Source organism: Protopterus annectens, chromosome 13.part0 (assembly GCF_019279795.1).
Source record: "Protopterus annectens isolate FY-2018-M chromosome 13.part0, PAN1.0, whole genome shotgun sequence".
NCBI lineage: Eukaryota > Metazoa > Chordata > Ceratodontiformes > Protopteridae > Protopterus > Protopterus annectens.
The window spans coordinates 937,487,473-937,631,651 of record NC_056747.1 but is presented as its reverse complement, the minus strand read 5'-3'; the positions used below and the strand labels follow the sequence as shown (position 1 = coordinate 937,631,651).

The window sequence follows — 144,179 nt, the reverse complement described above, 5'->3', positions numbered from 1 at the left end:
TGCACATGTCACTGTAGCACCTTTAGCATTTGTGAGTCTGTCAACAGGCCACTAGTAGAACACTCCTGTGACATACAAAGGCATCTGTAGCCGAACATCCGTACTGTCTTGTACATCTGTACTGCTAACATTTACATTGATAATGGTTCATGGACTTGCAGACCATACCCGGCAGTGGTCTGATGCGGTGCCACCAATCATGACTGTTGTCAACACTTGTGGGTTGATATTATCCAACACAATATCTGTAATGTATGGGCATGCTCGGCACTTGTTCAGAGCTTCTTGGCACGTTATGAGCTACTGCTTAGTTTAGCACCCATTTCACACCAGTCCTCACAGGTACACTGTCTGTCCATACATTTCCAGCTTGATAACGGTACAACAGCTGTCGTACACACATCACTCACATACCTCGTGAGACATGGTGGTTTATATGGCATGTCCACCTGGCATGTACCACTTATATACAGGCATGTCCAGCTGGCACGTACCAGTGCTATTGCCTGTCACTATGATGACTATGTTGCACATGTGGCAATAGAGCTATTCTCATGTACACAGTCAATGCACACCTTCCAACATACAACAGTACAGCCTGTGGGGGATGCACATATGCAGCCCTGCTGGGGGTTATACTGTCACCAACCCTGACTGCACCTGACAGTCATGTCGGGATGTGCAACATTGGCAACGCACCCCACACATCACATAGTCCCACATGATCCCCACCACAGGCCACACATATGGAGACACCTTGTACAGTACCCCTCCATACTCTGTGTGGGCACCAACAACAGCCCACATCACCAAACACAACCACACCAACCTATAGCCCACAGACACGTGTGCCCATCACATACAGCCAATAGGGTGTCATAACATACACAACACACCTGTCTTAGGTGACTGTCGGCAGTCACACTGCTGTTCCACTCAGCAGGCTACACAAAGTGATAGTCACTTACATCCTGCTGTCAAGTAACTGGTTCTGCAACATAACCTATGCATACATGCCACAAGTCAGCAGGTACGATGTGACTCATCTTCCATGTTTGTGTGACTGAAGTTGTATCTCAGGGCACAGACTACATGTGCAGGGACATGCAATAGCCCACCAGTGTTGTAGCCCTGATGGTGTAGTCCAAGCCCTGGGAGGCATTTTGCGGTCATCCAGACCTGTTACCACTGTACTACGAATGACTGTGTCACTCCCAACAGTTGTCCATGCTTCTGCTGTCATTCCGCAGGCATCTAGTATACGTCCACTTTGACAGACCTGGCCAAACAACATGATGCTGTGGCACAGTTGACCTGCACCTGTCAGCCCTGGGAATACAGATCACATGTTGGACTCTTGCTGCTTTTACACTGCCTGTCTTACACAGTGTCCAATAACAGTCACCACCAGAATGGGAACTGGCTAGCGAAGCATGTGGTCATGTCACACAATGCTTGACATCATCCTCTGTGACGCACGCAGGCAAGGTACACCTGATACTGCACCACTTCAATATCTCTGTAGTGACTGGGACCTGCCTCTTGGCTTTGCAGAGTACACCTGCAATGACTGGTTATAGACAGACCGTACCTCACAGGCATGTACCTGGACTGGCACATCCACAGCTGAGGTGTCCCCATATTCCACTATGTTGTACACACATCCCGGCTGGTTACTTAGCACAATGCATCACAGGTGCTCCATGTGCATATAACTGTGTCCGGAACTACTGCTGCTACTAATGTGAGACTGACAGTAACCCACACTTAACTATGATAGCCGCACATGTACTGACACATTATGCGTATGCTGTGCGTGAGTCATAACCTCCGCTTGGCTGGTTCGACCCATACACCCCCTCCAAGACCAACAGTATCCTTGGCATGGACACTACCAACATGTGACTGCTGTTCCACACCTGGGGTTATCCACTCATTGGTGGAATCTGAACATCTGCTACCCACCCTTGTTAGCCACATACCAGCACCACACACTTCACGGCATACACAGTAGATGAGTACTACAACACCAACTACAGATGTCGTATGACAGCGGTAGTTGTTGTCGTGACACACATGCAGGTGGACAATGCACATGCAAACACTGAGACATACCCCAGTGCACTTCAATAGAACATACACGACAATATGGTTCATGCTATTCCACACAGAGCCATGATGGTACACACCTGATTACAGACTACACTCTGGGGGTGCGGTCCCACGGACATACTTTACAACAACAGGTGGGGGCTGTTACACAGTGGTGTACATTCCCATGGGTGGGGTGGCTCACTGGTCAGCCTCGGTAGGACCACAGGATCCCTCATCACATACTCCATAACTAGCTATGTACACATTACTGTGACACATTCCGAGATGTACCACAAGGCATTATGGTGGTATGTCAGTAGTCATATGCAATGCCCACATCTGCTCACACATACAACTGTCACTCTGGAACATGACAGTAACAGGTGATGTTGGCAACATGCTATCTGATGGCTTCAATGCTAACGTTACACCCTCTCACTCCCTGCAGGGCCACATTCCTTGCAGGAACATTGCGGTGTACCTGCAGTCACACCTACACAGTACTGACCTGCACTCTATATGTCCTAGGACACAGGCCCCTTGTCACCCTACAATATCCCAGGCTGTAATGTCCACAGACCTCTGAACAGCATTTCTCCCCACTGGGACACCATATTCAGTAATAGCCTTGTACCAGACATTGTGGCCCCTGACTGGCACACAGCGACAGTAACACTCCACACAGGTGGCGCCACAATGCACGACTGGGACTATTGCCCTACACACCTCACTGGATTGTTATGCACGGCTATAGGGCACATCATCATGGACATAATTCGTTGAGTCTTTGTTAAGCTCCAGTCCTTTGATGCCAGCTGGTTTGGTCTTGTTGGGGCCACAACATGCCTCCTACACCTGTTGAACACCTTTTATACAGTCGCCAGAGTAGTTGATGATGACACGGGGGTCCACACGGCCTGCATTGTCCTCTCGCTGCCATTCAGCACCGTTCTCCATTCTGGTATTGACTACATACAAATCCACCTGCACATCACAACATATGTCTCCGGATGTTATGCAATGTGGCTAATGGACAGGACACACACACTGAGGGTGGCATACCATATCACATACTGCATTCCAGTTACACTTGGCTTACCACAGTCCTCAGTCATGGGGCCCTCATGTTCGGTATATGCTTCCCTGAGGTACAGGCTACCATTGAGGGGACTTCCCTGCCTAGCTTTACAGACCACTGTATACCCAGCACTGTTGTTGCTCCACCAGCTGATACAGACCCCATCCATACGGGTGTCACTGTGACGGATACCGATATGAACATCATGGCCTCTACCTGCATGACACATGGTATGAACATCACCTTTGCAGTACACCATCCACCCACTGGTTATCACATAGGTGTTAGTCCCCTACATACATGTCGCATTGTACATGTTTGTAAGACACATGTATGTCGCACACACTCCTGTGATTACCACATTGCCACTGTGGCGTGGATATCCTTCTACGTGTCCACACATGTCTGTACTGGGTGTGTAGCTGGTACATAGGCACCCATTGTACCTCTGAACACCGGACTTATACACACATCCATGGGTACAACACCCCGCTTAGGGTGTACCTTACACAACAGCTTTACAAAACTCAACATTAAAATGCCATGACGTTTATTGAGCTACGACTGTTAAAGTATGCAGCTTATGTACAGACACCACGTCTGTACACATTTGCGGACTGCATACTCAGGGATGACGTCTGCTGCAAAGACAGGGCCCATGTCTGCAAATATGTTCATGGATATACTCCGCATACACGACATACACAATAGCCACTATGAGCATGATGCTCATGGATATGTGCACACACGCGACAGTGTGTGGCATGTGCTTGGGAGTTGCAATCCCAGACCGGACACTCACCATGCTTTGGGACATGATTCCTATGTACATCACGCATGGACAGTCAGTAACAGTGTTCATGTGATACCTCGCTTGGTGGATGGTGGACACATGTACGCCACGGATCACTGCAGTGGCTGTACTGTGCAGTGATGCAGGTTACACATGGCTCTTCTGTTCACAGGACACTACCCTAGAGAGGTGCCAGTGGTGTGCACACTGTAGTTGTTGTTACACATAGACTTGCCAGACTGCATTGTACCCCACTATGAACCTATGGAGCTATTACATGTCCTTTGTGCATGGTTACTGGTATAGCGCTTCCAGTTAGATTGGCTATCACTCTATTACAATGTCCCGTGACTACAGGCCATATGTATACTGTTATTGTACACGCCAATCATGTTCATGTTTGTCTGTCACATCTCTTCTGCTATTCTAGTATAGGAGCAATGTTTGCGTCCTTTGCAAATGCACAGAGTGGATTACATATTATTTATTTAATCATAACTGTTTATACATATATTAATTACATACTACTCACATCACTATATGATACCTTTGTTATGCATCATATGCCTGTTCTCCTGTGTAACATATCTGATGTATCAATCTACTGTACTATACATTACACATATTTTACATGGTATCCCATAATTCAAAGCATACATGCACAGAGGGTCCACCTTAGATATGTCATTGACGTTATATGCCCATACACATGCGTACTGTTACAGTATATCTACATATACTATCCCCTGCTATGGCACATACTTATTGGACATACCCTGCCACTGACGGCGGGTCGTATGACATTGTTCTGTTTAAAGCCGTCATGTTGCATCCCTTGTGGTGTCTGTGCTGTTTACCGTGTGGCCCACTGCTGGACGCACATCTTCTACAAGCATTAGTACGATCAGCAAGACATCGCTACATAAATACCATTCCCCACTTTATGCATGGCAGACACTTTTAAGTACTGCAAACCAGGCTATGCATACACTGACATTACGTAATACAGAACATACTATACATACAGTTAGTGTTCTACATACCTTGATATCGTTCTGGTGTTTCATCTCTATCTCGCTCTTCTGTATCACTCTTTCAACTGTTATACGGTATGAGCATACAGTTTGCATATCTGGCAAGTCATCCTTATATACGTCTATACCTGCAACATGTGGTTTACTGCCGCTAACTGGTGGTCCGGTGTGACTAATTACATGCACTTCAGCTGTGCAGCTACTCCATTCACCAATTACGGGGCAGCAGTGAGGTATAATTGAATTCTCCACTTGGGCATTGGCCATTTGCCCTGCCTTCGGGGAGACGGCCTGTATTGTGTTTTGTTGTGTTTAATTACAACTGCTATGTGTAGAGCCAAGTCTATTTTGGGGTCATGTCCCCCGTGGATTGTGTGTGACGGCTTGAGTATGTGGTTCTACCTGTGACTGTACCTGTCATCCCACCCGTCTGATAAAGGACTATTGCAAACACCTGTAACATCGCCGTTTGTTCCGTTATACGACGGATACAATTTTGCATGGTGCCTTTAAATGTGTCTCTTACAAGGTATGTAAATGGTTCAGCAGATGTAATTGACTAACTAGATGTTTGGGCTGTGGTTATGGTCTGTATTGCTATTGTTTCCAGTGTGGGGGATGTAGGCAGGTGTACGTAGCATATACGGTTTTGTGGAGCTTGCATTTCTACATAGTCCATATATATGTGTGTGGGCCCCTTCCCTAATTACAGTGCTATCACTTAATAGACTTCTGTTACAGGAATTTACTTTGGGTCATTGTTAATTAGTTTCTATATGGTATGCAGGTGCAGTTGATACTTCCATACCTCCGGATGTACGGCGATATGTGCAGGGATATTTGTAAATGACTGCTATCCTGTTTATGTCTGTCCCAGATATTTGCAGTCATTGCAGTGGTGTTGGTGTCAGACCCTCTGTCACATGGCTTGCCACCTTTTCATATGGCCATAGTTGGACACTTGTGGGTCACACAGTGGTGTTTACAGGCTGACATATGGCCACGGTCAGTACACAGGATAGCACATACTTTTATCCTCATTACATACCAATTGTTCTTGGCCCTTCACTACTTATCAGTTTGTATGTAACATTTCCATTTCTTACATACAGGCATGAGTATTTCCTGCAACTATTGCATATTATTTGGGACATACTAATGTCCTAAACCCTCATACAGTTGCCCTTTGTAATGTTTCATGTCAGGACACACCTGCCCAGGGGGGGGGGGGCTGTCCCTCCCAATGTGGGACAGATGTTTACTACATGCCTACAGCTAGCTATACCCGCACCTACCGTAATCATCTACCTCCGAGTTGCCACCTACAGACACACTATGTGGACACACACACACAGACTTTAGTCACACGGGAACACACATGGCACCCTCAACACACACATACACAGTCTACATCACTCACAACCACAGTTGTACACGGTACCTACGTGGACCGCACCGCCACCAGTGGTGACTACATGTCCTTACTATCATCATATTGCTCGCGGTTCTACTGTTCCAGTACTGTGCTCTCTCTGTCTTTCAGCCTCCTGGTTACGCGTGTAGGTGTGTGACACATTCCATAGTTGGCAGTATCCTGTTTATTTGTACCTCAAAGGTGTTTTGAATGTCGTCGACCTATCTATATATTTGCAGATGTCAGTGACCCCTTGTATATCGACATATATCACACTATCGCCCTTTCTATCTGTATTATATGTGTGTAGATATATATATATATATATATATATATATATATATATATCTCAGACAGGGGTGGTGACAGGCACGCTATGCCTTTCATTGTATGTTTGGCAGTGAATACTGTGTTTCCTGGACTCCGCACGTTTGTGTCTGTCCCTGTCACATTACACACCTGCCATAGGTTAAGATTACCTCCCATCCCACTTTGCGAGGGACAGTCCCTCTTTGTGCAGTTGTGTCCTGTGAAATATTTGTGAACATAGCAAATGTCCTGCGACTTTGGGACAAACATATTCCCTATAGTTTATGTCATAGTTGCATAACACACTTATTCTGTATCTGACCCACCTACATGTTACAGGACACGGAACACGTACCTGCGACCATTACTAGACTAAGCTTTTTATCTATGCAAAACACTGATGTTCTGGTTTTCATCCTGGCTGGGTGTGTGTCATCCTGCAGACATCTGGCATATGTCCCACATTGGTCATGTGAACTGTGGCAACCCTATTGTACGTACATCTTGCCTAGCAATAGTGTTGGGTGATTGTATACATGACTGCCTGTTCCACTCCTGGCAGTGGTCATTTTACCCTTCAGAGCAGGCGCTATTTGTTCAGGGGTGACTAATGCTGGTGTCGCCTGTTCTGTACATCATTGACCGTGATCTGTGCAGTGGTCGGTGATGCTTAGCCCTGTTTTGCGCATATCCGTATAGTCGTATTTAAACATCGCTTACCAGCTGTGGGCAACGCTTATTCCCACTAACGTGTGCTACACATATTCTGATGACCTGCATCCGGAATGCATTACCCGTGCCGTCAGGGTTACATTACATCCCTTGCGGGACGTGGGACCGGGAACATGCACGACAGTCACTGCATATAACACTTGGACATCTGGGGGTTGTACACGAATTATGTCATTTTGTATGTGCAGTACACTACAGCAGTTACTCCACACTGCACTCACATGGATAACTCCGTTAGTTTACAACTTGATGGGTCCAGTTAATGGTATGTCCATGTGATGTTTACTGGCTGTACTCCAGCACTGGGTATGTATATCACAATTAGCTACACCCGATAATTTGCTACACCTTCATACAACCATGGATGCAGCATGCCGGGGTGACGAATGCCTGTCATGGGTACATCCCCTGCCTTGACACAACATCCATGATTACTTTTGTGGAGCCCCTCAGTAACTCGGCGGGTAATCCATGATGACTGTATGTAGGACAGTGCTTACACACATGTGCTCCCATGATTGCCTCTGCTCCAGTACTCGACAGTTGCTTACTCGATGTTGTGGCGACTGGAGTCATTGTTTGCCCTGTTTGGTGTTTTGCCTCTGACAATTGGGCATGTACCTACCAATGTACCTGAGAACCTATACACACAGCACCGACAGATGCTGATAGGTGCATCTACTGTTCAGGTGTTGACATTTCCGTGTTCCAATGGCTGTTGCATGTACAATGTTTGAGGGCTGCCTATGTAGGATTCCACACTGAGCCACCTATACATCACAATGTACAGGTAGTCGCATTTGTGTGCCATCCATGTTACTGTGTGTGCAGGTGGGGAGGGGTGTCAGTCCATGGGAGCCTACACTGTCAAGGTATGTGCTATACGTTCCCTCTTTGCCAAGGTGTAGGCATATTGGGCATGCCTCCGTCTGCCTACTGGGGCTGGCACAGTGTGTCCATGGTCTGGATCCCTCTGTGCCTGTGTTGGCCTTGGCACTTGCGGTGGGCTGTGAGGCCCTCCCCCATTTTGACCCTGCTGCAGCTGTTTCTGCAGGATCATATTATGTAGCATGGCACATACTATGAAGATGTGGGCACATGTGCCTGGAGAGTACTGCAAGGCTCCACCAGATGTGTCCAAGCACCGGAACCGTGATTTCAGTATCCTGAACACACGCTCTATGATGATTCTGGTTTGTGCGTGTGCCTCATTATGACGTTCTTGCATTGGTGTGTGTGCATTTCTGATGGGAGTCATCATCCACGGCTCCAGTGCATAGCCAGCATCCCCCACAAGGTGACCTTGTGGGATGTCCCCCCTGACAAATACCTGATACAGCTGTGAGGCATGCCAGATATGGGAGTCGTGGTAGCTTCCAGGGCTGCCAGCATACACATCCATGATAATGCCCTGGGCATTGCACACGACCTGGCAGTTGATGGAGTGAAATCCCTTGCAGTTTATGTAGCGCCTACCATACTCACTGTGTAGTGACTTGATTTGTATGTGCGTGCAGTCTATCACACCCAGTACCTCCGGGTAGTTTGCCACATGGTGGAAGTGATGCATATTGCTGGCCAACTCCTCCTGACTTTGGGGGAAGTTTATATGCTCATTGGCATGTGGTAACATGGCATCCAGGAACTGGTGTAGTACCCTAGATGCCGATGCCTGTGAGATCCCCATTATATCTCCAGTTGGCCTTTGAAAGATACCTGTGGCTAGTATTCGCAAGCTTACACATACCTTCTCGTCCACTGGGATGGGTTCCCCTCTCTTGTTTCTGGTTCTCAGGCGTGGCCGGCACAGCTCTACTATTTGCTGTAAGATGTCCCTGTCCACCCTGTAACTCTCTACTATCTCCAGATCATGTAGCCCCTGGTAGGTTACCCTTGGTCTGAACACTCTTCTCCTCCTCCAAGGCCTACGGTGGTTGTTGGCATCATCCTCCACAACACTGTCGGTCTGTAACACATGCTGATGAATCACAGCTATGGCAGCTCCCAACATGTACATTTTAAAAGTTCCCCGTCTATTTACACCTATGGTGCGGTGTTTGGGAATACACAGGTGTGTGTTGGGTGCTTTCACACTTTATACTGTTTTGCTGTGAACACTGATGATGTCATAAGGTGTGTATGTACGATCGTGGCTACAGGGTATCTTCTGTGTTTTATTAACGGAACCACTATTGTGCTGCCTTTGGTGTTGCATTACATTTGGATGCCGTGAATTACCTCCTGCCCTTCCATTTACATTTGTGCACATTACACCTACCATTTGCTGGCATGCATCCAGCTGCCTGCTTTCATTTGTACTTTCCTAGACCTGGCTTATCTTGCGTAATATGTGCTATTGCTGATCTACTGTGGGTTTGCTTTGCTCTGCTATGACAGTTCTCCTGTCTTTGCATTCCAGGTCCTCCCCTCCTTTCTTTGCAATCCTATGCCTCCCCATCCTGTTTTGCAGGTTTCTGCATGCAGGCTTGTCTACTGCCGTCGATTGGCCGCTGTGAGTTGATTGGTGTTAATTGCTCATTAGTTACCTAATTACCCTGCTTCGGCATTTCCTTCTTTTCTTCCCCTGACCTTCCTGTTTGTGCTATTGTTCACGGCAAGTGCATCCGCTTACCGGGTTTCGGGCACGAGATCATCCCCATACACATGCGCTTTTTGGGCACCATGTGTGCTCTCAGCTAAACGGTTCTATGCCCTCCTCCCCACCCCTGTCCTGCAGCTTTGCTTAGCAATGGCCAGGCCAGATTTGATTTGCTCCAATGTGCTTACTGATACGGTGGCACACCCCTCTGCTGATGTCATGTATCACCTCTGATACACTCCTCGGTGTTATAGCGCTGCGCCATCAGGTACATCCTTAATCCGGCGGGACATTTGCGATTCAGTATTACCTGCCTCGTTTGCATGGCATTGACTATTAATTCATAGTTACAGCGCCGAACACTGCCGCGGGCCCCTGGCAACCCTTGCGCCTTGCTTGTGGTGTGCCATGCCTACCATTGCATATTATGGTGCAATCCTAATTTGTCTTTCATTGCGATTTTATGACATTTGTATATATTTCCTTTGTATTCCTGTTTGCACACACATGCCCTGCGGTTGTACTGTGCGTTACTGTGGACATGACATTAAATGTTGTTTTTTAGGTGTTGTACATCTTTTCTTGTGCCATTGGCTGTGTATTTCGCCATTGGCATATGTTAACTTTGTAATACATGAGTCTGGTCCACTTCCATAACTCCAATGTTCTGTTTGGGAAAATGTAAACCATGTTTTTTGGTTTACATTTCCATGGGCTTGCGCTACACCTGCACCACTTTGTGAATCGCTGTATGCCTTCATTAGCATGGTACGACACTGGGCATGGGGTGATTTGCATACCTATGCCGAAGGCTGCATAGATCTGGTGTACGCCAGTAGTGCACATGGAGTTGGTTCATACCTGAATCACTCAGCGGACATATTTGGCTTTGTCCCGCATACGCTATGCCTGCGCCTGGCGCAGGCTTCATGAATCCGGGGGAGTGTTTGGATACAAACTACTATTTCACATTGACCAAAGCGATTCAAAGCATGACTACAGTTGTTCAAAGTATCTCAGAGTGTGCAAAGTGTTTGCAGAGTGCGTGCTTTATTACGGTGCAATTATTTAATAGAGTTTGCTGTGTGGAGAGTATAGTTATATTGCAAAGTGCAGTCAAAGTATAGCCATTTCAAAAAGTTTCTTGTGCTGTGTACATTTATTCACAGAGTGTCGCCATTTCAAAGTGTTTCTTACACTGTACAAAGTTATTTTGCAAAGTACAGCCATTTTGAAGAGTTTATGTGCTGTGCACAGTTTATTTGTAAAGTGCATTCATTTCAAAATGTTTATTAAACTGATAAGGAGTGGTTTCATAAAGTACAGTGATTTTAAAGTTTTCTTGTGCTGCGGAGACTTATTTGACAAAGTGCAGTTATTTCAAAGATTCTGTTGTGCTACTGGGCATAATTACAAGTTCTGGCATATTTTTATGTGAGTATGTTCATACATAATTCTAAGCACCTTCACTAATGTATGTTGATATGGCAGAGGCATTTCGCAAACCCAGTCCACTTGTGTTTAATCATAATATAGCAGAGAATTGGAAAGTATTTGAGCAGGAATATGAGATTTTCATACCAGCAACTTTTTCTGACAAAGATGCACGTACAAGGGCATTTATTTTGCTTAACTTGGCTGGGTCAGAAACCATTGAAAGAGAGGGTTAATTTATGTATGCACCAGAAGTATATGCCATTTTGAATCAAGAGAGGACCCTGAGTGCTTGAAACATAAATTTAGAAAAATGTGCAACCACAAGACAAATATTACATTAGAGAGGCACTTATTTCATGCAAGTGACCAAAAGCCAGTGAAACTTTTGCAGCTTATATCACTGACTTGAGAAATAAGGCTAAACATGCAGATTTGGTGACTTGAAAGATGAGTTAATAAAGGACAGGCTTGTGTGTGTGGTGTTAATAATGCTGCAGTAAGAAAGATTTTGCTTTGTGACAGTGATTTAACATTAACCAAAGACATAGAGATTTGTCAAATCCATGAGTTCACAGAAAGGCACACAAGTATGCTTGTAAGTGATAAGAGCATAGTTTCACCAGCCTCTAGAGCAAACATAGACAGCATGCAGCACATGGCAAACAGAAACAGGCCTAAGCACATGGCAGCTGCAACCCCTGTGGTCTTCCTGGGAGGAGCCGTAACTTTCTAACAAGTTCCAAGGCTAGCCCAGTAAAAATGACATGCCCACTGCAGTACAAGGGTAAGTCAGCAAAACCCAAGTCAAGTCTTATTGTTAACTGTAGTAATTGTGGAGCCAATCATGAGTATAAAAGAGAGAAGTGCTTAGCACTTGGTCAGAAATGCCACAAGTGTAAAAAATACAACCACTTTCAAAAGTTTTGTAGATCAAGCAAGCCTCATTCAGTTATTAAGAAAGGTCACTCAAAAAATCAAGTTGATCATGTAGAAAGCTGCAACCCTACTTTCTATGTAGATGGTGTATCAGTGGTCAGTGAAAAGGTTAATGCAGTAGATTTGTTGGCAAAGAATGAAGTATTTTGTACTGTTCTGGTCAATGGTGATTCCACACAGCTCAAAGTAGACACTGGTTCAAAGTGTAATGTAATGTCAGCAGAAACATTTGCTAAAGTGAGAGCTGGTGAGCAACGTAACTTGGTTAATTGTGTGAAACATGTTGCTTATGGAGGTAAAGAAATTCACACTGAAGGCTCAGTAGTGCTTTCATGCTATTCAGCTGGGCACAGTTACAGCTTGCAATTTTATGTAGTCAGAAGATCTGTGCGGTCATTATTATGTCTCAGAGACAGTTAAAGAATGAAACTGCTTTCTTTTACCAAAGAAGTACATCATGTAAGCACATATCCCAGTTCCAGCTTTTTTGATGCTATTTTCTCAGAGTATGCTGACGTCTTCGATGACAAGCTAGGCAAACTTCCAGTTGTGTATTCCATGAAAGTAGACCCAGAGGTCAGTCCAGTGGTCAGACCAGCAAGGAGAGTTCCAACAGCTGTGCAGAGCAAAGTCAAGGTCCAGTTAGACAAAATGGTGCAGCAAGGTTTCATTTGTCCAGTCACAGAACCAACTGAGTGGGTGTCTTCCAGGTAGCTGCTCATCATAATAAAAATTCAGATGAAATCAGAATATGCATTGACCCAAGAGACTTGAAAAAGGCATTAAAGAGACCTCATCATCCTATGTATACAGTCGAGGAGATTGCCACCCTCATGCCAAATGCCACTGTTTTTTTCTGTCTTAGATGCAAAGATTTCATTTTGGCAAGTGATGCTTGATCTTAAATTTTCACTATTGACTACATTCAGTAACCCATTTGGTAGATACAGATTCCTCAAACTACCTTTTGAAATAAATTCTGCCAGTGAAGTCTTTCAGCGTGCAATGGAGCAAATTCTTTTGGGCTATCCATGTGCAATAATAGTTGATGAGTTACTGGTTGGAGGCAATGATGAAGCAGAGCATGACAGAAACCTCAGGAAAGTTCTGGACAAAGCGTGTGAAGTGAACAGCTCAGTCCTCTGAAGTGTAAATTCAGACTACCAGAAGTTACTTAAGTAGGTCATTTATTTACCAGTACAGGCTTATGACCAGACCCTTCCAAGCAAGCAGCCCTTCTTGAAATACCAGCTCCAGACAATGTCAGAGCTTTACAGTGTTTTCTTGGTATGGTTATCACTTTGGACAAATTTATCCCTGACTTTAGTGAGTTATCAGTGCCTTTAAAAGAACTGACATGCAAACATGTTGCTTGTCATGGTTAGAACAACACCAAAGAGCATTTGATAACCTCAAACAGCAAATTGCCAACCCTCCTACATTAAGGTACTATAATGTCCACAAACCAGTAGTTCTTTCCTGTGATGCTTCAAAGTTTGGTCTTGTGCGGTTATTCTTCAAGAGGGCAGACCTGTTGCCTATATATCTAGAACTCTTACCGAACCTGAGATGCAGTGTGCTCAAATTGAGAAGGAATTTTTAGCGATTGTGTTTGCATGTCCGAAGTTCCATGATTATATTTATGGCCGTACTATCCAAATCAAAATTGATCATCAACTTCTAGTCACTATTTTAAAGGAGCCTATGCATTCAGTTCCAGCAAGGCTATAAAGAATGATGCTCAGATTACAAAAGTACAATTTCAAAATGGTCTATACAAAAGGTAAACTTCTTTATCTGGCTGATACCTTATCCAGATCACCAAGAAATAACATAGAACAGCTTGATGCAGAGAATTTTGACTTTGATTTCATGGAAGTGTATAATTTTTCTACCACAAGACTTGATGAGCGGAGAGATCATACAAAGACTGATCCTATTTTGCAAAAGCTCAACCACTTCATCAATGCAGGATGGCCATCAAAGCAATCCTGTGTATTGCCAGACGTACAACCTTATTTTCCATACAAAGATGAGATGCTGATGGAAGATGGTATCATTTTCAAAGGTCATAAAGTTATTGTTCCTAATTTCTTGCAAAGTGAATGCATTTAGATTTTGCATCATGGCCACCCAGTTTCCGACTCTACCAAAAGATGGGCAAGCAGACTAGTATTTTAGCCTTCTCTATCAAAAGGCATTGATAAAGTACTTTCTTCTTGTTCACTATGCAATAGTACTAAACCACATTTGCAAAAAGAGCCATTTCACCTAAGCCAGATTCCTGAACTACCTTGGTGAACAGTAGCCACTGACATTTGAGTGGAACAATCAGCATTACTTAGTGTTAGTAGACTCTTATTCAAACTGGTTTGAGATTGATTTGCTACCTAACCTAACATCCAGTGCTGTTATTACCAAGATGAAATGTCATTTCTCAGTCCATGGTAGTCCACACAAAGTTATTTCTGACAATAGTACCCAGTTTACCAGTCAATTGTTTCAGAGATTTGCTAAAGAGTGGGACTTTATCCATGTAACTAGTAGTCTTGAATATCCTCAGTTAAACAGCCTTGCTGAATGTGCAGTACAGAGTACAAAGCAATTACTTGAGAGATAAAAGTGTGACAATACCGATATCTTGAATTTACTTACTCTCAGAAATATACCCTATGACAACCTACTTGGCTTGCCTGCTCAGAGACTTCTGACTAGGAAAACCAGAACAACCTTGCCTATCAGTTCTAATTTGTTGGTGCCTAATGCTAAAAACAACAAAGCAATCAAAGCCCAACTTTTTAAAAAGCATTCTTCTCAAAAGTCCAGCTATGATAAAATGAGCAGATTTCTTCATCCATTAAAAGAAGGAGAGACACTGAGGATACAAATGACGAAAGGCTTTGATTGAATTGGTCAAGTGAGAGGTATATGTGCCGAGCTGGGATCCTACTTATTGGAATCTGAGAGTATAGAATACAGGACAAACTACAGTCATCTTCTTCCTGTATCAGAAATGATATCACAGTATTGTACCTGTGATACAGACTCTAGATCTCAGAGCAACCCTGACAATGTCCACGCCAAAGAACATGTCTCATTATCCATTTCCATTCCTGATGATGTCCTGTTGTCTCCAAAGTTGAACATCCCTTGAAGACAGTCCCCGTTGCTAGATCCAATATTGACTTTTATGTTACATAATCAGGTTGTATTTCTAGACCTAATGTAAAATACACAGCAACCTAGACATTATTGTTTTATATGTATCTGATTTTGTATGATTGCATGTTGAGGAATTAGTTCTGTGCAATTGCATGTCAAAAGATAATTTCTGTATAACTGCATGTCATTGAATACTGTCATTTGATGTATGAACCATTTCTCAAAGAGGGAGGATGTAGAACAGAGCATGTGCATGTACCTCTAAGAAGCATTATCAGATGTAGGCACATGCATATAAATAGTGAGCATGTGCAGGCAGCAGAACCATTTTGAGAGAACAGCCAGAGTGTTAACATGTATGCATGTGGTAGTCAGTCTGTTTATAAGTTTATCTAAGTTTAAGTTACAAAGCCTCATTCCTGATGAGTTTGTGTGTAATAAAGTTGCTTGAACTGAACCCACAACTGTTCATCTGTTTTATCCTGACTGGATGAGCAACAGTATCTATTTATTTTTTTTTTTTTGTTTTGTTTCTGTTGACCAGGGCAGTCTAACAGGTCTGTGTAGCCCGTTTTCAGTGAAGGCCTTGGGAGAAACGTTCCAGTTACAAAATATACAACAGAAAAAAATGCAAAGTTTAAAGTTACAATACAGACATATAATAATGAAAATAAACTATATAAGAAAAAAATCTGCAATGACTAAAATATAGTCCCTATATATTAATATAAGACAAATGTGCATATACATTGAGGTTTAAAATGTCAATTACTGTCAGATAAAAAAAGAATATAAGACAATTTGGCATATACAATGATGTTTAAAATGTGAATTACTGTCAGATGAAGCAGTCAACAGCCTCTCCCATTAGCTTAGGTTGCATCAGGAGAATGCTGCCTGTGGTAGCCTGAATCAAAAGTGAATGAACTCAGGCTGACTTGTGGACAGCACAGGACTATGTGGAAATGAAAAAAAAATAGTATTTTTTAATTGGACAGTACTCTGCTAGTCTATAATCTCCACAGCAAACTATTCCATAGGATGGTATGCATTTCCTGATAGCTAATGTGTGTGTGTGTGTGTGTGTGTGTGTGTGTGTGTGTGTGTGTGTGTGTGTGTGTGTGTGTGTGTGTGTGTGTGTGTGTGTGTGTGTGTGTGTGTGTGTGTGTGTGTGTGTGTGTGTGTGTGTGTGTGTGTGTCTGTGTATGTATGCGCAGGGGGGAGGCAACATTGTTGCAGTGTGTTGACTGTATACATCTGACAAGCAGAATGTATTACTCTTGGCATTATTTATACATTTATTCATTCATTATATTACAATCAGACATTTAAGATGTATGCAGCAAGTTAAGTAGCTATAACCGCTGGGCATATGTGTGTGTACGTGTACATCTTTGTGTGTGTGTGTGTGTGTGTGTGTGTGTGTGTGTGTGTGTGTGTGTGTGTGTGTGTGTGTGTGTGTGTGAGTACATGCACACACATGGGCACATAGGTGAAAGGGTTGCAGTGGGTTGCACTGTAAATATCTGCCAGCAATCGGTTAAAACATAATACTATGGACATTACTTATATATATCTATTTTTCATTCATTTGATCACAGACTGACATCTGAGGTGTACACAATCAATAATATGGTTTTTACTGGTAGACACAAGAGGTTCTCTGAAGATGAAACTGACTGACCCACTCGCTGTCATTTGATTACAGCTATTGATCTGGCTTGGCAGGTCTAATGTGTGTTTGCATAAAACAAACTGAAATTCATTAATGTGACTATTACTGTTTTTAGTTCATTGTAGTCAGACATCTGAGGGGTATATAGTAAATGATTTGACTAGAATGAGTGGGAACTAAGGCATTCTGTGGTTGAAACTGAGGGACTTCAGCTGTTGCTTGACCAAAGGTAAACAGCCAATGACCTACTGTAATATTCCCAACCCCTTCTACTTAGCTCCACCCATTCAATTGTTTCTTACAGCTTGTCCCTTGGCTATAAAGTCACCAGCCACCAATGGATATAGTGCGCTCTAACTCTTATAGAAAGTCACAATAGTTTTCTCTAATTCTTTATTTATCCTGTCTTTTAAACATTATATTCTCAATTAGCCTTCTACCTTTTACAGTAAATAGAGTGTTATCTCTTGACTTTCCCTTAGTACTTTAATCATTCAATCTATATTTTCCAATAAGGCCTCATTTTAACTCGTCATCTTAAGTACAGTTGTGTAAGTAAACTTACCATAACAATAGATGTTTGAGTGATCACTGCTGCAGTAGTATTAGCTATATGGGTTATATCTTGTTAAGGGTATAACAGCTGGCCAGCTTCCAAAAGTTCAGGGCACCTTCCACTCACCTAAACTGACAGTCAGCACAAGCTGAGCTGATTAAAAAAGCAGGTTTGGGTATCAAGCCCAGAACTTTCATGCCAATAGAGACAGGGATGCTGAGCCCTGAAAAGACAATGCTAAGAACAACAAAGGGTAAATGTCCATACCCTGGCATAAAAAAACACACAAAAAACAAGGGGAGGGATGAAGCAGCTACTGTCAGCAGTGATCATTCAAACACCTACTGTTATGGTAAGTTTGCTTACACAACTGTACTATGTTCATCATATTGATCACTATTGCAGTAGCCTTAGTTATATGGGTGGATTGCCCTAACTTTCTACATTTGGAAGATGGAAGGAGAAGGGTCCATAATCCCCTGTAGAATGGTCCTAGCAAAGCCTGATCTAGATCTAGAGAAGGAATCAAGTTTATAGTGCTTTGTAAAAATATATACAAAGAACCAAGTTGCTCCTTCTGGAATACTACTAGAATTGACCCCTTTCCAAAAAGCCATAAAAGAATTCAAGACATTGGTAGAGCAGGCTTTGACTCTGCCTAAAATACGTTGGTTCTGGTGAGTATAACAAAAAGTAATAGCCTTAGATGACCATTTGGAAATAATCTGTTTTGACACATGTTGTCCCTTCTTCTTACCTTCACAAAAATGAACAATTATTCCAAAGATCTGAAAGATTTAGTTCTGTCAAAATAATACCTGAGTTGTCGGTGGACACCCAAGGTATGGAGTATCCTTTCTCACTCATTTTAGGTTCAGGAAAGAAAATGGGGAGATGGATAGTTTGACTTAAAGTAAACATGGATACCACTTTAGGCATAACAGAAGGATTAGTTCTCAAACAGACAGTGTCTCAGTAGAAAATAAGACAGTGTTGACTCACCATAAGACCTTGCAATTCAGATACCCTTCTTGCAGAGGACACAATAATTAGTAAAACTGTTTTCCATATTAAGAACCACAAGTCAATCAAGTTAGCTGGTTAACATGGAGCAAGTTTTAGCTTCTGCAATAGAAAATTGAGATCCTAAGGAGGGGCCACCAGTTTTCTTGGAGGCTTCTTATGCAAAACCTCTTTCAAAAACAATTTAACATCAGAATGCATTAAAAGAGGAGGATCCATGGGCAGACGTGCTGATATGGCCTATAAATTAACCTTAAAAGAGGAATAAGAAAGGCCATATGATAGTAACTAAGACAAATATTGTAAAACCAGTGATCGACTAGCCCTTAATGGGTGCTGATTATGTTGCTGGCACCAAGTAGAAAACCTTCTGAATTTTCTAATATATGATTTTCTTGTATTTGGCATTTGTGCATCCCATTAGTGCCTGCTGCACATTTTCAGTAAACAAGTGCCTAAAGTGAATTAAGAGACTGTCATCCAGGCAGTCAACTGATGTTGATTGGATCTGGGGTCTATCAAACACCCCCCGATCTTATGTGATTAGATTCATTCTGTGGGGAAGATTGTGGTAGTTGCTCCTGGCCATTTCCAAAAGAAGAGAGAATCACTGTTGTCTGGGCCAGAAGGGAGTCACCACACTGATCTTGGGGGATTCCTTCTGAACCTTCAGAAGTACTCTGGATATCAGTAAAAAGCATAGAAAGTCATACAAGAACATTCTTATGCAAGAAAGTGAAAATCATCTGTCTTCCAGGTCTTCTTGCATGGAGTCCTGGAGCAGAAACTTGTCAGGCGATTTTTCATAGAGGATGCAAATAGGTCTATTTGAGGAACTCCCTGCAGATGGATCAAATCTTGAAAGACCCCTAAATCTATGTGAAGCTATATCCCAAGATAACATTGCTAATCTACAAAAGGGGTACTACCTGGTTCACCCTTGGTTGTTGATGTACCACTTGACTGTGATATTACCTATAACAACATGAAGAGGTTCCAGGGACCAAAGATGATACAGAGAGTTGAGTGCCTTGATCAGGGCAAGCATCTTCTTTATATTTATGTGCTTGCATCTGTCCTTGGTGCTCAACCCATCTTGCACTTTTATCCCTCCTTAAACTTCTCCCCAAGCAGACTCCAAAGCTTTTGTGGTGATTGGCTGCTTTGAAGCATGGAGGGAGGAGATTTGGATTTAAGGACATTTACTGTCTCCACCATGTGATCTGTCTTTGGATAAATCTCATCACTGGGATTTGAAAAGACAAAGGATGTTGCCTCTGTGACCTAACAAACATCAGATACCATTGTATCTTTCTCATGTGGAGTCTTGCCAGGGGTATCACGATAATCATAGCTGCCATAAGACCTAAAATCCTGAGGTATTCCCTCACTGTGACCAAAGTGCAAGTAGAATAACTTAGTAGTAGATATACATAATTCTATTTTTTCCTGTTGAAGAAAAGTTATTTGAAGTGAGGTGTCTAGCTGACACCCCAGGAATACAGTCCTGTGTGAAGGAGTCAAAAAGAACTTTGGAAAGCTCTCTTGGAATTCCAGGTTGTGTAAGAAATCTGTCACCCAAGAGAATGATTCTTGACACTTTGAAAAAAAAGACTTTGCAAAGATAAGTAAGTCATCTAAATATGTAAAACTGTGAATACACTATAGCCTGCAATTTACTGTAACTGGAGCTATACACTTGGTACAGAGGATAGTCCAAAGGGTAAGGCAGAGAACTCATACTGTAATCCAGAAGCATAAAACCTTAAGAAATGCCTAAGTCTGGACAAGAAGGTATGTAATAATAAGCATCTTTTAAATCTAATGTTACCAAGAAAACTGAATGAGTAAGAAGAGGTAACAAGATGTGAACTGACATCATTTTGAACTTGGGTACTATCACAAACAGGTTTAGGGAAGAAAGTTCCAAAACTGGCTTAAGCATTTTCTTTCTTTGGCACTAAAAACATCCTTGAATAAAAACCTTTCCCAACCTGGAAAGGAGGAACTTGTTCTATCACTCCCTGTGACATTATGTGTTAAAGTACAGCGGAAAATAAAACAACCTGGTCTGGTGGATGAGGAACTACTCCCTGAAAAGGAGAAATGTTCTCCTATTGCCATCTGTAATGAATGTTCTTCTTCACTACCCATTTGTCTGTAACTATCTGTTGTCAAAGAAAGATTACCGGGGGGGGGGGGGTTGATGACAAGGTCACTTATATAATCATTCTGACTTGCTGGACTGGCCTTGGTTTTGGGAAGTCCTTAATTCTTTTTGTACCTCACTTGCCAGTTCTTATTAAATGTCTGCTTACTCATGTTCGGTTGAGACAGTTTGCTTTGTCTTTTACCAAAACTGGGTGAAGGGTTAGAGAATCCCTTAGAAGATTTGGAAATGCTGGACTGAAAAATCTTAGAAATGCCTTGAATCAACTTGCCTCTTTCATCACACTTTTTGATAACCTCTGTAACAGAGGAACCAAAAACTAAATCTCTGTTCAAAGGAGCATTTAAAATCTCACTTTTTGCATCATCTGGGAGGTTCTGCAAATACAGATAGTCAAACCTCCTCAAAACAGTACCAGTGGCAGTTGCCCTGGAAGAATTATCAACTGAGTCATACACACACTACAAACGAGTTGTGACTTGTACAATTGAAGAAAATAAATTATTTAAAATAGATTTTTCCTCATACAAGAAACCGCAGGCAAAACATTCTTCATACTTTCAGAATAAGCCAGAATAAATTTTAACATGTGAGCCTGACAGTTCAAAATTCTGAAAATCACAGTTGCAGAAGTATGTAATTTTTCCCATACTTAGCAATAATCTTCACATCCTTGTCAGAAAGAGTAGGACTGGAATTATCCAAATACTTAGCCCAGAAGGATTAACTAAAGCTATTGCTGCTGGGTCAGGTTTGGGAAAAATGTATAAAAAGGGGTGGGTTTGACCTAATGGTTAAAGTCTTCACTTGATAGACACAAGATACATGCTTTGATTCTGTCCAGGCTTAAAATGGCCCATCAGGGCAGTAAACTTAATATTCACCTATAAAAGACTGAGGAACTTTATATATTCAATCTGCCATTTTAGGGGCAGCAGGCTGACTATCAGAAAGTTTGCTGGCAGTGACACACACATCCTCCAGAGCTGATAGAAATGGGGGAATAGGTGAAGGTTCTGGAAAACCCTTCTGCAACAACTCTTCTGAGGGACTGAGAAACCTCAGTGTTCTCCCACTGAAAACACTGGCACATTCTAAAAATAATGCAGAATCAGAAATTGAGCCTACCTCTGTGTCTGAATCAGAAAACTGAGGAAAAAACTCTATCCGGATTCAGAATCTTGAATCTCTTCAAGAAACGGGTTATCCCTCTTTCTTGTACCAGAAACCAGCTTATAAGAAGGATTAATAGTCTGACTTAAACCCTGAGCCAGAACCAGTAAACTATTGCTGTCTAAATAAATTTTAAGAGCAGTCGATACATGTTTAGTTTTCTGATTCCTTTTGACAAAAAAATAGGGCCAACAGTGTTATTAATGGCATCAGTAGCTTCCCCAGTAATGGGCACAACATTCTGACTAACAGGGAAGCCTTCCCTGTTCCCTCTCCAAAGAATGACAAGAGATGTTTTCCCTTAACCAGTGAGGGGGCCCCCAACAACATCAAAGGATGTGGCTAACCCCTTGCCAATAGTGGGTGTAGGTGTTGCATCAAAATGTATCTGGGGTAAAACATGAGTGGTCTGAGGAACAAGTTAGGGACACAGCAGAGCCACCCACCTGCAACTGAGGCAAGTTGCTAGCCTGCTGCAGTGGCAAAGGCTGGTTATTTAACCTTTTTCTTTTTGTGGCTGGAAGAAGGACCGACCGTGGGACTGTTTCTGGAGAGAACAAGCAGCAAAAGCAGGTAAAAAGTTAAAAGTCTTTAAAAGTCTCTTTTTTCACACAAGAACAGAATAAAAATACTTAAAAACACTTTTATATCCCCATAAAGTAAAACAAACACAAATTCTCCACATAAAAATATTTTTCAATTACTTTAAATTACTTTTAAGTTGACAGGAAAAAAGTATTCTCCCATTTTAAAGTACAGTTAAGTCTTGTGAGTCTGTTAAAATACACAACTCCTAGCTTAAAAATAACTTTCCTAAATTTTTAATGTGGAAGGTTTTTCCCCCAAAGGGAATTTATCTGCCCAGCAAAGGAAAAGCACAAGCTGACATTTCGGCCTGGAAGGCCTGAACTGGAGTGCTCTGTTCAATGGCAAGAAAGCTCTGATGGGACTGGCACTCAAACCTGTCTCCTTTGTCAGTTCAGCGCAAGCTGACTGACAGTTTGGATGTGTGGAAGGTGCACTGAAGCTTTAGAAGCTCTCAGGCTATTATATCCTTGGCAGGATATAACCCATATAGCTAAGGCTACTGCAGGAGTTATCAATATGATGAACATTTTAATATTGCAACACATTTTTACTTCTTTAAATATCTTTGATTTCATCTTAAAACACTCTGGTCTCTTACATTAACATATTGCTTGCTTGTTTCTGTGAGGTGTATTCCAAACACTTTAATATGAATCATTCAATATTTAACATACTCACCCCTTGGTATTGGAAGACCAGAAAACTGTGAGTTCAATTACCACACCAAGCATTTGGATTTATTTTCTAGTAGCTGTAGTACAGCACAAGGTGATGCTGCACTCCTCAGTGTGCTATCCTTTGGATGAAACATTAAACTGAGGTCCTATCTAACAGAAGTGGTAGTAGCTGAAGTGGGTGTAAGACCTCCTACAGCACTTATTGAAAATAATATATATATTTTTTAGTTTGTAATGGGTATAGTTCCCCATACTAAAGGGGTGGCGTAAGCCACAAAACTATGGGCTAGGCTTGTAAATGCCCTCGGGCAGATAGCCTAGTATGAACCTATGAACCTATGAACCTATTAGCAGTTCAACAACATAAAAATGCATATATGTAAGTAAAGAACACAAATGCCACACAGAATATTATTCATTCCAGCAAAAAAACTCACTATTTCCATATGGTCTGCAAGAAGAAAAGTATGGCAACATTGAATCCCCATCCCCTGTACCACAAAGACAATCTTAATTGTTTCAGTAATTCTTAAGCATTATGTTCTTTTTTATATAAAACTTCTTTACATTTATCTTTCCAAATATACAAGGCTACAGAAAAAATAATTTGTCCACAGGAAAACGTTCAAACATCCCACTTCTTTCCATAACTGCCATACAATACTGTATGCATATGCACATTTTTTGAGACTAGCTAGAGGGATTTCTATTGATAAAATATTCCAGAGTTTTTAGACCATAGTTCAATGCAAGAAAAAATGCCCTGCATCCTCTTCTATATCATAACCCTCTCTCCCATACTTCCTTTCTGAAACTGACTCATAAACTATTTTTATCTGGCAATTTACCTAAATAATGCCACCATAGAATAATCCCTCTATTCATAAGTATATATACTCATGCAGCCTGTTATGAATCTTTTCTAATTGGGCTTGTGCACTATTCTTGTTCTCAACCTCCACCAAAACTGTGCCATAATCTTTGTAAACAGCGTCTTTCTTGTTTTTCTTTAAGGTGTCTAATCCTATTTTCCGTACTAGAATTCTATATTACATTTCCTACAACTTTGCATTTCCTAAGTTTTCTTTCCCTTTACCTTGTAAACACCTATCCCAGGTATCCTTGATATCCATTACGCCCTTAGTATTGATGTCTTCCTGCAGAGCCATAGCTGACTCATCTAGTGCCTGGTGATGATACCTGATCTGTGGCTGTCACCATTAAGTTGAGGAAAAAAAGTCTGTTTGCATATCCTGGCACTTCTCACTTCTCTCCTCAGGAGGAGTACCAGGTCTTCTGCATCTCTCAGGTGTAACGGAAGCACAAAAAAGTAGCAAACTTGCTACAACTTAGACCATACACAAAGTAAAGGCTTCAGTCCTGACCACAGAAGCAATATCAGAATTGTTTCCTATATTGGCATTGAAATGAACATGGGTAATGTATTATTGACAGATTGGCTTCTGCTGATCATATCCCTAACACCTCACACCTATGGTGACTACCCATTTGCCTTGTCCTAGGTATGGTTCTACCCTTCAGATGTGGCAATAAGTAATAAAAAACACAGTGGTATCAGAAACATATATGTATGCTCTCATGCCTGCCTCACCTTGTTCAACAGTATCATAAATTAGACTTGTTATAATCAGGTTTAAAAGAAATGTCAATGCTTATAAGTTCTTTTTCTCTTCATCTGTCCAGCATACTATATAATCTTACCCATTAATATATCATTAATTAAGTGAACATTTTTCTAATATTATTTATTTTATTTTTATTTTGTTTATTGACATTTGTTTACCAGGAAAATCTGACTTGGCAAAATCCATTTTCAGCAGACGTCCAACAAGGAAAGCTTCACAGATAACAAAAATGCATCAGTAGATCAACGTCAATTACAATCAAATATATAATATCAAGAGAAGAATACAAATAGCTTACAAATATATGGAAATATACAAGATAAATGCAATTGTGATACAAAGATATGTATGAAAAAAATGGTAGTATTGGTGGAAGAAGCTAAAGTTTTCCATCTGCAGAATATATTAATTGAAAAGTATTCCAAAAACACTATTTGTGATCATCCCTAATAAGCCAACCCACTTTTCACTTTACATTCTTTAGCACTAAAAATCATACCCAAAGTTCTTAATTCCTTAATATTAAACTGAATACCCTGAATATGTTCCATGCTACCGCACCCCACACTCTTTGCCTTGAGTTTCAACCCAACTGGACTTAGCTCCTTCTCCATTTCCTGTATAAGCTGTACTATCTGTCAACCATTTTTCACCACTATTACAAAGTCATCAGCATAAACTGCATCTTTACATAGAAACACTCCCAATAATATTGGATATATTTTCATATCCAGTATTAGTGTGAGTGCACCTCTCAATAGTATTCATAACTATGCAAAATAGTGTACCACTAAGAGGGCACCCTTGCCTCACATCTTTGCCATAGCTAACCACTGGCCCTTCCATCCATTAATTAATACAGCCACCTCTGAATTGTCATAAAAAGTTTGTACTAAATTTCTGAATCCACTACCAAAGCCATAAGCTAGAAAAGTACATCCAAACTAGGTATGCAGCAGTTTATCATAAGCCTTTATATCAAAAGAGTAAAAAGCAAGCCTCCCCTTGAACCCCAGGCATTAAAGTTTGGGGAAGAGAGATAAGAAAAGAACAGACAATTAGTCTAAGTAACATATGCTGTAACATGCACTTTAGCATGAGTAACTTTAATTTTAGGTTAGATAATGCCTGTATGTGCAGCCCTCAATCTGGGGCAGTTGCTCCCTTTGGAGGGTTAAACGTCATGCTTTGAAAATGTACATAGTTTTATATATTTGATCCCAGTTAATATGGAATGGGGTGTTTTGCATTTAGTTTTTTTGTTTTAGGGTTTTCATTAAAACAAAAAGGCTTGAAATGTGTGGCATAGGTTCAAATGGGAGGTAAGAAAACACAACTGTTCAAAAGATCAGCCTGCCAAATATTAGTATATGCACTTAACACAAACACTGGAAATATACATTCAAAAAGCTGTTGTGTATAATAGGTGGGAATGACAGCATTTTATCATAATGGCTATGCTCTCCATATTATCCTGGAATGCAAATGGCCTTACAGGTATAGATAGAAAAGGAAAGAGTATTGAATTATATTAGGAAATGCAGTACAAATAGTAATATTGCAGGAAACATATTTGGAAAGAAATGAGCATGTGAATTTGACAAAGAGAAGATTTCAGAATGGATGCCCAGCAGAATATCAGTGACAGAAAAAAGGGGAATAAATATACTATTTGCTAGAGGGGCTCCAATAGTGATAGATGAGGGGGTAAAAAGACAAAAATGGTAGATTTGTGGAAGTAAGGGGCTATTTATATTTCCACCAAAAACTGCTATTGTGTACCTAAAAAAAACTTTGGAAGAAATAATCAGCTTTCAGAAGAGAATATTATTTATAGAAAGGGACTTGAATTTGATAGTGAGGATGTATTAGGTGGACCTAGAAGGGACAATAGATAGCAGATTTCTTAAGAAATTTATGAAAATACTTGGTATGGAAGATGTGAATTCAGTAGTAGGAACTCAGGCCGAATTTGTACATTATTTCCCAAGATATAATATCTGGGCTAGACCAGATATAACTTATATTTCACAGGAATGTGTGCATTTAATTGAAAGTTTTGGCACACATCTAATAACTGTTTCTGAACATATGCCAATTAAAACTAAGATAAAAATGCAGGGTAATGAAGTAAAAACAAGACACTAGTACTTTCTCAATTACATATTAAAAGGAGAAGAATTTAAGGAATGGGTTTTTAGGGAAGATAGAAGTACCTTCAGAAGTTATAGCTAGTAATTGGGATAAAATGAAAATAGAGTATAAAAACATGTTTGAAATAAAAGAGAAAGCAATATGGTTAAGAAATAACAGAAATGTATTGCAGAATAAGGAAAATCTCACAAAACAAGAGGAGAAACAAATGCAGCATGCTAAAGAGAAAATAAGGGAGTATCCGGATAATATGCATGAGTTTAGAAATATTGCAGTTAAGCAACTATTGTTTGATAATTCTAGAGCACAAAAACTTTTAGCACAGAGATTAAAGCAACAGAACGTTGAAATGGCTGTCACCAAACATAGGGAACCAATAACAAGAAAAAAAATAACCAGAGATCCTGTAGAGTTTTATAGAGATATTAGAGAAATATTATGAAAATTTGCAAAAAGCACAGAAATGTGGAAATCAAGAAAGTACAAATGGAAATATCTATGAAATGTTTAATTATGACAAGGTTAGAGGTGGACAAGGCTCAACAACTAACAGTTAAGACAGGAATAGGTGAGATAAAAACAGTGAGATATAATCTATCTTCAGGAAAGTCTCCAGGAACAGATGGATTTATTGTGGAAGTCTGGAGATTAGGAGGGAATAAAGTGATAAAGATCTAGAACATTTTATTTAACATTATTTTAAAAGGAGGGGAAGAACCAACATCTTGGAAGAAAGCTGTGGTGGCTGTATTACCTAAAGATGGCAAAGATTCTTCAGACCCAGCTTCATATAGACCCATTTTAATTTAAAACCATGATTATAAAGTATTTATGTATATACTAGCTAAAAGAATGGCAAATGTGATGCCAAATGTTATAGATATGGATGAGTGTAGATCATTAGTAGAACAATGATGATCCAGAGGGAAGCAGAGTGTAAAAAAATACCTCTGTTGTCGATGGGTCTTGGTGCAGACAAACATTTGACAGAGTAAGCTGGGACTTTAGGAGAAGGGCATTGGAAGTATTTGCCTTCCCTGATACAATGATAAGGTTAATTAGAAGGATATATGAAGGATAAGGGGCAAAAATTTAAGTGGGAGGGTTCCTCTCATATAAGCTGTGTTTGAACAGGGCAACCAAGCAGGGGTGTCCCCTTTCTGCTTTATATTAAGACCCATTGGAAAAGAAAATAAGGGAATCAGAAATACAAGGATATAATGTTGGTACGGTAATCTAATTAAAGTTGGCTTTACTTGCAGATGATATTACTTAGTACCTGATAAATCCAGAAAAGGATATCTCAGTGTTGTGGAACATTCTGAGAAAGTTTCAGGTCTTTTCAGGATATAAAATTATGTAAGATAAAAGAAAGGCTATAGCTGTAAATTATGTACCCACACAAACTGGGGACATGATAAGAGGAAGTATTTAGGAGTATGGATGAAAAAAGCTTCTGTTTTGGGCAGCTAAGGATATGTGAGAAGAGATTAAACAAAAGATAATACAAACATTGAGAAACTGGAAACTATTATGTATGGATATGTATATTAAGATACAAGCAAGAAAATGTTTTTAGTCCCTTTAGTCTTGTATATGGGTCAGGCATACTTTTATCAACTAAAAGAGAAGTTGTGGACAATAATTAGTAAAGAAATAAAGGAATTTATCTTGGAAGAAATGAGAGCATGAGTTAAGTGGGATAAGTTGATCCTTCCCATAGAACAAGGGTTACACAGTTGAGGCTCATATGCATACTGCAAGCAGAAGGTTATAATTCAAAGTGGAAAGGGATGGTGATGAAACAAGGGGGAAGTTCAAGAAATAGAGAGAGTGGGATTTTGGATGCAGATCCATAAGGAGAATAATAACAATCATATAGAAAATTATACCTTTATAGTAGCAGAAAGTATTCTAAGAATTAAGCCAATATGAGAATGGAGAAAGGAGATTTTACCAATAGGGATAACTGCAAGTAGGGGTACAGAAAATAGGCAAGATGGCAGGAATTTACTGGAGAAACATGGCAAAGGAATAAAGATATTGGGATCAAATATCTCAAGCAGGAAAGATAGCAAAGTGCGATGAAACCAATAAGACATTTGGGTTGCAGGCTTTAGACTGCCAGGGCTTGATCTCAGAGTATAGGCAAAGAGAAAGGGATAAGGTTTTTTTTAATTAAATATCTTCTCTGGTAGAGTTTTTAGTTTAGTCTAGAAAAGAAGCAGCTGTTAAAAATGGGATAATTAGCAGGGCACATGAAATATTGCATGATATCTATAAGAATCAATCAGAGGAGGTTAGAAAAGATTGGAAGAGAGACTAGAAAAGTAATTTACAAGAAACAATAGGAAAACATGTATGGCTCCCAAGTATGCAACCAAGTCCAGAAGGTTTATGATCTTTGCTTGGAAGCGTTTGCATAGGTATTTCTATACCCCAAGCAGATTTCAAAGAATTTTTCCTCAGGTAGATAGTAAATGTTGGAGGTATGATGGGGGAAAAAAGGTAACAGAGAACATATATTTTGGGAGTGTATTGAGTTGGCAGATTTTAACAGTTTCCTACAGAGTAATCTATCAGAAATATTGATTGAATAAATGGCTGTAAGTAAGGAAATGATTCTTTTGAGCTGGGATCAGGATCTGAATTACCTAGACATAGTAAGGCCTTATTAAGTTTAATTCTGTTGGGTGTCAAAAAGGATCTATTTCAAAGTATTGAATGGCCAAATTGTCATAACCCATATGGTCGAGACCATATGATCGACAATTTAGTCCATCGAACCATTCTGACTGAGATCACAGTACAGTGGGGATCAGAGAATTTGCCCTTTTCCCCACTGTAGTATGATCTCGGCTTTGGTATATATAATTAGCAGGGGATGTGTTAGAAAAATATGTATTAATGTGTGTGCTTAATGCTAATTAGAAACTAGAGTTAACACGTTTTTCATTCTATTTTATATACACTATTTTACATACAGCTTAGTTTTACATGAGACTAAAAGATGCTTTTGAAACTGCAGGGTGCTTTCTGAAACTTGCAAGATGCCCTCTGACCTAGTAACTGCTAGCACAGCGAAATTCATGTTTATGCCTTTTGGAAATGTACTTGAAAAACAGGTGATTATCTGCTAGGTCAGGAAGCAATGAATGAACAATGCTATATTCTATAATGTTATGATTTTGAACAATTAGCTCTGTTCGTGGTATGAGAACGTGCACAGCTGCAGAAGGAAGAGATAAATACAGACAAAGAACTGTTGGAGAAATAATCTGCAATCTATACTTGCTTTGTGCTCAAATTAGCCGTAGTACCTTGAATGGTAACATTGCATATATCTAACCGGTGGTAGCCAAGGTCACGTCGTTTTTCTTAGGAAGTTCCTCACAAAAATTGATAGTACAAGCAGAAAAGCATGAAAACAACTGCTATGTAATGATGATGTTAAAACTTGTGATTTGCTATGTCAGCTTGGTAGGCAATGTCTTATTAGAAAATGTATAAAAATGCTGGTATTTCCTGATTCTAGTTAGACAAACTCTGTATTAGCATGGTTTTGTCTCCTTGCTGCAAGATTAAAGTGCCTTAACCTGAACCTACTGTGTATTGATCATTTTTAAAGTATATTTTTCCTTTGACAGGATGTGAGGGCTCAGGACTGCTCCCCCTCAAAAGCATTGTTTCTACTTTTTGTGGGTATGGTCTTGACCATAATGGAGATGGCAATTTGGCCAGTCAATACTTTGAAACAGACCTATGAAAAAAGCAATTATTGGAAATTTAAGTCTACACCTACTGTGTTTGAGGTATTGAATATTATAAAAGTGAAAAAAGAACTGGAAGAGGGATCTTTAGAAAAGAGAAGGAGCAATTTACATAGAAGTAAATGGAAATTGTGGGAACAATACATGCATAATAATGTTCAGGAGGGGGAGAAGTGAGGTTTAAAGGAAGGCAGGAATTCAGGAATTTTTTGTAGTGTTGAACTGATGATAGTAGGAAAGAAAATATAAGTGACATATTATTTTTAAATGGAAAAATGTTGCAATGGTTTGTTTTCTTTTCTGATAATATATATTTGCCTATGTTTTAAGTGATAAAAAGTGTTTAAAAAATATGCAATAGCATTTTTTCTGCACAGTGGTCATATTTTAATAAAAAATATAACCAATGCCATCTTCTCCTGGCATATTATGTACACTCACTAATTTAAATACCCTGTTAAGCTCTTCCATCATTGCGAGTCTTGCCATGCAATCTCTAAACTCTGTATTGATGATATTTATATTACAATAAATATATCAGCTTTGTGCAGCTGTGCCATATAGGTTTTAGCGACATGTAATATTTTTTTCATTCCTTCTTCCTATACCTGACTATCCAGAAAACAGTCAATTTTTATCTCTTTTTTAAATGCTTTGCTGCAAAAAGGCAATACATCTTCCTTACCCTGAATTAAATGCTTCTGATACCTTAACAAAGATTTTATTCTCTCCATATTTTGTATGTAAAACTCCCTTTCATTCTTCAGTACCTCCATATCTCTTGTTATCTAAACAATGACAACATACTGAAAAAAAACACTTCTGCGTCTGTTTTTACTCTGAATTTTTTTTCATATAACGAATATTCATTCTTGTATATTAATATTATCCTCCGCTTTGAAATATCATCATGTCAAGATAATAAAGAGCTGTGTTTCAGCCATAGCTTATCTACTCCATCCCTCAGACTCTGTCAATTCAGCATTCACTTTCTTAAAACCTTGCCTTTCCATAATTTGGTAACATCTTTATCAAAGATACCCCTTATGGCACAGTGGTCTGTGAAACCAAGATTAGCTTCCCACAACTACTTTCAGTAAGTTGACAGAAAACAAAACCTAAACTATTTGTGTTGTTAGTTGGCCATGTCTACAAATATATATTCTGTATTTTCCAATAAACAATTTCCCCATTTTTATTTTATCCAAAACAAGTAAATATCCCATCTTCTTATCTGCCTTTCTTCTGATGATATAATTAATATCTCCCACTACTGTTATAGGGATATCTATTATTGCATATTTTTGCAGGTCAATGAATAATTTACATTGTTCTCATAATGTGGGCTAGCATACAGAATAATCACTTTGTAAATATAACCTCTAATATGCATGTCTACAAATATGACTCTGCCTGATATTACATGTATGAATCCTTAACAACTACAATTGTTTTATTGTACAACACTAATATACCAGAACAAACTTGTCCGCCGTGTGACCGTTCCTCCCCACACAATTGTTTCAATCTGTCTTCGTTCCAACTACATTAAGGGCCTACTGTCTAACAGGGATATTATGCCATACTGTAATGTTTGCACCAATTAAAAAACAATCAGATGTCCTAAATCCTCTGTAATACTATTAACATTACATGATAAAATAGGTTTCCCTTCATTTCCTGTTTATTTTTGTTTCACTTTCTCTTGTGCATTTGCTCACCTATGGCAACAATATCTTTATCTTCATCGATATCTGCATGTTATGTACTTTCTTTTCCTTTAGATTCCAAAACAATGTATTATTAAGCTGTAAGCACAGAATATCATTTTGAGTTCCTTCACTCATATATGCATTTCCCATAGGTTGCCCAACTGTTATACTTCAGTTGATATTTAAACCATCTTTCAGCATTTTCTTTTAAAGTAGAAACTACATGCTTTCACAATCATCTGTGGCATGCATGTGTGTGTGAGACCATCTGTTCAGCATGCAAGGAATGAACTTTTGTAACCTATTCATTAGAACACTCATACCACATGTGCATGGCTCCACAGAATATGCATACTTTCTTAGTATGGCTGGTATTTATCCATTATCGGGGCAACACTTCAAAATGAGTGCTTGGAATCTTAGCAGTTCCTCGCAATGATCTCATGGTTGCTGCTGATGTGGGCCACACACGCACTTACTTTCCTGTCAGCGATAATTATTAAATGTCATCTGTAACAGAAAAGTACCTGAAAAACACGACATCGCTGGTTGAAATGATGAGTATATAGACTGACCGTATTCCATTTACATGCTGGTGACGCTATTATCCGTAGTAAAACCTTTATGAACTTCAGTGATCCATCCTAAACAGCATCCTTCTTTTAGTATTGTATTTGTGTGGTTCGTTGGTTATAGGTAAAAACTTCCTTTTGGAACAGCGAGTTGGTTTCAAAAACAGAGAAATGGTTTTGTACAGTAGAGAAAGATCAAGTACCCAAGAAATCTTGGTATCATCCCACAGAAATTATAATGAGGTGCAGCATTCCAGTTGTAGCCATTACTTCACTTCAAACTTGTAATAATTTACTTGCAAAATTCTTTTAGCGAGGATGCCTTAGTTTGGCAGCTTTTACCACCATCGATGTGAGTATGGAGGCTTTTCAAGCTACTGTTTGCAGCTGAAATGCAGTGTCTGAAATGCAATCCACACTTTTATTAATAAACCTCGATCCCACTTCAATGGTCTAATTCTATGTCTTCTAAAGTGACATACACAAAAGCTATTCACATGAACGCCAACTGGTTGGATTTAGGCTGCTATTTTCCTGCTGTGACAAAATGCATTTAATTAAAACAAGGATATAAGTAGAGATTTTACTAATTATTAAATGCCTTTTAGAAAAGGCGGTACTTTTCCGATGTTGGAAAGTGCTCATTTTGAAGTGTTGCCTCAATAATGGAAAAGTACAGTATGGCCTTTAACACCACAAGTATAACAGTATTTAAAAGGACAACCTTCTATTAAATGATCAAGGCTTCCACAAAAGAAACACATTTTGGACTGCCCCAAGTAAAGCAAAATGTCATAATGATTATTCATATTACAAACACTAAGCAAAAGCTCTACAAAATTGTCAGGCATTTTAAGATAATTCCATTCCTTTCACCCATCGGTCCAAATAGTACAGGTATCCAGTTTTTTAGATACACAAAGAATGTCTGTGCACCAATCTTTTAAATAATGTTAACTATGTTAATGTGCAACATCTGTGGAATTAAATTGCAAAGTCAGCTTGCAATTTATAGCATTTTATACCAATGTTCGTGTTATGCTAGAAATGTTGTAAGCAGACCAAGGCTCTTGCTGTAAAGCCCAAAATAAATAGCAAAGCCAGTCCCTAGGTTCCAAAAAAGTCTGCAAAGGCTTCCTTTCCCAAAGTGTATCATTACTCTTAAATGTCTAATTTCAAATGTTAAAGGTGATATAACATAGTTCCAAAGTATATAACAATCCAAAGACGTTCTAGCCTTATTTTGTATCCTGTGGTCTTCCCCCGAAGAGGTCACTGATCTAGTGGGACTACCCTGGTCAGCAAAGTATAAATAAATAAATAAATAAAACAGCTCTATGGTCTGAAACATCAGTGTGTTGCCTTCATTCACACAATTCTATTTTTGTTTAAGAAAATATGCCTAGCTCCTTGCCACAGAGGGATGGAGCCCTGACTGTGACCCAGGTGACTGGGGTTCAAATCCTGGAGCTGGCACTTGTGAAGCCATGCAGACAGAGACAGAATGAAGAGGTGTGGCCCACTTACCTTCACTGAGGTGGGTGGGCAGGGTTGCTGACACACAGGGTACTGTGATTTTCCTGGTGGAGACTGGAGATGCCATCACTAATGTTTTAGGGAGAGGCAGGCTAGCCTGAGATGAAAAAGTAAAGAGATATCTCTGCTGCAGCCTATTGCATGTCCCAAGCTTCACCAGGTGCATACCAGGACAGGACAGCATGTAACAAAAATATCAAACCACCCCCTGACAGCTGTCTAAATGATGGCCCCTCCTAGTCGACCCACTCTGCAGGAATAAGAAACAAATGGTCTGGTTGGCAGACAGTGAGGACAAAAAGAGGAAAAACAAATATTTTTATTAAAGGAAATACAGTATATTTCTGTATAAAACATTCACTTTTTATATATGTATAGCCTGTTTTCTCCTGTTCATTAACTCACAGCTTTACATCACTTCTAGTCATATATTAACATCATTGTTACCTGTTTCCCTTGTATTTTATTGTGTGCTAAATGATAATTAACTTCCCCAGCCCATATTAAATCTGCATTAATAAAAATATGGGATTCCATAAAATCAAATAACCCTCTCTTTATCTTTTAAATGCCATATATTTAACCCGGTGTAGTATACCTTTACTCATCCCAGAAATCTACCACCAAAGTCCTGCTGACTTTAATTATACTTACATCCAGAATTTTAGTATCCCTCTCTGCATAAAAATACACTTATTTCCATGTACTTTTTTCCTCATGTGAAGTCAAAAAATGTTCCAGTTTGATTTTTGAATTGTTATGCTTATAATATATTTTTATTTATTAACCATTATAATACAGTCAACCTTCTTCACTTACTCTTCAAGTTGTTATATTTATACCATTTTAAAGACCTCATTTCTAGTCCATGGTTTATTTTGGTGACACCTTTTCATATAGAACCTATTACATGTGCTTGTGAATTCTAAGCATTGTTTTCTCCCAGCCTTTTCATCCTGATCCAGCACTACATCAAAGGGATGTGGTGGTATGGGTCTACCTTGGTTTACCAATGGCAAACTGCCTGATGACTACCACGTTGGCCACACTGACTATCCTGCTACCCTAACTGGCAACTAGAAAACTAATTGGAAGGGAGCCAAAATAATAATGTTTTGCAGGAGGAAAGGAATCAGTGTACGTGACTTAACATCAGAAAAGATCATGGGAGCCATGAGGGCATAGTGGGTGGCAGTAAACTGGTCCATAGTATGGTGGTTATGGTAGCTTGTGAAGTGGAGAACAAAGGAAACCTAATGTTATAACTTCCTTTGTGTCTTCTCTTGTCTTTTCATAATAGATGTCAACATAATAACAAAGCCATTGCCATCATTTATTCCTCTTTCATTAATAATATTTTCTTTCTTCTTTTCAACCCAGACCCTCTTCTTCATGTATCAGGGGACATACAACACATACATGTCTTCTCTCCTCACAGAACAGTGTAGATTCTACTTATTTTTGTTGTGTCCCAGTCAGCCCACAGACCTCACCTGAGCTCTTATGCATGCCATCCCTAACATCAAAAATAACAGGTTTTGTCTGCCCATTATCTCATTCACTCCAGAGGAGCTCAGGTAGTTTGCACTGTAACCTCCAATGGGCGGAGCCTCCAGCTTTAGACAAAATCAAAATATGTCCTCACATTTCAAACAAATGTTCATAACTATGGAATGATAGGGATTATGAAAGAAGTATAAATGGCAAACTCTTCAGCACAAGTTATTTTTAAAGTGGCATTATTCTTTAGCGTCTAGGTCTTAAACTGAATTTTATAAGACACAGTAAACACAGTAACTACTACATTTGTAAGATTTTGTAAACATCTTAAAATATCTTGGCAACCACTCAAGTTACACACATACTGTCAGCAACATTTTACTCATCTAGCTGAGAGCTTTCATATGAGGCTAAGGAGTTTTGTCTGTGTTACTTGGTTGTTGAGATATTTAGAACAATATGAAAATTATATCTATATAAATTAATATAAAAACAACAGTTAATATCAATTTTGATGCACTAGGCAGAGGTCAAATATTTATGCAGTTGAGTGTGCTATTGTGTAAGCTTTAAGATGAAATCTTTTAAAACCTTTACATAGCATGGTTTTGGAATTATTGATACAAATATGAACTAGCAATATTTGACACCTAGAGGCGTCAGTAGGAGGTAACTGCAGATGCATCTGGAAGCGTCACTTGGATGTAATGAGTTATATTACATTATGCATATATATTATGTTAAAGTGTGTCAACCTATAACCTTTCTTCATGAGCATTTCTCACACTCTTTCTAAATGGGACTCTGACATGTCATGTATTTCAAGTCCATATTTGGTGAAAGTTATTATTTTAATTAATTTAATCATCTCCTTCTTTGGCCTCATCTAGACCATTTTGCAGCTCTTGTACTTTACCTGTTACACCTCACCACCCACCACCACTACCATTGTTTCCTTCCTCTCTATTCTGCAAACAAAAGAAAAGCGTAGGGAGATTTATCAAGTGTCCTGGCCAAATTTCCTCTAGAAAGTATAAAAGCCATCTCAGACCTCTACAAAAGTAAGTAAGCAAATAAACCATGCCTAGTGGGCCTAACCCTGTTAACAATCAAGCAATAAACAATCAATCAATCCATAAATTAAATCTCGCACATATGAAATACAGACAGCCCTTTCAGATATGAATCCACTGTTGTCACAAACTCTGTTTATAGAAGGTCCTACAAACTCAATGTGCAGTCTTTTCCAACACTGACCTGGAAATTCATGTGGATATAATAATTAGTTTTCTAGGCATAGTTCACTCAGTTTGGAATGGCGCACATTCGTTACATATTTAGTCATGCTCATCACGTGGAGTTGGCTATCACACAAATATTTGTGCCACAGTTTTCATTGTATCAATACTAGCATGTGCAATGTGCAATTATTCCACTACTATGTTCTTCAGTTTCCATGGAATAATGAATGTAGTACCCCAAAGTGTACAACCTTTCTCTACTACTAGTTTGCCATTTTTTTCTGAAAACACATTTCTTTAATGAACTCATTGAGGCCAACTTTCTAGCATAAAGCTCTACACTCATGACAATTCTCTTTCAGTTCTGGTCATGCATGCTATTTCAGATTTGTCTGGAATTTCTTGGAAATGACACTGTAAGAGCTATTATAGATTCCATATCAGTTATATTATCAGTAATTTCTGGTAAAGGCATAACTGACAGACCATTTGCATCCTGATAACTTATAGATTTTCTATATTCATTCTATTTTCTGCCTGATAATCATACACTCATAGGATTATTGCACATCCCTGGATACATGGCTACTTTAATTGTGGGAAATAATTATATTTACCACACATTGTTAATGGCAGTTAGAAGCCTGTAATAAGGTTACATTTTCTAGCTCAATGGTCTTGATAAACTTTACATACTCCAAAAATAAGCTAAGGAGTCTTTTTTTTTCTATTGGTAAATAGTTTTAATCTGTCATGCAGATTTATAGAAGCCTAAGATGACATGTTTTCTTCATTTGAAAGCATTATATGTTGAATCACAGCTGTAATACCATAGGCACAAGCATCATATGTCAGTGTTCATGACAGAGCTTGGACATCAGACAGCTATTTCTTTGACTGCTTATAAATCAGAGGCATTGTGCCAAAACACCTTTAGTGACGGTGGAGTTTTCCCTTTTCCCCACTATTGTGCGACCTTAGAGTAGGTTTATATAAGTTTGAGGGTTGTACAGGGGCTTGCCCCTTGAAAAAATCAATAAGAAACAAAGGAAACTAAGTTCCCAAGGACTGCAACCAGCAGCACCCACTAAAACTGAAACAAGGCCACTTGGAGGCACAAGATGAAAGTAGACACAACGTCCGAGGTAATAAAGTTATAAAAACAATCCTTTATTAACGCTTAATGAAATCCCTGTTTTTGTCCTCTAAACACCAGGACTTCATCAGATATAATGCCCTTACAAATTATGTTCTTAAATACTCTAATCCAATCACCAAAACAATTAATCCAATAAAACAATTAATTAATCTTAAAATTAATTTTCAGGCTACCCAAGTTCCCACTGTGGAGATAAGGGATGCAAGTAGTCATACAAAAATACTAATACATGAATTATAAAGCAGCACTGATTCAAATAATAAAATCTATAAAAACTATAAATAAATATTTTAAAAAGCCTGTAAAATATGTATAAATTTCATTAAACAGGTAATGTTCTAAAACCTATTGTTTCCATGAATTATGATCCCATCTAGTGGTCAGAAGTATAAATAAATTATGTAAAATCATAAAATCAGTGCAAAAGTGCTAAATAAATTTTCTGAAGAATTATGTGCACTCTTTGTATTTCAAGGGGTGGATACCATACATATTCAAATGCAGAAACTGTAAGGGCATGTATATATCTCACCCAACCATAAAAATATTCTCCTAGAGTCTAGCAGCTCTTAATTTTAAAATGGGTACCAGGCACCACAGTTCATGGAAATAATAGGTTTTAGGACATATTACCTATTTAATGAGATTTGTACATATTTTTACAGGCTTTTCAAAAGATTTATTTATTTTTTATAGATTTTATTATATCAGTCAGAGATGTTTATAATTCACTTATTAGCATTTTTGTATGACTGGGCGGACGCGGTGGTTCAGTGGTTAGCGTTGCTGCCTCCCAACAAGAGGTTCTTCGGTTTGATCCTCAGCTAGGGTGCCCTCTGTGCAGAGTCTGTATGTCCTCCCTGTGGTCGCGTGGGTTTCCTCTGGGTGCTCCAGTTTCCTCCCAAAGACATGCTGTAGGTGGATTGGACACTCTAAATTGGCCCTAGGTGTGAGTGTGTGTCTTCTGATGAAGGTTGGGTGCCAGGCTGGCAACTCAACACTGTAAAACTCCACTGCCAATCATGAGCAGACAGGTGATCCACTGTGGTGACCCCTAACTGAGAAAAGCCAGAAGAAGAAGTATTTTTGTATGGCTATTTGCATCCTTTATCTCCACAGTGGGAACTTGGGTAGCTTAAGAATGAATTTTAAGATTAATTAATTGTTTTATTGGATTAATTGTTTCAGTGATGGGATTAGGGTATTTAAGAACATAATTTGTAATGGCATTATATCTAATGGAGTCCTGGTGTTTAGAGGATGAAAATGTGGTGATTTCAATTAGCATTAAAGGATTGTTTTTATAACTTTATAATTTCAGAAGTGGTGTCTCCTTTCATCTGGTGACTCCAAGTGTTCCCTGCAAAAAATGTTTTTGTGAATTGACAAAAGTTGTTTGCGTATAACTTTTTCCATCTATCTGTATCTGAAGAAATGACTGCTGATATGCTAACAATTATGTCCATGTTCTGAATGCACGCCTCTCCCAGCATTTCCACTGGCATGGAAACTGCTTCTTTTGTAATGGGTTCTCTGATTGTTCTCTGATTACAGACCAACTTTTAACAGTAGTCCATTAAGTCAGGAAATGTTTGTAACTATTCACACAAGCACATGTGGGGGGACATCATAACCTACTTTTAAATTCTGAGCTGAGCTCAAGGGCAAATTTAATTTTTCTCTAACACATACAATATATTCATGTTGTGACTTAATAAACTCATATTTTCATTTCTTTCACCTTCAGATATCACATTCCTATAACAGTTTCTGCAATTTACTGAGGTACTAACTCTCTCAGCAGTAACTAGTAAATTATCTGGGTACATGACATCATTTAAATCTTCAAACAGATTTTTTCATAACTCTTTGGATAATGGAAAATGTAGAACTCACTCCAAATGGTAATCATTTATGCACAAAAAAATTGGTATATGCATTGTTATATATTTCTAACAATTATCAATCAACAAAAAGCAAACAAAGCAACTATCATCCAGCAGAATGTCTTGACAAACAAATGCTAAATCATGTATTTTTAAAAATAGTTCCACCACCCAACATAGCTTTTAATTTGTTTCCTCCTGGTAATGGATATAGACCTATATTAGTAACTTGGTGTAATCACCAGTCAGGCAAGTTGAACTACATCTCTTTACTACGGAAACAACATGTAAACGTCATTTGCTGCCCTTCACCAGACTGATAATGTTTTCTTTTTCTAATCTTTCTTTTTACTTGCCTTCTCTTTTATTCTAAGAGCAAGAAATAGTGTCACATACAGAGCAGTTCCATATCTATTCACAATCAAAGGTAGTTGTTCCTTTTGCTGTTTTTACAGAATTCTATAGCCATAATATACTGGTGAAAAATGTCTAGTGTATGTTTTAAGACTAACTGCTGTGAGCTTGCAAGCCTTTGTACTGGCATCTTTATCAGTTCTATTATCATTTATCAGAAAACATAGGATCATACGATCATAGAAGATTACTAGGCTAATGGCCCTGGGGACCTTACAAGCCTAGCCAAATGTTTATCCCCAAAAAAGAAACTTCAATCAGCACCTGTCACCCCTGCCAATGAGGGACACAGGTGGAACCCCTGGGACAAAATTGTGGTTTCCCATCCACTCATCAAGGTTGTGCTTGAAGACGGTCAGTGACATACTTTGTTTAACATGTATGGGGAGCCTATTCTAGAGATGGGGCAGGTTCTAGGAAACAAACCTGTCTCTCTAGCAGATTTTGTTAATGTCACATATTAGATTTAGGCCTTTTGATCAGGTAATGTGCAAGGAGTTAGACTTATGGAGCATCTCTTGTAGAACAGAGTCTGAGATTGCATTGTAGGCAAAACACAGATCACCTCTGAGCAATCTGTACGACACCAAGTAGAGTAATAGTGATTTAAGCCTGTCCACAAAGGACAGGTGTTGGAAGCCATGGATTCTCTTTGTGAGGTATTTCTATGGCTTTTCCAGTTGGTGCAGGTGTTTGGAGAGGTACATACCAAATGGGGCATTGTTTTCAATTATTGGCCTTATGAGGGAGGAGTACAGAGAGATAATAACCTCCTTTTTTGTGGATGAAATCCATTTACTTATGAGATGAATCAAGTAAAAGGCTATTCTGCCCACTGCTGCTACATGATGGTGGAATGTCATATTGTTGTCAACCTTTGTACCCAGGTCTCTCACCACAGGTCGTGTGCTTAGCGGGTTGCTGTTGATGTGGTAATTAGTAGGGGCCATGCTTTTGCTGAATGGTATGATAATACTTTTTTTTGCATTTAACTTAAGGCCATGACTTTGGCACCAATTATTTGTTGCTGTGAGACCCTCTTGTAATATGTTAACATCATTTGGGGAGTCAGTGACAGCAGCCAAGTTACGGTCATCCACAAACTTGGTCATCCACAGGCCTTTTGTCTTTGCCTGGACCTCTGAGAAGTAAATGCCAAACAGTAGGGGTCCCAAGACAGATCCCTGGGGAACACCACTAGTGACAGGTCTGCTGTCGGAGGTGGAGGTACCTATTTTGACTTTGTGGGTCCTATCAGTGAGCCATTTGGCCACCTAGCTGATGAGACATGGATTTACATCAAGTTGTGTTAGCTTTTTGATGATGCCTGAGTGGGGGATTGTGTCAAAGGCTTTGGCCAAGTCAAGGTAAGCTGTATGTACTGACTTTCCCTCATCCAGTGCCTTGGTGGCAGTCTCAAAAAAGTCAACCAGGTTCAACAGGCAAGATCTGCCCTTGACGAATCTGAACTGGGTGGGGTCAAGTGCTTGGAGATTGCCTATGTCTTTGTTTATGAGGTCCATAATAATATGCTCCATGGGCTTACAGATCAGACTTGTCAAGCTAATGGGGTGATAGTTTTCAGGGTCAGTAGTGGCACCACCTTTGTGCAAAGGGATGACAATGGCAGTTCTCCACTCTGCTGGAATGAAGCCTGTACTTAGGTTATGGTTGAATAGGGTGCTCAATAGCGAGGATAGCTCTTGCTGGAGATGGTGTAGAATACAGCCTGGGATACTATCAGGTCCCATGAAAGCTGTGTTCTTTGCCTTGGATAGGGCCATTAACACTTGATCTACAAAGATGTGAGGTGCGGGACAAGTATCGGGGATGTCGAATGGGCCTTTGGGGGGGGGGCAGTGGGTGAAGTTTGCACTGAACCTATCTGCTAGCAAGTTGGCTAAGTCAACATGATTAGTGTAAATGGCACCAAGAACTAATTTGGAACAAACCTGGGCTTTTCCATGGAGGTTCCTGATGTAACTGAAAAAGGCTTTGTAGCTAGCCTTTGTTTTGGAGGCTAGTTTTGATTAATAATTGGCTTTGGAGGTTTTCACTAGTGGTCTAATTTGCTTCTTGAGGCTAAAGAGGGAGTTTTTCCAATTAGGAATTTGTGCCTTTTTACCCTTGGACAACAGTTTTTTCCTTTTGTTGTAAAGCCTGTTGATAGACAATGTCCACCAGATAGGTTTGTGTTTCCTTGAAGAGCATGTTTTAGTTCTGCTGGGTATGGCTGAGTCTATGCAGTTGTACAGGTGCTTCTATACTGCACTGGCATACTGTTCAGCATATTTGTCTGCATCTTTTGAGGGGGGCAGTGGTGTGAGGCTACTGATACCCTCTCTTGGAAGGTTGTAGTCAGCTTTAGAGAAGGTTTTAGCCTGGTTACGGCTGGTGGGGGGGGTTGATGGGATAGACACTTCAAATGAGACAGATCGATGGTCTGATCTCACCAGGGAAGAACTTACTATGGAAGTGGTGCAACAGTCACCCATGTTGGTGACAACCACATCTAGAATGTTAGCTCCCCTTGTGCGGGATGAGTCAGGCTGGTCTAGTGTGCTAGAACTGATGAAGTCAAGGAATCGTTGGGTGAGTGCATTAGAGCAGGAATAGTTCACCCAGTCTATGATGGGTTAGTTAAAGTCACCAACGATCAGGGTGTTGGGGGTACCTTGATGGAGTCACGTAGGTCCAGGTAGGAGGAGTTACCATCATGAGTCATTGAGGGGGGTCTATAGCTGACTATAACTTGGATGGGTGTCTTGCCAATTATCAGTTGCACCTGGAGTAGTTCTAGTGTATCATGCTGGCAAACCGGTCTGGGTGTGTGTTTGTCTTTAAAGAAAATAGAAACTCCACCACCCTTAGTCTAAGTAACATCATTTTGGGATCGGAATGTGTGGAATGAGGTATAGCCTGGTAAGGCAGGAGTGCTTTCCACACCCTTGAACCAAGTTTCTGTGACTGCAGAGATGTCGGCATCTTCCATTGTGAGGAGCGCCTCCAGTAAGTGCATTTTCAGGTTAAGACTCCTAGCATTAAGCCGCATGACCTTCAACTTGCATTGTGACAGATCTTTTATGTTGGAAGATTTGTTTTTAGGACATTGCCTAAAAAAGGCACAATGGGGGAAGCAAGAGCCTTGGCCAAACTCCTAAATCCCAGGGGTGACAAATGGAGGCCATCTCTGGAAAAGCATTGAGGCCTGTCAGCTACGTCATCCCAGGCAGACAGATACTGGATCCCCTTGGAATGCCACCAGAAACTAAGTCAATTGTTGAAGTCAATTATTTTTTGTTGGTATTGTGGTATCATTCTTGGTGAAGGTAGGATGCTGCTTAGGGCTAGGGTCATACCTACATAGGACACATACTCTGAGAGCTCAATCTTGTCTGTCTTCATATAGTCCAGGGAGGTACATCTCAGGTCATTCACACCAACATGAACAATGACAGAGTCATACTTTTACCTGTTGTGGATAGACTTAAGTGCGTACATGATATGGCAGATTCTAGCACCTGACAGACAACTGTCCATGATCCCCTCCATGTCGAGTCTGGTGAAGGGGACATTGGTATGTCCCACAATTGAGTCGGCAATGACTAGTATGTTTGGTTTACTGTTGTGCTTTATGGGCTGTGTAAGTTTATTATTATGCCTTATGGGATGTGTTTGTGAGACACTGGTGTGTTATCTACTGTCTGTAATGTGTTTGGTGTTGTGTGTGGAAATTTTGTGAATGTGTTTTGGAGGTCTGTGCTGTTTAGTTAAGTTTTTATTGAGGACCTCTGCATAGGTGGGTGGGTGTTGTCTTTGGCTATGTGATGTGGGTGGTGTTGTGTTTGTGCTGGCAATTTTCTGTTTGTCAGGAGTACTGGCTGTGGAGAGAGAGAGCATGGATTCCAAATTACTGATATAGATGCATTTCTCACAAGTAGAAGAATTATGTGCTATGAGAAGAGGGTTGTCAGTGAGCATGAGGCAGTTGCGACACTGTCTCAGTATGCCCATGTCAACCAGACTGGCAGGAGAAACTGATGGGAATTGTCCAGACATAGTGTTCTGAAACTTGGATGGACTTATGGAGAGAGGGTTTTGATAAGGGTTTGTCCACAAGAGTGTACACCACAAAAACCTTCTTAAATGTCAAATAACTGGCCTGAAGCCCAAGTGCTAAAACCAAAACTAAGAGGGTTAGAATAACAGTCAAATTTAATGAGACTACTAACAAGCAGTAATAAATAAAGCAGAATAAAAGCACTTCAACACTTAAGAGCAAGCAGCAAGGCAAAATAAGTTAATAAAGTAAGAAGAATACAATTACAGTAAAAGCAGCTGAATAAAGTATATTTTTTTTTTTAGTGGAGCGGGAAGAAACAGAAGATAATTCAAGATTAAGAAACTATGGGGGTTGGCCTTCCCAAATGATCATAATGTACTCAGTACTATAAGCAAATGAGATGGGACTAGGAGGAGTGTCCAAAATCAAATTTACAGCAGGGGTGGGCAATTCCAAAGCCACAAAATGCAGACACCAAGAAAAGCAATCTTAAGCAAATAAATAAATGCAGCACAGTTTTGTTAATGATCACTGAAACAGATTAAGTGCAAAAACATATACTTATAGAAGCTTTCTGTATCCAAATGGCTATCAAATCAGTCACAGCCAGGCCACAAGGAGCAGCTAAGATACTGATACAGTCTCACAGAAATGTAATTTAGTCTTCCTCTGTTGTTTAATACTGAACAGACTGACACGTATTTTATCTTTAGAAATATACTTTGTATTCTTTTTTCAAAAATGTATAGTCTTTACTGAGACTGCATTTTATTAAGGTATGCTTATTTTATATATATCTCGACTTCATGCAACTATGGCAATTTTGCTTCTTTGAAGTTATGGTCTTATGGGCTATGTTTTTTATTTTTAAAATGGTAACACAATTGTTTACCTTAATAGTTATTCATTAGAATTTCAAGATTATTTTCTGGCCAAAAGATAGCTCATGCTGCCTCAGCAATTCTTTATCCTTGTCTGGCCTTTCTGTGATCAGCATTGTTTTGAATGTTGTTATGTTAGAAGCATCGAATTTTGTTCATATAAGAACTTTCTCTGACAAGCTGTTCTCCAAATGCCACTAATAAATCAATCTCTTAGTGCTGCATCCAAAACTGAATTAAATTTGCAGTTTACTCCACATTGCTCAGCTTTGCAGCACGTTGCATCGTAGTTTCACTGGCCTTTTGTTTATAATACTTAAAATGAAGTATATCCTCTATTAACAGCTTCTATTCAGAATGCCCCCATGACAGTTCTTCAGTTTGTAGATTTTGTTATTTGGTTTTATGTGACTAAATAAACTTTTGAACAAGGTGAAAAGTAGTGGCACCAGGTAAACTGAACAATGTTGTCATGCTTATCTTCACAAACCTCATTCTCCATGAAAAAATATTCAGTTTTCTTAATATATGCTTACCACAAACATTGCTTGCCTTAAGTTGCTTAAATTTATCACTGCTTTCCAAATAAGTCATCTTTACATTACAATAAAAACTTCATTGTCAACTTTTTTTCTTTAGCTGATATACTGAGAAAAATTATGCAAGGATATCAGTCATACTTAGGTGAACGTGTCTAACACTTTATTCATATGCTGTGACACTTTACAGAGTCACCTGACTCACTTTTAGTAATACCTGATACCACCTTTATAGTGAATAGCAAGTTCAGTACACTACATCAGGAAACTCTGGCACAGTGGCATGCTGACTGCCTCCAGGTGGAAGCATGGCTACTGCTTTAGTTCCTGTTTAATTCTAATTCTCTGCAAGGCCAAGTACAAATGGTTCTTACCTGGATCAAGAGATCTCCTCTTTTTTTAAAGTTCGTAAGTTTTCCTGATCTATATCTGTCATCAGGGATGGGGAATATTCCCTTTCAATGTTACTGTGCAGCCTTGGAGTTGGTGTATATAAGTAGCAGGGGGATATTCTCAGTGCAAGAAGTCTTGACCCCCCAAACATGATGAATTTGGTATTTTATGCTAATTAAGTATGTATACAAATGTGTCAGCAGTGTGAGGGATGAATAGTGATGTTTTGCGAAGTTATTTTATTATAGTAATCCATATTTTGCATAAATATATATATACATATATATATATATATATATATTTATATATATATATATATATATATATATATATATATATGTGTGTGTGTTTGTGTGTGTCTGTGTGTCTGTGTGTGTGTGTGTGTGTGTGTGTGTGTGTGTGTGTGTGTGTGTGTGTGTGTGTGTGTGTGTGTGGTGTTCAAAAATCAGAAAAAAAGGTTGTGGATGGAGGATATATATATATGTGTGTGTGTGTGTGTGTGTGTGTGTGTGTGTGTGTGTGTGTGTGTGTGTGTGTGTGTGTATATATATATATATATATATATACCATACCATATGACCTGTGCACTAACAAATAATTCAAGACGTGACACAACATAAACAGTAACAGAAACTGCAGAGTGGTTTTACCAAAGGGTTCTTAAATGTAATAAAGTCATGTTGTCCAAAAGCCATATTTAAAATGACAAAATCATGTGAATCGTGCAAGACATCATTGTTTTTCTGTTTTGTCTCAGATTAAAACAACTGTAATAGTATATACACCCTAATGCAAATAACTTTTCTAAAAAGGAAAATAAAAAGAAACAATAATAAATATAGAAATAAAAATGATTACCGTTGGTCCAAAACTAAACAATGTTATATATGTAGTTCATTTCATCCTGAGAAAAAAAGTATTCCAGTGCTTATAATGTACAGCACCTGCCACAAAATAACCTCAGATATTCCAGAAACATGACACAAACATCATCCATCCACTTTTTCCCATTTCTGCACATGGGTCAGGGTGTCACTTCAACAGTGACAATCATCTAGACCCAAGGTTTACATCACCGAGTGGCTAGCTATGGCCAATTTTTGGGTGTCCATTCCATCTACTGTATGTCTTTGGAATGTGTGAGGAAACTAGAACACCCAGAGGAAACACGCACAAACATCAGGGAGGATATTTAGACTCCACACAGCTGGCATCTTAGCTGATAATTAAACCAGGGAACCTCTTGCTGTGAGGTGACAACACTATCCGCTGTGCCACTGTGCCACACAATAGAATGCTAGGCTATTCTCTGTGTTTTGTTCAGTCTTTTATTCATTTAAATGACATTTTGAGCATGTATGGGTCTATTTCTAATTATCAAAATACCACTTACCCAAATCTCACTAGACAGAGACAACAACACGAAATGTTCACTTAAATGAACATTCACATCACCGGAATTTTAAACAGGGAATGGAGGCAGTTGGCCAATATTCGACAACAAGCACACCAAAGTATGTCAAACCCACCCAGGTGGGGGGACTTATCCCCCCACACCCCACAATGTGGGGGGCTGCACCCCCCCACACACACCCTAACTATATATACCAACTCCAGGATTGCACTATAGTGGGGAAAAGGGCAAATTTCCCCATGTTGGACAGCTGCTACAAATATTTCACTGGCTTATCTATGCAGGTTATCTCCCTGGAGTATCTGAGTATGTAGACATGCCCTTTAGCATTAGATGACTTATAAAATAAGCATTTCCTGATTTAGCTAGATACCCATAGATCAGAGTTGAAATTGGTGGTGTCTCCCACTGTCCCTAGATGTTTATAATGGTAACTATTTTATAATTTGACCATTTATTTTGTAATCATAATTTATGTCCTTTTTACCAAATCTTTCAATGCTACCTTTACTGACATTACTATTGTATAATATGTGTGTTCATTACTATTGTATAATGTATGTATTTTTGTGGACCATCTTAGAGAATTTCAGCGTCCCGCAGTGGTGGTGCTGCGGTAGCATTGTCACCTCACAGTAAGACGCTGTCCGGTTCGATTCTCAGCTAGAGTGTCTTCTGCGTGGAGACATGCGTGAATGGGTGTACCTTCATTGAAGGCTGTGCGTCAGGGCTGGTAACTCGGCATGTAAAAATCAACTACCAATTACTAGCAGACCGGAGTTCCGCTGTGGCGACCCCTAACCGGGAAAAGCTGAAAGACACAGCAACAACTTAGAGAATTTTAGCGTTTTTACTGAAATAATTATGTCACCCTGTTTATAAACATCAATATATTTTGTTATCCATAGCTCAGTTCCCACTTTTATATCTGAGAATAGTCAAAAAGGTGGCCCCAGTACAAAGGCTTGTAGGACACCTCTGGGATGCCCCCAACCTTGACATTTTGTGTTCTGTTGCTTGACTACTGTTTACCCATTTACTTATCAATGACTTCTTAGCTAATTTTATTAATTTGTCAGTTATTCCATTATGTGGGATATTGTCGAATGCCTTGGTAAAATTTGCACTAAATATATCTGCAAGGGCATTCGCTATGTCCTTTGAGTCTGAGTGGGTGACGCCATTTTGGATTATTACAAAACACTGCTGTGTGTTTTTTCTTAATTTACTAACATACTTAAAGAAGAATGTATAATTGCTTCAGATGCTAGTTTCTTTTCATATTTAGCTTTGCTTTTCCTGATGGCAGCTTTTTTCTCTTTGCTGATCATTTTGATAGAGACTTTAACACTGGCAGGTTTTGATTTATTATATAACTTTAAAACTTTTTTTTTCCTTTTGAGATGTAGTTTTATATACTCATAGACCACCAAGATTGTTTGTTTTTTGAATTTTCCAAAACATGTGCTGTAGTAGTGACTGCCAGGTCTAAACATATTTCCATGTGGGTGTACAACTCCATTGCATAAGTAGCAGCTGATAGGTTCTGTTTGAAGGTCTTGGGGAATCTGCCTAGAGGTGATATGATTTCTGACAAATATTGAAATGCCCCTGCAGTTTTCCTCAGGTATGACTGCATGGTAAGTGCTAAACACATATAAGGAGGAAGTGTTGTCTTCATATTCAAATTTCCTCACCACTGTAGACACATGATTGTCAAAGGCTAGATTACTATCTATGTGTGTCCCTAAGTTCCTGACTGCTGGGTCAACTCTAAGGGGTGTGTTGTCAATATGATAGTTACCAGGGATGGATGACTTCCCAAAGGATACTATTATGCATTTCTTGGCATTTAGTTTTAGTCCATGGCTCTGATACCAATTGTTTGTATGTGTCAGCTCCTCCTAGAGAACAGTTGTGTCAGTGTGAGATTCAATGACAGCTCCTAATTGGCAATCATCTGCAAATTTAGCCAGCCAGAGACCACTGGCATTGGCATTGACTTCTGAGAAGTAAATGCCAAAAAGGAGTGGTCTAAGGACTGATCCCTGAGGGACTCTACTTGTGACTGGCCTCTTTGTAGAGGTGGACTCCCCAATTTTAATTTCCTGGGTCCTGTCTGTGAGCCAGTTGGCTACCCACCGGGTGACATACGGGTTTGTACCTAACCTCCTGAGTTTGTCAACAATGCCCAAATGGGGTATCATGTCAAATACCTTGGCCAGATCAAGGTAGGCAGTGTGAATGATTTTGCCCTCATCCATTGCTTTGGTGACCTTCTCAAAGAAGTCCACCAGGTTGAGTAGGCATGATCTGCCCTTGACAAAACCAGACTGGGTTGGGTCCAGTGTCTGGAGGTTTACTATATCTCTATTGATCATCTCCATGATAATTCTTTCCATGGCTTTACATATTAGACTAGTGAAACTTATGGGTCTGTAGTTTCCAGGGTCTGTAGATGGCCTACCATTGTGCAGAGAGATGACTGTTGCCTTTCTTCATTCATGAGGCATGAAGCCTGTTTACAAGCTATGGTTAAATAGTAATTCCATAGGTCTTGATAGGTCATGTTTCATGCTATTTAGAAGGCATCCTGACATATTGTCTGGGCCCATTGATGCAGTGTTCTCAGAGAGAGCATTAAGGACTGTCCCCCTAGTGATAGAAGGGGTAGTTATATTTGATGATATTTCCTGAGGGAAGGTTAAGGGGGAGAGAGAGGTAAAGTTGGAGCTGAATGTATCAGCCAGGAGGTTTCCTATATCTTCTGGCTCAGTATAGGTGGCTCCATTTACAATGAGATCTGCACAAAACTGTGTATTGCCTTTGAGGTTGAGAACATAGCTAAAGAATGCTTTGTGGTTGTCCTTGCCCTGGGAGGCCAAACTTACCTCAAATTTGGCTTTGGTAGACTTTATTTGTCTTCTGAGTTGTTTGTTTAGTTTGATGAGACTGCTTTTATCCTGCTGGGTGCTGCACCTTCTAATTTTTGCCATGATTTTCTTCCTTCTGTTATACAGCCTATTGATTTAGTGATTCCACCAGGGTGGCTTTTTTGAGTTAGTTCTGTACTTCTTCCTGGTAGGTACAGCTGCCTCTATGCAGCTATTAACATGCTTGTGCAGTGTTTCTGTGAACAGTTCTGCATAGGCAGCAGTCTTCTCATGGTTTATGGGGACTTGAAATTTTATCAGGTTCTCACAATAGCAGGAGGTTAGCCTTAAAAAAAGTACCTGAATATTCCAGGCTTAGCTGGAGGTCCAGGTTTTATTTTTACTTCAAAGGAGACCATTTTATGGTCTGACCTTACCAGGGAAGGAATTACAGTAGGGGGTGTCCAGCAGTCTCTTATATTAGTGAGGACCAGATTCAGTATGGTTGCACTCCTGGTTGGTGTATTGACTATCTGGTCCAGGGAGTTTGTGTTTACAAAATCCAGGAATCCATCCTTTCCACATTTGACCCATATGTTTCCCCTTCAATGATACTGCTTTTAAATAGGCTCAGTAATAACTGTCTTCTGCACTCCTTCACCAAAACTGCTTTATTGTACCAGTGTTCATGTAGTGTTGATCTGTGGCCCCATTTAATCCAAACTATATATGAGATATCTTCCACCTTTCCTTTCCTTCCCTTTCCTTTCCTTTCCATTTAATTCCTTTCCTTTCCCTTTCCATTCCCTTCTTTACAACCTTAACCTTTTTACATTTCAGTTACACATAAAATATACTCCTCCTGCTTGGTGAGTATCTCCATCTTACCTGCAGTGTAGGAGCCTTTCTGTAGGTTATTCTTTACTAACATTTTGGATGTACTTCCGTCCCCCATCTTGGTAGTCACCTTCTTTACAATGTTACTCAAAGACTTTTACCATTCATGGTGTCTTTACCAAGCATGTTTCTAGAATACCATCCCTACTGCATGTCTTAACTGTATACAATTTTTCCTTATTGTCTTCCCCTTTCCTCTCTATATGACAGTCTTACTCCTCTCTACATATTGCAATTCTTTCCTTCATATATCCATCCCTTCCATCTATCTTTAAATTTACATAACCCATTCCTTCTTAGTTCCCTTTTTTCCTCCTTTATAAGGCTCATCATTAATCTTTTTACCTTACCTCCACACGGACTCATTTCTTCCATTTTTTCATTATTACTTTGATATTATCGTAACTAAGCCTATCTTTTCTTTACTATCATCCAGTATTCATTCCTGTAACCCAGGAGAAACATTTTCATTACCTACATATTTTCTATTAATCCCTTTTCCTTCAGTAATTGTCTCAGTTATTTTTTTATACTACTCCAACTCATTACATTCCCAAAAAATTGTGACTCCATGTCCTCACTGCCTACCACATCTCCAGCGTGTTCTTATTACTGTGCAGAACATTTTTCTAGTCTAGTTGAATAATAACAATATTTATGTAGGCACTTCCATCTGACTATCCTAAGTTTATGGACTGTTATTATTTATGTACCCTGGAAACTGTACTACTTCTCCATATTCTTTCTCTGAAATTAGCTCCCCCGATTCTCTTTCACATCCGCTTTTCATTTGTTCCTTCTCCTTCTGCCTCACCCTTCTTATCCAGTTTTCCCAATTTTCAGCAGCCCACCCATTTTCTTCCCTTCCTGGCTTCATGCTTCTATTTCTTACAGTAAACTTGGTATCTATACTGTCTTATTCCATTCCTTTTCTGCCTTAGCTCATTGATTTTTTATCTCTACATACTCCCATTCTAATGGTCTTTCTAAATGAAAGTCATAACTCAGTTCTTGATAGGTTTTAACCTTCCTCTTATTAGCATGTGATACCAATACTTAATTTGTTGATGCCTCTTTCCCCGTCTGCATGCTATTATCTTTCTATTACTTCCCACATTCTACCTATAGGTAATATTCTTACTTTCCATTGGTCTCCTACGCCTCCTCCCTGCCATATCTTTCAATGCTGCAGTTCTCTCATCCAGCCATACATATTCCCTGCTCAGCTGTTTCATTTTCTAGAGCACTTCCCAGCAGGTTCCAAAATGCTTGCTCTGCGTACATAAATTGTGGTATAACACCCATCTGAAGTACGTGAATTCTCTGATCTATATCTAAACTTGCAATCCTCCATTTAGCTATCTGATTGCTTACCTTCCTATATATTTGTTCATAAGTATTCTTCTTACTTTCTTCTACTTTCTCTTTGATTTTTACTCCTAGATACCTTATCTCCCTTGTCGTCATTCCTGGAAATTCCACATATTCTCCCCCATCCCTGCCGATAATCAATACCCTACATTTTTCTTTGTTTATCTTATAACCTGATTTCTTACCAAATTTTATGTTTCCCATATTCTTGTCTTATCTTCCTTCTAATTTTCTAATGTGAGCAACACATCATCTGTGTACAATGGAAATTTCTTTTCAGAGAAAGGGGGCAACCACGTCTAGTTCCCGTTTTTATCCTTACTTTTCCTGATAGTCATTTTTACTTAAACTCCTTCATATATCTTCTTTAGCACCTGTGTCCATTTTTCTGGAATCCCAGCCCTTCTGATTGTTTCTAATAAATATCCCCATCACATCCTGCCAAATGTCTTTACATATAACAAAATTAGGGTCAGCTCACTTTTTGTCATCTGTAGCAGCAAAAGGAGTCTAGTCAGATTATCTGTTGTGCTTCTTCTCCTAATGAATCCTATTTGGTCCCCATGTATTAAATTAGGCAGTATCATTGTTACCCTTTCTACTTGTATCAACATAAAACACTTGTAGTAATAGTTCAAAATTGAAATTGGTCTGTATGAGGTTGGAAGACTGATTCTTCCCCTCTTTATGTAGAACTGGAATAATTGGTTCATTCCACGATTCTGGGATCTCCCAGTTTTCTTGTATTTCATTAAATAGGTCTGCCTATCTACCCACAACTTCCTTCTCTTTTAGTTCCCTGCATTCAATTGGTATCCCATCAATACCTAGTGATTTGTCTTCTGCCATCTTTCCATTCATCTTTTTATTCCAGCTTTCTTATATCTGGGTCTTCATAGCCTGCTCTTCATGTAACAATTCCTCCTCCTCCACTCCCTCACTTTGATATAGTTTCTGATAATATTTCCAAAGTCCTTCCAGTATCTCTTCCGCTTTTATTCTCTTCCTCTGCTCTGTCTCATCTAACAACTCATCTCTTGACTTCCTGTTAGTGTAATCTCATTGCAAGTGCCTAAGGTGCCTTTGGATTCACTTTAAAGTGAAAATTTTCTGTCGCCTCTCTCTTATTCCATAATATTTCACCTTCCTATATTTGCATTCTTTTTATAATTTCATTTTTGCTTTCTGCTTTACTTTTGTCTCCTGATGTCTTTTCCCTTTGCATTTCCTCCACTTCATTCTGTAATCCTTCCCTATGTTGTTTTATCTGCTTCTCCTCCTCCCCCTGTTGCTTTTGTACCCTTTCTGTGATTAACACCTTTATTTTGTCCCACTCTTTTGGTGTTCCTTGTTTATATTCTTTATTAGTAGTACTAAGTATTATTAACAAATATGTTGGTATCCTCCAATGACTCTCTAATCTTCATTCCTTCATGTGATCTGAGAAAGCAAACAGGTCTATCCTAATTTCTTCCACCCAGTTGACATACTCATTAGTAACATAGTTTCTGTCTATCCTTGACCATATCTTATATCCAGGTGATTAATATGTATGTTTTCTGTGTCTATATTACCCGATTGAAAGTTTAGGTTAGTGAATACCTAAACATCAATCTGGTAATATCGAAAAATTAAAACAGCGAACTGCCGATTTAATGTAGGGAGTGAATTCCCTCAGCGACAAAAAAAAAAAAAAAAAAAATTAAACCAAAATGGAGTAAGGGGCTGTGCCACCCACACCCCCCTAACTAAATATACCAACTCCGAGATCGCTCTACAGTGGGGAAAGGGGCAAAATCTGCATAACAGCCAAGGGAATTCTTTCCCTGCGTTAAATCAGCCATTCACGTTTTTTTGCTTTCACTATTACCAGATCAATGTTTAGGTATTCACTAACCTAAATGCTCAATCAGGTAATAGGAACCCTATTTTCCACCTGTAACTCACACTTCTGCCCCCTCTCTAGTATGACTCCATCCTATTGATCCGATACATTTCGCAAAGATTTTCCCTTCACTTGGTATTTTCCTCAGCCTGAGTCTCCCTTCTACCTCATCCCTTTGAAAAATGATGTTCCAGTATGCTATACATGTCATTATACAATCATGGAATCTATTAGCTCACTTAGTATTTCTTCTAATTTTTTAATCTGTACTTTTGGTGTTAAACACAAATTATTGTGAGTTTAAACCCCTGTATTATTCATTTAATCCCAGCATGTCTCACTTTTTGTTTTCTATTTTACCTCCTATTTGCATGGGGTAGGCCTTCTTCATTAATATTGTTACTCCCCGTTGTCTTAATTCCCCCAAGAGAAATTTGTCATTACCCTGTATTCCTCCTTACTGAAGTATCTTATGTTCCTCCTGATTTAGGTGGGTTTCTTGTATCATCAGCACAGCTGCCTCTGGTCTTCAAATATACATTATTTTTTTTCTGTTTTTGTTTTCTTTCCCAGGCCATTAAAATTCTAAGGTTTAATATCTAACTTCAGCCTCCCCCACAACCATTTATCTCATTTTTTTCCTTAAGTCTACCTCTACCCATTACCTCTTGTTTTATAAATTTCTTTCCATCTCTCCCCTTTATGTTATATTCTGTACATGATTTTTATACCCTCTATCTGCACCTTTATATTAACTCCCCCATTCTTTAACAGCAAACTCCTTATAAACTATATCCATATTTACATTATTCCCTTCTGTACACAGAGTATATCCTTCGCTACTCAGTATAGCCGTCCATTCAACCTTCCTTTTTTTGTCATAACTATGACACTATATTTGCATCAAGGGTCCTCCACTTCTCAACTCTCCACTTCTCAATTTCTTTTTCTTTTCTATCTCCCTCTTTCATTAAACATTCCTCTCTCTCTTTATATAGGAATCTTTTACTCTCCCTATTTTCTCTTTTGGTTTGTCTGCTTACACACCATGTGTGCTCCCCAGCACAGTTTCCAACTTTCTCCATACTTCCCTCCTCAGTTTGTGTTGCCTTTTCACTATGCGTGAATTGGGGTGTTTGATTGGTGCTGTGTGAATTGGAGTGTTTACTGATTGGTGCCTTTATAATTGTACTAAGTTCACTGAAGCATGCACCTTTTCCCCTTTACGTATAATGACAAATGTAATAATTGGTTTCTTCGTAATCTCCTCTAATTTCCTTCACTCTCTTGTTTCTTATAAATCTCCTCATATGAATCCTTCTGTGTTGTTACCTCATCCATGTTATTCTCCATGTGTTTACTTTAACTTCCTTTTACTCATGCTAATTTATTTCCCCTTATCTTAAAACACAATTTCAAATATTTTATTAGCTCCCTTTGTATTGTGTGCTTGTCCTAATTTTCATAAATTTATTTTATCTTTCATACTATTTACATTTTCAATGATGTACATACCTTAAGGGCTTGTGGCTTTTGTAGTCGATCCATATATTAATCTCAGTCCATCAACTGATGATACATTTACATATGCTATTTGCATGTATATTAAAACTTTTCAGCATTCACCTTTAGTCCCAATATTGTGTCTTATATATTTAATGACTGCACATTATATTGTATCTTATATATTTAACAACTATACATTTATGACCATTTATGTCCCTGAAGTCCTCAATCTCCTGAATCTTTACATATTAAATCTTTGGGCTTCCCAATCGATTTTCCATGAGAGTGTCTGCTCCTTACCAGTCAGTTAGACAGGACAGGACTTTAGTGTAAGGCATAATTTACCTTGCCCTTTAGCAACAACCCCCATCAATGTTTTCAGTCTTTTTGAGTATGTCAATCAACAATCTACTTAATTAGCCAATACTCCCTCAATCTTTCTTTTTCAGCCTTCTTTTACTCTTTCTACCTTTTTCCACAGCTTTTGATGCTTCTTGAAGAGGGGGTGGAGCCTCTCTCCTTACTTCTCATATCCATCCCTCTTCCATTCTCCATTGTTTGATCGTCTCTTCTTTGCCCATCCCCTCCAGGCTTCCCTGTTCTTTGGTTCATGGGTCTCTTGATAAACTCCATAGCCTCTTTTGGATTTAAGAGAGTCTTTGTCATTCCTTATGTATAGATTCTGAAGAAGGCAAGATACAACAACCTCAATCTCATTCATTTTCCCAGCATGCTTTCATCACAGGGGCAAATGCATTTTCTTTCTGCCTTGTTTCGCAGGAAAAGTCCTGATCTATGAAGACATGATGTTTCCCCAGTCTTAATTTTTCCCCTGGCTACCACAGTTCTTTGAGGAGTCTTTCCCTCAAACCATAAGCCTGAAGATGCAAAATTGTTGGCTTAGGCCTACTTTGCACTTCCTGCTGGGAGAGCCATGTGGCTCAATGCACTTTCTATGTGCAGCTCTGCTGTTGGAATGCCCGTCCAAGACTCCAAAAGTTGCTTTACAACTTTCTCACAAGCAGAGCCTTTATACTTCTCTGGTACATTCATAATTTTAATATTTTTCCATCTCACTCTGTCCTCATCATCCACTGACCTTGCTTTGGGGCATTCCAGTTAAGCTATAGTTGAGTCTACCCTTGCTTTCAATTCTTTACTGTCGGCAAGTAACTCCTGCAGCACAGTAATATGTCCATTCAATCCATCCAGCATCTCACATAGTTTCATTTCATGGGCTGGCAGATTATCCATCAATGATTTTTTCATGTCCTTAATATCGTTACAATCACCTGTAAGGTAATCTATACATGGGCTGACTTTTATTTTCCCACCATGGTTTCCTTTTCTTCTGTTTTTCTCCCCTCTAATCGCCTCCCTTTCTTAGTTTTCCAGCTCATTTACTGGTTCTGTCTTACCTGGTGTCACTGTTGCTTACTGAATAGGTTTTCATTTCTTTTTATGGATTTCACCTTGCAGAGTTCCCCCAGTGTCCAGGGTGTACAATACAGCACAATACTGAAAGTCAATCAATGTGTTATTAAGATTGCTGGTTTTGAGAAGAGCAACTGTGACATAATGTGAGGTGGAGTCTTAATCTACTATCTTAGAATGCCTAGTAGTTAGACCCTGCCTAAAAAGTCATTATGGGGATAGCAAGAAATTTGACCAGCAAGCAGAAGCCATGTAAGGAGAAGTGCAGTCTGTCTTTTGTGAAGCAAGTTCATAGGTATATACTAGGCTAACAACCACCAGGTCCTTTATAACCCTAGCAGTGCAACCCAACCCAACTGTGTTACTGTGTATCATGGGCCTTTATTAGGAGGGAGTATTTTAGTTATGATGTTTGTAGAGGTTATGTGGGAGTATGTTATTTTGGGCATCAGTGTCTGCCTCTGTCTATCAGAGACATGCGGGCCAGATCTGGGATGAATTTCTGATTTCCGATCCATTGGTCAATGTTCAGCTAAAACAGGGTTAGGATGGACTCTGTGCCACGTGGATGGGGAACCTGTTCCAGACCATGTGGATCCTCTGATCAATTTGTCTGATTCCAAGCTGACAAATACTGCCTTCTCCCCAGAATAACACCAAGTGCTAAGATAATTGTTGAAGCCAATTATCATTTCTCTGCATTTAGGCATCATTCTGTGTAAAGATCAAATTCCACTCAGGACCAGAGTGCATACATAATGTGCTTCAAGGTGTCTCTCTGTATGTCTCTCAGAGCTGAGTAGCTCAGTGCATTCATACCCACATGGGACACCACAACGGCATATTCATATTTCCCAGTGACAGGGGATGAAAAGTCCTTGCCACGTTACTGATCCTGAAGCCAGAGATACAACTAACTGCCAACCTGTCCTTGTCCAGCCTCATAAGCATCGAGTCTATGTACCTGACAATTGGATCACCAATAATTAGGACATTGCTATTTGTACTAAAGGTTTTAATGGTAGTAGATCTTTTACATTTGAAGTCTGGTGATTCATTTGTATATGTGAGGTTAGCAGTGCTGTGTGTGTAGACCTCCACTGATATTTATCTTCACTGCTTCTGTGAGGCTTTGGAAGTGACGTTTTGACAACCTTGGCATATGATGGTTTGGTATGTTTGAGATATCATGAATGCCAAATAATATTTCATTGTCTGTGAACATGTGGCAGTTTGGACACTGCCTAAGAGCTCCAAATGCTATGAGGCTTGTAATAGAAGGGATAAAAGTTTGTTGATCACCAGTTTTGGCTAGGTTGGTCTAGGCCTTATAAGGATAACCATTCTATAGTCAGACAACTTTTTGGTGGCTAACAGGATCTTAAGTGCAAGTGGTAATGGATAAGTGCATCAGTATATATATATATATTTAGATGATTGATATATATATACCAACTCACTGTAGTGCGATCTCACTATTTACAGTTCGCTGCATAGCATTTTCGCTGTAAATAATGTTTGCTGTTTACATCTTTCGAGGATATAATATAGACCCATATATATATATATATATATATATATATATATATATATATATATACACATATAGATGATTAGTCGATAGGGCACCAGTATATATATATATATATATATATATATATATGTTTACTATTAAAATTTCGAATGGCACTCCGTCGACTGTGCTATAGTCGGCAACGGAAGTTCGAAAACATCGAATGTCGAAGTAAAAAAATCAGTCTAGGAACGGTTTTAACATGGGTCGAGGTAGGTGTTCAGTATTATTCTGAACTACAAACATCTCCCCTACCTCGACCCATGTTAAATCCCATTCCTAGATTGTTTTTTTGAGTTCACAATTATCATTTTCGAGCTTCCGTGTTTGACTATAGTACAGTCGACGGAATGCCGTTCGAAATTTTAATAGTAAACCATATATATATATATATATATATATATATATATATATACACATATATATATATATATATATATATATATATATATATATATATATATATATTTAGATGATTATTCAATAGGTATAAGGATCTTAAGAACAAGTGCTCAGGATAACCAAGGTAGTAGCAATGGCAGTAGTAAAGAACATGCCTACAAGACAGTTAAGCATGCAGGACAACATCTTTAGTGGAAGAGGTCAGAATACCACGATAACAACAATGGCAGTAGTACATAAATAACAAGTCCACAAAAACAGTTTGAGGATCAAGCAGCACAAAACTGATAGCAATATGTGTGAGAGAGACTAATACAGCAGGTACAGTTTAAGATGACTATGCACTGAAAGCACACCTCTACTTAGAGTGTAGCTACAGTAACTTCAAATGGCCGTTTGCAAACACGTTCAAATGATATCAACATTGTAATGCTGATGGTGCAAACAATCACTCTGGCCAACAGCAGAAAAAAAAACAATTTAATAAATCACTTGGAAGGCAATAAAAGAAAAGCAGCCACTGGCTACTATACGGTGTGCTGTACAATGCATATCCCATGACTCCACATAAACAAGGGAAAAGTCAAGCAATGAGGCAAAATATAAACCTGTAGCAGAATTTAAAACTGCAAATGCAAGCAACAGTCAACAGAAAGTCACAACTCTAGCTCACTTCGGCAAGTAATAGCTCAAAACAGCGCAAATCCATTTTCTCTCACAACAGAAAAATTGCTAAAACCATTCTAAACTTTAAACACATATTTTATCTAATTTTTTAACTTTTGTTTACAGTTTTCTTCTCCCATGTTTAATTTGTCAATGTATTCCTTTGCTTAAATCCATAAAAACGTACTTTTTTGATATAATTAAAGAATACAGTCTTATTGCTTTCAACCTTCAAGGTCAACAGATATTGATGGTTAAATCTAAAAGACTATAAAAAAATAAGCAGTTTCTGCACTTTATGTAATTCAGACTTGTTTTTATGACAAGGTTATGTTCTGAAAGGTACATTGTACCTCTTTTTCCACATTTATATCACATTATTGAAAGACGAAAATAGCGAACACTATTTCATCAGCCCCAAACCATCTAAACATGAAAATATCGAACATTCAGAACAGCAAATTTTTTCCCATGGAAAAAATTTGCTGCTCCAGAACACATACACACAACACAAGAACATCAAACAAACAGCAACAGCATACATACACTTAAATTCCTACATCTCACGCTACACTAAACTAAACATACACTACTATCTACCCACTTACCTTAACCCAAACCCTAACCCTAAGGTCCATCACTATCGCACACTCACCTAACCCGCACCCTAACCCTAGCTCACTTAAACCGCCCCTAACCCTAAAGTCTGTCACTATCGCACACACGCCTAACCCACACCCTAACCCTAACTCACTTAAACCACCCCTAACCCTAACATACAAACAATCGCACACTTACCTGAACCCAACCCGTAACTTTCCACTACAGCTCTAAGAATAGCGAAGCCACAGAAACGGCCAACCAAATTCTTTCCTGAGGAAAGAATTCACTGTTCTGCAGCTTTGCTATTCTTAGCGTTCGCTGCATAGTGTTCGATATCAGAACATTCAAAGTTTTAATACTTTGATGTTCTGATATAGACCCCTTTTTCCTGTTGTATATCTTATTAATTTTGTGATTCCATTAAAGTTTTTTCTGACGTATTTATGTGTATATTTGTGTCTTACTAATATGTGTTCATTAATGCAGAAGTTAATAATATCAAAGGAGCCAATAACAATATCCTCAGCAGACAGATAGTACCCTGACCTGTTTTAATAAGCATGTCATTTATTACATCACAGTTTACTTTTGTAAAGTCAAGGAAGGATAATTTGTTTGTGTATGAGTTTGATTTTACCATCAGTTTAAGAAGATTACTCAGTTATCTCCATTAATTACACAGGGTATAACCATGAGTAGATTCAATAAAGTCTTAATATCCCTTTACTCATATCTCTTCAGACCCATTAATGAATGTAATGCATGTATTGGCACATATTTGTCTAAAAATATCACTGAACATGAAAGACCGAAAAGATTTATAACTAAAAAGATCAATGACCTCAACAATCGTATTTATCAGATGAAACTAGCAGACCTCTCTCTGTACTCTCTCTATTATAGATCCCATTGTGAAGATCTGTGTCTGGCCTTTTCAGCCATGAAAGATCCAACCCTCTTTGACCATCTATTGCTTTGCAAAAAATGGTACCTCATCTACCCAATTAAAGGAACTAAACCTTCATCAACAGATAAATAATACACATCAGCATTATAGATTGATATCCCAATGTATCCCCCACCTCAAAAACAAACTTCCACTACATGTCAAGCAGAGTAGCATCCTTGTCACCTTAAAGATATACCTAAATAACTGTATTAGCAGCCTCAAATTCTCCCCCAGACTATCTTGTCTTGCCCTCCTTGTGGCTTTAATTAACTTCTGAATATGGGTTTTTATCATGCTTGTAACAGTCTGCAAACTGATTGCTTAGTACTTACTGTGACACCCATACCCTGGCCCACCATTCAAGGAGCCTCAATCCTCACCACTAACACCAGTGAGGGGCATCTCATATAGGAGGAAAGGATAACAAATACACACAGTAAAGTGCATTTTCCCTTAAGAGCACACAGAGATCACAGTCAGTCCAGGGCTGGTTTCTCCCTTGCTCTCCAGGTCCCCCATAAGACTCCCCACTGGCACAGCTATAGGGTCCAGATCTCAGCCTAGTGGGCAAGCTAAAACCTCCAGCACCCTCTCTGTCCAACCAGTGATTTGTATCCCTGCCCAAGTAGCTGATACATACACACACACACTTTGAGAAGAGTTTAGACAACCGCATAGACACTCCTGGGGTAGGCTGGCACAGGCTCTCCAGCTGTGACCCTTTTTCCCAGACTATACGGTAGAAATCACTGCCACCACCCAGCTAATATTTATCAGCCACCCAAAGGCCCGTAAAAGCATGTCCAATTATTACTGTGCAATATTATTATCCAATTGGTAGTATAGCCCACCGCTAAAGCTATTGGAGTGGCTTTGTACAATTTTACCAAAAGCATACAAGTACTCTAAAGAGCTTAAATTATCTCTACAAAAGAGCCACCATTGAAAGGGTTTAAAAATATTTAATAACATTCAAAACACAAGACAATACATTTTACTACACATTGCTAGTCAAGAGTTCAGAGATCACAGAGAAATACTTATAATAATTCAGTAGTACAGTTCTGACATCACAGAAAAATACTTAGTCTAATCTTTCTAGTTTCTAGCTATTTCTAAGAGAAAAACACATATAGATCAAGACAGTGCTGATGAGTTGGATGGTCAAGACAAAAATGCTTAATGCTCTCTGATTCTCTCTGTTTTTAAAATCACATTCCTGGTTCACATTACATAATTCTTCACACTTCCCTGGGTTCCCAGGCTAACGGAAACTACAATTACATTCTTCACCTCTGGGAAGAAACCAGAGCAATAAAGGATATTTATGCATGCAAATTCTAGCCATTAAATCTGGCCTTAAAACAATAGGCAGGATGCCCCACTCTAGACTCACTGGCTCCGAGTCCTAACATCAAAGGGTCACAACATGCTTTACTTGGTCATTAGAATGCACTGTTGTTACGTTTTTTTCCATTTCTACATGTAACACTATTTTTACCATTTAAGACAACAAGCCTGTGGTTTACATTAATATTTACAGATGACAGAATTATCTCCAAAATTCTATCTGGTTAGGCTGGCAACCTTCATCAATCTTCACCCAATCATCACACTTACCTATAAACCTGTAAACTCAAGAATGATCTCACACCTGTTAGCAATATATACAAGATATTACCATTACTAGTTATGCCTCATACTATCTGTTGCAAGATTTTTTGATTAACATAGTTAATTACTATTTAGGCGTGTTTATTTAATATTGAATAGTATACTTACTCACTGTTTGAGCCATTAAAATCTCCTGTAAGAACTGCATTTTTCATTGATTTTTATACTTGACATTGGTCTACAAATCTTAGTACTCTTTAGGGTACATAGCTTATTTATGTCCATGTCTGGCAGATATATGAGATTTACACTTTTATGTTATGTGTAATAGTGGAGAATTTACCGTCCAAATCCTGGATGGGCACAACCAGTTATGATTCTATCTCTTCTCTTTTGGGTACATAAGTACAGGGGTTGAGACAGCTGTTCATTTCTTTTACTCAGGACAAAGAAGATTTTATATTTACCAAACAAAACCTGATCATTAACTATATTGACATCTATTATTACATGTTTAGTAGGACGTTTGCTGGCTTAATATCAGGGGACTGTAGATACATCTACTGTATGCTTTAGAAATACAGTGACTATGGCCATCTGTCACATATTATTACCAAGCACTATAGCTTAGACCTCCATTCTTGAAACAAGACATCCTTCAAGGCATACTGCTCTGAAACCCCCTTCAGCTTCCCAACCTCCTTTCATGTATTCTATGGTTTTGTGGTACTGCTGAGTACTCCACTTCTGTGTCCTATCTGCTATAGCATGCCTGTTGAAATCCCCACAATTCACCATATAATTTGATCTTCAAGTGATCCTACTGCACTGGAGAGTTTTTCTACCTTCGATCCCTTTAGCTCAGAAGGTTTCAGTTGCTCTTTTATGACAGAGGTAAATCATGTACATAAAAATTAAACTTTGTAATGTCATAGAATTGGCAGTCTGTGTATTTTCTTGGAGAAGGAATTTTGTGTTTAAGTCAGACATGAACTGTGAGTGCTGATGGCATGTATTTCTTTTAGCAATGAAACACAAATGCAGTGTGTAGGCCAAAGAAGGTAGATGTGCTTTTTAGTGGGGAAGCACTAGATCATTAGAAGAGTTATACAGGAAGTCCTAAGAAGGAAGTATGCTAGTTTTCCACACACTAAAAGTGGCCTTCCATCTTGAAGATCACATGTTATAGTCAATTTTCACACATCTGGTATTTAGTTAAAGCAGACTATGAAATTTACCTAGCAGGTAAGGCTGTAGGCAGGCAGGTGAGAGAAGTACCATAACCCAAAGTCTAATTTTATGTTTCATTCCCACCAAAGTTATCATCATCAATTATCATCAACCCCCTTTTTCTACATGAGGTCAGGGTGTCATATCAGCTGCCACCATCTCTCTCAATTCACTCCCAATCTCCTACCTTCTTTGACAGTCATGCCTGACTGTTGCAAGTCATCAGATTTCACTGGCGCTCTGTGATTTTGGTGTTGACACTATAGAGGAGAAGACCGCGGTCCAAGGCGTTCTTTTTGTTTGTTTGTTGCAAGTCATCTCTTACACAATCCCACCTTCTCTTTGTTGGATGCCCTTGTTTCCTCTTGCCTTCTGTCCCAAATCTTCTTCACCTGATTATTTTCTGCTTTTGTGCATGTGTGCCCATACCACCATAATCTGTTCTTTTTGACATTCTTTGCAATTGGAACTACTTTGGCTTTTGCTCTGATGTCCTCATTTCTTCATCTGACCCACAATGTGCATCCTACCACCTGTCTCAGGTGTTTCATCTCTATCACCTCTAGCTTCCTCAGCTGCTCTTCCTTTACTGTCCAGGTTTCTGTACCATATAGTAGTACAGGTCACACTACTGTTTTATACACCTTGCATTTCAGTTTCTTTAGCATTCTTCTGTCTTACATTGCCCCAGTCACCTTGTGCCAATTGGCTACAGCCTCTCCGATTCTAGCTTTGATCTCCTCATTCAGACTTTCCTTCTTCTCAACCCTCCTTCCTGGATAATAGAAACTGTTAACCTGTTCCACTATTTTTCCTTCTATCTCAATTCTCATCTTGTTCTGATTTCCCACAATTGCTGCCATTACAATAGTCTCATCTGTATTCAGTTTCATGTATTCATCTTCCTCCTATGTGCCTTCTGTTTTGCATTCCACTCCCTTATCCTTTGCTGAAGTTCTTGCTCAGAGTTAGCCTGTAATGCCATATCATGTCCATACAGCAACTGTGTTGATCTTTCCATTCCAACCTGTTTGCTAGTGTAGTCCATCACCAGAATGAACAGCAGTGGGTTTAGAGCAGAACCTTGATGCACACCCACTTTCAATGGGGAACCCTCTGTGAGACCAAACACTGTTCATACTTGGGTCATTGGGTCCTTGTACATAGACTACACTAATTCCACAATGTTTCTGGGGCTTAGATCCACCACAAGACTGCTCAAACCAGCTTTCTTTGGACCTTGTCATATTTTTTCTACAAGTCTAGGAATGCCCGGTTGGACTCTTTCCTCATCTCTAGCTTCTTTTCAGCTATCTATCTCATTGCAAACATTAGGTCAGTTGTGCTGCATTCCAGTCTGAATCCAAACTGCTCAGCTGTCATCTTACTTTCTACTACTCTGCATATTTATTTATCAATCATCCTCTCCAGAACTTTCATGCAGTGCGCCTGGAGTTTGATACTTATATACTGCCCACAGTTGTGTATATTACGTCTGTTCTTGTACACTGGCACTAGTATGTTTATTCTTCAGTCATCTTGGATATGCTTTTCTCTCCATACTACTATGAGTATGCTCAGGAGCCATTTCTCCTCTGTCTTACCCAACATTTTGATCATATCTGCTGAGACCTCATCTGAGTCTGCTGCTTTTCATGACTTCATTTTCCCTAGTGTTGTTTTTACTTCTTCTAGATAAGCTTTTTCTTTCATTGCAGGCTGTGTCTGGAGAAGTACAGCTTCTGTGGAGCTGTATTCATTCAGAAGCTGCTGAAAGTACTCCTTCTATCTGCCTTTGATTTCCTGTGAGCTGGCATGAAGGATGTTGCTGACATCCCTTACGAAGGGTGTACAATGACTATCTTCTTTATCTTTATGTCTTTGTCTTTCAACCTGATAGAGTTTCTTTGTGCCATCTTTCATGTCACTTTCCAGCAGGTAGAGTGTATCTGATACCTTGTGCTTTGTTATTGCAACTCCTGTCTTAGTCTCTTTGTTAGCCAACCTGTATTCCTTCTTAGTCTAGTCCAGCTTTTCTGTCTCACACTTATTCCTGCAAGCCTTCTTTCTTTTGATGATTTCATTGACATTTGTATTCTACTACCAGCTTTTCTTATGCACCTCATGTCCATACTTGTCTCAGCCACACACCTGTTCCATAGTCCTCACACATGTTGTTTTGAGGCTGTGCCATTTTTTCTTCTTTAGTTCTACCTATTTCCTCTTCTTCCTGAGGTACTAGAGCCCTGAATGATTCCTTAAACTCTTGTGCTTTCTCTCCAGCCAGCTTCTAAGACTTTATACTAGTCTCTATTGATCTCAGAGCCTGCTCTGACCACTACTCATAGCTGATTGTGGCAAGCAGTGATTGATGATGTAGGACAACTGTTTCACTGGGGATGACTTTGCAATTGCTGATACTACTCCAGTGCTCTTTCCTTACTAGGAGGAAGTCTACCTGAGTAGCATGTTGGCCACTCTTGTATGGGATCCTGTGACTGCCTCTATTGCTAACCCATGTGTTGACCACCATCAAGTCTTTGCCAGACCAGGCAGTTCTCATATCCTGTTCTATCTACCCCAATATGTGCATTCAGGTCACCCTTTACCAAGATCAACTCGTGCTGCCCAGCTGTATCTAGGAGGTCCTGCAACTTCTATCTAAATTCACTCTTTTCCTCACTATCACAACCCTGCTGTGGGGACATATGCTGAGATTACAAATAGTGCTCTACCTTTATACTGTAGTCTAATTGCCATGAGTTTGTCAATGATTCTGAAAAAATCCCTCAATGTCTTCTGAATTATCTCCCTCACCACTATTCCCACGCCATTTCTAGCATGTCTCTAGAGTCTGGAGTAGACCCTGGATCCCAAGCCAAGTGGCTTTGCCGTACTGCCCTTCCATCTTGAATCCTGAATTCATAGGATGTCCTGCCTCCTTCTTATCATCATGGCATCCACTTCTAAGCTGCATCCTGTTAGTGACCCTGCAATGACTGTAGCAACTCTTAGCTCTTGTTTGGCAATTTGATTGGTTTTATGTCCAGCTTTCGCTCAACAGAGTTATTCCAGGTAACCAAAGCAAGCTGGGCAACTGGACACTGGCCAGATGGCCACTAGTTTTATTGACCAAGGGCTGTTGGGCTTTATGGCAGGCACAAACTGGGAAATAGGGGTCCATACACCCCTCCCAGCATTAGCATGAGTCCCTCATGTAGGTTGGAGTAGGTCCCATGCCTACTTGAAGACATTAGTCAACACAACCATTGAGTGGGTAATCCTGCCACAGCACACAGTCTGTGATCCATGTTCTTCTATCTTGAGGATATTGCATATCACAGTTGATGTCTGATATGGTTGGTCTATACAACTCTCCATTCTTGGTGAATATGAGGTGGCAACACTCAGCATGTTTTTGGGAGGTGGAACCCCACAGAGACCCAGAAAGATCATGCAAATTCCATACAGGCATTGGCCAGGTGGTCAGAATTGAGCTTTTACGTTGTGCATGGGATGCAAAGAACTTAACCATTATGCCAGCTGGTCATCTCCTCCTATTGAAGTATCTGTCTGAAAATAATTTGATTAGAAAAGCTGTATTTTATTGGTATTCTGTTACATTTATTAAATACCAAATTCCTGTCTGTTTTGTGTGAAATAAGAACACGCATTGTTAATTTTATTGAGTTAGATATTGAAGATCATAATTCAAACGTAAGATGGTACCCTTGTAATTTAGGATGAAAAAGAGGTGATAGGAAAAACAGCATTATACTGTCTCTTGCTTTCAGAATCATTTCATTAAAAAGATTTGCTGTGCAACTTCTTAGCAATACATAGGACTATATAATTTTTTTTCAACTTTTTCACTGATAAAATTATTTGTTAAGCTGGTTGTGAATTCTAAAATAAAAATACCCCTTCTGTTTTCATGGTTTTTGCTTGTTGGGGAAGGGGTAAGGCAAGTTTAAGATTTATTGTCCTAATCAGTACTTCAGTAATGAGGAAACTGTTTGTACTATGCTGACATATCCAGTCTGTATGTGGAGTGCTGTGTATTTTTTTTTTACTTTCTGGAGTAGGTCAGTAGCCATTACTTGACATTGTTGATTTGAGAGAGTAGGAGAGAACATATAAATACTGATCAGGCTTGTAGTTTGTGAATTTTTATTGGTGTTGATGAACTTCAGGCATTTTTTATATCTGAGAATATTTCTCAACACAATTTGCTTTGAAAAATGGGGTTGACTTAGTCACCAGTGGCATTAGCAAGTGTTGAAGTAATAGTTTCTACGTATCAGCCTTCTGCCTAAGATAGACATAAGTATAAGCTTAGCTAAATCTTGTCTTGTAAAGGAGCTGTATAATGTGCTGTATAAGAGACTGGGTGGGGGCTGTAATCCCTGTAACCTGTACATGTTACTGTAACATACTTGTTTATGTTTTTTTTTTTTTCAAATAGAATTTTTATTAGTTTTTGCAAGATTCATACAAAGGAAAAACAAAAACATAACAAAAAAAACATAGTATAACTTGAAGCAAATGCACTTCTGAACGACAAAATAAGAATCACCATGAAACTGTAAGTTAAAGACACTAAAATTATCAATTTTCTGTGATATTAAAAGGTCCTTACATTGTACTATGCAATACTTTAAGACCTATATATATTTTCAATGAGAATCATGACATCGGGTTGCCATAAACACTTTATTCCTTTATTGTATTCTTTAACATAGGACAGTCAAGATGGCTGTTCAGACAAATAATGTCCTCAAAGATGCTGAAGATGACATTTCCTTTCAAAATAAAAACTCATCACAGGTGCCCCTTGGCACTGTATATTCTCTCACATTTGGCAAGCCTGGAATGACACAGCAGCTCAACCCACTGCGATCAAGGCTCATGCTATCAACTTCGTGCCACCTATCAGCTTTTTCATCATAGCATTCAGCACTGTAAATGGTTGTAGAACCATTAAAGCCACCTGTAACAAGCAGCAGACCGTCCACCACTCCAATTCCAAAGTTGCTTCGAGGGCTGACCATGTTGGAGATGGTATGCCAGGTATTGGTAAGGGGATTGTAAGCTTCTGCACTATGTAGTCGATTAGTTCCATCAAAACCTCCTACCTGTAATGCAGAATGAGGAAAGTTATTAATTCACAACTGACGTCTGTATTTCTAAACTCATGAGTGGCATTAATTACCCGACTATTTTCTGCTGTAGATCATTTTCATGTCCTTAACATCTTGTAATCTTTACACTGAAAAAATAAACAAAATCTAACAAATACTAAGTTCAACAACATAGTGACTGCACTAATGTACTAACAATTAATAACCAGATTTAATGGGGTCTATATTAGAACATCGAAGTTTCAAAACTTCAAATGTTCTAATATCGAACCCTATTCAGGGAAAGCTGAAAACATCGAACATACAGAACAGCGAATTTTTTCCCTAGGAAAAAATTTGCTGTTCCAAAACACATACACACAACACAAGCACACCAAACAAACAGCAATCCACACACATACACCTAAAATCTTACACCTAAACTATACACACACCACTAACTAGCCACTTACCTTAACCAAAACCCTAACCCTAAGGTCCGTCACTATGGCACACTCTCCTCACCCGCGCCCTAACCCTAACTCACCTACCCTGCCCTAACCCTCATGTCCACGCAATCGCACACTTACCTGACCCGCGCCCTAACCCTAACTCACCTAACCCACCCTAACCCTCATGTCCACACAATCGCACACATACCTAACCCGCACCCTAACCCTAACTACCCTAACCCACCTAACCCACCCTAACCCTCATGTCCACACAATTGCACACATACCTAACCCGCACCCTAACCCTAACTACCTTAACCCACACTCAGTCGCACACTTACCTGAACCCGACCCGTAACTTTCCACCACAGCGCTGAAAATACCGAAGCAACAGAAACGGACAACCGGATTCTTCCCCTAGGAAAAAAAAATCAGTTTTCTGTTCCTTTGATATTTTCAGCTTTCACTGAATAGGGTTCAATATTAGAATATTCGAAGTTTTGAAACTTCGATGTTCTAATATAGACCCGATTTGCTGTGGGGTTAATATAAGCAGTCATGAAAAAAATGCATATAACTCTGACATTTGTCATGAGGATCAAAAATAAAACAGACAACTCCTCAAGTCAGAAATGCCGCCCAAGGAACCAAAAGAAAGTACATCAGAGCAGCAGTGCCCACATAAATCCATCAATCCTCTCCAAGGAAGTTAAACAAAGTTTAATAAATCTAATCGTTTTCATCCTGAACAAGTAAAAAGGGACTTCATTAGAGACAGTGAATACAGTTACATCACTTCCTTAAATAATCAAAGTAATTAAAACAATTAAAAAGTAATCAAAAAATTTAAGTAAAACATCCACCACTACATGCACATCAAATACTATAAAATTCAAACCATTTTAAAATAATTAAAGAAATTATGTAAAATATCTAGATTAAATAAAATCAATAGCCTCAAGCTCTACTAAGGGTTTTCAGCTTTAAAACATATGCTATAGAACACATGTTATTAAGGCCAAAAGGACCTGAAGCATGTAATTTGATCTGCCATAATAGTTCCTTAACTTCAAGGGTGGTTTTGCATGGACTACCCCTAGGAGTCTGCTTAATAATATCTAACCCAAAAAATCTAAAGCTATGTCCTTCATGGGAAAGGATGAGTTTACATAATGAATTAATTAATATGTGCTTCTTAATTGTGTAGGAAAGTTCATATATACAGTCCTTAAATGTTCTTTCCATTTTGCCAATGTAAAACATTGAACAAACTTGACAAATAGCACCATAAATAATACCATTTGAACTACAATTGATATAAACAAATAATATAAAAAAAAAAACAAAACTTGAATGTTAACTCCATTCCCTTCATAAATGAAAAAACATTGTGGACATCTTCCACATTACCTACTCTGACACGACTGTGCAAAGAGTTACCAGATGCTATGTTGTGCCTAACCCCTAAATTGTTCCATTAATTTTTAAGACACCGATCTTTACAGTACACAATAGTTGGAACTGTATCTAGTGCTTCCTTGTTAATCATTCCATATCAAAAATTTCCTAGTTTCTCCTAAAAACAGCGGAGACAGCATCAATGTAACCATTGAATGTGAGTACTAGGCTTTTGCTGAACTTGCTGTTGTATACTTTAACTGGTTTCATCAAGCTCTCTTGTGTGTCTAATATTGAAAGGAAGACACCTTCTGATCTTTTATGGTAGACCTCATCAAAGATATTAGAAAGAAAATCCATGGGCTAACCCCTTCTAATAAACATGGATCTCAACTTGTCACTTTCTTAAGTTAAGCAGATCTGTAGTAGAGATCATCCAACATAGTCTAACTAACTGTCCCTTAACTAGGACTTTCTTTTGGTGATGAGGATGGCAACTATTGCAATGCAAAAAAGTGTTGGAAAAGGTAGGTTTTCGATAAGTATTAGAAACAAATTCTTTATTATCAAAATCTTTGATAATCTGTACATCAAGACAGTTTAATGAACTCATTGCAGAGTTAATCGTAAATTTAAGAAAATCATTTATGTTATTAATGTATGAAAAAAAGACTCCATTAAGTGGTCTTCAGTGTTTTGCCAAAAGATAAACAGGTCATCCAGGTATCTGACATACAGAAACCAAGAATGTTGGAATTCAGACTGAAAAAGAAAAGTGAGCTGCCAGTATGCCATAAGAATATTTGCAAAAACAGGGGTGCAGGTAGCCCCCATTGCAATACCTGTCTTCTGTTTGACATTAATTAAAAAGTTGTGAAGCCATGCTAGACCTAAGTCATGGGGAATTACAAAAAAGTCTGATTTCTATTATCACTAAAATTATTTCACCGGAACAAAATTCCTGTGTTATGCTCTTTAAAAATTCCCACAAATCTTTATAGATATGTGTCTCTTGGTCAAGCACATTCTTTAACTTAACATGCATGAATTTTGCCATACCACAAGGTTTAGATCCCTTAGCATAATTTCTTTAATTATTTTAAAAAAGATTGAATTTTATAGTATTTGATGTACATGTAGTGGTGGAGGTTTCACTTTAAATTTTTGATTACTTTGTAATTGTTTTAATTGCTTTGATTACTTAAAGAAATGATGTAACTGTGTTCACTGTCTCTGATGAAGTCCCTTTTTACTTGTTCTGGATGAAAGCACTTAGATTATTAAATTTTGTTTTTCTACCTTGTAGAGGATTGTGTGGATTTATGTAGGCACTACTGCTCTGAAGTACTATGTTTATTTTGTGTTTGTTCATACACTTTATTGCTTCTTTTGGTTCCTTGGACGGCATTTCTCACTTAAGGAGTTGTCTGTTTTATTTGCAAGTCTGATTTTTTGATTCCTGATTTGTCATGATGATGTATAAAAGAGGCAGACAGGAACATTGCAGTTCTAGAGATGAATCCTTAGAAGCAAAAATGTGAACCAGACATTGTGATTTTGATCTGTACCTCTACTGGCAGAGCTCAGGGTGCAGAACTGATCATTGGTTTAGAGTAACTTACATAAAAGAAAAATAATAAACTGGCATTTAAAAAAAAATAAAAACTGTAGAGTTTAAAACAAAAAATATATAATTTTCAAATTAATCAAAATAATCTTATTTTTGTATGGCTTCTAAAAGAGAAATGATTTATGGTAACATTAGTATAACACATATGTACTCTGAAAGCTGTAATGAAGTCATTGTGTTATGGTCTTGCACACATTTGTGCAATAATGGGGAAGGCTTTTTATATTTTGTAAGATAATACTTATGGGTCTTGGCAAAGTGAGGTCGTCATTATATAAATGAAGACTGCTGCTTTAAAAAATGGTGTTCTTGGCACAGTTGCATGACTCTATTAACTAGTAAGCTTGCTCAACTAATGACACCTGATCTGTAATGTATTTAAGAGCTTTAACATTACAGATCCAGGGAAGATGACCTGATATGAAGGGAACTGCTTTCCTGCAATAAGTATTCTGGGTGGTGTACTGATAATAAAGAAGGAATATTGGTGGAGTATTTGTAAAGAGACCTAGACATTTTCCTAAAAAGGGAATCTAGTAGAACCTTTAGGAAAATAAATTCAACCTGAAAGTATCTAAATGCTATGGATATAAGTGTTGTCTCATATCAAAGCAAAAGGGAATTACTGGACCTAGGAGTGAGTTTTAGTCTTTATTTTATAGGGACTCTTGGTCTGGTCTTTAACACAAAAACAGTACTGTGAAACAGATAAGTAGCAGTGCTTTCAGTTTTATTTCAGAAAGTTCATTTGTTTGGTATAGAAGCTGTTAGCAATATTCCAATTAACTGATATGGAAACCTTGTGCATTACGGAGTTAAAATGTTGGCTGTTAATATGCCAGTAAATATTTATCAGAATAATAAGTGTAATCTATGAATATTCACATACTTCTAACTTGTTATTAAGATCCCCCTTTTTTCTTCTGTCTATGTCAGTCATTCTAAAGTTAAATGTGTGTGTACTTCCTTTCTTCCTCATATGCTTACCCAAAGCATTAGTTGCTACCTCTCTATGTATTTCAGATTTATATCCAAAATTTAATTCAATGGTTACACATTTAGAAGCTGATTGTTTTCCAGGTTTAAATACAGCAGTAAGCATCAAACCTATTTTAAAGAGAAGACAGTTAACTTTGAAATAACATGCTGTGTGGATGGGTCTTAGTTAAATGTTTTACTTACTTTTTTTAGTAACATTTTACCTGTATATCTGTCTTTAAACTAAAGTGCTTAATACAACTGTTTCATGTGATTAGTTTTATGGCTTAGATTTACTATTTAAATGAAGACATTTGATCTTTTTTACACACTGATGAAGGGTTGATCCCGAAAGCTTTGTGATTTTTTTTCCTGTTTGGAATAAATGCTACATTTTACCTCAACATTTCCAGGCCTTGGATTATTTCACTACTGTCCTAACTATACATCCCACTACAGGTTTGTTTCCTCAAAGTCTTCATATGCTAAAAAAAACAAAGATTAAAAAAACATGTATTTTGACTGCTGTATTTTCTTACCGCATAAACATGCCCTCGATGTGTAATTACTCCTATCCCACTTCGTCTGCTTGTCATTGGTGCAGTGAAGGTCCACTGGTTGGTTGCTGGATTATATGTTTCAACTGTGAATAAGATGTCATTCCCAGTGAAGCCACCACATATGTATATCTGAAATACAACAGATCTAGTAATGCTGTTTATTAATGGTCAATAAATTGTGATCACCTCCGTCTAAGGAACTACAGTGTAGTAATATACTTAATCTCTGAGGATAAACTGATATGCTATTACGAGGCTGAGGAAATATGAATTTGCTTAAACCACATGAAATTTAGACTTGGTTGTAATCATGTTTAAAGTAAAGTTAATACACTTGTAAACTGATTTTAATAAAAACAGTTCAAACTTATAATTATAGTAAGAAAATACAGTTGTCATACCTCTCTACTGTCCAGATTTTTGTTGAATATCCAGAATTTTGCTTCATATTTTTAGTCTGTTACTCATAAAATTTGTGTTTTTTTTCTGACAAATCATTGAGGATTGAAGTCACTAAATAACAACATATATTTGAGTTTCAGACTTCACATGCTTGAGAAAATGCATGCTGATGTAAAAATTTGTTATTCTATCTACTTTCTAAGTTTATAAGAACAATATTTAAAATGTAGCCCTGATTTTTGGGCCTTTTCCCCCATTAGTTTTGGCTTTGCCCAAATTTCTTGTGCTTAGAGGTTGAGAATGACTGTTGTGTCTATTGTTGCTAATACTATCATAAGCGAACAAAACAAATTTAGTTTTGTATATTACAAATGAGCATCCCATCTTCTTTACAAATCACAAAGTATATTTCTATTACTGTATTGGAACAAGTTTATGATTTTTATTATGGATGCATATCTATACAAAATAAACTGAACCAGCTTAGATTGAGGTACTGAATTCTGAAGCCCAAATAGTTAAATGAAGAACTTAACTGGAAATGTTTTCTTAACTAATGTGTTTGTTTCTACTACTGCTTTTTAAACTCATTTTAAGCTGCTCTGCTTTTGTCTTTCCAACAGCAAAGCTCTGCAGAAGGCTCCTTTATGTTTTAATTAGTTATGTTTTAATAAAAGGTATTTACTTCCCTAACAGTTTGTCATATTTTTCCAAAAAGTGTTCTGTACCTGTTCTCTAAAAAGCATTCTAAATATATGAACTGAAGACTTTGCTGGAATGAATGAAGCACATTCCACAAATATGGATCTGGTTCTGAAAACCTCTCCTTGTACACTGGGGGAATAAGCAAGTTAATCTAACAAAATGAAAACTTTTGAATGAGGGTTTCTTTATTGATTTCACTCTGCCAACAAAAACTAAAGAGTGCTCAATATTATGCATCACACGTGCCAGATGAGGTTTTCTAGCCTGTATTATGGATGGTGTAGTGGTAGTGTTATCACCTCACCGCAAGAGGTTCTTTGGTTTGATTCTCAGTTGGGGTGCTTCTATGCAGAGTCTGCATGTCCTCCCTATATTCATGTGGGGGTACTCTGATTTCCTCCCACATTACAAAGACATGTGTCGGCAGCTTGTCTCTGCTGAAAAGTGGTTTCATTCCATGTCGGACTTTCCTGGTTAATAAATATTATTTCTTGCACTGACACTGTTTTCTTACAATCACATCTACTTCTCATCAACAAAAGATTTGTGATCATAGTATTTGCTAGGCACTAAATTAAGTAAATACACAGTCATAAGTAGTATGGTAAAACAATTTAAATTCAGTTAGTTTTCTGTCAGGCAATTATTTTAAGACAACAATATGGTTCTACATATGTGGGTAACCATGATTTTGTGCTTATTCTTTATTTAAAACATAAAAAATTATAAGAACAGTTACTATGTAATACACTGTTACTTACCTTTCCATGTAGAGTTGTGGCACTTGAATCACTTCTCTGTTCATGCATGGAGGAAATTAAAGTCCATTGGTTGGTCTTTGGATCATATCGCTCTGCTGAATTGAGGCGGATGTAGCCATCAAATCCCCCCAACGCATAAATGAAACCATTCAGTACAGTCACACTAACAAAACATCGGCTTGAATGCATAGGAGCAACTTGCTGCCATGTCCTTCTGACAGGGTCAAAACGTCTGACACTGCTAAGGTAATCTTCACCACTGTATCCACCAATGATATACATGTATCCCTCTAAGAATGCTACTCCATGATATGTACGAGCTGCTTCTCCTTCAAATGTGACATCAACCCATTTGTTAGCACGAGCATCATATGCTTCAATGGCATTTGTTGGGCTATCTCCACTCCACCCACCAACAGCAAAGAAGATCACATCTGGAAGCCGGGGCCTCGTAAGCAGGTTCCTGTAATCCTGATGAGAAAGACCGATCATACTGAGGCTGTCCATGACTCTGAGAACATTTATTATAATAGGTTTGCATTCATCATTGTCGTTCACATAGTCATTATTTTTGACATTGCACATGAAATATTCAGCATTCAGTAATGCCAGTCGTACCTAAAATAATAACGATAACGTAAATGGTTCATAACTCCGTAAAAAGCTTTTACACATATAGGTGTGCTGCTTCTTTGGCACAAAATAATCAAACATGAAGTTGCTTTGACTTTCATCTCCATATACAGCATGTAAATTAGAAACATTTACAATGGCAGTGGTGCAACAGGTAGCACACTCACCTGCTGTGCAGAAGGCTGTCAGTTCTATTCTCAGATCAAGTAGATCAATTGCTGACACTGCAGTGCAGCAGAACAGGGGTGCTGTACTCCTGAATGTGTTGTCCTTCGGATGAAATATCAAACAGAGACCCCATCTGCTTGAGTTGGTGGTATCTCAGCTGAGGTAAAAAATCCCATGATGCCCTATCAAAAAGAGTAGGGGAAGTTCCCCAATGCACTGGCCAAATTTCTCCTAGTAGTACAAATACCATCTCAAGTTGCCCCAGAAAGAGGTCACTAGCCTAGCAGGACTAACCCAGTCAACAAAAGATTAATAAAAAATATATATATATTTAGCAACTACATCTGAGATTGTATTCATTTGTTTTTCATTTGCTGTATATCAGTAATAATGGTTAATAGTAAAACACCATTCTGATGCAGTTCTTTCTCCATACTTCGCGTGGATTACACTGGTTAGTGCAACTGCCACAGCAATGGGAGACGCATGTTTCCTACAGCCCTATTAGTTTTCTTTTTTAGCTTTATGTCTGCCCTTCTTTTCTGAGCCTTTATATTATTAGTGATTTTTTTCAAACATCTTTACTGAATTATCACTTGCGTTTTTTAAAAAAAACACGTGGTTTTATAGTCTCCATTAGGACCCACTAGCTGTTGGAAGCAGGGAAAATGCTTTAGCAGTTGGAGAATTCATACACAGTACCTCTCACACCACTCTTTAGTAGCATTACCTTTCTGATGGAAGCCTTTTCATTTACTAATAAAATATTTTTTAACAATCTACTCTTATAGACAGCCACTAAACTAATTATTCAATAAGCCAAAATTAAATATAAACATTTGTCAGTGTGTTCTTAATATGATTTCACCTGCATCCTTTTCTGACTCTAAAACAGAACAAATGGTTTTGTAGATTGTTATATTTTACTTTGCATGAATGATTCCATGGGTGATGTCCAGAGACTAATTTTAAAATTAGTACTAACAGTTGATATAAATATGATTGCAGAGATGCAAAGTCATAGAAATATATAATTATAAAGATTTACCTTAGAAAGCAAAAATGGCATAAATTTCTTCCTGTTATGTGGGTCACTGGCAATCCATTCCACAATGGCTTTGAAGACCACATTCTCCTGTTTGACATTCAACTCATCTTTTTCAATTATCTCTGCAATTTCAAAAGCTGCAAGCTGCAAAAACTCTTTAGATACTTTTACCATCTCCTCAAAGTTGCGAAGAATGAAGAGCTGAGCCTTACATTTTAGTTCAAGACAGCAGTAGTGGTCTGCAAACCTAAAAATCTCAATGCAATTTTCTAAGCAGAGCTGACACTCAAGGAATTCGCAGCATGCCATCAGAAGGCCCAACACACCAAAGTGATCTGCTGTAGCCAGAAGTTGCTTCACGTTGTCAGCTGTGACGTGCACTGTTCTACTGTAAGCATATTCTATGATCACATTCATCATGTCTGGCGAAACTCCAGGAATGTCGTATACCTTCTTCTCTGTGTTGCTCCAGCCACTGGTAAACAAAGCCCTGAGAATGGCAAGAAATATGATCAGTTTGTAGAAGGCAAGATAACCAGTACCTTTCAGGTTTCACATGATTTGACAGATGATTGTTCCTTTATGTGTTTACATGAATGGTGATGTGCATTATAATTTGGATATATGCAGTATTTTCAGTGTATGAAATGAACAACAAATACTAATACATTCTGGTCCCTTATACTGTCTTATGATACTGTTTACCATTCTATATATTTTTATCCCACTCTTTCCTTTCCTGTTTTTTTTCCACTCTGCCTTTCTTCTGTCATGTACTGTTACAGTAATATGTTATTATTTTCATTGTATCCTAGATTACATTGCCATTTCCTTCACATAACGGAAAGGTAATCAATGGTGTTCAGGTGATAAGCAGCTGCAATGACAGTGAGACATACTAAAATAAAACTATAGCAGGGGTTGGGACAACAGGAGTATGAGGCATACATGTCTCACATGGTATTAGTCTTATGGGGGGTGGTGGTTGATATATATGTTACTGCTGCAGTACAACTGCATGCAGAAGGTGGCAGTATGACTACACTGTCATAGAACAGGTACAAATGTCAACAGTTAGTGCTTGACCATTTTGTCATCGTGCATAAGTCTTATTGTATCAAATATAGGCATGGCCAACCTTAGGAGAAATGGTAGCCTAGGTGAAGGGCTCCATGGCACCCCCAGCACCACCACTGCCCACTGCAACCCCCCCCCCACAGACACACATATACACATCTCAAGGTCTCCACTCTCTGTAGGTTTTCCCCCTCCATGCCCTCCTCACACTATCCAGATTGCTTTTTTCTAACTTCTTCCACATTTTTCTTACTCTTCAGTTTTTTCAAGCATCCTTCCAATACACCATAACTAGGCCTTATATTACTGTAATAACTGTGGAGGAAAGAACTGGATTAAGCAGGGGGTCTGGGAGCTGCTACATTCCCCAGAAGCCAGTGGAGTTCTAGATATTCTGAGATGTATTTAGAGTGTTTCCCCAGACTTTTTGATCCAATGACAGACTGAACAAAACTCATGACTAAGGAAAGAAATTCAGTCTTACACGTCCACTTTGCTTGTTCTTGCATAATTTAAATGTACCCTAACTGCCTAAGAATGTGTTGTAATAGTTATGGAATAAATAATCATATTTATCTAGGGGTCTGAGGGCTGCTAAGTCAACCAGAAGCTATTAAGTTGTAGATGCTGCTAAGTGCATTTCAGAGCTATCTAACAACTTTTTGATCCAATAGTGGCTTGAACAAAAACATGGAGCAAGGAAAGAAATTCAGTATTACTCTTCAACTTTGTTTTTCCTGCCTCCTTTCAACATGCCATAACTGTCCAGAAGAGCACTGTAATAACTGTGAAATAAATAATCAAATTAAGGCATGGTTCTGGGGCTGCTAGACCCCATAATCCATATACTTAAAGATGCTCTGAGATGCTTTTTAGAGCTGTTTACCAAACTTTTGATGAAATGATTGCCTAAACAAAATACATAAGTGAAGAAATAAATTGAGGCTTATTTTTTTATTTCAGAGGAGACTGCGTCTGACAAATAGTATTTCACAATAAAATGCTTGTGAGGATACATATATCTTATCTGAGAATAGGGCCTGCCTCCTTACCACCATCAAATAAAAGTAACCTTCTGTGAAACCCTCCAGAGTTAGACCGGGTGAAGGCACAACTACCACAGTCATATATTCTACATGGCTGCTGTTAAAGATATATACAACTTGCCTCATCATCCCTTTTCCCAGCAGACATCCACTTTCTGTCTGCTACTCTGATGTCAGGCTAAGATTGAAAGAACAAACAGAGCACAGTAACACAGTTCAAGTTGTTGTCAGGTGTATATAAATGACTGCTTCTGTGCCCCTACTCCCCCCAAAATAACACCCATATACATTCCTGATGTTTGATTGTGAGGGAAGTGAAAGTAACAGTAATGTATTCCAGCTTGCTGCTCCTAATCAATAAACAAGCTATAATGACCATCTGTGTATACCTCTAAGATTTGGAAGGAAGTTAAAGAAATAATTACTGCATTGACCAAAGCCCCTGCAGAAATTATAGTAACATTCTGTATACACCTCAGAGAGTTGATTGCAAAAAAAATATAATAATAATAATAAGGTTGTAATTGTGAAGAAAATGAAAACACTGTCATCTGTGTTAGCATGTCCGGCAGGAGATTTGTGTATGTTCTCAGATTATTATTGTATGCCAGCATGTCTAATTGAGAAAATGTAAATAAGTTTTTAAAATGTTGAGTATTTCCCTGTTTAAGCAGAATGTTTAAAGAATCTGTCAGTGTTTTGATACATTTCTAATTGTGCATGTTTGAGAGGGAGATTCTAAAATACTGTGGAGAATCAGTTGAACAGTAAGTGATGTCATTAGAATGTTCCTGGTTGCTAGGTGATTATTTGATTGACAGGAAAAATAACTTTTTCAAACAGCTGACGGTTATTTTTAAAAATAAGACAGTTGAGACTGTTAAACTGTGCAGTTAGTCAAGAACTGAGCAGTTTGTGAAGAGTTGCAGTCAGTTACAGTGCTGTGCAGTGATACCTGAAGAAAAGAGAACTCACCAAAAACTGTAAGCCTGCCTTTGCCTTGCTGATAAGTTCTACATTAGATCAGGGACAGTATTCTCCAGTTAGATTAGGAAGTTTAGTTATTCAGATGGAGTTTTTTTCTGGAATGATGGACTTCTATCCTACAGTTTAATTGTACATTTTCGGTGATTTAATTCTGGTGTTTATTGAAAGTTATTAATTTGCATTCTTGTAATCATTTTACTTATTATTAAATGTTTTTCATTAAGTTACATTGTGGCTGGAAATCAGTGTATTCTTTACAGATTAGAGAGTGCTTATACCTGACTAATACTCCCCAGGTCTCCTCAAAGACCTGGCTGCTCTGGTCATAGATATAATTTATTTTGATATTTAATTTTCATAACTGGACACCCCTTTAGAAGGGCATGAAGACACGCTGATTTGTGGCACCATTACCATATTATTTTGGGGAAGGGGCACAGCTGGAAATCTGTGTCAGGCTTTCCCAGAAGTGCTTGGATATGTGAGATTTAAATTTAATTTGAGTGTGAGTGTATCAGAGGTCTTAAACTGGGACACATTGCTCTGGAGTGTATAATAAAATACATTTGGGGTGGACAGAGGTATATAGTCCAGTCTCAGGAAAACAGAGCATGTTCCTGTTGAGCTGTTCAGGGAAAATTGTGAAATATTACTCCTGTTTAAGTGACAGTCTCACATTGGAGTCAGTAATGAGGACTGAAGCTCCTTAGTTACTGACCCAGGATAGTAAAGGACATCACATTTAATTGGTGGCAGTCCGGTGTGATATAGCCGGAGGTCACAGTAATAATCATACTATCCTGAGCTCTCCATAACTTTCTATGTACACCTCTGAGTAGGACTGGTTTTACAATAGATGATGTTGTAATATTGTGAGTGTACACAGATAAAATATATATTGCTTCTTTTTAAACAGAGACATACTAACACTACGCTAAAAGCCATGTCTGTCATAAGATACACAAGTACACACATGCACACAGACACACACACACACACACACACACACACACACACACACACACACACACACACATACACATGACTTTGGCTACAGGCAAACTGGAGGAACATCAATTCACCTACGTCATGTCAGTGATCATGGATAAACCCACACAGAGGCAGGATAGTATCCCACATTCATGGATAAAAGATTGCTTAAAAATGTATAAGATACATCCTACACTGATCAACTATGTTACAGTGACCATGAAACAATGTCAGACCACTTCACAATTAAACCATGATAAATGACAAATTATTATCCCAGGGATAAAAATTCAAAGGGGGATATTCCAGGGTAACTCTCTGTCACTGTTGCTGTTCTGCCTTGCCCTTAATCCATTAAGCTCTTTACTTAATGGTTTAGACCATGGCTACAATTTGTTTGCTAGAAAACAACAAAGTCAAAAGACTTCTCATCTTCTATTTGTTGATGATTTAAAACTGCTGAAAGCACAGCTACAGGTTGTCAAAACTTTTTCAGATGATATTAGAATGTCATTTGGCCTTGATAAATGTGCAAAAGCAACCTTTAAAGCAGGAAAACTGCAGCACCAGGAAAACATCAGTTTGGGACAAGAATGTGATATAAAAGAACTTGAGCAAGAGGGAGTGTACAAATACTTGGGAACTGATAAAGGATCAGCAATAAAACATGAACAAATGCAAGTAAAACTTAGTAAGGAATATTTTAGAAGACAAATTAATCTTGAAAACAGCATTGATATCTAGGAACAAAATCCAAGCAATAAACCAATTTGCTCTTCCTGCCCTAACTTACAGTTTTGGAGTGATTGATTGGCCCCAAAATGTGTTGGATAGATTAGATATCAAAACAAGAAGGATGCTTCATGCTCATCAAATGATTTATAAAAATCAGTGCATACCAAGATTATATATTCCCTCTTCCGAAGGAGGGATGGGCCTCCTTGAAATTGATTACACACACAGCTCTGCAGTCGTGGCATTGCACACATATCTGCTGTCCTCATGAGACCCACGTGTAGTGAAAGTTTTGAAACATGAGGAGAATAAGTCTAAGATAACTTCCCTGCTTAATCAATCAGAAGCATATCAGCATCAGGCAGGAATGGAAATCGGACCGGAAGTGGATAGAAATTAGGCAGCAACTGAATGTGCCAAAAAACAAATGAAAGAATATAAGGTGAAGAATCAGATGAAAAGGCAAGAAATGTGGAAAATGCATAAATATAGTTGCAAGTATAGAAAACTTCTGGAAGAACCTCATGTTGATCAGGAACGAATGCAGGAATGGTTAAAAAGAGGTGAATTCAAACCAAGAGATGAAAGGTTAATATTGGCAGTTCAAGATAGTGGGTTGTATACATGCTGCTTTACAAAGTCCATTGAACATGTGGGAGACACAGACAAATGTAGGTTTTGTAAAACCAAACTGGAAACAATTGCACACCTCATTGCTGATTGTGAAATACTAATGGCACAAGGACTGTATACTGAAAGGCACAATAACGTGGCAAGACTGTTGCACTGAGGATTGTACAAACATTACGGTTTTGAAGTAGCTGAAAAGCACTGGAAACATGAGCCACAAAGCATCATAGAAAATGATGAAGTCTACATCATATGGGATCATCCTTTACCAACAATCAAAATATAAATTCTAGAAAACCAGATATAGTGGTCCAGAAAAAGAAGACAAGAATAGCATTGATCATTGAAATTGCCACACCAGTGACTACAGTGTCCTGCACACAGAGAGACATAAAGTTATAAAATATTAGGATCTGCAAGCAGAAATGAGAGCAATGTGGAAGAAAGAGACCCAAATAGTTCCAATAGTAGTAGGAGCAACAGGTTTTATAAAAAAAAATCTTATTTAGATATGCTAACAATACATGTAACTCCATACAAACTGCAGAAGAAGTCATTACTGGGTACATTACGGGTGCTGTGAAGAGCGCTTTTGGCTGACATCAAAGAGTGAAACAATACTAATTTCATGAACTTTAATCGTACTTTGACGTAGGAATGGGGTCCATTCCCGTCATGGTATTAGAAACCCAAAACATTTGGACAAATTTAAAAAAGGCAGGAAGGATATATGAACTCCTCACAGAAGAAGCCACAGCTAAGAATGCAACCTTTATTATGTACTGTAAGATGGCAATATTACTTGCTATGCCACTGCCAGTGATAAGTTATTTACATATATTATATGCATTCTGTTTCTGCCAGACCACCAAAGAGAGCCACTTATAATGTGCAATGCTAATGCTTGTAATTACTTTAGTGTATGGTTCATTATTCCAGCATTATGAGACTAATGGGATTTGAGTATGGGCAGTGTGTTACACTTACCACTGCAATCTGCCAACAATATACACACATACACATAGACAAATACAAGCAACAGCAATACACGTTTGCACTGATTTCAGTAAGCAGAGTTGTGGCATCCGGTAAATATCCCACCAGACTGCCACCAATAATGTGACATTCACCACTTAAAAAACCCAGGTCAGTAATTAAGGAGCCACAATTCTCATCACTGACTCCAGTATAGGAGTGTCATGGAAAATACCAGAGCACAGAGCACACAAGAGTAAAATTCCACAATTTCACAACAGAAACACACTCTGTTTCCTGGAACTGGACTAAATACCTCTGTCCACCCCAAATGTAATCCCTTATTATACATTTCAGAGCAATTTTTTCCAGTTTAAAACTTCTGACTCACTCACACACAAAATACATTTAAATCCCACACACTCAAGTATTTATGGGAAGCCTGACACAGATTTCCAGCTGTGTCCCCTCCCCAGTACAAATGGTAAATGCTGCCACCTGAATCAGACAGGTCTACATGCCCTTCAAAGGGTGACCAATTATTAAAAATTAAGTATCAGAATAAATGATAGCTATGACCAGAAGCAGCCAGGCATTCAAGGTGACCTGGGGAGTATCAAACAGGTATAAACACTCTCTAATCTCTAAAGAATCCTTTGATTGTCCAGCCACAATGTAAAGTAATGAAAAACATGTCATAATAAGTAAAATGATTATTAAAAAAATGTAAATCAATAATTTTCAATAAACACCAGAAACGTAAAATAGTATTGAAGTTCATCATTTTAGAAAAACTCTATCTAAATAACTAAACTTTCCTAACCTAACTAGAGAATACTGTTCCTGATCTAATCTAAAACATAACAGCAAGGCAAATATAGGCTTACAGTTTTTGGTGAGTCCTTTTTCTTGGGTATCCACTGCACAGCACTGTAACTGAATGTGACCCTTAACTAACTGCCACTCTTAAATAACTACCCTTCAACTGATTTCAGCAGTCTCTTTTATAGTCCAGGTCAACATTCTCAACTGTCTTATTTTAAAAATAACAATCAGCTCTTTGAAAAAAAGTTATTCTTCCTGTCAATCATCTGTTCAAATAATCACATAGCAACCAGGAACATTCTAATGACATCATCTACTGATCAGCTGATTCTCAGCAAACAGTTTGTACTTTAGAATGTCCCTCACAAATATGTGCAATTAGAAATGTATCAAAACACTGACAGGTTCTTTAAACATTTTGTATAAACAGGGAAATACTCAACATTTAAAATACTTATTTACATTTTCACAATTAGACATGCTGGCATACAGTGCAAGTTAATCTGAGAATATACACAAATCTCCTGCCAGATATGCTAACACAGATGACATTGTTTTCATTTTCTTCACATTTCTCTACCCCCTTATGACTTAAGCATGATTTTCAAGTGACCCTTGCAAACCGACACTTGAGAAAAATGGGTCTACCTGGGAATATTAACCCACTCCTCTCCTGGACAATCCATCCACATTAGAATTATTAACCCCCACTGCAATGTTGTATGGTCATGTCATATGCTTGCAATCTTAAACTCCACCTCAGTAACTTGGCATTTTGCTTAATGACCCTATTAAGCCATGTTAAAGGGTTATGATCTGTGAGTACAGTGAATTTTGTCCCATAAAGATAAGGCTGCAACTTTTGCAATGCCCACACTATGGCCAAACACTCTTTCTCCATGGCTGCATAACACTCTTCTCTAGACTGGAGTCTATGGCTCAGATATACCACTGGGTGCTCTTCTCCTTCTGTGTAAACTTGACTAAGTGCAGCCCCCACCCCATAATTTGAAGGATCTACCTGTACAATAAATTATTTATTGTAATCTGGGCTGGCTAACACAGGGGGTTCTCCCAAAAATCTTCTTAAGTTTTTTGGAATGCCTGTTCAGAATCTGTGGTCCACACTACCTTGTCCAGTTTATTCTTCCTAGTTAGGGATGCAGCTGTGGTACTGTAACTGGGCACAAATTTCCTATAGTACCCCACTGTCCCTTGTTTCTAAGTAACAGGAACTAGCCATAGTTGAATAGCTTCCACATTGACAGGTTCTGGCCTAATTTTACCACTTCCCATGCTGTGTCCTAAGTAAGTGATCTCTGCCATACCCCTTAACACTTCCTGGATTTAATGGTTAATCCTACCCTACTTAATCTATCCAAGACCTCCCTAACAAGTTGAAGATGTTCCTGCCAGGAATGGCTGTGAATGGGGATGTCATCCAAGTATGCTAGAGCATATTCCCTTGCTCCTACCAAGATATGATCTACCAGCCTCTGGAAAGTTGCTTGGGCATTTTTCATTCCAAAAGGCATCCTGGTAAATTCATGTAATCTGTACGGGGTTACAAAAGCTGACCTTTCTTTAGCAGCAGAAGTCCAGGGTACCTGCCAGTATCCCTTAGTCAAATCAATAGTGGTCATATACCTAGCCCCACCCGGCTGTTCTAGGGCTTCATCTGTTCTCGGCATCGGGTATGCATCTAACTCTGTGCAACTATTTAATTTCCGGTAGTCTACACAGAATCTTACACTACCATTCTTCTTTGGTACTAGCCCTACTGGGGAAGCCCAAGCATTGTTAGACCCTTAAATTACCCCCAGTTATAGCATTTCCCTTATTTCTTCTTTCAGAGTCTGCTTCACTCTCTCAAATACTCTCTAAGGAACCTCCTTTTCAGGTTTCAGGGTCCTGTGTCCACATGGTGCTGCACTGTGTCAGTACACCCAGGTTTCCCTGTGAATATGTCCCCAAGTTCCTACAATACCATTTTATCTCCCGGACATTATTAGGAGTTAACTGCTGCAATATGGAAATCTCTTCTACAGAGGTTTCTATCCTGGCCTCACCCAAAAGATCAGTTACCATATCCCTTCCAGATCCTTTCTACCATCCACTATGAATGCTCAATGCTAGGGCAGTCATGTCGTGATAAGGTTTCATCATATTCACACGGTACAATTTGTGCCCTTGTCTCCTACCTACCAAATTTACCATGTAGTTCACATCATTGATTTTCCTCACCACCTCAAAGAGTCCCTCCCAAGCTGCTTATAACTTATTATATCTAACAGAAACAGCTACCATCATCTTCTGTCCCTTAGCATGCCACACCACACCTTTTTTTGCTGTTGGGCCACTACCAGGTTCTCTTGAGCTAAACCCATGAGCTCCTTAAGTCTTATCCGAAAGTTGAGAACATAAGCCTTTCCCACTCATCTTGAATTAAATCTAAAGCCCCCCTCACCCTATGTCCATATAACAACTCAAAGAGTGAAAAAACTGTAGATTCCTGTGGTACTTCCCTGTACACAAATAACAGATGGGACAAATACTTGTCCCACTCCCTTTTAAAGTGGTCTGCAAATGCCCAGAGCATAGTCTTCAATGTAGAGTATAATCTTCACAAGACTATTAGTCTGGTGATGGTAGGAGGTGGTCTTTAGATGTTTCACACCACAACACGTCCACAGACAAGTCAGCAGGTCTGACATGAAGTTGGCACCTTGGTCAGTCAATATTTCCCGTGGAAAACCTACTCTGCTGAAGATTTCTAGCAAAGCATTTGCCACCTTCACTGCCTCAACAAATGACAAAAATACTGCCTCAGGATATCTGGTAGCATAGTGTACTACCACCAAGATATATTTCTTTCCTGTAGAACTTGGAGTAATCAGGGGTCCCACAATATCCATGGCCACTCTCTGAAATGGCTCTTTGATTGCAGGCAAATGCATTAATGGGGCCTTAGACTTTTCCACTGCTTTACCAATTTTTTTTGCACTGTTCACAAGTCTTACAATATCCTACCACATCCCTCACAATCCTAGACCAATAGAAATTTTGCCTAATACATCTCTTAGTATGTCTTGTGCCCATATAACTTGAGAAAGGAAGGTCATGTGCTATGGCTAAGAGTGACAACTGTAAGCTCTAGGCACTACCAACTGCCATATTACTTCACCTTCTAGCCCACCTCCAGGTGTTTACTCTCTATACAGCAAACCATTGTTCTAGTATACAGACTCCCCTCTTCTTTGAGCCTCAGGTGCCTCCTTAGCCATCTCCCTCAAGATTTCTAATGTAGGCTACATAGGTTGAGGCTGTCTCAACTCTACCTTTTGTGACCTTCCCCAGCTCCCCTTCCTTAGGAAGCCTAGTCACTTCTGACAGCTGTACCTCACTGTCACTCTGGGTACCACCACTTTCCTCTGTCCTCATAGTCACCATGTCCAAGGGAGCATCAGTAACCAGCATCAGCTGTGGCTCACATTCAGACTTACTTCTACCAGATAGCATATTTTCTGAAACAGCAACCACACCAGTCCCAGCTTCAGGTAAGAGATCTTTCTAAGTCTCTTCCGGACTGCCAGAACTACATGCCTTTCTCCAAGCCTGACTGCATGTCACTGCATGTACACAAGGTACAGCATCATAAAAGTCATTCTCTATCAGGAAATCTGCAGGGAAATCCTCAAACACACCTACTTATTTGCTCCCTCTTCCACCCTCCCAGTCAAGATGAACTGTAGCCAAAGGTATATGGAATGGGGTCCCTCCCAACACTCTGACTGGAATGAACTGCCCAAGCAACAACTGCTCTTCTCTTAACTACTGCGGGCCTCACAATGGTTATATTAGAAGTTATGTCCCACTTAGCATTCACCTGTTTACCATCTACTAAGATTGGATATAAGTTTTGTGACAATTTGTCACCCCAGTTGTTTCCAAACAACTTACTACTGGCAGTTTGTCATCCAAACTTATTGGCCCTCTCACCTTCTGTTTCTCACCTTGCCTCAATGGACAATTTGCTGCTATGTGTCCCCTCTGGATACACTTGAAACATCTAATCCCTAACCTAGATTAGTAGTTTCACCCATTACTGGCATACTCTGTTGGAATGGCTTAGACTGCCCCCCATGGGTTCCCTTATGTCCATGTGCAGCACTGGGTATCCCTTTCTTATGCAGAGGTGCTCTGCTTGCCAAGTAGAGATCTCCTTTTCTCCCCAACTCCTCTGCAGTTACACTCACAGTCTGCTAACCAGACTCTCATGTCGTTAGGCAAAGTACTGAGGGCTTGTTCCCTCATCAAAAGGTCTGCCAGTCGCTCAGAAGTGGTGAACTGACACCCACTCGCCCATCTATAAAAGGAAGTACTTAAGTCAGCAATATAATAATGTACACTTTCATCTGCCTTGCATCTATGTTAAGAAAACTTTTTTCTATGTGCCTCAGGTGTAAGTTTGAAACGGTCAAGCAAGCAACATTTCATTATGTCATAATTAAAACAATCTACATCGTTTAACTTTGCGACAGTCTGAACAGCTTTACCATGGAGTAAGGGAGTCAGGAGCCAAACCCAGAGCTCACAGTAAACATCATATTGTCTACATACCCTCTCAAAAATATGAATAAAACTATCAAAGTCATCCCCATCCCTGTATTGAGGAAAAAGTTTACTGACCTTTACAACTTTTGGGGTCTGGTTATTCCCTTCCCCATTACCTCCCTGACCCTCTCAAAGGGTTTGAAGCTCCATTTCATGCTGGCACTGTCTCTAGTTGTCCTCAGCTTCTAAATGCCTCAGTCTCTCTGCTGATTCTAGTTTAAGATGTTTGGTTTCCAATTCATGCTGATGCTGTTTCTCCACAGCCTCCAGACACTGGGTCTCCAGACGCAATTTCTCCTCAGTCTCTAGACATCATGTTTGCTCCTCGGCCTCCATTTCCAATCTCCTTAACTCTGTACAGATTCTTAGGGCCTTTGAAGAAAATGTGGACTGTCCCATTTCAACAGACTGCACTTCACCAACACCAAACTGGATAACCTCCGAATGGCTGGTTTGAGCTGTTGCTGGAACCAAGGCTGAAATCATTGCTTTCTTGATCAGGTTGGCATGCACCAATCCTCTGGCTTCACACTCCTTAGCCAACTGGATCTTTGTCAGCTTGCTAAAATCTTCTGATGACATCCTTGCCTGCTATTCCTGACTATCTAACTAAAAAAATACATAAAATTGTGGTGGATTGAAATTCTGAATGTTTACCTTGTGGTTGTCAAGAGTGCATATCTTAATGGCAACTATCCACAGGCTACTGAAATCCAATTAAAAATCCCACTGCTGCCACCAATAATCTGATGTCCAATTAATATCTCACCGGCTGCCACCAATAATGTGATGTCCCCACTTAAAACCCAGGTCAGTAATTAAGGAGCCTCAATCCTAACCACTGACTCCAGTGTGGAAGTGTTTTGGAAAACACCAGAGCATAGAGCACACAAGAGTAAAATTCCACAATTTCCCTTTAGATCACAACAGGAACATGCTCTATTTCCTGGAACTGGACTAAATATCTCTGTCCACCCCAAATGTAATCCCTTATTCTATACTTCAGAGCAATGTGCTCCAGTTTAAGATCTCTGACTCACTCACACTCAAAATAAATTTAAATCTCTCACACTCAAACACCTATGGGAAACCTGACACAGATTTCTAGCTGTGTCCCCTTCCCAATACAAATGGTAAACTTTGCCACCAGAGTCAGACAGGTCTACACGCCCTTCAAAGGGTGATCAATTATTAAAAATTAAATATGAAAATAAATGATACCTATGACCAGAAGTAGCCAGGCATTCAAGGTGACCTGGGGAGTATCAAACAGGTATAAACACTATGTAATCTCTAAGAATACACTAATTGTCCAGCCACAATGTAAAGTAATGAAAACCATTTAATAATAAGTAAAATTATTATGAAAAAATGTAAATAAATTATTTTCAGTAAATACCAGAATTCAATCACCAGACATGCACAATTAAACTGTAGGATAAAAGTCCATCATTTTAGAAAAACTCTATCTAAATAACTAAACTTTCCTAATCTAACTAGAGAATACTATCCCTGATCTAATCATAAGAGCAAGGCAAAGATAGGCTTACAGTTTTTGGTGAGTCCTTTTTTCTTGGGTATCCACTGCACAGCACTGTAACTGACTGCAATACTTAACTAACTGCCACTCTTAAATAACTGCCCTTCAACTGATTTCAGCAGCCTTTTTTGTAGTCCAGGTTAACAGTCCCAACTGTCTTATTTTAAAAAATAATAATCAGTTGTTTGAAAAAGTTCTTTTTCTTGTCAGTCATCGGTTCAAATAATCACATAGCAACCAGGAACATCTTAATGACATCACCCACTGTTCAGTTGATTCTCCACAAACAATTTGTACTTTAGAATCTCCCACACGAACGTGCAATTAGAAATGTATCAAAACGCTGACAGATTCTTTACACATTTTATATAAGCAGGGAAATATTCAACATTTTAAAAAAATGTATTTACATTTTCACAATCTGAGAATATACACAAATCTCCTGCCAGACATGCTAATACAGATGGCAGTGTTTTTATTTTATTCACAAAAGTACATTGAGTGGCATTTCTCCTGTCTCTAAATATCAGTGACTGTTTAACAGTGGTAAAACAACAACAGAGGTAAGTCACCGATATTCAGAGATGGCCCCTGTACCCATCATTTACAGCCTCTTTAGTGACTGTGAACACCTCAGACATCCAATTAGGATAAAATAACACTAGCAGTCACAACAATAAAGCACTCCCTCTTATGGCAAACAAATGCACACTAGTCTTGCAATGACAGATTACTGACTAATTAAACTGAGCAAATAACAAGTTACCTTCATCTACTGACAGCTCCCATATCCACCCAACAGTTATACCCACTTCTGTGTACCCTTCAGACATCTGCTTGTGACAAACCAGTAAAGGATATTTCAGAGTTGTGGAACATTCTAAGACAGTTTCATGTCTTTTCTGGTTACAAAAGTAATGAAGACAAAACAAAGGTGAAAGCTGTAAAGTATGTATCTGCATATGAATTAGCTCAGCAATACCCTTATTTATGGGGACATAATAAAAATGAAGTACTTAGGGTTACAAAGGATTGTGTTGTGGCAGCTAAAGATATGTGGATATTGGCTAAACAAAATACAATACAAGGACTGAGAAACTGGAAGCTCGGTTTTATGGATAGAAATAGCAAGATGCAAGTAGTGAGAATGTTTTTAGTCCATTTAGTTTTATATACAGATTAGGTATATTTTTATCAACTAGAGGAAAATTTTGGATAGCAATTAATAAAGAGTTGAAGGATTTTATCTGGGAGAGGAAGAAGGCAAGAGTCAAGTGGGATAAGTTGATCCTTTCAATAGAATAAAGTGGTTTGGGATGACCTGATTTGAAGGGATATGTTAGTGCTACACATTTAAGGCTCCTATATATAGCACAACCAGAAAGTTATATCTCAACGAAGAAAGGATTGATGATGAGATGGGGGAACCTCAGGAAATAAGGCGAGACAGGGATTTTGGATGCAGATCCTTAAAAAGAATAACAATAGTCATATAGAGTATTATATTCATAAAGCTATAGAAAGTATTTTAAGAACTAAGCGAATATGGGAAAGGAAAAAGGAGATTCTGCCATTAGGGATGACTGAAATTAAGGTTAAGAGAATAGGCAAAAAGGGTCTGGAATTTACTGGAGAAAACTGTCAAAGGAGCCAATTTATTAAGAGCAAATAATTAGAGACAGAAAGATAATAGAATGGGAAGAGACCAATGGTATATTTGGACTGCAGACTAGAGACTGTTTATTATTTTTATTTATTTATTTGACATTTGTTAACTGGGTTGGTCCAACTGAGCCATCAGCCCATTTTCAGTGGAGACCCAAGGAGAAAAGCTCCAGAGCTGTACAGACCAAAAGTAATATATACACAAAAAATATTTGTGAGTACAGAAAAAAAACGCATGAAAAACTTGTTATGATTAATACAATTGGAAAAACAGATTTTTTCTAACATAATTGAATGGTGTTATTAGGTAAGACAGGAAAAGAAAAAAAAGCAGTTTTAGTATATGACATGTCAAGAGAAGCTATTAAAGTAGAGCTAAACTGTAAAAAAAGATAGTTAAATTAGAGCTTAATATATACATATTTACATGTGATGAAGTAGCATAGCTCGTGTAGTTACAATGATATAAACAGCGTGTTTACAGGAAAATGGAGGAGTGTAATATTCATGTACAGGATACTGGAGACAAAAGGATGTGGTGGATTAGGTAGGGTCATGACAGAGGCAGGACTTTGTGTTAAGTAGGAGTTGTTTTAGCTCCTTTTTGAAGTGCTTGGAGTAGGAGATGTTTTTTATGTATGAGGTGAGTTTATTCCAGGCTTGGGCTAGAGTGTATTTGTATAATAGTTTTCCAATGTTTTTGTTAGGTTTATAGATATCAAGGAGTTGTTGATCGGAGGTATGGAGAGGACAATTGGGGGTGTAGTAGTATACAAGGGAGGAGAGAGAAGGACAGGAAGTAGGTTTGCATAGAACGGAATGTGTGATTTGAAATTGTGATGGTTGGAGTTGTTGGGAGAATTCTAGTCATTGAAGTGAGTTGAGAACAAGGTAGTGGTGAGAGTTGTAAGGTGAGTTAGTAGTAAATCTAGCTATTTTGTGGCATGCTTGTTCTAGTTTAGATAACAGTGTAGATTGTACATTAGTAAAGATTGGGGCTGCATAGAGAAGGGAGTGAAGGAGGAGTGCCCGAGCCAGGGAGTGTTTAGCATCAGAGGTAAGAAATTTCTTATTTCTGTATTGTAGACCTAGTTTTTGATTTTTTTAATACTTTGCTGGATATGCAAGTTAAATTTTAGTTCATCATTGATAATGGTACCTAAAAATCTTACTGTGGGATTCTGCACTAATGGTGGTCTTGTCAAGGGATGTGATGACAAAGGTTGATTTATGGTGAGATAGAGGTCGAGGAAGAAATAACAACAGTTACATTTTTTTTTTATTTAAGATGAGCTGCTTGTCAGAGAGCCACTTTTCTATGGACAGGAAAGAGTCTTGGGTGTGTGCATGGAGATGAGAGATATTGTTGGAGACGGAGATGAGTGTAGAATCATCGGCATATTGAATAAGGGAGGATTGTTTGCAAGAGGTATGGAGATCATTGATGAAGATATTGAACAGAAGGGGGCCCAGGATGGAGCCTTGGGGGACATTTGATTTGATTGGTTTTAACCCAAGCTTTCCAAACGCTTCTCTCTCATGGAAAATTCTTCACAAAATTGCTGTTAGTCCTCTAATACTAGAACAATGAGCCATACTCTAAAGTAATCCAAGATGCTTCACAAAAAATCACATTAATTCTAGAAAGCCTTTTAACTTTTTTGTTTCCAAAGACTTAAGGTAATATGTAAGGGCTATCTGTGCTGTCTAGTGGTAGTGCAGAGAGCTACCTTTTTGATAAAGAGTTGTGTGTGAGTGCCATAGGAACAGGGTTTAACTTTTTGTAAGTGCCTTTAAGGCACAACATAAAAAGTTATCCTTGGTGCCCAGTGTTCCCACTGCCCCATGTCTTTCATGCTGCAAAATGTTGTTCTAATTTTTTAAATGTGTTTAAGCCATAATAAAAAATGTTATCCCCAGTGTCTAGTATTCCCACTGCCACACATCTTTCATGCTGCAAAATGTTGTTCTAATATTTTTAAGTACTTTTAAGGCATGATATAAATAGAGTATCCCTATTGTCTAGTCCCCTTCCAAATGTTGTAGAATTTGCTTGTTAGTCTAGGGAAGTGAGAAGGCATGACAGCACCCACACCTCCATACCCCCACCCAAACACATACACACAAACAAGCCCCTCCAATGCAATCCCACTCATGGATACTCTCACCCATTCACCCATGCAAACACACACTGATTCAACTAACTAAACTCTCTACTGCTTCCTCCCATGTAGATGTACACACACACATACACACACACACACACACACACACACACACTCTTACCTTACACTACTCCTATGTCTATATACACTCTCATATGCAGCCACACACATACACATATGTACAGACCCACCAATGCTACCCCTTTAAACTCCCCAGTATTTACCTCTAACATGATCAGCAGAGTGTTAGCTTTTGTCTGTGTTCATTAACATGAGTGGATAGTGTAACTTACGCAGCTGAGAAATTGTGCAAATGCTTTACTGCAGGCGGTTTGGGGGGGGTCACATGACTAATTGGCATAGGTCACTCCCCAGATTGATGCATCAGCATTTGTTTTAAGCTGCAGAGATAGCTCACCATGGTAGGTTTTCTCTGCATCAGAAATGGTTACTGCAAGGTATACACCAGGCTTACACCTCACAGTAACCTTTCTGAATGTGGCCCACAGTCTCAATTTAAGACAAAAATCTATATGAAGAATTAAACTAAAAAATATGAAAGACACTTGGTGTCCTATAGCTGACTAAATACCTTTAAGATATTTTAAATAATTTGTTACAGTAATAATTTTACTCTAATCCACAGAAAATGATGCAGTCCTTTATCATGCTATGTATGGCATGTTATTAAATAATATTAACAGACAAAGCAAAAAGTATAAACTACCATGAACATATCTGAATGTTTGTGTAATATCTGGGTTAACTAGTATGCACAAGCAACAAAATGCTAAATATAATGCTACATTTGTAAACATGGAATCTTTTACCCTCCATCATTAATTAAAATGGATAAATGTATTATCATGGAACTTATAAGCAAAGACATTGGTAATCTCCAAACTCTGGACCCCACCCAGTTTGGGTTAGTAAAAGGCAGATCATGTCTCCTAAACCTGATAGACTTCTTTGAAGCAGTCACCAAAGCCGTAGACGAGGGTATGGTGGTTCACACAGCCTATCTAGATCTCAACAAGGCTTTTGATGCCATCCCCCACTCTGGAATTATAGATAAACTCACTAAACTAAGTATAAATCCCTATGTCACAAGATGGGTTGCCAACTGACTTACTGACAGAACCCACACTGTGAAAGTAGCAGACTCCAAATCCGACTTCAGACCAATGACAAATGGAGTACCACAGGGTTCAGTCCTGGGTCCTCTCCTGTTTGGTATCTACTTTTCTGAAATACAGGCTAACACAGAAGGTCTTTGACTAATGAAGTTCGCAGATGACTGCAAACTAGGACACATAATCGAAATGCCTAACAATGTGGACATCCTACAAAAGGGCCTCAATGAGACAGATGCCTGGTGTCAAAGCCATGGCCTTAAGCTCAATGCCAAAATGTGCATTGTCGTCCCCTTTGGTAAAAACTCTGTACCCATGAGCTACCACATAGGTGGTAGTCTACTTAACACCGAAAGTGTGATAAGAGACCTTGGGACACAGGTGGACAGTAGTCTCTCCTCTGATAATCACATTGCCACAGTAGTCAGGAAATCCTTCTACGTGGCACATCTCATCACAAAAGGTTTCTCAGCCAGGAAAACAGAGGTTAATGTTCCCCTCTACTCGTCATTCATTAGACCCATTATAGAGTACACCACCCCTTTTGGAATGTACCTCAAAAGACATCTACAACAACTGGAAAGGCCGCAGAAATATCTCGCAAAGAGGATTACCGGCCTCAAACAGATGCCCTACGCAGACCGTCTAAAAAAATCCAGCTTTACTCCGTCACATATCGCCTACTCAGAGGCGATCTCTGCCTAACATACAAAGCTATGTCAAACCCAGAGCTGTTGGACATGCTCCACCTAAAGAAATCCCAATCCCTCCAAGCTACACCCTCTAGGGACCTAAACCTTGTCACCGCAATAAACAGAACATGCTGGAGGGATAAATTCCTGTCCCAAAAGACTTCCCATACTCTGGAACAAACTACCTATCTATATCAAACAAAGCTCCTCATTAGCACTCTTCAAGAAAAATCTTGATGATTCATAGGTTCATAGGACTATAAAAGCCTAGCCATAACAATTCCATAGCTATTTCTTCCCACACTATTTACTTCCCTGGACCCCTATCTAGCAGGGCGACTGACGTGATCCCTAGGGTGAATTTCCTTTATCCCATCCAATCGTCAATGTTCCTTTTGAAGAGGGCCAAAGAGGCACTCTGCTTGACATGTATGGGCAATCTATTCCAGAGTCTGGTGAGTCTCTGGGTCAGGAACCTATCCCTCCAACATGTTTTGTTTATTGTGATGACAAGGTTTAGATCCCTGGAGCATGTGGCTCTGAGGGATTGTGATTTCTTTAAGTGTAGCGTGTCCAGCAGCTCTGGGTTTGACATGGCCTTGTATGTTAAGCAGAGATCGCCTCTGAGTAGACAATATGCGACAGAGTATAGCTGGAGTTTTTTAAGGCTGTCAGCGTAGGGCATCTGCTTTAGGCCTGTGATTCTTTTACTGAGGTATTTCTGTGGCCTTTCCAGTTGTTGCAGATGTCTTGAGATTTACATTCCAAACGGGGTGTTGTATTCTATAATGGGTCTAATGAGGGATGAGTACAGTGGGACAATGACCTCCTTTTTTCTGGAGGAAAAGCCCTTAGTGATGAGGTGTGCCACATAGAAGATTTCCTGACTGTTGTGGCGATGTGGTTATCGAAGGTGAGACCACTGTCCACATGTGTCCCTAAGTCTCTTATCACACTTTTGGTGTTTAGTGTACTGACACCTATATGGTAATTCACGGATACATGTTTTTTCCCAAAGGGGATAACCATGCATTTCTTGGCATTGAGCTTGAGCCCATGGCTCTGGCAGCAAGCATCTGTTTCTGTAAGGCCCTTTTGTAGAGTATCCACATTATTTGGGGATTCAATAATGGCTCCCAGTTTGCAGTCATCTGCAAACTTTGTTAGCCAGAGTCCCTTAGTGTTGGCCTGTACTTCAGAGAAGTAGATGCCAAACAAGAGTGGTCCCAGGACAGAACCCTGAGGTACTCCACTTGTCACTTGTCTGGAGCTGGATTTGGAGTTGGCTACTTTTACAGTGTGAGTTCTATCAGTAAGCCAGTTAGCAACCCATTGGGTGACGTAGGGATTAATGCCCAGCTTAGTAAGTTTATCTATGATTCCAGAGTGGGTGATGGTGTCAATGGTCTTGGCAAGGTCTAGATAGGCTGTGTGGACCACCTTACCCTTGTCCATGGATCTGGAGACTGATTCGAAGAAGTCAATCAGGTTCAAACCTAAACTGGGTGGGGTCCAGTGTTTGAAGGTTGCCAATGTCTTTGTTTATAAGTTCCATGATAATACACTCCATAGCCTTGCAGATAAGGCTTGTCAGACTGATGGGATGGTAGTTTCCGGGATCCAAGGTGATCCCCCCTTGTGGAGTGGGATAACTGTAGCTCAGCGCCACTCAGTGGGCACAAAACCTAAGGTGAGGCTATGATTAAACATGACACTTATGTGAGGTGCCAATTCATATTGTAGTTCATGTAGTACACAGCCCGGGATGTCATCTGGTCCCATGGATGCTGTATTCTTAGCTTTGGCAAGTGCGTTTTTTACCTGTGTGGCCGTTATTACCGGAATTTGGCAATCTTCCGGTATTAAGATGGGCCATTTAGGGGGTGAGAGGGGGGTGAAGTTGGCACTGAATCGATCTGCCAGGATATTGGCAATATCCTTGGGATCAGTATATTTAATGACATTCTGTTTTAGCTCAGAGCAGATCCGAGCATTGCCATTTAGATTCTTGACATAGTTATAGAATGCCTTGTGGTTGTCTTTGGAATCTTTGGCAATTTTATTTTCGTAACTAGCTTTGGAGGATTTTATGAGGGATCTCAGTTTCTTACTGAGGCTGGTAAGGGAGTTTTTTGCATCCTGGGATTTTCCTCTTTTCTGCAACAATTTCTTCCTTTTGTTGTAAAGTTTGTTTATGGCAGGGGGCCACCAGATTGGCTTCCTTTTTTTGGATGAGAGCATCTTGGCTCTATTTGGGATGCACGATTCATGCATGAGTGGATGTGCTCATACAGTGCCTTAGTGTAGGATTCAGCAGTTGAACTTTCAGTTCCCATCTGCATGGGTGTCATGAAGTTTGTCACTTCTGACTTGAGTAGCATGAAGTTGGCTTTGGAGAAGTTTTTTATGGAGGTTTCCTTACTGGGGGGTGGGGGTGGGATGTGGATGTTAAGGGTGATTAGCTTATGGTCAGACCTGACTAACGAGGGGGTGACCATAGGTGTGGAGCATCGATTTCCCATGTTGGTAATGACCAGGTCTAAGATATTGGAGCCCCTGGTGGGACTATGGATTAGTTGATCTACGGCATTGGCATTTATGAATTCCAAGAACCGCTGGGCGTGGGTGTTGGTACATGAGTAGTTTTCCCAGTTAATGGCAGGGTAGTTAAAATCACACAGTATTAGGGTGTTTGGTTCTGTCTTAATATTTTTCCAGTATGTTTAGAAAGGTGTAGTGAGAATCTTGGGGTATGGTAGGGGATCTGTAGCAAGCTACAATTTGGATTGCAGTCTTACCTAGTGTTAGTTGCACCTGGAGAATTTCAGACGCATTGTGTTGGGCAACTAGCCTGGTGGTGTGAATATCCTTGGTGAATATTGACACTCCTCCACCTTTAGTGTTTTGGTCCTGGTTTGGTGGCTGAAAAATGTGGTAAGAGTTGTAGCCTGGTATTGCAGGGGTGCTCTCTGGAGCCTTGAACCAGGTCTCAGTTACTGCACTGATATCGATGTTCTCCATTTTTAGGAGTGCCTCGAGAGAGTGCATTTTGAGGTATAGACTTCTAGCATTGAGTAGCATTACCTTCAGATTTTGCATGCTTGTACCTGTTACTGTGGTGGTTTTGTCCTTTGAACTTTGCCTAACAAAGGCACTATAGGGGTGGCAAGAGCCTTAGCCAGTAACCTGAATCATAGGGGCGACAGGTGCAGACCATCTCTGGCAAAGCATCATGGTCTGTCAATCATGTCGTCCCAGGCAGACAGATACTGGATTCTCTTTGAATGACACCAGAAGCTTAGCCAATTGTTGAAGTCAATCATTATGTCCTTATATTGTGGTATCATTCTGGGCGAAGGCAGGATGCTACTCAGGGCTAGGGTCAAACCTGCCTGGGCCACATGATCCGAGAGCTCTTCCATGTCTCTTTTCATGTAGTCCAGGGAGATACGTCTCAAGTCATTCACTCCAACATGTACAATGACAGAGTCATATTTGTACTTGTTGTGGAGTGACTTGAGTGTATGCGTTATGTGGATGGCAAATAGGAAATTCACCCCGGGGATCAACTCTGTGGCTCTGCTCGACAGGGGCACAGAAAAATAATTTTCTTGGTTGGCGAAAGCCAGGGTACCTTTTAGCTAGGCTTATATAGGCCCTAGGGCCAATAGCCTAGTTCCTATCTATGAACCTATGAACCTATAAAAAAAATGAAACAAAAGGGGAAGATCCATCAGGTATACCTTAGCTGAGATAAACCAATACAAGCACAAACCCTTTATCCAAAGAATGTACGTAATGAGCAAATATTTATTCATAGTCTGCACAAAGCTGTAACAATTCACAGTTGCCTAAAACTTCTACCTAAACTCTACTTAAACCCTACTCCTGATTTGTATGAAGTCTTTGGAACAGTAATCTCTCTTTGTTGACAAAATTCTGTCTGTATCTGTCATGCCTAATATTACTTGCAGATCAGAATTCCAACTGCTGCTTTTATGAGCTTTATTTATTTGGTTGCTTACATGTTAAATAAGCTCTTTATTACATTCTATGCTACATACAATATTTATAACTGTGAGGAAATTAAAAACATTCTTTATACCAGCTGGTTGGGGGTATTACTGATGTCTGCCCCTCTGCAGTCCTTTTAGCCAAATGAGCATTGCATTACATCTTTGTCATATAGTTTAGTGGTGAAAGTGAGCAGAAATGTCAGCAAAAGATGAATAAAAGTCATAATTTATACAGTTGTACAAATAATTTTCTGTATAAGCATTATTTTTTTAACTTTATAAAAGAATGTTACTCAGAGAACTCAGTTTACATTCTAATATATATATGTACACATTCAGCAACTACAGAACAAAAAAAAATAGAAATCTGCTGCAGGCTTGCTTGCAAAGTCACTTTCTGATATTTTACTTCCGATGCATATTAATAAAGGTATTTTAGTATTTCATAAAACTAAATATTTAGAGGTGAAGAGTGCCAGTATTGCATAGTTCTTGTTAATGGACCTACAACAAAACAATACTATTGTCAAGAATTAACTTGTGTTCTCTATTTTTTATTTTGCTTCCAGCTTCCCTAACATTCTAAAATTTTAATTTATTATTTGCAATTTTATGAAAACTCACCTAAAGTAAGCACTGCAGCTACACAGGATATTCTTGTGAGCTTTAAATTCTTGTCCATCAACAATGATAATCACATCACAGAGTTTACCGTCTAGTCTGAGTTCATTGAAGATGTCACAATCCATGGCACTAATCTACTCCACACTGATCTTTTGAAACCCAGATATTGTTGATGATTTTCCGCTATGTGAATGTTCCAGCTATGCACACAAAAATGTTTTGCTTCAATGAAATAGTGTAGACTTCTTGGCTTGTGTACTCTAAGACAAATCTTTAGGCCTGGAACTATCTTTACCCAGCAAGTTCTAGAATGCCACCATTACTGACATCAGTTCACTGCTTGGATTCTAGAACACCTTCAGCTCACTGTGTTAGTTATACAAATGGGGTATATGATATGGATAATTGTATGATATCGCATGAATAATATATACTGTAAATATTACATCAGAAGAGATCATAATTTTTAGTTATTTATTGCTGATAAAAGCATGCTTGTTTCTCAGTGTAATAATCTGAAATAATTTGAAGGAAAAGTGAATGGTTATTTCCTGTATGAGAGTAAAGCTTGTTAATGGGAGGGGAGTAAAGTATCTGGCTATTGTCTGAGCATACAGAGTGGCTTGAGCAGCTCTGCATTTCATTGCTGACCTTCTAGCAATACTTAATAGCATGCACATTTCTTACAGTATTAACATATAAATGCCTTATCAGGACTTCTGGACATTCAGTAACTGCATTCCTGCGGAAGACAACAATGACAGAGAGTAACACTAGAGCTTACTTAGCTGCAGCCTTAATACTAAAAAAAACAAAAGTAGCCAAAAGACACAGGTGAACGAAGCAGTTAGGAGCCAACTGTACCAGAAGTCGTTCTAGAAAAGTGTATCCACAAAGGTAATTCCTTAACGCAAGTTTATTAACATGAATATTACAAGCGTTTTCGCTCCTGTACAAACAGGGGCTTCATCAGAGTAAAAATACAAAGTTAGCGCCAAAAATACCAGCTTTTAAAAGAAGGTGATGTCACCAACAATGTCACTTTCAATTTGAACCTTAAAAGTTATATACACACGCAAAATACAACAACCTAAGAAACATATGTAACAACCTAAAAGATTTGTGTATATATTCCTTACAATTACTACTTCCAAAAATAAAACTTGTTATAAAACGTTTTACTGTTTGTTAAATAATTAAGGAATTAACAAACAACAAATGCCACAGTAAAACCTCGTCATTTTATGTAATATGTTACAGTGTATAATTGATATATATGGTAACAAACTAATCCAGGAAGGACCTTTTGTATTGTGTAGAAATGGGGCACTCCTAGGAAATTGGGGAATATATTGTGAACAGGTGAAAAAAACTGTCTTAGCCATTACTAACAATACCTCTTATATTTTGTAAGACCATATAACTTATACATTTATCTAACACATTAGCAAACTTTAATAGAATGAAAGCAATACTGTGAATGCCTCAGTTTATTGTCCCACTATGTAAAAGTGTAGGGGAGACACTCTGTTAAAGTGTGGTGTACATATTGACAATGTGAACAAGTAAATGTCTCAGCTCAAGAAACTCTTGAGTTTTAAGATACAAGAGATGTTGCAGTTCTGCAATTTTCTCACAATAGATGTAGTCGATCTCTATACCTCTATTCCACACAATGAGGCTATCGAATGGATTAGCCTACTAATGGTAGACCTTTCAATTTCCTAGGAGTGCCCCATTTCTACACAATACAAAAGGTCCTTCCTGGATTAGTTTGTTACCATATATATCAATTATACACTGTAACATATTACATAAAATGACGAGGTTTTACTGTGGCATTTGTTGTTTGTTAATTCCTTAATTATTTAACAAACAGTAAAACTTTTTATAACAAGTTTTATTTTTGGAAGTAGTAATTGTAAGGAATATATACACACATCTTTTAGGTTGTTACATATGTTTCTTAGGTTGTTGTATTTTGCGTGTGTATATAACTTTTAAGGTTCAAATTGAAAGTGACGTTGTTGGTGACATCACCTTCTTTTAAAAGCTGGTATTTTTGGCGCTAACTTTGTATTTTTACTCTGATGAAGCCCCTGTTTGTACAGGAGCAAAAACGCTTGTAATATTCATGTTAATAAACTTGCGTTAAGGAATTACCTTTGTGGATACACTTTTCTAGAACGACTTCTGGTACAGTTGGCTCCTAACTGCTTCGTTCACCTGTGTCTTTTGGCTACTAGCTGCAGCCTTAATGTTTACTCATAACTCATCAAGTAAAGGAAAATACAGTTATATAACATTCTTCATGCAAGTTATTATGGATACTGAAATCATACTGCTCTGTACATTACAACTCTCTTAAGCTTGCATACTTTCTTTATGTTAATTATATAATTTAATAATGTACTGTATACACTACAGACTAAATTATAGACTAAATATGCCAATGACTCACATACATTACTTCAAAATTTGTGAAATTCTAAAATAACTCTGGTTTTCCTGTTATAACAAGTTACATAACCATTCCATCTAGTAGGCTTTCTGTGTCCTTATGAAATTAAATGATTGTTACTGCCATTTATGCAGATACATCAGGTAATCAATGTTACAATCATTAGTGGGACTGGTGAGCAGAACAACAATTGAAATGCAGTTTCCGTGAGAAACAGTACTACAACTACACTCTGAAGCAGACCAGGTAGTTATACTGTGTGACATTTTTTGTGCAACACCGCCTGTGACTGGCAGTTTGCCACCAGTTAAAGTACAACACATACAAGTACTTCCCATTCCTGAAAATAAAATAAATTAATAAAAAAAATAATAAATATTTTTTTTTTCTGACATCACAGGACTTTTGCTGTATAGTGGAGATTCCCACAGCAAGTGCTTCTTTTTGTTTTATAAAGGATTGCTGTTAAGATTCTGGATTTGGACTATTTCACCTGGATTCACCAAAGGCAACACTCCAGCTTTTTGATCATACTTCACCTTCTCCTGTACAACTTTCCATGACTCTTAAGCATTAACAATCATATCAGGATGAAATAAGGTTGAGGATATTGGTAACTGGTCTCATTCTCCTCCCCATCAATAGCCGGGAAGGTGACAGACCTATCAGTTGTTAAAGGTGCATTTCTTTAGTGGAAACGTACAGGAATAAGAATCCTGTTTGGATCTGGTAACACATTTTTCTTATGTTTTTACTATTGAACTTTTATTTCAGTTGTCCATGAGACTGTGTAGATGTCTTGGCAATGAAGCAGTCTGTCTTCAGCTTTAGATTTATTTAAACGTCCTTGTACCTCTAATTAAATAAACATAAAACCAAATTATGAAAGTTAAAACACAACAGGAAAACACTAAAATAAAAATCTAAATACAAAATTAAAAGTAAAATGAGTAGGTGTTAACGGATGAAGTTATACACAATAAGCATACTAAAACTCAAACAGAAGATAAGTAAACTATAAAATGGATACATTTATGAAAAGAAAGACTTTCAAAATGACTGTACACTGATCAATAGCTCTGAAACTGTTTTTTTGGGGGGTAAAATTCAGTTACTAGCTAGTAAATACACTGCCTGGATGTCAGCAAAGAATAAATTTGGAAAAACTGAAAGAAAATCAGACAGTAAATGTAAACAGAAAACACCATCTGGGAAGGATTTTGCAGTTGTTCCGTAAAAAGCAGTTTGAGCTTCAGTGTTCTTTCAAGAGATGGCTTCCAGTAATTTGGAGGAAAAAAATAAATCAAATGTGCACAGAAATAATTAAAATAAATGAAACATTGAAGAAATATATATCAACTCAAATAACAAAAGGCTGAAAAAATAGAAGAAGCTTTCACTAGCTATCCAGACTTACTGATAAAACTGCAAAAATCAGAGGCTGAAATGAAGAAACAGCTGGCTGAGTATGATGCTTTTCAAGATGAGCTGTTTCAAAAAATAGCACAGTTAGAAGACATAGATTTTTAGAAAAAAACATAAGATTTTCTGGTGTACACAAGAAACTGGAAGGAAAAGGCTGTATTATGAAAACACAAATAAGCAACTGGACTGATGTTTCACAGCAGCCTTTGTCAATTGAAAGGGAACATCAAGTGTATGTACCAAACCTGGCCATGAGAAAGCAGGTAAGATATGCATTAGTGAAGATGCAATCATATCAGCAAAAAGAGTTAATCCTGGCAAAACTGTGGCAGAGGAACAAAGTATTATGAATTGGAAATAGCAGTGTTTGTATAAAATGATTACTCACTGTACAACAGAAGAGAAGCAAATTCATCCCTGCAATCAGAGAATGTCGAGAGGCAGGAGTGAGATTTAAACTGTTGTATCTAGCCATCTTCAATATATTTTTCCTGGAGGATCATAGGCATTTTTCGATGCAGAACAGGCTAAGGAGGAGATAAAAAGTTTATCCAACAAAAAGTCAGCCAGCAAGCAGAAGAAGAGTCTCTTTCTTATTCTTCTGACAGTAAGTCCATAGAGTGATTTTGCCAGTGAAATTGTTTCCAATATTCCAAAGTAAAATTCTTGAGACGCAGAAAAAAGCACAGGAGTTGATGAGAAGAATCAAGAGTATCTTGGGCATGAAACAGAGTCCATTGATGGGAGATGGAGGTGAAGAGGAAAAAGATCAGCAACACTGAAATGAGTGAATAAATGGGAGATTATAAAGCATCAATCATATTCTTCCCCAGCACACCATCATCATTTGTCATCTACCTATTCTTTGAAGTCTGCTTAGGGGATAAAATACCTATGCAAACATATACAAGCAAAAATCCTAAATCTTCTGGACTTTGTTGCATACTAGAGAGCCTTACATGTGCACTCCCTCCCATTGTTCCCTTATAAATTATTTACCCAATCTCACTTCCCAATCTTTTCTAACCTCCTCTGATTGATTCTTATAGTTATCCTACAATATGTTATACGCTCAACTAATTATCCCTATTTAACAGCAGCTTCTGTTCTAGATTCATTAAAACTCTACCAGAGCAAGTCTTTCACTTAGTATTCCCTTATCCCTTTCTCTTTGCCTGTACTCTGAGATCAGTCCCTGGGAGGGAACGGAGTCTCTGGTCTGAATTCCAAATGTCTTCTTGGCCTCATCCCATTCTGTTACCTTTCCCTTTCTAGTTATTTGCCCCCAATACCTCGGGTTATTTTCCAGTTTCCTTCAGTAAATTCCAACCCCCTCTTGTCTATTCCTCATAATCCTACTTTTAGTAATCCCTCTCAACAAAATTCCCTTTCTCAATTCTCATGTTGGTTTAGTTCTTAGAATACATTCTGCTACTTTATGAATATAATATTCTGTGTGGTTATTATTATTCTCCTTAAAGGTTTGCGTCCAAAGCCCTGCTCTCTCCTTATATCTTGAACCCCACACTTCATCATCATCCCTTTCCACTTTGAATTATAACTGTCTGCATGTGTTATGTATATGAGCCTTAATTATGTAGCTCTAAAATATCCCTTCAAATCAGGTAATTCTAAACCACCTTGTTCTACTGGAAGGATCATCTTATCCAACTTAACACTTGCCCTCTTCACCTCCCAGATAAATTACTTCAACCTTTTCTGAATTATTGTACACAATTTCTCCTCTGTTTGATAAAAATATGCCTGACTTGTATATAAAACTAAAGTGGCTAAAGACATTTTCTCTGCTTGTATATTACTATCCATGTCCATAAATAACATGCATCCAGTTTCTCGGTTTGTATTATCTTTTGTTTAGTCTATTCCAACATATACTTAGCTGCCATAACAGACATTTTTTTAATCCATACTTCTAAATGCCTTATCTTATCATGTCCCCATAAATATGGGTATTGCTGAACCAATTCATGTGTGTGCACATAATTTATGGCTATAGCCTTTGTTTTATCTTCATTAATTGTATATCCTTGAAACTGTCTCAAAATGTTCCAATATACTGAGATGTCCTTTTCTGGATTTATCAGGTACAATAAAATATCATTTGCAAATAAAGCCATCTTTTCTTGATTACCATACAAATTATATTCTTGATTTTCTGAGTCATTGATTTCCTTTGCCAATTGTTCTAAAAGAGGAAAGAAGACACCCCTGCCTGCTCTTCTTTTCAATCACAACTTATCAGAGAGGAACCCTTTCACTTTAATTCTTGCCTCCAATCCTTCATATATCCTCCTACTTGACCTTATTATTGTATCATGGAATGCAAATGCTTTTACTCATAAAATTCTAACTTACTCTGTTGAAAGCTTTCTTTGCATTAAACCAGAACAATAACAGCAGTATTTTCTTACATTCTGCTTCCCTCTGGATTGTTCTATTTATGTTGTCAAATGTTTGCCTTCCAAAACCTCATTGATCTACATCTATCAATTTTGGCAATAACTTTGTCATTCATTTAGTTATTATAGAATTAAATACTTCATAATCATGGTTTAAAATTGAAGTGGGACTATATGAAGCTGGACCTGATAGGTCTTTACCAAGCTTAGGTATTATAGCCACTACAGCTTTCTTCCAAGATGTTGGTGGTCCCCTTCCTTTTAAAATACTGTTAAACAAAACCTTCCGGATCTTTATCACATTATTCCCTCCTAACTTCCAAACTTCCACAGAATGCCATCTGTTCCTAGAGACTTCCTACAGATTGATTGCATATCACTGTTTTTATCTTTTCTCCTACTCTGTTAACTGTTAATTGTTGAGCTTCATCTTCTTCTAACCTTGACATATTTAAGTTTTTCAAAAAATTCTTACATTTGCTCTCTTTCTTAATTTTCATATTTCTCTGTTTTATACATATTTTCATAAAAGTTCAAAAATATCTCTAATCCCACCACAGGATCTTTGGTTATTTTTCTTGTTACAGGTTCCCTATGTTTGGCAGCAATCAATTCTACTTTCTGTTGCCTCAGTCATTGCGCTAAAAGTTTTTGTGGTTTGCAGTTACCAAAAAGTAGTTGCTTAAAATCAGTCTTTCTAAACTCATACATATTATCCAGATACTCCTTTATTTTCTCTTTATCAGTTTCACCTCTTCTTGTTCAATGAGATTTCATTTATTCTGCAGTATTTTAACCTTTGTCAGCCCCTCTAAATAATTTGTATTGCTTCTTAACCACATATTCTTATCTTTTATTTCCACCCTTTTTTAAACTCTATTTTCATTTTATTCCACTCATTAGGGAAGCTAGAAATATCTACAGAAGTTATAACTTTTGTAGAAATTTCTAGCTTCCCTAATAACTCTTGAATAATTTCCACTACACATTCCACAAATCTCTCTCTTTTTATAAGGTAGGTGAGAAAGCTCCAGTGTCTCATTCTTATTTCATTACCCGGAATTTTTATCTTTGTTTTTATGGGTGCATATTCTGAAATAGTTATTGGATGTCTGTCAAAGCTTTCAGATAAATGCAAATGTTCCTGTTCAATACAATTTCTGTGTAGTCTAACCCAGTTATTACACCTCATGGAATAATTTGTAAATTCTCTCTGAGTTCCTGCTACTGAATTCCCATTTTCCAATCCAAATATTTTCCTAACTTTCTTCAGAAATCTATGTGGTTTTATTATATTTTCCCTTCAGGTCCCCTGGATACATTCTTACTGTTACAAAACAAATTCAAGTCCCCACCTATAAGTAATATTCCCTGCTGAAAACTGATTATGTCTTTCAAAATGTTCTTAAGCTCCATAATAGTGGAATATAAATGCATGCTAGTACAATCATCCTCCCTTGCCAATAGCCCCTTACTATCACAAATCTGTCATTATTATCTTTTTTCTCTCTGCTGTAATTATTGGAGGTCCTCTAGCAATTAGTATAATTACTCTCCTTTTCATTTCTCCATGATATTCTGCTGAATATACATCCTGAAATCCTTCCTTCATCAAATTCACATGCTTATTTTATTCTAAATGTGTCTTCTGCAGCATTGCTATTTGCACTCTGCATTTCTTAATATAATTCAAAACTCTTTTCTTGTTCTCCATACCTGGAAGGCCATTTATGCTGCAAGAATATACAGATAGTGTAGCCATTATAATAAGAAGCTATGGTTTGCACCTGTTATACATGACAGTTTTTTTTAATGTGTATTTCCAGCTTTTGTGTTACATGCATACACTAAGGTTTGGCAGGATGATCTGCATATATTTTCAGAACACCCTAATAACCTATCACCTTGAAACAAACACACAAAACTATGCGCAGCTTCAAAAAAATGAAGTTTTACTGTACAGATCGGAACAAGTGCCCTAAAGTAACAGCTGCACATACAGGCACTACCTTAGCTAAAATTAAGGTTATTCATTCCAAAGCTCTTATTACAGTATGTGCAACTACTTACACTGATTGGTTTAGGTTCTTTTCTTATTCCTATTCCTCTCCCAAATGTGAAAAATAGCTTGTATGATTTTAGGAAACATTAACTTTTTGCTATAAGAAAAAGTGTACTGGCTATCTTTAAATAAAATTAAATTGTACACTGTTCTGTTGAATGCATTAAAGTATTAAGGCTGCTAGGGAAGCTGCTATTTCTTATTCACTTCCAATAATTTCAAATTTTATTCCTCACTCCCCTTTTAAATTTTGCATTTCCTCAACAAAGAATGCTCAGAACTCTCAAGATTAATTGCTTGTACCTGCAGGCAGCTCAGCTCCATGAAAACATAGTCAGCAATGACAAAATACAGCTAACTACTCTGCAGATGAATGAAGGAATCTTTGCCAGTTTTACTCAGCACAGAAGAGAATGTACAACTCTTTCAGCTGCAGACTTAACTCCTAAAGAAAATTTATAATGGAGAAAAGCAAGCTAATATCATTGCATATGCAAGACACTTAGCACTTCTCATGGTATTTATCATTTTTGTCTTATTTTTAAGCCTACTTGATTTTAAATACACCTATTTATAGATTAAGCCAAGGGCATTATTCAAGGCTTTCAACTTTGCAAAAATAAGAGAAAACATCTCAACTCTACATAATATATAATCAGTGCACCTTTACACCCCACCTCACCCCCAGCAGCTCAAATTCACAGCATATTAACTCAAACTTGCTTTTGACCAGCCTGTATTCTGTTACTACATTGTAAAGCCTATACTTATTACAACTAAAAAGTACATTTTATTTTAATATTTTTATCACATACAACAATCACTGAAATACTCCCCCACCCCCACATTAAAAATACCCCTGACTACATTCTATGCAAAACTGCTTTACTATAGAACATGCCATTTATGTCGTGAAATTGTTTATACAAATATAATTAAGAACAAAAATTGTTTTACTTACAATTACTTTTTTTCCATCTAGTGTCCTTCTAATCTTTATTGACATAAAGTGGGATATATGCTTTGCAGTCCACCCACAAGTTTAACAAAGTCAACAAAAGTCCAGTCTTTCTTAGCCCCTTTTTCTCGCAAAGCCACATTTCACAAATGTGATTGATGGTTTACAACCCTACATTTATTCATTAATTTCAGTGTTGCTAGTCTTCTTCCTGTTTATCTCTATCTCCCAACACCAGACTCTGGTTAAAGTCCAAGGTACTCCTGTGCTTTTTTTGGTAGTTCAATCATTTTCCTTTGGAACACTATAAAAGGTTTCACTGCCAAGGTCCCTCTTTGAGCTTTGTTTTCAGAAGAATGAGAAGCAGAATCCCCTTCTGTTTGAAAGCTTACTCTTTGTTGGATAAACTTTTGTATTTCCTCCTTAGTGTGTTCTACATTAAATAATGTATTTCCTCCTCCAGGAAAAAGATATTCTGAAGATAGCTGGATACAGCAACTTGGATCTCACCTGCCTTTTGACATTCCCTGATTACTGGGATAAATTTGTTTCTCTTCTACCCGGTGTACAGTGAATAATCATTTTCCACAAACACTCTGCTTTTTCAGATTTTTTAATACTTTTCCCTTCTGCCAGTTCTATAAGGATCAAATCTTTCTGTTGATATGATTACATCTTTACTAATACAGGTCTTGGCTGCTTTGTCATGGTGAAGTTTGTAACATGTACTGTATGTGCCCTTTTAATTAGCAAGTTTTGCTGTGGAATACCAGTCTGTTTGCTTATTTATGTTTTCATAAATTAATACAGTCTGTTCCTTCCTGTTTCTCTGGTTCAGCAGAAAATCTTAGATTTTCTCCTCATGCTGCTCTGTTTTCTAACTCTAACATTTCTTGAAACAGCTCTTTCTTCAGAAGTCTCATAATCAGCCAGCCTTTTTTTTCATTTCAACCTCTTACATTTGCAGTTTTATCAGTTCATCTGAATAATTACTTAAGGCTTCTTATATTTTCTAACCTTTTGTTATTTGAGTTAATATACTGTCTGAGTACATTTGATTTAGAGTACATTTGATTTATTTTTCCTGTAAAGGACTGAAAGCCATATCTTGTACCACAGCTGAAGCTTTAACTGCTTTTTTCTGATCAGCTGTAGGATTCTTCCCAACCAGTATTTTCTCTTCACCTATTCTAGTTGGATTTCTTTCAGGATCTCCAAAATTTCTTCTTTCCTGTCATCCAGTGTACTTAGTAGCCAGTAATTAAATTGTACTCAAGCTGGCAGAATTCCTAGCTCCCATTTCTCAGTTATATTTTTCACACTGGGAAATATAAAATTAAGCTGTTGATCAGTGTGTGGCCATCTTGAAATTTGCAAGCAATTAGTCTTGAGAGTTCAGAGCATTCTTTGCTGAGAGAAATGTAAAATGTAAAGGTACAATTTAAGTGAAAAATAAAGTTTGAATTTATGGTTCAATTTTCATAGTTATATACTAGGCTAATGACTACCAATGCCTTTATGAGAATAGCTGTGCAATCTATCCCAATTGTGTCTCTATGTATCATGGACATTTATTAGGAGGGGGTATGTTATTTAGAAAGTTTATAGAGGTTATGTGGGGGCATGTTTGATTGGGAATTTCTGTCTGACGGTCTATTATAAAATGGGGGCCAGACCCAGGGTGAATTTCCAATTTCTCTTCCATTGGTCAAGGTTACACTTGACTCACATGGAATGGGAACATGTTTCAGTGCATGGAGATTTTATGAGACACATATCTGTCTTACCAACATGTCTTATTTATGTCACAAGCAAAATTTAAATCATTGGATCTAGTGGTTCTGATGCTGTTCATTTTGCATATGTACAAAAGATCTATCAGAGATGGATCCAAGGATGCCTTGTATGCCTAGCATAGATCAGACTATAGAGATAGGGCTTTAAGGTGATCCATACAGGACAATGTGTTTATACCCTGGATTCCCCTGGTAAAGAACCTTTGTAGGCATTCCAACTTTTGCTTATCTCTGGTCAGCTACATGCCAAAGGAGACATAATACTCAATGAAGCGATGAATAAAGTGGCACTATGACTTCCTTGGTCCTGGATGCCATGCTCTTACGTTGGGTGACATAGAATTAATTTTTTACTACTTTGGAAACATGTTAGTCAAAAGAGGAAGCTACTACATGATAGAGCAAAATCCCAAAAAGGGAAGGCATCTCTGATCAGTACTAGCAAGAAGCTACGATCTTGAAAATTGCAAGCAATTAGTCTTGAGAGTTCAGAGCATTCTTTGCTGAGAGAAATGTAAAATGTAAAGGTACAATTTAAGTGAAAAATAAAGTTTGAATTTATGGTTCATGTTAGTCAAAAGAGGAAGCTACTACATGATAGAGCAAAATCCCAAAAAGGGAAGGCATCTCTGATCAGTACTAGCAAGAAGCTACGATCACTCATAAAATCATCTAAGGCCAGCTTCAAAAGAAAAATTGCACAAGATACTAAGGACAATCACAAGGCCTTCTTTAGTTATGTCAGGAACCTGGGTGGCAGCTCCCAGATATGCTCCGAGTTAGTGCAAAATGACAAAAAATACACTGAACCCACAGACATTGCCAACATCCTGGCAGACAGGTTCAGTGCAAATTCCCCCCCCCCCCCCATCCCTCCCAAAAGAGCAAATCTCCATCCCAACAGAGTGTAGCCTCCCAGACATCACAGATGAACAGGTAAGAGGTGCCCTCTCCAAAGCAAAAAACACAGCATCAATGGGACCGGACGGTGTCCCGGGATGCGTCTTACACAAGCTACAAGATGAACTTAACCCTCACATTAAGTCACTGTTCAAGCTCAGCCTTACCACAGGATATGTACCCAAGGAATAGCGTACAGCAATGGGAGGGCCACAACAGACCCCAGAAACTATCACCCTATAAGCCTGACTAGCCTGGTCTGCAAAGCTAAGGAGTGTATCATCATGGAACTCATAAACAATGACATTGGAAACCTTCAGACACTGGATCCTACCCAATTCAGCTTTGTTGAAGGCAGATCTTGCCTCTTGAACCTGGTCAACTTCTTTGAAACAGTTACCAGAGCCATAGATGAAGGGAAGGTAGTCCACACAGCCTACCTGGACCTCGCAAAAGCCTTCAACACAATACCCCACTCTGGAATCATAAATAAGCTCACTAGCTTAAATATCAACCCCTATGTCACAAGATGGGTTGCGAACTGGCTCAGGGATAGAACCCACATGGTCAGAATTGCAGGTGCCTTGTCAGACTCTAAACCAGTCACAAGTGGAGTCCCACAAGGTTCAGTCCTGGGGCCTCTCTTGTTTGGTATTTATTTCTCTGAGGTGCAGGCAAACACGAGAGGACTATGGCTGACCAAGTTTGCAGATGACTGCAAACTGGGTGCCATAATAGACTCTTCAGCTGACACAAGCATCCTCCAAAAGGGTCTCATAGAGACAGATAGCTGGTGCCAAAGCCATGGCCTGAAGCTAAATGCTAAAAATTGCATAGGCATCCCCTTTGGGAAAAACAAAGTGCCCACAGACTACCACATAGGAGGTAATCCATTAAGTACGGAGGAAGTAATTAGGGATTTGGGGACCCAAGTAGATAGTAATCTCTCCTTTGACAATCACGTTGCCAAAGTGGTTAGAAAGACCTTCTATATAGCCCACCTCATCACGAAAGGTTTCACATCTAGATCAAGAGAGGTCTTTGTGCCACTCTATTCATCACTCATCAGGCCCATAATTGAATACAATGCCCCATTTGGGATGTACCTTACCCGACACCTGCAGCAACTGGAAAGACCCCAAAAGTACCTCACCAAAAGGATCAAGGGACTCAAACAGATGCCCTATGCAGTTAGGCTAAAGAAACTCCAGCTCTACTCAGTTGCTTACCGCCTACTCAGAGGCAATTTGTGCCTGACATATAAAGCCATGTCCAACCCAGAATTAATGGACATGCACCACCTCAAGAAATCCAAATCCCTTAGAGCTACATGCTCCAGAGACTTAAACCTCAGCATAGTAATAAATAGGACATGCTGGAGGGACAGGCTCATATCCCAGAGACTCCCTTCACTCTGGAACAAAATCCCAGTCCAGGTTAGGCAGAGCCCCTCACTGACCCTCTTCAAGAGAAATCTTGACGAGTGGATGGGAGATAGTAAGTATACCCCCGGGATCTCTTCTGGGTCCCTGCTAGACAGAGGCACAATAAACTAACCGTAAAGGGGCTATATTCTGTGACCTACGATTCAAAGGCATAGTCTACAAACCAAAAGGGTGGCGAAAGCCAAACACACTCTGGCTAGGCTTATAAATGCCCTAGGGCAGATAGCCTAGTATCAACCTATGAACCTATGAATCTAAAAGCCAGATTACTGTCTACATATGTTTCCAGATCCCTGACTACCATGAAAACTCTTAGGGGGTGTCTTATCAATGGAGTAAATAGCCTGGGTGGCAGCTTTCTGAAAAGGCACTATAATGCATTTCTTGGCATTGAATGTTAGTTCGTGACTTTCGCACCAGTCATTACCTGTGTTAGACCCTCTTATAAGATGTTTCTGTTATGGGAGAGTCTATGATAGCTCCCAATTTGCACTTGTCTGTAAACTTCATCAGCCAATGGCCCTTAGTATTCGCCTTTATCTCCAAGAAGTAGATACCAAATAAGAGTAGTCCCAGTACAGAGCCCTAGGGTACCCCACTGGTGACCGGTCTTTTAGTGGAGGTAACATCACCAGTTCTAACTTCCTGAGTCCTGTCTGTGAGGCATATCTGGCAATCTAGTGAGTTATATAGAGGTTTATGCCCAGTTATGTGAGTTTGTCAACTATAACCGAGTGGGATATTGTATTAAATGCCTCAGCCAGGTCCAGGTAGACGATATGAACCATTTTCCCTCATCCATTGCCTTAATGGCTTTCTAGTCCACCAGGTTTAGTAGGTACGATCTTCCCTCAACAAAACCAAACTGGGTTGGGTACTATAATCTGAAGGTTGCCTACATCTTTGTTGATCATTTCCATGATAATTCATTCCATGGATTTGCATATTAGACTAGTCAGACTAATAGGTCTGTAGTTTCCGGGGATGGTTGGTGGTCTACCCTTGTGAAGTGGGATAACCATTACAGTCCTCCATTCTCAGAGTACAAAGCCTGTACTGAGGCTATAGTTGGAAAGTGACTTGAGTGGTCCTGATAGGACATGTTATCAGCTATTTAGGAGGCATCCCAGGATATTGCTGGGTGTACTGAGGTTATGTTTTTGGCCTTAGCGAATGCTGCTAGGACCTGATCTCTGTTAACTCATTCACTCCAATGAAGCTCAAGAAGTTTGCACTTTAACTTCCAATGGGTGGAGCCTAAGCCTTTTGACAGAATCAAATTATGTCCTCACATTTCAAACAAATGTTCATATTTCTAGAACCATAGGGGTTATGAAAGAAGTATGAATGACAAAATCTTGAGCACAAACTATTTTTATAATGTTAGTATTCTTTAGGTTCTAGGTCTTAAACCAAATTTTGTAAGTCACAGTAAACACAGTAACTATTACACTTAGAATATTTTGTAAACAACTTACAATATCTCAGCAACCACTCAAGTCACACACATACTGTCAGAAACATTTTATTCACCTAGCTGAGAGCTTTCATATGAGGTGAAGGAGTTATGTCTGTGTTACTTGGTTGTTCAGATATTTAAAAAATTGTGAATATTATATCTATATAAATTTATATCATAAAAACAACAGTTATCTATTTACCTTTACTAGACAGAGGTCAAATATTAATGCAATTGAGTTTGGCATTGTATAAGCTTTAAGATAAAATATTTTAAAACCTTGTATTTTTATTTTATTTTACATTTGTTGACCGGGCTAGTCTGGCTGGATACATGTCCATTTTCAGCAGAGGCCCGAGGAGAAAAGCTCCACTAAATACTAAGTACATTACATAAACAAATCATTACTTTAAGAACATGTACATAGCATAGTTTTGGAATTATAGATACAAATACGAACAAGCAATATTTGATGCCTAGAGGCATCAGTAGTCATTAACTGCAGATGCATCTAGAGACTTGACTCGGATGTAAAGAGTTAATAGTGGGGGTTATGCTAGTAGGTATTTCATGGAGGGAGGGAGGGGAGTTCAGGGTGAAGTTTGAGCTGAATTTGTTAGTCACCAAATTCACTCTGCTCAGTGAAGGTGGCACCATTGATCACCAGTTCGGCACACTGATGTGTGCTGTCTTTGAGGATTTGGATAGAGCTGTAGAAGATTTTATGGTTGTCTTTAGCCTGTGAGGCTCCCTTGACCTTGTAATTAGTCTTGTTGGACTTAATCAGTCCTCTTAGTTTCCTGTTTAGTTTAATTAGAGAGCTCCAATCATTATGGAAGTTGCTCTTCCTGATTTTAACCATGACTTTTTAATTTTGTTATATACCTTATTAAAGTTAGGATTCTACCAGTGTGGTTTGTTTTTCCAATTTGTTTTGAGCTTACTTCTAGTACGTTAAGCAGCATCTATACAGCCATTTACATGGTTGTACAGTGTCTCTGTGAATAATTCTGCATAGGTTGTTGTGAAATCAGGATTGGGAAGGGCACTGAATTTTGATAAACTGTCACTTAATATATTGTAGTTTGCTTTAGAATAGTTCCTAACTGTTACAAGGTTTGCTGGGGTTGATTTTTATTTCAAAGGAGACAGCTTTGTGGTCTGACTTCACTAGTCAAGATGTGGAACTGGGGGAGGGGGATACTGCCCTCTCCCATATTGGTGAGTACCAGGTCCAATATGCTTGAATCTCTGATGGGGGTGTGCACTATATGGTCAAGGGTATTTGTGTTAATAAAATCCAGGAATGACTGAGCCTGTGAGTATGAGGTGGTATGTGTTTCCCAGTCTATACAGGTGCAGTTAAAGTCTCCCATGAAGAGGGTATTTGGTTTAATAGTGAGTGTTTCCAATGGGTCCAGGTATAAACTATGGGATTCTAAGGACATAGTGGGTGACCTATAGCTTGCAAGGATATGTTATGGGATTTTGCCTATGGTGATTTACATCTGGATAATTCCAGAGCTTCATCCTGTTTAACCAATGTAGAGTTATGCTTGTTACTAATACAGATTGAGACTCCTCCACCTTTTGCCCTCTTTGTGCAGCTGATGGTCTAAATGTGTGGAAGGCACTTAGGTCTTGAACTGCCAGAGTTGTTTCTGCAGATTTAAATCATGTTTTGTTAATGGCACAGATGTCTACATTATCTAGAGTGAAGAGTTTGTAGGGAATGGAGTTTCTTGTTCAGGCCCCTAGCACTGAGCAGTAGCACCTTTATGTTTCTTTGGGGTTTATTTGCCATGTCAGTGGGTTTGTCGGTTTGCTATTGCATAAAAAAGACTCTAAAAGGGTGAATAAAGTTTCAGCCAATATTCAGAAGCCTAGGGGTGACAGGTGCAGATCAACCTTTGCAAAGCAACATGGTATGTTACCCATGTACTCCTAAGCTGAGAAATACTGAATCCCCCTGGAAAGATACCAGACGCTAACTCAATTATTGAAGTCAGTCATCTTTTGTTCATACTGTGGCATCATCCTTGGCCAAGGTAGAATGCTGATCAATGCAGTACATCTCAAGTAATGAATGCCTGCACGGTCTATGACAGAAACATACTGGTACCTGTGGTGTAGTGACTTGAGTGCATGCATAACTTGATGGATCCTGGCTCCTGATAAGCAACTAACCATTATCTTCTTGTTCAGTCTGGAGAGTAGGGCATCTGTGTGTCGTATATGCAGTCCACTATGACAAGAATTCTAGGTAATGGATTGGCTTACCTTAGGGGCTTTGCTCTTGGGGCTCTGCTGGATGAAGGAGCTTAGGAGATCTTTGAAGTTTTGGGAAGACTGCTTTTTAGTGCCTCAGTATAAGTTGTTTACATGTGTGTTTTTGAAAACCTTGTTTGTATGCAAGATTTTTGTCTCCAGAGAAATTCTGTATGTGCATCTCTCACATTCTGTGTTTGTTTTTTAAAGGATTAAATGATTTCCTGTGAACGTGAGACAATTGCTACATTGTCTCAGTGTGCCAACTTTAGTTCCCTATTACGAAAGCGAAAGTCCATTTAAGCAAATCATCGACACGTATTGCGCAAACTGGCATTACAGCAAACGTCCAAAACCGCAAATTTGAAAATGTCGAATTACCATGGTTGGCCCGTCTGTGGTATAGCTCCATAAGGTAAGTGTGCGATAGTTACGGACCTTAGGGTTATGGTGCGGGTTAAGGTAAGTGCATAGATAGTTAATGTATGTAAGATTTAGTGTAGGGTTAGGAGTAGGGTTTTGGTAAATGTATGTATGTGGATTATTTATTTTGTTTGTTTATTTTTTCGTAGGGGAAGTGTGCGGTAGTTATAGACCTTAGGGTTAGGGAGGGGTTAAGGATAGTGCATAGATAGTTGTGTATGTGGGGTTTAGTGTAGGTTTAGAAATAGGGTTTTGGTGCTTTACATTAGGGTTAGAAGTAGGGTTTTGTTAGTGTACGTATGTGGTTTATTTATTTTGTTTAGGTAGGTAGTATGTAGCGGGTTGTGTGGTTGGCCGACTATGACAGTTTGAGATTTAAAATTTTGCGGTTTAATGCATTTGGTATTCTTGCAGTTCACGCAATTCGTGTCGGTGTGTTGGTATTCACTCAAAAGGAGTTCGCTCTGGTAATATAGACCCCCCCCCCCATTTCTACCAAGCTGATTATGGAGACATTTGGAAATTGCATATCCATGTTGTCCAGACCTCTATTTGGGTGGGCTACTGTAAGTCATGGACTCGGTTATACAGAGGCCTCCTCAGGTGGTCTCTGGGGTTTTTGCACTACACTAGGTTCATAGGTAGGTACTAGGCTATCGGCCTGTGGCCCTACGTAAGCCCGGCCAACAAGGTTCCCTGGCTTATGCCACCCAAGAAAGTTATTTTCCTGTGCCACTGTCGATCAGAGACACAGAAGTGATCCCCAGGGTGTATTTCCTATTTCCCATCCACTCATCAAGATTTTTCTTGAATAGTGCTAATGAAGAACTTTGTTTGACATAGATGGGTAGCCAGTTCCAGAGTATGGGAAGTCTCTGGGACAGGAATCTATCCCTCCAGCATGTCCTGTTTATTGTGGTGACAAGGTTTAGGTCCCTAGAGCATGTAGCTTGGAGGGATTGGGATTTCTTTAGGTGTAGCATGTCCAACTGCTCTGGGTTTGACATAGCTTTATATGTTAGGCAGAGATTACCTCGGAGTAGGTGATATGCTATGGAGTAAAGCTGGAGTTTTTTGAGACAGTCAGTGTAGGGCATCTGTTTGAGGCCAGTAATCCTCTTTGTGAGGTACTTCTGTGGCCTTTCCAGCTGCTGCAGATGTCTTGTGAGGTACATTCCAAAAGGGGTGTTGTACTCTATAATGGGACTAATGAGTGTCACGTAGAGGGGAACAATGACCTATTTTTTCCTGAATGCGAACCCTTTTATGATGAGGTGTGCCACGTAGAAGGACTTCCTGACTGCTGTGGTGATGTGACTATCAAAGGACAGACTACTGTCCACCTGGGTCCCAAGGTTTCGTATCACACATTCAGTGTTACATAGACTGCTGTCTATGTAGTAGTTCATGGGTACAGAGTTTTTACCAAAGGGGATGACAATGTACTTTTTGGCATTGAGCTTGAGGCCATGGCTCTGACACCAGGCATCTGTCTCAGCGAGACCCTTCTGTAGGATTTCCACATCATTTGGGGACTCGACTATGGCTCCTAGTTTGCAGTCATCTGAGAACTTCATTAGCCAGAGGCCTTCTGTGTTAGCCTGTACTTCAGAGAAGTAGATACCAAACAGGAGAGGTCCCAGGACTGAACCCTGTGATACTCCACTTGCCATTGGTTTGAGGTCAGATTTGGAGTGTGCAACTTTTACAGTGTGGGTTCTGTCAGTGAGCCAGTTGGCAACCCATCTTGTGATGTAGGGATTTATACCTAGTTTAGCTATAATTCCAGAATGGGGGGGGGGGGAGATGAGACAAGCTCTTTCCAGTGGTGAGAATCAAACCTTGCACCTTGCAGACTAGAAGCAAACACCTTAACCACTGCACCACTGGGCCTTTTTGCTAGACGAGAATTTGGTAGTAGTGGCTTTTACTGTGCAAAGTAGCTGCTCTAAGCTTGCCTTCCCACAATGGCTCTGTTAGTAAGTTAAAGTTCTAAGAGAAGTTTTATAGATAAAATTTACTTTTTGCGCATCTGTGTCTGTACAGGGCACTGCTAACCTCTTGATGTAATAACATCAAGAAAAATTGCTTGTGAGTGTAATGTACAACAAAACTTGAACTACCTTGACAAGGAAATTTCAAGTATTAAGAGCCTTTATAATGATTTGAAGTCAAAATCAACAAATAAAGCAGTGGGACTCTAAAAAATTAACTGAAGTACAAAACAGTATAATAAATCTTTTGTCTGACAAAGATAGAACAGGTTTAACTCAGATCACTCTCAGAGTGTGGCTAGGGTGCTAAGCAGATGGGAGCACTGGGAAAATGAGCAGGGGACAATTTGTAGTAAGGGAGGTTTACTCAAGTGCAGTACTGGTTTGCTTGGTGGGCACTAACTATTATGGATATATGGAATACAGTGGATGGGGTCATAGGTTCATAGGTGTGTACTAGGCTATTGGCCCTGGAGCCTTTATAAGCCTAGCCCAAGAAGATTCTCTGGCATCATGCTGCCCGAAGTTAGTTCCCAGTGCAAAAATAAAAACAGAAGTGGTTTCACATGGCAGGAAATTATTGCAGAAGAAATTTATTGCAAAAAGTAAGCGCTTTCGCGAATAACATTCACTTTTTCAGACTGTTTAAAAAACAAAATAGCACACACCTTTATAAATGCTCATTCAACCAATGGAGCCGATAATAGAGACTCCAACCAGGGTGAACCAGGTCGTCTCAACGGGGATGAACCACAGGCAGTGAAAGGTAAAAACAATGGTTCTTCCTTTACTGTTTGGTTAAATAATGGATTCCGCTTAACTAGTGGGATCAGTTATAATTCAACAACTACTCCAGGTGAACCAACTACTAGTTCTGATGAGAATTCTATTATTAACAAGCTTAAATTATTTGATTCATGTCTTGTAAAGCTTAAAAAGCTGCAACTCGAGATATCTTATTTTCGTGAGTGCTTAAATAGGAAGGTTATCCCTAAAGGCCTGAGATGGGTGTCATTTGGAGACTGGCTCTGCTTTCCACATTGACCTGATTAACTTGTTCGACCGTCAAGGGTTTGAACTTATCGAAACCATCATTAAACATTACACCACATGGGTAGAAAATCTATCTTGTTACGTGACTGAACTGGATGAAAATATCCAAACCCATTACGAGTTTGGAAGATATAAATATGAATATGAGCATATTTTTAACAGTATAGACCAACATATGCACAAACTTGAATCTAATAAAATTAAAAAACTGGATAGAGACATTAAGGCGTACAGTTCAGGTACTGCCTACCCTATTCCACCACCGACAGTTTGGGGTAATAAAATGGTTAACCCCAGAAAACTCTATCAACTGAATGGAAACCAGAATGTTGGCCTACAAGAAACTGGGGATAATGCCGATGAAATTGAATCTGATAATAACAACCATCGTGCTGGTCCCTCTGATTCCCATGGACAAGGAGGGAGGGGTACTCCGTGGTGTAATAGACTACGTAGCGCTCACGTAGACTATTTACCACAGCAGGACCAGAATTTTCAGCAAGGCCCCGATACTGGGGCCAGACAAAAGCAGAAAAATTTTCAACAACCCCAGTACAAAAACAAATGAACATACAGCAATGTCAAGAAGTAACAATTCATCCTGATGCTGGGGTGTCATTGAATTTGACTTTATACCAGCACTTGCCTATTTTGGACATGGATGTAAATTGTTACAATGACTTTATATCCCATCCTGGTTTATTTGAAGGTGAGGAAGTATGTGCCGGTTCACCTGCGATTATTTTGAATAAAGCAGGTGATTATAAACTGTACAATTATAGTGACACTCAATTCAGTATTAATATGGTTGATTTATTATCTAAGGGCCTCACATTTATTCCATCTAAACCATGGAATATTGCGCACACTATTTTGGATATTAAATCTTTTGTGAGGAAGTTAAACTTCCATGTCTTAATGGGAAATATATTTGATGGTGATTTTAATGACAGGCATGTGTCAAGCACGTACAACCCCCCTTTACATCCCGTGCTCGACTTATTTGAGAAATGTTGTGAATTAGATGTCAGACATGCTAATACATATAAGTATGTCAGGAACCTTTCTATTAATTTGAGTGATGACGAAAGTGATTTGTTACACGTTTTTACAACACAGGGTCTTAGGTTTTGTAAACCTGATAAATGTGGGGGTCTAGTGGTGTTTAGTACACTCGACTACCAACACCGGATGATCGAGTTACTTAACGCTGAAGCATATGCCCTTAGTTTGTGTTCTGAAGTAAACAAAGCTTATAGTACCATTAGGAATTGCATAGAGGATTTATTTATTGAAGGATGCATAGACCAAAAGACCTATAACTATATGAAGATGCTGTATCCCAGATATCCTTGTATTTTTGGTATCCCCAAAATCCACAAGAGTATTGGAAATCTGCCATTGAGACCTTTAGTGGATAGTAGGGGATCACCCACATACTCCTGTGCGAAAGTCCTAGATGCCATTTTGCAGAAATATCTTGCAAATAAGTCCCAAATTTGTAAGGACCCATGGTCATTTTTGGAAAATATTGGTACTTTGAAGTTTGATGAGAATTATAATTTTCTCACTGTCGACGTGAAAGACTTGTATACTAGTATACCCCATGATATAGCTTTGGAATGGGTGAGTTTGATGCTTAAGAAATATAATGCACCCATTAATGAAATCGACTTGGTGTCGGTCCTCATAGATTTAGTACTATCTATCTAACAACTATTTTATGTTCCTAAATGACTTCTTTTTGCAAAAAGTGGGGGTCGCTATGGGCTCCCCCTGTGGAGGTAGTATAGCTAACCTGGTAATGGCCTACTGGGAATCTGAGTATGTTTTCAGTGGTAATAGGTTTTCGGATGCCTTTGTTTTCTATACTAGATTTTTGGATGATATTTTCATCCTGTTTAAAGGTAACGAGAACGAGAGTCAGTTAGTTATTGACTATTTTAACAACACCACTGAGTTTCTTCAGTTTACATCTTCATTTAACTGTGATACTACAGCTTACTTCGACATTTGTTTAAGTAAAAATTACACCCTGCATGCATTCACAGCTAATATATTCAGGAAAACTACATACTCTAACACCTTCCTTCATTACACCAGCTGTCACCCTTTCCACCAGAAGAAATCTGTTGTCAAGGGACAGCTGGTGAGAGCTTCTAGGATGGTAAGCTTGGATGAAGATTTTTTTACTGAATGTACTGTTATTAAGAACATGTTCCTTCACAGAGGGTACCCTGAACCACTGCTTGATTCACTTATCCAGGAGGTTACAGAAAAAAGATGTGACAGAGTATATTCTCCTCTTTTGTGCGTTAACTCTATGGTATCTACTATAGAGTTGGGTATGGGTCAAGAGGTGAATAGCTGTGGTAACGCTAATAAGGATGTGCCTGCTAGTATCGGGTAGCCTGAGAACAACTTCTCTGTAAATTTTATAACCACTTTTAGCACATATAGCAACCACTGTGTATCTATCTTGAGGTAAAACTGGGACCTCTTTAAAATATACCCTGAGATTCACCAGAAAATAGGTGAAGGACCCAGAGTGACTTACAGAAAAGGGAAGAACCTTAAATCCCTATTAGAAAAGCATGACGCACTTGTAGTGAAGCACTCTGGTATGCACAAATGTTTGAATTGCAATTATTGCAAATTTGTGGTTGAAACTAACAAATTCCAGGTAAATGGGTGGCACAGTGTTGCAGTGGTTAACATTGTCACCTCACAGCAAGAGGTTCTCCGGTTCGATTCTCGGCTGGGGTGCCTTCTGTGTGGAGTTTGCATGTTCTCCCTGTGTTCGCATGGGTTTCCTCCCACATTCCAAAGACATGCATCTGGAGCATTTCTCCCCAGGCCTCCGCTGAAAACAGGCTCTGTGGAACCTAGTCGGACTTTCCCGGTCAACAAATGATAAATAAAAAAATAAAATAAAAATGGAACAACATATAAACTGAAGAGTACATTTGACTGTAATTCAACATTTGTCACATACTTAGCTAGATGTACATCCTGTCCAGCATTTTACGTAGGTAAAACTGAGAGAAAGCTACGGGACAGGATGTACGAACATTTTTATGCTATTAAAAAGGGCAAACTTGAAAATGCCCTTGCCAAACACATAGCATAATATTTAAACCATAGCTTTAAATGTATGGTTATCGATCAAGTTAAAATTGATCCAAGGGGAGGTCCAAGAAACCTCAAACTTGATGAACTTGAGTTAAAATGGCAAGTGAAATTAAATGCTTATAGTCGCCCTGGACTAAATGACTCTTGTTCAATCAGTAGTGTGTTGAAATTAAACAGTCTGAAGAGGTGACCAAGTATAGGTCCCTAAGAAGCTAAAGAGTGTACGTATATACATGATTTATTTACATATATTTAGTGCACACATTTTGTAAATAGATTCTTACTAGGGGAATTCTTTTCAAACATTTTTTCAAATATAATTTTTAAAAAAATGTTTCAAACTTTGCTTTATTTAAGTTTTTTAGTAGTCTCAGTTGTTTGGATGAGTAAATAGTATTATTTAGGATTATACTATGTTAATTTGCTGTTGAAACTATTTGTACATATTTTTTAATCTTTTTCTCAATACCTTAAAATTGAGATGTTCTTATAGGAGCTGTTGCTTTAATTGATGTTGTGCTAATTGAGTAAATTTTAATATATATATATATATATATATATATATATATATATGTATATGTATATGTATATGGTTTTACGACATTGAATGTATTCTGATGAAGTCAGCTTTGTAGAGCTGACGAAAAGCGCTTAAATAAACGTTTGCTGCCGACTGCCTGCCATGCTGCAAATAAAGCCTAATTGCTTTGACTTACAAAATGCCAAATTAGTTAAAAGCAGCACCCTGACTTATGCCAGTGATATACATATGGTTTGTAATGTCATTAGGAATAACTGGGATATTCTTTCAATTGTGAATGAGTTAGAAGGCATTATATAATGAAAGAGGGCATAGCTTCGATCAACAGAGACGCCCAGCCAGTACGATTACACAGACGGAACCAAAAGCCTGCACTACTGTAGTAGGCAGCACTGAGTTAGGTAAACACTCCCCCTCTGATCAACATGAGAGTAGCCTGGAGGGGGCAGCTGCTTCTGCAAGTAACTGCTACCACGAGCAGTAACTGTACCACATATGTGAGTATTGTAAGGCCTAAGCATAATATGACCTTGTATGCTAAACTGAGCACTAGTAAGCAGGATTCTGCAGTATTGATGCCTTCACATGGCTCTTTTTTACTGAAGGACCCTCTTCCTATACGAGGCAGATCCAGGAATCGAACACAGAGTATGAAGGCATGAAGTTTGCATAGCCACGAGGAAGTTTTGAGAGCAGAAAAAAGGTGCAAACTGGCTTAGTTTTCAATATTTCTTCTGCTACACTGACATAGATGCAACTTTGTGTTTTGAACAGAGGCCTGTCTTTTGTTCCGGCTCAACGAGCTGATTTAACTGATGTGCTAAAAGATTTACGACTATTTGGCAGAACCCTTACACTAAAAACAATGTTTAAGGATTCAAGTGCTATTGAATGTAGTTTTAAGAAACCTAGCACATATATAGCACCAAGTAATGCGACTATTGATCTGCTTGTTAACATTTGTGAATAACAATTGAGAGAGAAATTCTCTGAAAGATGTATTAATGGTTATGCTAATTTGTCCTCTGCAGAAACTCAAGTCTTGCTTGAGCTGAAACATATAAATAGCATAGAGATCCACCCTGCAGATAAAGGGGGTGGCATAGTTGTAATGGACAAGGAAAACTATGTACAATCTGTGATAGATCATTTAAGTAACTCTATTACATATACTAATGTGTCTGGTCAAGTTTTGAAAAGCTGCATTGAAAGGGTCCAGTTTTTGGTGTTTGATTTGTTGATTACTGGGATGATTTCTGAACAGTTGTTTGAGTATTTCAAAGTTGATTTTCCTGTGGTCCTTATGCTGTATGGGCTCCTTAAGATACATAAGAACCTTACAACTCCACCAATGCATCCTATTGTTTCAAGTAGAGGTTGGGTCACTGAACCTCTTTCTATTTTTGTAGAAAAGAACTTGCATGATGTATTGGATAAGTGTAGCACCATTCTTAAAGATACTAAGTGTTTTCTTAGTGAGTTGAATAATTACATTGAGGTTATTCAGGGTCCTTGCTTCTTTGTGACTCTAGATGTAGAGTTCCTGTTTACAGTCATCCCCAATGGCTGGGGCATCAATAAAGTAAGGGAGATACTTCTCAGCAATAACGTTCCAAATAATAAGGTGTCCTTGATCTGTTCACTACTCGAGATTATACTCGAGAATAATTTGTTTATTTTTGGTGATGAGTACTACATCCAATGTACCAATAGCTATGACAACCTCTCCCTGGCAAACTTGGAAGCCAAATATGTTCTATCTAACAATACCTACTGCACTTGTATCAAGTGGTACAAAAGGTTTGTGGATGACATTTTTTTGTTGTGGCAAGGTACAGAACAACAATTACTTGATTTCATCTGTTTTTTAAATGAGTTGAATGGGTTTCTTAGGTTTACCTCCAAATATTCAGCAGTAGGGCTGGAAATTTTGGATGTTAAGGTAACCAAAGACATGGCTCAAAATGTTTCCACAACCATGTGGCTATACATGTGCATCTCTCACAAGTCAGTGTTGGGAGGTAAGAGGAGAGGGTTGTCTGTGTACATGAGGCAGTTGCTACATTGCCTCAGGATGCCCAAGTTCACCAGGTTGACAGGAGAAAGCACAGGGAACTGACCTTTAGACATGCCTGGATAGATGATCAATATATTAAGTACTGGAGCTATTATCTTACTTTCCTTTGTGGAGAGTTTAGCGTTGGTAGCAGTATATATGCTACAGTAAATGCTACAAGTAGTTCTGAGCAAGTGCTGGACTTATTATCTAGTTTGAGTGCAAAAATATGAAAGCTAGCAAGATCTAAGAGAAAATTTAAAGAGTAGACTTTCTGGCTCTGGTAATAGTTTACCCTAGCTTAGTGTCGCTGCTCTTAGAGTAAACCCGCAAAAACATGGGTTTTTAAGGCAGAAAGTTAAAAGGGCTCAAAAGCAGCCTAAAACAGCCAATAAGGTAAAATTTCAGAGCTGGAAACCACTCCTCTAGTGATAAATAGGCTGCTCAGTGCTCACCACTCCCACTGATGATCAGAAAGACTTCCCTCAGAAACTCAAAATACAGTCTTGGAATCAGCAAATCTGAAATCCGGACTAATCTGTCTAGAGAAAATGGTGGGAAATGAGCAAACAGAATTTTTTTGTTTTTTCTTTTTTTGAAAAACAGTCAGAAAAACAATTTAAACAGCAGTAAACACACTTTTAAGGCACAGCAAAGGGTAGCACACTTGAGTGTGTAGCCTACAACAGTAAATACAGTAGAAGTAACATAAAATGACTAAACAGTGCAGTAAGCAATCTTAAATAGCAAAATACAGTATCAGTAAATCCAGTAAGCTAAAACTGACTAGTTTAAAGTGCGGAAAGCAATTATAGGCAAAAAAAGGCAAACAGAGGTACTTATAGTCACTCAAAGTCTCTCTTTCTCCTTTCTGCTGCTGCAGTTGTTTGTGGGATGCTAAAACAGGATCCACAGAGCTAAAACAAGCACAAACCCATGCAAACATGGGTTTTTAAGGCAGAAATTAAAAGGGATAGAAAGCAGCCCAAAACTGCCAATAAGGTACAATTGTAGAGCTGGAAACCACTCCTCTAATGATTGATAGACTGCTCAGTGCTTATCACTCCTATTGCTAAGAAGAAAGACTTCCCTCTACCACAGCAAGGTCTGGACAACTCAGAAACTCAAAATACTGTCCTGAAATCAGCAAATCTGAAATCTAGACTATTTTAGCATGAGAAAATGGTGGGAAACGAGCAAACAGAATTTTTTGTGGTTCTTTTTCTTTTTTTGAAAAACAGACAAAAAAAAATTTAAATAGCATTAAACATACTTTTAAGGCACAGAAAAGGCTGGCACACTTGAGTGTGTAGCCTACAACAGTAAATACAGTAGAAATAAAAATTACTAAAAAGTGTAGTAAGTAATCTTAAATAGAAAAGTACAGTATCAGTAAATGCAGTAAGCTGAAAAAGGCTAATTTAAATTGGGGAAAGCAATTATAGGCAAAAATAAGGCAAACAGAGGTACTTATAGTCAATCAAAGTCTCTCTTTCTCCTTTCTGCTGCTGTAGTAGTTTCCAGGATGCCAAAACATGATCGGCAGAACTAAAGCAAGTGCAAACCCATGCAAATATGGGTTTTAAAGCAGAAAGTTAAAAGGGATAGAAAGCAGCCCAAAACAGCCGATAAAGTCCAATTTCAGAGCTAGAAACCACTCATCTAGTGATAGATAGGTTGCTCAGTGCTTACCACTCCTACTGATAAGCAGAAAGATTTCCCTCTACCACAGCAATGTCTGGACAACTAAGAAACTCAAAATATAGTCCTGGAATCAGCAAATCTGAAATCTGGACTATTCTAGCTAGAAAAAATGGTGGAAAATGAGCAAGCAGATATAATTTTTTTTTTTTTTTTTTTTTTTGAAAAGCAGTCAGAAAAACAATGTAAACAGCAGTAAACACACTTTTAAGTCACAGAAAAGGCTAGCACAATTAACAATGCTGCCATTACTACAATCACACCACAGATTAATGCACCAGATGATTGGAGTACAACTTTAAGCAGGTATATGCAGCTATAAAAAGTACTGAAGCACAAATCCTGGAACAGAATTCACAATGGAAGTGAATAAAAGATACCAGTCTCCCTTGCTACCTTAATACTTTAATGCATTTAGGATAACAATGGGATTCTATTATTAAATGCTCAACTTCTCTGCCTTTTCCTTTCTATTTACTATCTCTGCTATGAATAAACAATAATACAGCATTTAAAATATTTAATTGACTGTTTCTTTCCACTAGAACAGTACCTTACTGTACTGTGGTGGTTTCACTTTCAAAAAACTTTTGACCCACCCCGTTAAAGCTTCCTGCAGTCTCCAATTCACTGATGTTATCAAGGCCTCTGAATACAGGTAGTTTTCTGACCATTTCCCTCCCTGAACTGACATCACCACTACCATCCTAAAAACTCACCCATGTTGTGATGTCACAGCTCCCTGATCCCTCCCCTACCCATACAGAAACTTAAGACTAGAACAAGAAAACAGTACATGAGTCAAGTCTCCTGCTGTGAGCTGTCAATCACAGCAGCCACAGCTCAAATTGCCCTTAGCACTTTGACAGCTAGGGAAGTTAGGTGTGACAGGGGATGGAAGATGAGTCAAAGCAGTACAATTCAGGCTTCACAAAAAACTGCAGTTTAGCTATTATAAAAGGAACCACAGTAAAAAGCACTTTGAAAAGAATGTTCTGTGGCATTTGCAGTGTTTGTGCTTTAAGTAGTCATTGAATGGCATGAAATGTTACTTAAACCTAACTGACTCAAAGACAGCAGTGTATGCATGCAAAATCAATGCAGTGATAGGAGCTTTGGGAAGAAAAATGTCAGCATGATGTAATTTTTATAGACAAGCACTGCATTCTGGGATACCTGGAGGCAGACTAAACAATCAGAATTACTTCAAGAGGATACCAAGGCAAAGGAAAAGGGGAGAAATTATAGTAAATTTTAAAGGGGCTCCTGTAGTGATAGAAGTAATGGTAGATTTGTGGGAGTAAGGGGCTTTTGGCAAAGGAGGAGGATTATGCTGGTATGTATTTATATTCCACCAAGAACTGCTATTATGGAGTTTAAAACTATTGGGAGAAATAATCAGCTTTCAGCAGGGAATATCACTCCTAGTTGGGGAGTGTAACTTCATTTGCAATAGTGAGGATGCATCAGGGGAACCTAGAAGGGAAAATATGACACAAGAGAGTAGACTTCTGAAGACATTTATGAAAATGTTTATTATGGAAGATATGAATTCAGAAGTAGGAGCTCTGACAGAATTTACATATGCTTCCCCCAGGGTGCAATATCTGGAATAAACAAGACAGAAATTAGATTTCACAGGAGTATTTACACTTAACTGAAAATTTCAACACACATCCAATAATTATTTCGGAAAAAGCACCCATAAAAACTAATATAAAAATGCAGGGTAATGAAGTAAAAATGAGACAGAAACTGTAACATTGTTTTTTTCTCACATATCTGTTAAAAAAGAGAAATTTGAAGAATGGGTAGCAGAAATTAATCCAGAGTTATTATGGAAGACAGAACTACCTTCAGAAGTAAAGTCAGTGAATGGGATAAAATGAAAACGGAGTTTAAAAACAGGATTGAATTAAAGAGAAAGAGATATGGTTAAAAAGTTAAAGGAATTATTCAGAGGGGATGAAGTATTGCAGAATAAGGGGAATCTCACAAAACAAGTTGAGGTACAACTGCAGTGTGCTAAAGAGAAAATAAAGGAGTATCTGTATAACATGCATGAGTTTAAATAGATTGCTGTTAAGCAACTATTTTTTGATAATACCTCCAGAGCATAAAAACGTTTAGCATAATGACTAGGCAACAGAAAATTGAAATGGTTGTTGCCAAACATAGAGACCCTATAACAAGAAAAAAAAAACACATGTCCTATGTGGTGACCGTGCCCTGGCCCAGCAATCAAGGAGCCTCAATCCTCACCACTAACACCAGGGAGGTCATCTCCGAGAAGAGGAAATGATAACTAATACACACAGTAAAGTACAATTTCCCTTAAGTGCACACAGAGATCAGAGTCAGTCTGGGGCTGGTTGCTCCCTTGCTCACCAGGTCCCCAATAAGACTCCCCACTGGCACAGCTATAGGGTCCAGGTCCCAGCCTAACTGGGCAAGCTAAAACCTTCAGTACCCTCTCTGCTCAACCAGTGCTTCGTGTCCCTGCCAAGTAGCTGACACAACACACACACACTTTTAAATAAGTATTTATACAACTTCACAGACACTCCTGGGAAAGGCTGACACAGATTCTCCAACTGTGCCCCTTTACCCAGACTATACGGTAGTAATTATTGCCACCACCCAGTTAATAATATCAGCTACTAAAAGCCCCTTAAAAGGGTGTCCAATTATTACTGCGCAATATTAATATCCAATGGTAGTATGACTAACAGTCAAGGCTTACTTTAGAGTGGCCTATTACAATAACCTCTATAAATATGCAATGTACTCTAGAGCTTATCTCTACACAAAGCAGAAACAGGTAGAAGATTTTAAAAATATTTAATAATAAATGATTAAAACACAAGACAAAACTACTACACCACATAGATATCTAAGAGTTCAGAGATCACACAGAAACTTAAAATGATACAGTAAGACTGGTCTGATTTCAAAGAAAAATACCTAATTAATCTTTACTAGTTTTAACTATTCCTACAAGAAATCACAGTGCTAAAACGTGCATGTGAGCATAAGGCAGAGTGCTGATAAGCTGGATATCAAGATCAAAATGCTTCCAGTCTCTTGTGAGAAATATTATTTAAGCATTACTAACAAACATGTCTCTAAGGTCCTTCCCAAATTACATAATGTTTGACACTTAAGTTTTCCCAGGCAAACAAACTGCATTATTTAGCAATCTAACACCTCCTCAGAAACTTACAACAATACAAGACATTTCACATGTATATGCTAGCAGAAACCAGAGCAATAAAGCACCTTCCACATCTAAATTGTAGTCATAAACTTTAGCCTTAAAACAATGGGCATGAAATCTTCATCCAGCCACCCTGGAGCCGAATTCTAACATGAAAAGATACAACATGCTTCACTGGGCCAGTAGAGTGCAATGTTGTCACATATTTTGCAGTTCCACATTTCACAGTATTCTTTACACTTAAGAAACATGCCTGTATTTTACATTTATTTACAAATGCTAGAATTATATATCAAATTCTATTTGACTAGGCTGGCAGCCTTCGCCCATTTCTCCCCAATCGTCACATCCTGCAGCAGTATTAGAGATATTTCAGAAATTTTATGAAAATTTGTGTAAAGCAGAGAAATTTGGAAATCAAGAAAGAACACAGAAAAACATATTTATTGAATAATATTGTATAATTAATCTTCAGGAAAGTCTCCAGGGACAGATGGTGTTCCTGTGGATGTTTGGAAGTCAGGAGGGAAGAAAATAATAACGATCCGGAAAATTTTGTTTAATAGTATTTTAAAAAGAGGGGAAACACCAACATCTTAGAAAACAGTTTTGGTTGCTGTATTACCTAAGGACAGCAAAGACCTGTCAGACAGATCCATGTAGACCCATTTCAATTTTAAACTGTGAATATAAAGTGTTTATATCTATAATATCTAAAAGAATAGCAAAGGTGTTGCCAAAATTGATAGATATGGATCAGTGCGATTTTGTGAAGGGGAGACATAAATCTGACAACATTAATAGAACAATGATTATCCCGAGGGAGGTAGAATATAAGAAAATACCATTACAGTTAATAGGTCTTGATGCAGAGAAAGCATTTGACAGAGTAATCTGTGATTGTACAAGTAGGACAATTGATGCATTTGCATGCCATGATACAGTAGTGGGAGGGTTCTTCTCTGAAAGTTGTGTTTGAACAGAGGATCCGGGCATGGGTGGCCTCTTTCCCCTTTGTTGTTTACTATATTTTTAGAGCTATTGGCAAAGAAACTAAGGGACTCAGAAATTCAAGGATATAATCAGTATGGTAATCAAGAAAAGTTGACTTTATTTGCAGATAATATTATTTTGTACTTGATAAATCCAGAAAAGGAAATCTTGGTGTTGTGGAACATTTTGAAACAGTTTCAAGTCATTTCAGGATATCAAATTAATGAAAATAATACAAAGACTATAGCCGTAAATTATGTATCCACACACAAATTGGTTCAGCAGCACCCATATTTATGGTGACATGATAAGATGATGTATTTAGAAGCATGGATTAAAAAGGCACTGTTACGGGTAGCTAATGATATGTGGGATGGGACTATAAATGTAATACAAAAACTAAGAAACTGGAAGCTCTTGTTTATGAATTTGTATAGTCAGATACAAGTAATGAAAATTTTTTTAGTCCCTTTAATTTTATATATGAGTCAGGCATGCTTTTTTCAACCAAAGTAGAAATTGAAGATAATAATTAATAAAGAGTTGAAGGATTTATCTGGGAGGGGAAGACTGCAAGTGTTAAGTGGGGCAAGTTGATCCTTCCAATAGCACATGATGGTTTAGGATTACCTTGTTTGAAGGTATAGTTTAGAGCTACACAGTTAAGGCTCTTATACATAATACAAGCAGAAGGTTATAATTCAAAATAGAAAGAGAAGATGATGCAGCAAGGGGGGGGGGTTCAAGAAATAAAGAAAGAGTGGGATTTTGGATGCAGATCCTTAAGGAGAATAATAACAACCATACAGAATATTATAGTCATAAAGTAGCAGAAAGTATTCTAAGAATTAAGAACTGAGATTTTGCTAATAAGAATGACTGCAAGTAAGGGTACAGAAAATAGGCAAGAGGGGGTTGGAATTTACTGGAGAAACCTGGTAAAGAAGCCAAGGTATTGGGAGAAAATAACTAGAAAGAGAAAGGTGATAGAGTGGGTTGAAGTTAAGAAGACTTTTGGACTGCAGGCTAGAAACTGCCTTCTGTATCAGAGATTGATATTTGAGTATAGGGAAAAGAAAGGCATAGGGGAATCTTAAGTGAAATACCTGCTTTGGTGGAGTTTTTTGTTGAATCTAGAAGAGAAGCTACTGTTAAAAAGGGATAATTAGTAGGAGATATAAAATATTGTATGATAACCATAAGAATCAATCAGAGGAGGTTAGAAAAGATTGGGAAGTGAGATTGAGTAAATAATTTACAAGGGAACAATGGGAGGGAGTGCACATGTAAGGCTCTCTAGCATGCAACACAGTCTGGAAGGTTTAAGATTTTTCTTGTATGTGTTTGCATAGGTATTTTATCCCCTAAGCAGACTTCAAAGAATAGTTAGATGACAAATGTTGAAGGTGTGCTGGGGAAGAAAGAGGTAACAGGAAACATATATTTTCGAAGTATAATTAGTTGGCAGTTTTTAAAAATTCCCTACTTCCTTACTTTCTTTTAGGATAGGGTTCATCCACGTTGTCTCACAAAGACTCCAGAAATTGTGTGTACCTGAAGTAAAGGTTAGACCATCATGCTTTCTGCTATCCTGTGTTCTACATACTTTGTCCAGTCCCATCCATCTGCTAAATGCTGCCAATAGGATATGGACTGCTGAACGAAGCTGCCAGATGCGGCCTAAGATCCAAGACATTACATGCACTATTAGCCTGCACATTAACTGTATAGTCTCCAAGAGTTCACTGTATACTCTCAAATACTTGCCTTAGAGTGACTGCTGTGAAATAGCTGTAATCTGCACTGCTAATTTAAGTTTCTCGCACCATTTAACTTCAGGTGTGCCTACTCTTCTGGGATACCCTCAAATTAGTTTAAATACCTAGTACTCATCTCTCTATTACCTAAGTGGCTACCTACCTTTGTTTCATCTTCCCTTCTAAAACATAGTTTAACCTGTAGACTTTTTGCTCCACACTTTTCCTCCTCACCTCCAATTATATTCTTTGACATTTCCTCTTCTTCACAGACTGTGTTAGAGCACAATCCTTCTTTTGAAATCTGTAAATTAGATACTTCAATAGTAGTAAACCTCACATAGTTTTATTTGTGTTTCTCCTCCCATTTCCTAGTATCCCACTAATTGTGTACCTTTTTTATGTAATTACCCTACCTGTAACTCCACCCCACCAATTTCTTCTCTATTTCTCCTCCCTCTTTCTCCCCACCAATACTACTCACACTTAGACAGTCCCAGACACTTTCTGTATATAATATCCATGTTTACATTGAAAAATGTCTCTCCTGCTTTACTTTAAGCCTTCTCCTCCTAATGCACATCACTTCCTTACAATGAACTTCATTTCCAAAGTCTACTACTTCTATCACTATATCAAACAGAAACCAGATACATACCCAAGTTACTCTGACATATCACCATACCTGTTCAGTTCTAACACCCTAATTACTCCAGCATTTAACATCTTGAACAAGGACTATAACAACTTGTGTTTAAAAACTGACTTACTTTCAAACTATCATGCTGTAAAGAAACCATGTCATTTGCATCTCTCTCATTTCTCAGTGTGGTGATATTCACATACTCCATAAGAAACCTAACTTTATCACTGTCAATTTTCATTGCATTTGCAATAGAAGAGCTGAATTTCAAGCAGGTAAACACAGATATACTTGCTGTAACTAAAACCTGGTTGAAACCTACCATAAAAGATACAGAAATAATATCACCTGGCTATAACATATTTAGAAAAGACAGTGAACATAAAAATTAGGATGGTATAGCCTTGCTTTATCCATCTAACTCTACCTATCTACCTTTCACTAGCTCCATCCCCAAGTTTTAAAATGCTGAAATAACTTTTCTGAAACTTGACACTAAAAGTCTATGCATCAGTGTACTACATATTCCACTAGGAAAAACATTACTACACCAGAAACATCCTATCCTGAGCATCAGCCACAATACCACAAGAAACTATCCTATTAGAAGATGTTAATATCAATTGGCTTAGCACTGCATCTGACGTTCCTGCTGCTTCCCTAAATCTCTATGGTTTCACACAACATATTAACTCACCTACTAGGCATGATAAAAGTTTAGCTAAAGTTCCATTCTCAACTGGATCCTGGTCTCAGACCTATCCAAATCCAATATAGCCAGAACACTGCCAAACTCATTAAGTGATCACCTACCAGCATTTACCTATACAGCTAATTCCCACATTTCCAATAATCATAGATATAAGACAACTTGTAATTTTTCCAAATTCAACCAATAATCATTTCTTAATCTATGCCATTCTACTGACTAAAGACAACTCCCTTTGATGAAGCACTCAAGTTATTTAACACCATTTTCTTAAATATTCTTAACAAACTAGTCCCTCAGTGTACTAAAAGAATAAAACCAAGCCATGACTCATGGCTTAAAAAACTAAGTAAACAGTTAATAAAGGACAGAAACACATCATGGAAAAACTGGCAAAAAAGCAGGAACGTTACTGATCTAGAAAAATACAGACAGCAAAGTAACCTGGTCAAAAGGCATGTTACCATGGACAAAAAAAAGTAACAACCACCTACAAACTGTCCATAGCAATAACTCCAAAAAATTATGGTCATCAATAAACTCACTACTATAGCTGGGAGCTTAAACAGCCCCTAGTCCATATCCTGACAAATCTCCACTTCAATTGTCACCCTTGTCAACACACATTTTATCAATAATATGACTACTCTAACCAGAAATAAGACCCTTACACCTGCATTACCCTCCCACAATACTAGAGCCCCATATCTCTTCTTTCTGCAGTTTCTTCATCTACTGCTACAAGTTCTCCCTTCATGTCCAATATTCGCCACCCTATCACTCCTATCCCAGAGCCTACTGCTAAACCACTTCATTTTTCACTTATGTCTGTTTCAACCAGCTATATAAAAATGTTTCTAAAAACTAAAGCTTTGTTCAACCTCTGCAGATAATCTCCCTGCTGAATATCTTAACATTGCCACAGAGGCTATAGCTTACCTTATTAGCTTACTGATTAACATGTCAATCCAAGAATCTTATATTCCAAAATTATGGAAAATGTTGAATATCATTCCACTTCATAAAGGTGGAAACTTTAATGATATGTCTAATTTGTGACCCAAAGCCTTAATATTCCCACACTCCAAAATCTTAGAAAAATGTATACACAAACAATTTCTTAAACATTTGGTCCAAAATCTTCTACTTTAATCTTCTTCTTCTTCTTCTTCTACTTCTATCTTTCCTTCCTTCTTCCCTTACTACCTCCTATATCTTCACCTTTACTCCTGACAGATAAACCTTTTCTGCACCCTTGTGCAAATGTCCTCACAACTGATATATTTCTTTCTTCTTTGTCAAAAATTCTTACACCGATTAATCTCTTATATTTGCTATTATTATCAAACAGTATGTATGGAATTGTTTATTTGAGCCATCCATGTTTTTATCAAATTGTATGCATTGTATTGTTTATTTGGGTTTCAAACTAACTTTATGTATTGTAGATGTCACTGTGGAGCTTTTCTCCCCAGGCCTCCACTGAAAATGGGTACTCTTTGGCCCAGTGGACCTTCCTGGTAAACAAATGCAATAAATAAATAAATAAATAAATAAAAATGATCTGCTTACTTCAACTCAGCATGGTTTCAGACCTGCTCACAATACTACCACAGTCTTAGTCACCTTCATCAACACCACCAGCAAAGCCAGAGTCTCTGGGAAACTGGTCTCTTCACTCTATTTAGACCTATCTAAGTTTTTAATACTGTATCACATCCAAAATTACTACAACTCTATATCATTTGCCTCTCTCCTTCCACTCACCAATGGTTCTCCATCTCTCTGTCTCTCTCTCTCTAGCTCTCTCTCTAATAGACAGCAAGCTGTGAAGTGGGATAGCACCCTCTCTCCTTAGCAACCCACTAACAATTTTGTTCCCCAAGGTTCTGTCCTTGGCCCTTTGCTTTTCAATCTCTTTACTAACAATCATCATATTTTGCTGTCTCAAGCCACACTAATATGGTACACAGACGATTCTGCCATCATCTGTACTGCCAATAACCTTAAACTCCTACAAGAGGTAACACAATCTGCTTTCTCCAGCATTGAATCCTGGCTCCCTGACTCCCAACTACTACTTAACCCTCAAAAAACAAACTGCTCCTTTTCATTCCCAAACCATACTCCCTCAACAGCTCTAATTTTTTAATATATTCTCAAAATAATACACTCATTGAAGTCATCCCACATACCAATCTATTAAGTATTATAATAGATGACAAACTAAAATTTGGACCTCACATCCTTGCCAACATAAAAAAGACTCATCAAAAATTAGGAATGTTATATCAACACAACCAATACCTAAGAAATTCTACAAAATTTATATTAGCAAATGCCTACTGAATCCCATCATTACTCTATGGTGCCCCAATTCTGACCAACATAAACAACACACTCAAAACCAAGCTGGAACTCTGCTATAATAAAATAGCTACATTTGCTACTAGTAGTCCATCTGATACACATCACTGCCACCCACTGCAGTCTCCCAGATGGCTTGAGTTAACTCCCCATACATACACACAATTTGTAGTCGGTCACAGTGTAAACTATAAACCCTCTTCTTGTCCAGCACTAGTCTCTGTGATCCACACCTACATTTCTAAAAGATGCTTAAGATCTGAAGACAAACAAGTGCTCTCTGTCTGCAGTCTAAAGAACCCTGCTGGCCAGTACTTTTACTCTTACTCAGTAGCCAAAATCTGGAATAACCTCCCAGATGACGTCAGAGCAACTCCTAACCTCCATACCTTTAAACATTCTATCAGACAATTCCTAATGAATTCATGGCGCTGCGTGATCACTTATCCTGGTTAGGGAATGAAGAAATATTAACTCTCAGCTTTCATCTTTGATTTTTCTCATACTGATGATCTCTCCACACTTCAATTTATAATTCTTCACTCTCTGTTCCTCACCATCTCCCCTTTCCTAGGAAGAGTCCTAGAACAATTTTATTTGTCATTGATCTTACTCTAATTCTTAAGTCTGGTAATAGCTGTTACTTTTGTACCAAATGTTGCTTCTTTGTCAGTTGAATGTGATTTTTACTTCTGTGTTACTTACCAATGTAATGCTGAAATGCATGTTATGGATTTTACCAGTGTAATGCTGAAATGTATCTAATGGAGCTTTTCTCTCCGGGCCTCTGCTGAAAATGGGTACCTCAGACCCCGAAAGACTTTCCTGGTAAACAAATGTCAAATAAATAAATAAATAAAATAAATCTTAATTGCCTACCCATAGCAAGGCCTTATTATGTCTAAGTTTAATGCTACTATTAGAAAATGGAAATCAAAATCTAAACTAACTGTATTTGAAGCACTGAATATTATAAAAGAGATAAAATAACTGGAAAAGGGATCTTTAGAAAAGGAAAGGAGTAAATTACATAGAAATAAATTGAAATTGTGGAAACAATATATGCAGAATAATGTTCGGGAGGAGGAGGAGTGAGATTTAAAGGCAGGCAGGAATTCAAAAATGTATCTAAAGTTGAACTAATGGTAACTACAAAGAAAGAAAAAATATGTGACGTATAATGTATGTAAAAGGAAAAATGTTAATATGATTTGTTTTCTTTTCTATTAATGTATGATTGCTTATGTCCTAAGTGATAATTTAATAAAGATATTTTTTTTAATTATTCAAAGAGTGTACATTTAATTGTATGACATGTGGCCTCTCTGGTGGCATAAAAAGATAAAGCTCTGATTACAACCCATGTGGCCTGCATTTGATTAGTGGCTTGGGCGCCTGACAGAGCTGGCAGGGCAGAATGAACAGGCCTATCCCGGGGAGGGGGGAGGGGGGGTCAGTGGCTCTAGTCATATATGTCCACAGCTCTGGGAAGACAGATCTTATGCCAGAGGGCGGGGGTGCGTCTTGAGTGGGAGGGCAGCATAGGGGCAGGACATGAGTGGGCTATCCAAGCCAGTGATGGTAGCCCTTGTCTGAATTCATGAAGCAATGTGCACATATAGGTCATAGGTAGTCTATATGCCCAACTCAAAAGCAAGGAGAGGGGAGAAATAGATCTACTCAATGTCTTCAGTTGTCAAAATGCTGGTAAGGGCACATACTCCCTGATGCCTACTAGTGTGATGCCCCCCTCCCCAGATTGCTGTCACCCCAGAAGATAAAGGGGAAATAAATGAGCTCAAGTAAGGAGAGGCTTAATGGTAGGCATGCAGGAAGGAGAAAAATATGAAAAAAAGAAAAAGAATCATATCAAATATGTGGCATGTAAACTGTAAGACACCTCAAACAGATAAGTCTTACGAATATGTTTAAAGCTGGAAAGATTGTAAACTTCCATTGTTGTGGAAAAAATGCTGACAATGTGCTGTGAATGATTATCAGTGGCATGTGCAACTTGTATTCAGCATCAGTATCATAGTCACTAGGGATGCATTGACTTGACTGCTGGATGCATGAAATAATTATCAACACAAAGTACTGACTGTCTCATACTTGAAGTGGATGTGATGCAAATTTACCTTCTGGTTGATCTGGAATTTTGCATGGAACTATAATATTTTTAGACTACTTTTGTTATACATGCTCAGATGTGACAGTTCATTATAATAAGTTCAAAGTCGGGGGCCAATACTGGTCAAACTTAAATATCACATCACGTTTTTGCACTTGTCTTGTTTTTATTGATAACCCAAAATGTTATAACTCCCCAGCAAACCTTGTAACTAAGGTAGCTACCTACTAAGATATTTGTTTTAGGCTGAAAGTTTCATCAGTGGTATCCCACATGACTCTGTCCTGGGCCCCTGCCTCTTTGGTATATATTTCTCTGATATAAAAGCCAATATCAAGGGACTATGCCTAGCCAAGTTTTATGATGATTGTAAACAAGGCGCATTAATCAAATCCCTCTCTGAAACTAAAATTCTCATTAACAAGGGCTTGACCAAACAAATGCTTGGTATATTAATCATGGGCTTATGCCCAACAACAAGAAATGCAACATAGTTTTCTTTGGCAAATATAGCCACACTGCTGCTTACCATGCATATAACATTCCATTTAAACTTGGCATAAGGACTTGGGTACGTGTTTTGATAACAGACTCTCCTTTGAGCGCAATGTCTCTGTGTTGGTTAGAAAATCCTTCTGCCTTGAACAACTTACCTGTATGTTATTTCCTCAAGATTCAAAGAAGTTTAGTCCCAATTCATTCATCCCTATTTAGGCCCATAATTCAATGCAAGTCGCCCTTCAGCATGTACCTCACTAAGCACCTAAACTAGTTTGAGACACCTCAACGTTTCCTGGTCAAAAAATAAATAAATAAAAGATCCCAGGTCTCAGTATTCTTAGCTAATCAGATAAGTAACTATCAAAGAAATGTTGGGATGCACTTTATTGACTCCTGAAATCCTGAGATTGAACGGCTGAAAAACATCTTAGATATACTAAGTCCAAGATAGCCATTTCACAGAATAGTCCCTTTTCTCAGGAATGGTAGTCTTAGAGTGATTATACATAAGTTCAGTGGGGTTTGGGGGCTTGCCCCCATATCGGGTGGTGCAGGACAGCTTGCACATCTCCAAAAACAAGAAGTTTAAGGGAGACAAGCAATATTCAATATTTGCTTTTCTCTTATATTTTGGTCCTTTTTTCAGCATGTTGGCACTAGGCATTATGAGTGTCAGTGTTTCAGTAGGGAGCCACTCTGAAAGATTAAAATCCCTGTCCCTCTACTCAGAGTCATAAAGACTCCTGTGGGGGGGGGGATCTCTGCTTAGCCTTCCATGCTATGAATGACCCAGCACTGTATGAACTCTTTCACCTAAATAGAACCAACAATAAAGCAAGCACCCATTTTAGAAACAAATTCAGAT

At 38.6% G+C, this 144,179-nt stretch overlaps 1 protein-coding gene across 1 annotated transcript; it reads right to left on the bottom strand.

The window, feature by feature from the left end:
• Positions 1–70,138: 70,138 nt before the first annotated feature.
• LOC122787993 (kelch-like protein 10) lies at positions 70,139–110,772 on the bottom strand. Its single transcript, XM_044054920.1, has 6 exons — positions 110,761–110,772; positions 102,903–103,036; positions 79,189–79,678; positions 77,340–77,957; positions 75,451–75,600; positions 70,139–70,468 (listed from the first exon to the last, which is right to left on the bottom strand). The coding sequence occupies exons 1-6, from the start codon at positions 110,770–110,772 to the stop codon at positions 70,139–70,141; spliced, it is 1,734 nt and encodes a 577-aa protein (XP_043910855.1).
• Positions 110,773–144,179: the final 33,407 nt, after the last annotated feature.

Bases quoted from the DNA above. Each gene is read 5' to 3' on its own strand.
- LOC122787993 (XM_044054920.1), bottom strand. The intron at 79,679-102,902 runs GTGAGTTTTCAT...TGCCATTCTCAG, and splicing joins AGCTGCAGTGCTTACTTTAG to GGCTTTGTTTACCAGTGGCT. The intron at 75,601-77,339 runs GTAAGTAACAGT...GTTGTATTTCAG, and splicing joins CCACAACTCTACATGGAAAG to ATATACATATGTGGTGGCTT.